Raw genomic sequence first — 144179 nt, forward strand, 5'->3', positions numbered from 1 at the left:
AAGAAATACAACTATTGGAGATTATAAACAAACATTGCTCTTTTGAATTAAGTTCAGAGATTAGTAGTTCGCGAACGCAAGAGGCGAAATGAACGGCTTTTACATATAAACCATATGAATCATACTGCGAGTTCAAAATGTACAAATTCTATGGCAAAGGATACCGACATGCTGTGATTGGTCGATTTCTTTCGCACAGACTTCATATGCTGTAGCTGCTGTACCCTACATGATGTTTATTTGGTTTCTGCGTACTTTTTCGTCTGCTCTTTTTCAAAATGGAGAAATTAAATCTTCCAGGGAAATACAAGTATAAAATAACTGAGATTGATGAGAATATAGCTATTTTTTAAATTTCGGATATTATAAATAAAGAATGGGGTCAATTCATGTGACGTAAAAGTCACATGTCATGAGCTATCTGCGCATGGCATTTAAGTTTCATCCGCACCGCTTTCGTCGATTAGTCTGCCATTAACGTTCTCCGCCGAGTATGAAGCGGATTTTTTTGTTTACATTTGAAGTTATAATTTTTGAATCATTTTCTTTCCTCTTATTATGTGTTAAAAGAGGAAATACTGGTGTGCTGATGGATGCTTTAATACGAAACACAAGAGTGACTGTCATGATAAAATGTTTTCTTATTTTCCTTTCAACAATCCTGCCTAGTTTTGGTACCTTTGGTATAGATTTTTTCAAGCCTTCGAAGTCGGTGATGTGCTTCGATCATTTTGAAGAATTCATTTATTAAATCGTAAATGGAATTCCAGTAATCGCAAATGTTTCAGTAAAAAAGAAATCGGTAAGCGATTTGCCAACAAAAACAATCAAACAAAATCCTGAGAGCATTTCTAATTCACTTTATTCACATTTGATGAAATTTCTGATAATTTTGAATATGCTCAGAAGGTTTTAAAATGTTTACATGAATATTACATTGCATTTTTCTACAAAATTTTATCTAAATTTAATTGATGTAAGTAAACAAACTCCTTCTGCAAAAATAACAACTGCTATAATTCTAAACGTAGGTGGAAGTGAATAAATTTCTTGGAAGATTTATTTAATAAGTGAAATCTTTACTAACTACTGAAAATTGAATTTCCTTATTGACTGTTATAATATATATATAATTGATGTATTTTATTAAACGTGCTCTTAATTTGATAAATTGAATGCTATATATAAGAAATATATATATATATTTAAGTTTTGAAAACACATGTAATTTAATTAAGTATATAAATTAGTTAAGTATAAAAACCATTAATTAATGTCAAATAATTTTTGTATTTGATTTTTAGTATTTGGCATTACAATAAAATGCATTATGAGGTTTTACTTTTTTATTATGAACCTTAAAGATTTCTTTATCTTTTAGTAATTCATGTTATTCAGTTATTGCTGGGTAATCGTGTTTAATAACAAGAGAGCAAAATGAATGGCTCTAGAAAGCATTAGTACTAATTTTCTAATTACATTTGCAGATTTGTGATGGATTCAAAGTGAATTTATATCAAACAACTTTTCTATTGTTAAAAATGAAATGTCAATAGTTTATTGTATTTAAACTGAAATTGAGTTTTATCATAATATCATGTTATACCATTGTGCACCTCAGTGATTTCTGTTTTAATAAATACAGGTCTTTTCATTGAAAATCAATTTCCATATCACCATTTATTATATAATTTTTATTCCCAACTTCATTGCTACATGCATGTCTCACTTTTTTTCTTCTATTTTTTTAACATATCAATTTTGAATTATAAAATTCTGTAAAAGCATAAAAGTGTTTCTTCTAACTCATCTTCATATCCCATTTAACTTCTCTCTCTCTCAATATATATATATTGTTTTTATTCGTGATAAAAAAAAAACTGTTGTTTAGTATTTAGAATGTTTCTGTTGAATAAAATTGATTTCATTATTTACTTTGACATTTTTGTCATGCTGTGTTTATATTTTTTCTTAGTGTCTAGACAAATAAATGTTGATAAATAGTTTTTTAGTTCTTTGAATTAGTGAGTACATTGAAACATCCATTTGATCACATTTTTTCAAATAATTATCAGATATATTTTATCTATCTATCTATATATATATATATTTGTAATGTGTAAATAAAAAATATGAAACTGTAATTTTGTTTGTTTTCCTTTAATGATCTCTACAAATTAAAATGAAATAACTGATTCATAAGTTGAATGGATTTAAAAAAAGGTATCTATACCTTTTATATTTCATAATTTGAAATTGTAAACATAATTTATTCAATATATACTAATTTGAATTTCTTGTTTTTTCCTCTGAGCAAACTGAAAACATCAAAGTCTGAATATTAATAAAAATCATTACATAAGAAAAAAAAATGTAATAATTTTATTAGTAAGCTTTAAAATATTACCTTATCTAAGAGTAATACTTTGTTTTTAAAAAGAACTATATTTATAAAATTCAACATTCAATAATATGTAAAAAAAGAACATATGTAATTTTTCAAAAACACTGCCATAGTTATTTGTCAAAATGTATCCTTTGGGTAAAAAAAAGGGGGGGGGGATACGGGAAAGGAAAGAATAAAGCAGCACCAAACGAATTAAAAAGCGACTTTAATTAATTATGCAAAAACAATAATTCCATTGAAAGTACTAATTAAGATTTTAATATCAGAAATAAAATTATATAATTCAAAATTGATATGTTAAAAAAATAGAAAAAAAAAGTGAAACATGCATGTAGCAATGAAGTTGGGAATAAAAATTATGTAATAAATGCTGATATGGAAATTGATTTTCAATGAAAAGACCTGTATTTATTAAAACAGAAATAATTGAGGTGCATAATGGTATAATATGATATTATGATAAATGTCAATTTCAATTTAAAAAGTACAATAAACTATTGACATTTTATTTTTAACAATGGAAAAGTTGTTTGATATAAATTGACTTTGAATCCATCACAAATCTGCAAATGTATTTTAACATATCAATTTTGATTAAAATTTTAATATAAGAAATAAAATTATATAACTACGAAAATTCGGAAAAAATAATTCAAAATAATATCTTTAAAAAAATCAGAAGTTTTTAATAATTGATCAGCTAGCGTAACATTTACTAAAGAATGGTTCCATCAACGTTATCGGCAGACATCCCAACATGCGCAGAACGGTTGAAAATTGAACAGAAACGGTTTGTTTGGTACCTGACACGTGACCGTGAATTGACCCCATTGGATCAAGAGAGATCAAAATAAAGGAATTGGGAATCAAATTATTTCTTTTGATGATTTTTTCAATTTAAATATAATATTAAAATTTATCTCTGTTTTATCTGAAAACAAAATATATAATTTTATATAAAAAAAGAGTTTAAATAAAATTCTTACTTTTGGCAATAAAAAAAAAGAACTGCTTCACTTATAAATTGATATTCTAAAATATGAAACATTGATGGTATGTATCAAAAACAGATAGCAAATAAATAATGTAAAGTGGTGAGCACTAGCTGCTCCTTGAATATTTCAACTCTGCTATGGAAAAATTCATAATATTTCTGATTTATCTTGCAATGACGAAACAACATTCCCAATGGTTTTATTTTTTAAAGATTGCCCTGAAATTTCTGGTTTTCTTTGAGTTCTAAATTTTTAGGAAGTCCCTTTTCAGCAAACTGGAATTTTAACTGAACTCTATTTAGTTGTTAACTTAATATCAAGATTTGTAAATATATAAATAAGCTTATACATCTCTTTTGAATATAGATTCTTTTAGCAGTGTTCAAGAATTGATAAATGGTTGATGCATCTAGCCACGTAGACAGACTAATTCATCATGTTTACTTTTTTATTTCTTGAGGTGTAGCTGGAGGAGAACCTATTGAGTGCATCATCACAAATGCAGAAGAATTCAAGGAATAACGTTTTTCATGAAGGAGTGAAACTTCTTTGTGAGTGTTTCCCTGAAAAATATTGTTTATTGTAAAATGGGCCACTGATTGTAATGACAGATGATGATCTGAAAGAAAGAGAAGTTCTGAATGAAATATGGCTTAATTCCACTTACTTATTCTATCAGTTTCATGTTCTGAAAGCAGTGTGGCGATGGTTTAAAAGAGCACCATCAAGATTCTAAAAGAGCACCATCAAGAACTATATTTTTCATTTAAAGCACTGATATATGTCGAAACTGAAATGCAGCTGAAAAAGTTCTTAAAAATATGTGGAGAATAGCACGGTCAGGAAATATGCATCATATATTTGAGCAATTTGTTCTCCAAAAAGCAATTATGGTGCACTTGTCATAGAAAAATGCTTTTAACCAGGTGAAACAATACAATAGAGTTTGTTTAAAGTTTTTAAAAGAGACCATACTTGGACGAGTGAAAGCATTTAGCTTAGATAGTTATTGGACTTCATCATCACTAGTTTGAGAAATATATACATTGTAGATACTTAGACTTTAGTTTTGAGTGTTCTTCAAAAAAACTAATAAAAATGTTTTTGCCTGATGATAAAAGGATTCAGAACATGAGATCACTAAATAAGGACAACACTTATTTTGAAATTGATCACTATTTTGTTGATTTGGAAAATTCCATTTGTACTTGCTTTGTTGGTATGAATGGAAAACTGTGCAAGAATTTAAGTGCTGTGATTCTGAAGCAAAATAAACAATCCACATTTGTCTATTCACTGGAAAGTAGGAAATTAATGAATGAAGTGGGTACTGGGAAAAAATTGGATCCAAATAGTACTTTTTTGTTACCTTTAAGTTTTAACCCATCACACAAAGCAACTTTCCCTCTTTCTCAATCTAATGATGCTCCACAAATTTCTACTACAACACTTCTGCATTCTTCTAATGATATACTTTCGAAATCTGATAATATTATACTTCCACATTCTTCAAATGACACACTTTCACCTACACATATTGAAAAATTTTCACAGCCTTGCAATGATAGTAACATGGTTCTACCAACTATTAATACTATTTCAGAGACCATTGCAGTTACTTATCAAAACTCAGACAATGAAACAGATGATGATGATTACTTAAAAAACTTTAATGATATAATTAATCAAATTAAGTCCAGGTACAAAAACAATCCTGATGTTTTTAAGTCAGCAATAAAAAATAAAAAATGGTGAAGCATGTAAACAAGTTTGGAAAAACAGAAACTGGATTGGTGTCTACCTTGCATAACTTTGGAAGATACTTATTTAAATTTATTTTTGTAGGCTTGTTTACACTAGAAAATTAACAAAAGAGAAAATAAGAGTTAATGTGTGGCAGTTTAATGTTTATATTATATTGTAGCAAATTAATTATTTTTATTTTTAACGACTAAACTTTTTTATCCAGTTTTGAAATCTGTTTAACTTTAGATTTCTTAATTGTTTGATGCTTTTCTTTTAATTTTTATTGCTGTAAAAATTGAAACTGAAAGAGTGATAAATTTACTACAATATACATTCAGTACATGAATTTAAAAATATATTGTTAAAATTTGAGCTAAACAGTGTATGGGTTTCTATGAATTTTATTTTAATGTACTTTTAAGTATAGCAAATGCTATATGCTATGAGTCGATACTAATAACTTATTTTTTATACCATATTTAAAGAGTTTAGTGGAAGAAAGTGTCAAATGGAATTTTGAAAACTTATGCATTCATCTTTAATAATATGGTAGGATCTATTCTATAGAAAAATTAATAAGGTAGTTTAATATGAAAAGGAGTTTTGTGTGTGGCTTTCTTGTATTTTTATACATTCTAAAGCTAAATTTCTTTAATTCATTAAAATGTTATGTAGAATTTTCTTCCATTAACCTCTTCAGCTGTATGATGAAAGTTGGAAGAAACTTACTTAGATTTCTTTGTTTATTTTTCCCTCCCTTTAGAAATCTTAACTACTCGAGCAGAGTTTTGAAGTGCAGCAGAAAGAGAGTCAATCAAATACCTGTCCAGCCTACAACAACTACAAGATGAAAATCAATTTATTGTGGAAGGAAAAGTCAAGTTGATGGAAGACCAGTTAAGCAAGCATTACCACTTGCAATAAAAAAACATGCATATGGAATTTTCTCTGAGTTACCTAAAAAACATCCAAAAACAAAGCATAATTTGAGACACTTTGTTGAAAAGAATGTATCTCTTCCAAGTTAATTTATACTTCTAGCTAATTTATACTTATTTTATTTTTATCATGCTTCAAATATATGTTTGTTAATTGTAATTTTTTTTGTACAAAAATGCACTAGATGTACATTTTAAAAATGTACTAGAACATACTAACAGGATTTGTATGGTGTTAAAATAATTGGTATTAATATGGTATAAAATTTTAATATTGTTATGGTATCAAATAGCACTTTATTATATATGTATTATATATAGCAATATATATATTATATAGCAATTATATATATATATATATATATATATTAAAAATTAAAGAAAAGTTTTTACAAGTTGCTCGTTGCTCTGTTGAGTATCGAAGCATTTTCAGAAAATGAATAAAACATACCTTTGAAACCAAAGAGTCCTAAATTTTTTATTGATGTTATATGTATTCATATATATTAACCAAAGTTTTCATATAATCAAGCTTGAGCTGTTTTTTTATGGGATTTGAAGTTATTCTTTATGTACATTCTAAAACTGCATTAAGTCATTCTTCTCCTGCACCTTTTATTTTTTCTTAGTTTGTATTATTTTCTGCAACACTCTTCAAAATTCTTGAATAAATTGTTAGTCTTAAGCAGTGTGTAAAAGAAACAAAGATAGAATAATTTATGATTTTTTTTAATCATAAGAAATAGAAGTTTAAAAATTATTTCCTAGGGACGTAGACAGGACATTGAGAAGCACATAGCCTCAAAGGATTTTCATCTTCTTTTCCAGTTGAAAATTGAAGTAGTTAGTGTCATAAAACATAGTTTGTGCTTATTTAAAATATAAACCACTAGATATTTATGATTAAACAACTATTTAATGTAATTGGTGAGAGTTTTTTTTTAAATTTTTATTCTTTTTTTCTTTCTTTATAATTAAATTGGCTAGTCAGGCCAAAGGATGAAAGGTGAAGTGAAGAAGGGATTTAATACAATGCCTCTACTTAAAAATGACATGAACATTTTATATTAGAATATTGAAAATAATTTTTTTAAAATTCAAATATAAGAAAAAAAAATATGAAGTATTTATACTTTTTTCAATCTTCTGTAAACCTATATTTCTATATCAATTATAAATCTATCAATTAAACAAAGAGAGAGAGAAAAGCATTAAGAAAAATGTATCCGTAATCCACAAATTTTTTCATTCCAAGAATTGTAAAAATAATCATTGTTATACTATTACTATGAAGTATTAAAAAGTAAGTCTACTATCAATAATACATATGAATTATTTTCACTGAGAGATACCAAAAAATAAATAAATAAATAATTTTTAAAAATATAAATGGGTACAAGTCTTCAAACTATAATGAATGTTTCGATTTATTTGTAAAAAGAGATCTTGCCCTAATTTAATTTTTCATTTTGAGCTTTTTAAATATACTCTATAAATAGAGTTCACAAAGGAGGCAAAAATAGACTATTAGTATTGATAAATGAGGAAGATTTGTATTTAAAGTCAGTATATATTTTTTCATTAAAATAATTTATGTGAACAGAATGAACAGCGTGCTAAATTTATTTGGTTTTGGTAGCTAGTGTGTATTATTACTCCAACTAAAATATTATATTATATACATTAAAAAATGTTCAATTGAAAAGAGTTTTTTAAATAAATTTCTAAAAGAATTCAATTGTTCATTTCAAAGAACTTAGCAGTAATTTGACATGTTATATCATTTTTTGTAACTTTATTAAATTGTTTTCATTGTTGAATTAATGAAGACATATTATTTGCTATAGACAAAATTCAAAATGTATTCGCTTGTGGAAATAGAAAAATATTTTGAAATATTGTTAGAAAACTAATATATTTACCCCACAAATACTTAAGATACATGTTTTTAAAAATTTAATTGTTTGAATGTCAGAAGAAATTGTTTTCAAATGGAGTTGGGGATATCTGATTTTAGTTATTGAAAAATAAATATTAAAAGAATTCTTTTTAAAATGCCTTAATAAAATTTTTGGAATAATTAATAAAAGTTTTTGAAAACATATAAAATTTCTTAATGCTATTTATTACTGTGAAATATATTTTTATATAAATAAATGAAATATGTACATTTATCTCCCACGACCCTTTTTTTTTACAGTTTAAATGTCATATTAATCTGGAACACATATACAGCAGAAAAGATGAAATCCTGAAAAATAAATTCAAGAAATATAAAAATTACAATTTATTAAAAATATTTTTGTGTGTGTTTCTTCTTAATATTATTTTGATATAACTAAAAAAAGTAGTAACGAACTCACATTTTTATACGTTTTGGGGAATTAAGTGATTACCTCCCTCCATATGTAGTGGTCTGGAACAGGGCTGCAGCGTGGGGGTGGCAAAATTGTTCACCGCACAAGGGCGCCTGAGCCACGGGGGCGCAAAAATTTATAGTACTTAAAATTTTTTAATTTAATGTTACTTAAATAAAAGTTGTTAATTATACGCTTGCAATTTTACATGTTTTATATTTTCTAAGTAATAAAATAAAATTTTATTTTTATTTCATATTTTAATTTAATTTAATTTTTGTTTCTGTGGGTTGTTTTCGTTTGTGTAAAACAAAATTTGATTGCCGATACGAATAATAAAAACACGTTCCGTGTGGAGTTCACGCTACCACACGGAATGTGTTAAAAATCACTAAAGAATTTGTAACATGTAACAACAGGAATTGGGAATGTTTTGTATCGGCATATATTTATTCTTTATGTGCTGTGAAGCTGTTGCACAAGGAAAAAATTTGGAGCGCCATCTCCGATCGACTAATACATTGGGTTCAGATCATAGAGCTGAGATACTGATATCAGCTCTATGGGTCAGATCGACATGGTCTAGACTGGAGTGAGAAGAAGCTGTTGCGGCTCAACGTCGTTGTTTATTTATTTATTTTTAATTTTTTTTTTTTTTTTGAATGATGGTGGCGGCGGGACCGTGAGTGTGCGCACGACCTTCGTAAAACATTGCAATAGTTTTACGGATTTCTTTAACCCTGCCAGTTTCGGTGGCTACTGGAGAACGAAGTTTTTCAAAACTTAAAATTATAAAAAACTGCATGCGATCTACCATGGCGCAGGAGAGATTATCGGACTTGTCAATTATATCCAGAGAGAGCGAAATGTGGGATAAATTAAATATAAAGGAATTAATACAAGCGTTTGTAGCTGCTAAAGCTAGGAGAATCAATACTTGAATATATTTTCTAATTTTTATATTTCACTTAAAAAATGTTTTATTATTGCTTTGTTTTTAAAATTTATGAAATAATAAAAAACAATTAGGCAAACGTGTTTTAATATTATAATTTTAACGCTTTTCAGTTCGAAAGTAAAATTTTGAATACTATAAAAGAGTATTTCACATATAATTTTCAGCACTTTGTAAGAGTGTAATAGAGCCCCATAAAGGGGGGGCCAAATTTCAATTTGTACAAGGGCGCCTAATACCCACGCGGCGACTCTGGACTTGAAAATAATAAATGTTCAGCTACAAGTTTCAATGGCTGCATAAATTATCAAATAATAGCTCGAAAATCATAGAAAAATAAGAAGTATTTAATTGCTGCATCATAAGAAGTATTTAATTACTGCATTAAATATTTCGCCATTACGTTGATATAGTTTTTATACTTCTGTGCATAAACAACATAAGTTAATTTTATTACTAGTTTCTCAAATCAGAAATAGAAACGTTTTTCATGATTGAAACAGTTTTCTATTTGGTTTGAATTTATGTTTCATTAAAAACAAATATTTAGAGAAAACAATTATTTTAATTAAAATAGATCGTATTGAAAATTCACTCGTATATCTTTCATAAAACTAATGAAAGCCACAAGGTGTGAGGCAAAAAAAGCGATAATTACACTATTATGAGCGCAAAACATTGCCAAAAAGATGCCAAGGCTTAAACCAATCAGAGCACGTCGGTACCCTTTGCCGTAGAGTTAGTCTGTACAATCTGCGAACTCGCAATCATACTTGATAAATGTAAGAAAATGTTCGAAAGATGTGAAATAAAGTTTCTGAATATTTTGCTAGTTCGCGAATGAACGAACTGATGTAGCCATTTTCATTGAACAAACACTATGATGTGGATCCAGCTATTCCACAACCAAGCAACACCTCCTAAAACTAGCATCTCAATCGCAACGTTTATCCCTGTGGGAGAGGCGAATCCATCATAAACCGTACTTTTTACAGGTAGGTACGTTTGAGTGAGAGGGGCACCAGGGATAAGTTGTAGCTCAATGCATTTCCCAGTTCAGTTGAATCGTTTTTCGATGAGCATGAGGGAAAACGTTGCCATTGCTTTTGTACGTAAATGTGGATATCGGTTTTTTTTCCTTCTTTTTTTTTCAAAAACAGTTTACTGAAAGATTACTGAAAAATATGTTTTAAGCTAACATGTCGACATATCGTTTGGAAAAAAAATATCATTCCTTCCCAAATCACAGGGAAAAGCTTTGTGATACAACTCCACATATAAATGACAACGCTTATCCCTGGTGCCCCTCTTACTCAAACGGTCCTACCTATGAAAAGTACGGTTTGTGATGGATTTGTATATCCCATAAGGATAAACGTTGCGATTGAGACGCGAGTACACCTAAAGTACACACCACCACTGATCTATCGGGGGTTGTGGTTCTGGCCTCGTCTCTCGGTGGTTGCGGCTATTCTCATTCACAAACTGTGTGAACCCTGCTATTTCTAAAACGGGAATGACTGTGTGCAACTTTCTATAGTTGATAGCAAACCACCCAAAATTCCGATTTGTCCAAAGGATGAGTAAGAAAGAAGAAGCATTTGAGGGGATTGATGAAAATCCATTTTCAAAATATAGTTATTAAAAGATATGTTTGCATAAAAAAAAACCGAGAATATAAGAAAAAATAACTAAAAAAAAGTTCAAATTTTGCTTTTAAATCTATTTTTTAATGAAAATTCTACGCTTTAGGAATATTCCAAATAATAGTGTTATAATAAAATACATAGTCAAATTTTTCTTTAATTAATTTTACTGTTCTTTGATTTTTAAGATGAGATTGTGAAGAAAATATACCGCTTGATTTTTCTAAAGATCTCAAGCATTATTATCGGTATAAATTATTTATCTGGCAAGTAAAAACGAGTCACATTGCTTTTTCTCCAAACTGGAAAAAAGAACGTATGAATTAGAGTGTGTTTTTCTGTAATTTCAAAAATGTATTATGACGATTGCTGATAATTAAATAGATGTAGGAATTTATTCTTAGATGTAATGTAAACATTATATTAGAAGAGTTTTTAAAAAAATATTTTTCTGTTCCATCAATTATACTACTCTTAAAAAAATCTAAATAAGAATTTAATTTTATTAATAAGAAATTGTTTTGTACTTTTTTCTGATCTACAACCTACAAAAGAGACATTTATATCAAGAGGGAAACGTTCTGCTTTCTATAAAAATCACTAATATATATATAAATGAACAAATGTAATAAAATGGATTAGAATTTCTTTCAAGTAATTAGCTTTATGATATGATATCTATTTTTTACTTCTAAATATTATATCATATTGCAGACTTAGAGGCAGATGTTTAATATTTTCATTTTTTCACCATGAAAAAGAATAGAGCAGATTGTTAAATATTGTCTTAATCTAATTTTTATAAAGGACATATAATATTCTAATATTTCAGTGGAAAAGTCAAATCTCCGTTAGCGATTATTATATGTATAAATGTTTTTAATTCTTATGTTGGTAGTTTCTATCGGGAAAGGATAATGCTTTGTTGAAGCTGTTGAGGAAAAATGTGAAAAAGGAGCTAGAAGATTTTATTTTTCAAGCTGTCTTAAAGTAAAACTTTTGGCAATTGCAATTCTTTTTTTAACTCTCTAGGCGTATAATGTATCTTCTCATTTTATACCTCTTCAAGTTACTCCCCTCCTCCCATCCTCCAAAAAATCTCTTTTGAAATTATGTATCTATCTGTATACATGCATGATAACAAAAAACGCGACGAGATAGAGGAATCAGATTTTGTATGCAGTTTTAACACTAAGAAAACGCAATTATGACACATTTGTTATATCATTTAATAAATTAGGTCGTGACATTAAAAATTTATGGAGCATTATATTATTATTTGAATTTTAAAGTGATGTAGAACAGTTTTGTAGAATAATATGCTCCAAATTTACTGAGTAAAATTATAAATTTTGATTAATTTTATCTAAATAAGATCTAAATAAAATTGTCAAAAATCCTTTCTTTACACTAGTTATTAAAGAAGTTCAATAAACAAACTGAAAGATCTTGTCAAATAGTCTACCTACAGGGATATCACACAATATGTATATCTGATCCAATATGGAAAATAGCAGATAACTTGAAGCTGGAAAGATTTCTAAATTCCCAGAGGACCTCACTGAAAGATATTATAATAACATAAGCACGTAGACACAGTAACAGTTATATTCTATAAGATGGATTCCATTTACATTGCACCTTAATGTAACGTTACTTAATGTCAAAATATTTTTGTCAGTAAAATATTTTCTATTTAGATAATGTAGAAAAATAAAAACCATTCTGCACTAACTTTCTAATATCATCATCTTCGATGACGACGACGGCGCAAAATTTGGTGTGCAAAAAAATGCCATTTTGCAAGAAATGTTTAAAGAAATTTCATAACACTTTTTCAGCAAAATTTCCAATTACCCAAGTTACTTGTTTAAAAAAAATGCATAGTACTAAAGTTACTGATTGAAAGTACTATAGCCATCGTTCGGAAGTTTTCTAGGTGATTAAATATACATTGACGCAATTTTTTTTTCGACTTTTACTTTTTTTTCTTAGAATCAACAATGGTGCATTGACGTCAAAACTGCAGAATAGAGGAGAAATCTGCGTTTGAAATGACTATTATGTTTTTTATTATTATTACTGAGATCATCCTTAGAGTAGTACAGCTTGCGCACATAGTACTTTTATAATTGTATCATCAAAGTTTGTGGAGGTTTGATTCTTCAGGTTATGCAGTTTCCCATAACTCAGAAATTCTACTTTTCTTCATCTAAATACCGATCTACCCAAGCTACAACACAGTAACACCGAGAGTCGAAAATCTCCCAGTCACATGATTGTATTCTAAAAATTTTCATTTTCATTGCTTTATAATATGCGTAACGCTATTTAATGCAAGAATTGCAGACTCTGAAATCATAATCTTTAAAACTGTGTTGCTACTGCCCATGTTCTATTCTTTTGTTTACAGTGTTGATCTCGCTCAAAATTGTAAACTCTGGCAGCATGGACAAAAACTGTGTTGCTACTGCCCATGTTCTATTCCTTTGTTTACAGTGTTGATCTCGATCAAAATTGTAAACTCTGGCAGCATGGACAAAAACTGTGTTGCTACTGCCCATGTTCTATTCCTTTGTTTACAGTGTTGATTTCGCTCAAAATTGTAAACTCTGGCAGCATGGACAAAAACTGTTTTGCTACTGCTAATGTTCTATTCCTTTGTTTACAGTGTTGATCTCGATCAAAATTGTAAACTCTGGCAGCATGGACAAAAATTGTGTTGCTATTGCCCATGTTCTATTCTTTTGTTTACAGTGTTGATTTCGCTCAAAATTGTAAACTCTGGCAGCATGGACAAAAACTGTGTTGCTACTGCCCATGTTCTATTCCTTTGTTTACAGTGTTGATTTCGCTCAAAATTGTAAACTCTGGCAGCATGGACAAAAACTGTGTTGCTACTGCCCATGTTCTATTCCTTTGTTTACAGTGTTGATTTCGCTCAAAATTGTAAACTCTGGCAGCATGGACAAAAACTGTGTTGCTACTGCCCATGTTCTATTCCTTTGTTTACAGTGTTGATTTCGCTCAAAATTGTAAACTCTGGCAGCATGGACAAAAACTGTGTTGCTACTGCCCATGTTCTATTCCTTTGTTTACAGTGTTGATTTCGCTCAAAATTGTAAACTCTGGCAGCATGGACAAAAACTGTGTTGCTACTGCCCATGTTCTATTCCTTTGTTTACAGTGTTGATCTCGATCAAAATTGTAAACTCTGGCAGCATGGACAAAAACTGTGTTGCTACTGCCCATGTTCTATTCCTTTGTTTACAGTGTTGATTTCGCTCAAAATTGTAAACTCTGGCAGCATGGACAAAAACTGTGTTGCTACTGCCCATGTTCTATTCCTTTGTTTACAGTGTTGATCTCGATCAAAATTGTAAACTCTGGCAGCATGGACAAAAACTGTGTTGCTACTGCCCATGTTCTATTCCTTTGTTTACAGTGTTGATTTCGCTCAAAATTGTAAACTCTGGCAGCATGAACAAAAACTGTGTTGCTACTGCCCATGTTCTATTCCTTTGTTTACAGTGTTGATCTCGATCAAAATTGTAAACTCTGGCAGCATGGACAAAAACTGTGTTGCTACTGCCCATGTTCTATTCCTTTGTTTACAGTGTTGATTTCGCTCAAAATTGTAAACTCTGGCAGCATGGACAAAAACTGTGTTGCTACTGCCCATGTTCTATTCCTTTGTTTACAGTGTTGATTTCGCTCAAAATTGTAAACTCTGGCAGCATGGACAAAAACTGTGTTGCTACTGCCCATGTTCTATTCCTTTGTTTACAGTGTTGATCTCGATCAAAATTGTAAACTCTGGCAGCATGGACAAAAACTGTGTTGCTACTGCCCATGTTCTATTCCTTTGTTTACAGTGTTGATTTCGCTCAAAATTGTAAACTCTGGCAGCATGGACAAAAACTGTTTTGCTACTGCTAATGTTCTATTCCTTTGTTTACAGTGTTGATCTCGATCAAAATTGTAAACTCTGGCAGCATGGACAAAAATTGTGTTGCTATTGCCCATGTTCTATTCTTTTGTTTACAGTGTTGATTTCGCTCAAAATTGTAAACTCTGGCAGCATGGACAAAAACTGTGTTGCTACTGCCCATGTTCTATTCCTTTGTTTACAGTGTTGATTTCGCTCAAAATTGTAAACTCTGGCAGCATGGACAAAAACTGTGTTGCTACTGCCCATGTTCTATTCCTTTGTTTACAGTGTTGATTTCGCTCAAAATTGTAAACTCTGGCAGCATGGACAAAAACTGTGTTGCTACTGCCCATGTTCTATTCCTTTGTTTACAGTGTTGATTTCGCTCAAAATTGTAAACTCTGGCAGCATGGACAAAAACTGTGTTGCTACTGCCCATGTTCTATTCCTTTGTTTACAGTGTTGATTTCGCTCAAAATTGTAAACTCTGGCAGCATGGACAAAAACTGTGTTGCTACTGCCCATGTTCTATTCCTTTGTTTACAGTGTTGATCTCGATCAAAATTGTAAACTCTGGCAGCATGGACAAAAACTGTGTTGCTACTGCCCATGTTCTATTCCTTTGTTTACAGTGTTGATTTCGCTCAAAATTGTAAACTCTGGCAGCATGGACAAAAACTGTGTTGCTACTGCCCATGTTCTATTCCTTTGTTTACAGTGTTGATCTCGATCAAAATTGTAAACTCTGGCAGCATGGACAAAAACTGTGTTGCTACTGCCCATGTTCTATTCCTTTGTTTACAGTGTTGATTTCGCTCAAAATTGTAAACTCTGGCAGCATGAACAAAAACTGTGTTGCTACTGCCCATGTTCTATTCCTTTGTTTACAGTGTTGATCTCGATCAAAATTGTAAACTCTGGCAGCATGGACAAAAACTGTGTTGCTACTGCCCATGTTCTATTCCTTTGTTTACAGTGTTGATTTCGCTCAAAATTGTAAACTCTGGCAGCATGGACAAAAACTGTGTTGCTACTGCCCATGTTCTATTCCTTTGTTTACAGTGTTGATTTCGCTCAAAATTGTAAACTCTGGCAGCATGGACAAAAACTGTGTTGCTACTGCCCATGTTCTATTCCTTTGTTTACAGTGTTGATTTCGCTCAAAATTGTAAACTCTGGCAGCATGGACAAAAACTGTGTTGCTACTGCCCATGTTCTATTCCTTTGTTTACAGTGTTGATTTCGCTCAAAATTGTAAACTCTGGCAGCATGGACAAAAACTGTGTTGCTACTGCCCATGTTCTATTCCTTTGTTTACAGTGTTGATCTCGATCAAAATTGTAAACTCTGGCAGCATGGACAAAAACTGTGTTGCTACTGCCCATGTTCTATTCCTTTGTTTACAGTGTTGATTTCGCTCAAAATTGTAAACTCTGGCAGCATGGACAAAAACTGTGTTGCTACTGCCCATGTTCTATTCCTTTGTTTACAGTGTTGATCTCGATCAAAATTGTAAACTCTGGCAGCATGGACAAAAACTGTGTTGCTACTGCCCATGTTCTATTCCTTTGTTTACAGTGTTGATTTCGCTCAAAATTGTAAACTCTGGCAGCATGAACAAAAACTGTGTTGCTACTGCCCATGTTCTATTCCTTTGTTTACAGTGTTGATCTCGATCAAAATTGTAAACTCTGGCAGCATGGACAAAAACTGTGTTGCTACTGCCCATGTTCTATTCCTTTGTTTACAGTGTTGATTTCGCTCAAAATTGTAAACTCTGGCAGCATGGACAAAAACTGTTTTGCTACTGCTAATGTTCTATTCCTTTGTTTACAGTGTTGATCTCGATCAAAATTGTAAACTCTGGCAGCATGGACAAAAATTGTGTTGCTATTGCCCATGTTCTATTCTTTTGTTTACAGTGTTGATTTCGCTCAAAATTGTAAACTCTGGCAGCATGGACAAAAACTGTGTTGCTACTGCCCATGTTCTATTCCTTTGTTTTCAGTGTTGATCTCGATCAAAATTGTAAACTCTGGCAGCATGGACAAAAACTGTGTTGCTACTGCCCATGTTCTATTCCTTTCTTTACAGTGTTGATCTCGATCAAAATTGTAAACTCTGGCAGCATGGACAAAAATTGTGTTGCTATTGCCCATGTTCTATTCTTTTGTTTACAGTGTTGATTTCGCTCAAAATTGTAAACTCTGGCAGCATGGACAAAAACTGTGTTGCTACTGCCCATGTTCTATTTCTTTGTTTACAGTGTTGATCTCGATCAAAATTGTAAACTCTGGCAGCATGGACAAAAATTGTGTTGCTATTGCCCATGTTCTATTCTTTTGTTTACAGTGTTGATTTCGCTCAAAATTGTAAACTCTGGCAGCATGGACAAAAACTGTGTTGCTACTGCCCATGTTCTATTCCTTTGTTTACAGTGTTGATCTCGATCAAAATTGTAAACTCTGGCAGCATGGACAAAAACTGTTTTGCTACTGCCCATGTTCTATTCCTTTGTTTACAGTGTTGATCTCGATCAAAATTGTAAACTCTGGCAGCATGGACAAAAATTGTGTTGCTATTTCCCATGTTCTATTCTTTTGTTTACAGTGTTGATTTCGCTCAAAATTGTAAACTCTGGCAGCATGGACAAAAATTGTGTTGCTATTGCCCATGTTCTATTCTTTTGTTTACAGTGTTGATTTCGCTCAAAATTGTAAACTCTGGCAGCATGGACAAAAACTGTGTTGCTACTGCCCATGTTCTATTCCTTTGTTTACAGTGTTGATCTCGATCAAAATTGTAAACTCTGGCAGCATGGACAAAAACTGTGTTGCTACTGCCCATGTTCTATTCCTTTGTTTACAGTGTTGATTTCGCTCAAAATTGTAAACTCTGGCAGCATGGACAAAAACTGTGTTGCTACTGCCCATGTTCTATTCCTTTGTTTACAGTCTTGATCTCGATTAAAATTGTAAACTCTGGCAGCATGGACAAAAACTGTGTTGCTACTGCCCATGTTCTATTCCTTTGTTTACAGTGTTGATCTCGATCAAAATTGTAAACTCTGGCAGCATGGACAAAAACTGTTTTGCTACTGCCCATGTTCTATTCCTTTGTTTACAGTGTTGATCTCGATCAAAATTGTAAACTCTGGCAGCACGGACAAAAATTGTGTTGCTATTGCCCATGTTCTATTCTTTTGTTTACAGTGTTGATCTCGCTCAAAATTGTAAACTCTGGCAGCATTTACAAAAACTGTGTTGCTACTGCCCATGTTCTATTCCTTTGTTTACAGTGTTGATTTCGCTCAAAATTGTAAACTCTGGCAGCATGGACAAAAACTGTGTTGCTACTGCCCATGTTCTATTCCTTTGTTTACAGTGTTGATTTCGCTCAAAATTGTAAACTCTGGCAGCATGGACAAAAACTGTTTTGCTACTGCCCATGTTCTATTCCTTTGTTTACAGTGTTGATCTCGCTCAAAATTGTAAACTCTGGCAGCACGGACAAAAATTGTGTTGCTATTGCCCATGTTCTATTCCTTTGTTTACAGTGTTGATTTCGCTCAAAATTGTAAACTCTGGCAGCATGGACAAAAACTGTGTTGCTACTGCCCATGTTCTATTCCTTTGTTTACAGTCTTGATCTCGATTAAAATTGTAAACTCTGGCAGCATGGACAAAAACTGTGTTGCTACTGCCCATGTTCTATTCCTTTGTTTACAGTGTTGATCTCGATCAAAATTGTAAACTCTGGCAGCATGGACAAAAATTGTGTTGCTATTTCCCATGTTCTATTCTTTTGTTTACAGTGTTGATTTCGCTCAAAATTGTAAACTCTGGCAGCATGGACAAAAATTGTGTTGCTATTGCCCATGTTCTATTCTTTTGTTTACAGTGTTGATTTCGCTCAAAATTGTAAACTCTGGCAGCATGGACAAAAACTGTGTTGCTACTGCCCATGTTCTATTCCTTTGTTTACAGTGTTGATCTCGATCAAAATTGTAAACTCTGGCAGCATGGACAAAAACTGTGTTGCTACTGCCCATGTTCTATTCCTTTGTTTACAGTGTTGATTTCGCTCAAAATTGTAAACTCTGGCAGCATGGACAAAAACTGTGTTGCTACTGCCCATGTTCTATTCCTTTGTTTACAGTCTTGATCTCGATTAAAATTGTAAACTCTGGCAGCATGGACAAAAACTGTGTTGCTACTGCCCATGTTCTATTCCTTTGTTTACAGTGTTGATCTCGATCAAAATTGTAAACTCTGGCAGCATGGACAAAAACTGTGTTGCTACTGCCCATGTTCTATTCCTTTGTTTACAGTGTTGATCTCGATCAAAATTGTAAACTCTGGCAGCACGGACAAAAATTGTGTTGCTATTGCCCATGTTCTATTCTTTTGTTTACAGTGTTGATCTCGCTCAAAATTGTAAACTCTGGCAGCATTTACAAAAACTGTGTTGCTACTGCCCATGTTCTATTCCTTTGTTTACAGTGTTGATTTCGCTCAAAATTGTAAACTCTGGCAGCATGGACAAAAACTGTGTTGCTACTGCCCATGTTCTATTCCTTTGTTTACAGTGTTGATTTCGCTCAAAATTGTAAACTCTGGCAGCATGGACAAAAACTGTTTTGCTACTGCCCATGTTCTATTCCTTTGTTTACAGTGTTGATCTCGATCAAAATTGTAAACTCTGGCAGCACGGACAAAAATTGTGTTGCTATTGCCCATGTTCTATTCTTTTGTTTACAGTGTTGATCTCGCTCAAAATTGTAAACTCTGGCAGCATTTACAAAAACTGTGTTGCTACTGCCCATGTTCTATTCCTTTGTTTACAGTGTTGATTTCGCTCAAAATTGTAAACTCTGGCAGCATGGACAAAAACTGTGTTGCTACTGCCCATGTTCTATTCCTTTGTTTACAGTGTTGATTTCGCTCAAAATTGTAAACTCTGGCAGCATGGACAAAAACTGTTTTGCTACTGCCCATGTTCTATTCCTTTGTTTACAGTGTTGATCTCGCTCAAAATTGTAAACTCTGGCAGCACGGACAAAAATTGTGTTGCTACTGCCCATGTTCTATTCCTTTGTTTACAGTGTTAATCTCGCTCAAAATTGTAAACTCTGGCAGCCTGGACAAAAATTGTGTTGCTACTGCCCATGTTCTATTCTTTTGTTTACAGTGTTGATCTCGATCAAAATTGTAAACTCTGACAGCATGGATAAAAACTGTGTTACTTCTGCCCATGTTCTATTCTTTTGTTTACAGTGTTGATCTCGCTCAAAATTGTAAACTCTGGCAGCATGGACAAAAACTGTGTTGCTACTGCCCATGTTCTATTCCTTTGTTTACAGTGTTGATCTCGCTCAAAATTGTAAACTCTGGCAGCATAGACAAAAACCGTGTTGCTACTGCCCATGGAAAAAAAATGCAAATAAAAAAAAGTTTCATTATTTTTAAAAGAAACAAATACCAATGAAATAAGTGATACTTTGTGCATATTACAAAATACTCTTGTTCACTTAATTATATATTAGAATATATAAATGTTATGTTGTTTTCAATAATAAGTAAGAATGATGAGAATAAGAAAAAAAATTTTTACGTATTTTCTATCAAATTTCTCTCCCAATACATATTTTTTTTCATATTTAAAGCAATATTTTTTTTAGTTTTAACTTATTTATTACATTCCATTTCCAAACACAGTTTGAAAATAGTAAAAAAGTAAATGTGAGTAGTAAATCAATGAAACACAAAATAAGCTGTTTCAGACAACTAGTATTATATTAGAAGCAATTTAATATTGCAAAAATGAATTGGGTTTATATTTAATTCAAATTGGGAATTTCCAAAATGACAGCCTAGAAATAGGTTTAGAGAATATAGACCAGGGATGGCAAACCAATGGCACGTGGTGCACGCCACCTGATCAAAACGATTTGCATTTTAGTTCAAATTAACAAAGTTCACTATGAAGTATTACGAACAAACGCCAGTGATCGGTCGTGGTGAGCATTTTCCCATTCAATACCCAATTTCATGTATGGAAGAAAATTGGGCAAAATCATTGTTGGAGGAAGCCTGATTAGATTGCGCGTCCTCACTTTTTGATGAATTTGATAAGAAAGATAAAGTAATTCAGCTCATCAAAGATATTCCACTATTTAGAAAAACAATAAAAGCAAAAATTTTAAAAAACCTGGCCGGAAATGTAACAGATCAACAACAACAACAAAAAAATGACATTAACTCCGTTCCTTTTATATCGTTATGTCTTGCCGAAACTACTGACGTCACGAAATCACCCATTTACCTATTTTTGTTTGATATTGTGTAGGAAACGTCATTAAGGTAGAATTAATTGCGATGACATCGTTGCTAACGACTACAAAGGGCACAGATATTTGTACGGCTGATAAAAATTCGTTTGCTATGAAAGAAATTAATGTGAAAAGAATTGTTTCAGTAACAAATGATGGTGCTCCAAATATGGTGAGAAAAAAAAAAAGGGTTCATTAGTTTATTTTAAGCAGATGTAAGGCATTTGATTCTTGAATTCCATTGCATTATTCACTAACAAGCCTTGTATGCTAAGAGTGCTTTATCATCTGTTGATAATGCAATGGCGTTAGCCACAAAATTGTGAACATCATATAGTCGCAGGCTTCAAATAAGCGAAAGTTTGATGCTTTGTAGAATGAAGTCAACTTGGTGTATAATAATGGCTAACTAGTGTATAATAATGTTCGTTGGTTAGACCGCAGGGACGTACTTTAAAGACTTGTTGACTGCTTGGAAGAAATCAGACTGTTACTGCAAAATGAGGAGAAAATTTATCAATACCCACAGATGTTGGATGTCATGTGGCTTTCAAAGTTGATGCCTTTTACAGACATATGCCAACATTTCAATGAACTGAACGTAAAGCTTCAAGGCACATATAAAACAATTATCGTCATGATGACTCTCATTCGCGCTTTTGACTGAATGTTTTCAGAAACGATATTATTATTAGAAACCATAAACTTGAAAAAAAAATATCAAAGATTTAGATGTACATGAGAAAACAGATGAAGAAAAACTTACGGAAAAATTTATTTTCGTAATTGATTCTTTAATCAAGGAATTTTCAGCGGGATTTTCCAAGTCCAAAGAAGTATCGGAAACGCTCGAGTTTATTATATATCCTAATGTGACTTCATTTGATAAACTGAACTTGTCCCAATTCGATTGTTTGAAAATTGAAGAATTTGAAATGCAACTGATTGATTTCCAGTCTAGTTCAATATGGATTTTAAAAAATTATTGAAACAAGGAAAAAGTTGGAATGGATTGAAACAGAAAGATTAGCAAGCAATATAAGTAAAAATGCCAGTAATCAAATTTTGGAAACATGGAATTCGATTCCAGGACACTTTTAACTGTTTGAAGAAGTTGATTCATGCTATTTTAACCATATTTTCATCTACCTATACCTGCTAGTCATTATTTTCAGAGATGAATAACATTAAAGACTCGCTTAGAAACCGCTTGGCAGATGACTTGATAAAAGTAACATATTAGAAACTTAATATAAGTTATTTGTCACTTAATCTGCAACAACAGAAGTTACACTAATGTTACTTTAATTTGAATTACACGTATAACTAAAACCTTTACTACTACACAGTGCAAAATGTATTTTTTCGTAGTAAATAAAGAGTTTTGTTAAGTTGTTATATAGTATTTAGTTTTATAATTTCCCCATTAATCACAAGTCAACATTATTTGATGGCACGTCTATACCTCATTAAACATTTCTTTAGAAAAAATGGCACATTGATCCACAAAGGTTTACCACCCCTGACGTAGACGAATTGCAGGAGGACAGTGAAACATATATTTCACACAATTATTAGATGTTTAAAAAAGATTGCAAATTCAATTGATTCTGTCTTTGAAACTGAAACCAAATGCTTTTAGCTCTTTAAATGTTAATGCATCCGATTTGCATTAAACATAAGAAAATATTCCCATTTGAATAAAGTCTCCCAAAATATAAATTGTTTCTCCTTTGAAAAATTAAACTTTTGTTTAAGTAATGAAGATGCTTTGGATATTGCTGAGTTTCAAGATACAGTACACTCCCGATTATCCGCGGAATTGGGTGGCGCGGCCGCCGCGGATAACAAAAATCGCAGATAATCCGAGAAAAGCTAAAAACGGGTATAGCAAAAGAGAAAACAGTCATTCCAACTTTGAAAAATCGCTTTATGTACAATAAAACGTAAAATAAACAGCAGGAAATGTTTAACTAACTCTTAAATATTTTAGTATATCACTCAAAACTAACCTAAAATGCATTTTGTTAATGAAAACAGAACAGTGCTTTGTATTTACGAGAGGCGTCAAGGATACACAGAAAAATTAATACATATGTACTGTTTTAATACCGTAATGTATTATGTAATTACAAAAGCATAACTGTAAAACTACACCTTTTTGAAGAAATCAAACACTTGTGTTTGTTTCTTGATTTGGAAGCATTTTCTCTTTGCTTGGAAGCAAAAAAAAACTTAGTGCGGCATGCGCGGATAATCGGGAGTCTACTGTATTTTACACCATTGTATAAATGCTTGTCTCAGTAGGATAAAATGCAATTTCTGTAAGATAAAATTATTTGTAAGAAAAGAAGCTAGCGTTTCAAATTTTATTTAAATAAAATATTTAGGTTGGGAAGGGTTAAAACATCCAAGTAATGCATTATTGAAATTGTATGTTCTATATATTTAATTATTTAGAAACTGATTTTGAAAGAGATCGAAGAATAGTTTTTTAGAAATTTAAATGACGGAGGCTTTAGATAATCGACAATTTAAGTATTTTCTTTGCCTTTGGAGAAAAAAGCTTTTGATTTCACATGCTGTGGAAACAATAATTCTTATTCACTATTTCGAAATTACATAAGTCATGTATGCATAACTGTAAATATTACTGTAAATATATCAATAATGACTTAAAAAAATAACTTCTGCTAGAAAAAGAAACTTAAAAACACCTGTTCAATCAAATTCTGTGAGAAAAATGAGGGGGAAGGGAGCTGAAAGGAGAGACAGATAGAGAGAAAAACAACAGTTTGAGCTCTTACACTAAAATTTAAAGAAAAACTAAGAAAAAAATTTAGATATATCTAATCTAATATATAAAAATCTCGTGTCACGGTGTTTGTGTTCGTACTCCTCCGAAACGGCTCGACCGATTTTTATGAAATTTTTTATGTCTATTTGGTAGGTATGAGAATAAGTCGTAAAGTATATTTCATAACGCTAAGTAATTAGGGTGTCCTTATCCAGAATTTTTTTTCTATTTTTTTGTACTTTATTTTTTTATTATTTGGCATCAAAAAATACCTATAACCTAAAATTCTCATCCTCCTACCCCCACCCTCCCATTTTTTAATTGGATGCACCAGGTGGAACTGGCAAAACATTTCTCACTTCGCTAATTCTCGCCGAAATACGATCTAATAATGGCATCGCAGTTGTCATTGCATTATCTGGCATTGCAGCAACTTTGTTGGAGGGAGGCAGAACAGCTCATTCAGCATTTAAGCTGCCACTGAATATTCAAAATAACCCAGACGCAGTGTGCAACATAAAAAAACAATTGCACATGGCCACGGTACTGAAAAAATGCAAAATTTTCATCTGGGATGAATGCATTATGGCACACAAACATTCTTTTGAGGCGTTGAACAGAAAACTCAAAGATATAAAAAACAACAACAAACTATTCGGCGGCACTCTGTTACTCCTCTCAGGTGATTTCAGACAAACACTTCCCGTCATTCCACGTACAACGATGAGATCAAAGCTTGCTTGAAATAATCGCCACTGTGGCGTAATGTTGAAAAAGTCCAGCTAAAAATAAACATGCACGCCCAAATGCTACAAGATCCATCTGCCGACACATTCTCAGACCAATTGTTAGATATTGGCGAAGTAAACGTCGACGATTTGTGAGTTCGCAAATTATGCAGACTAAGTCTATGGCAGAGGATACCGACGTGCTCTGATTGGTTTAAGCCTTGTCATCTTTTTGGCAATGTTTTGCCAAAAAGATGCCATACCGAAATATATTTTTATAAAAATAAATAAAATTTGTGATTTTATCCCCCCCCCCTCCCCATTTTTTACGGTTTACATGTAATATTAATCTGGAATACATATGCAGCTGAAAAGATCAAATCCTGAAACCTAAATTCAGGAAATATAAAAATTATAATTTATTAAAAATATTTTTTGTGTGTGTTTCTTCTCAATATTATTTTGATATAATTAAAAAAATTAGCTACGAAATCCCATATTCCTTTAAAGCTTACATATTTATACGCTTTTGGGCATTAAGTAATCATCTCCCCATATGTAGTTGATGGGAAGGTAACAAATGTTCAGCAACAAGTTTCAATGACTGCATAAATTATCTAATAAAGGCACGAAAATCATAGGAAAATAACAATTATTTAATTGCTGTATCATATGTTGAGTAATTACTTTCATTTAGTTTTTATACTTCTGTGCATAAACAACATTAGTTACTTGTATTACTAATATTATTAGTAATATTTATTATTATTAATAATAATTAGTAGTATTACTAGTAATATTTAGAGAAAACAATTATATTAATAAAAATTAGATCGTGTTGATATTCACTCGTATCTTCCATAAAACTAATGAAAGGAACAAGGTTTGAACCAAATAAGCGAAAACTACACTATTATGAGTGCAAAACATTGCCAAAAAGATGCCAAGGCTTAAACCAATTAGAGCACGTCGGTATCCTTTGCCATAGACTTAGTCTGTACAATTTGCGAACTCGCCGACGATTTAAACTTCAAGATACAGCAGTCGTTGCCAGGTGACTTGGTATCATACAAATCGATCGATACAGTTTGCGGTGCTAACGAAGCTGTAAATTATCCAACAGAGTTTTTGTTGTTGTTTATAATGGCACTTGCCATGGACAAGCTCGCTGACGAAGTCAGTGATTTTAAGCCAAGGGAGCGTCTCTTGTTTTAGTAGCGCCAAGAGTACGTCTTAGCTACTCACGCATCACATTCGCTTGCACAACCCCTTTTTATAGAGGGGCACATTCACCCCTCTCACAGATAGAACAGGAAGAACAACCATGCCCGAACCGGTACTCGAACCCAGGACGCCCAGGTCACGGAGAAGACGCGCTACCCCTATGCCAGGCCGCCGGCAACAGAGTTTTTGAACTCAGCTAGGCTTGTTACCACACCTTCTACGACTGAAAGTTGGATCTCCGGTTATTTTACTTCGGAATTTGAACCCACCACGGCTGTGCAATGGCACGCGATTGGTCATTAAAAAAATTGATGGCAAACGTTATCGAAGCCACCAATTTTAAATGGCAAATTCCGAGCCGAAAATGTTTTGCTGCCACGAATTCCAATGATACTCACAGATGTGCCAACTGAATTCAAACGCGTTCAATTTTCTATTAGATTGGCATTCGCAATGACAATCAATAAGTCGCAAGGCCAAACGATGTCTGTTTGCGGCTTAGATTTGGGTACACCATGTTTTTCCCACGGACAATTCTACGTAACATGTTCTCGCGTGGTCCAACCATCACGCTTATTTGTGTTGGCTAAAGACGGACTGACAAAAAATATCGTATACTCAATGGGGTCAATTCATGTGACGTAAAAGTCACATGTCATGAGCTATTCGCGCATGGCATTTAAGTTTCATCCGCACCGCTTTCGTCGATTAGTCTGCCATTAACGTTCTCCGCCGAGTATGAAGCGGATTCTTTTGTTTACATTTGAAGTTATAATTTTTGAGTCATTTTATTTCCTCTTATTATGTGTTAAAAGAGGAAATACTGGTGTGCTGATGGATGCTTTAATGCGACACACAAGAGTGACTGTCATGATAAAATGTTTTCTTATTTTCCTTTCAATAATCCTACCTAGGGTTGGTACCTTTGGTATAGATTTTTTCAAGCCTTCGAAGTCGGTGATATGCTTCGATCATTTTGAAGAATTCATTCAGTGTGTGTTCATTTATTAAATCGTAAATGGAATTCCAGTAATCGCAAATGTTTCAGTAATTTTTTAGAAAAATTCTTCGAAAAAAAGAAATCGGTAAGCGATTTGCCAACAAAAACAATCAAACAAAATCGTGAGAGCATTTCTAATTCACATTTGATGAAATTTCTGATAATTTTGAATATGCTTAGAAGGTTTTAAAATGTTTACATGAATATTACATTGCATTTTCTAAAAAATCTTATCTAAATTTAATTAATATAAGTAAACAAACTTCTGCTGCAAAAATAACAACTGCTATAATGCTGAACTTAGGTGGATGTGAACAATTTTCTTAAAGATTTATTTAATAAGTGAAATCTTTATTAACTCCTGAAAATTTAATTTTCTTATTGACTGTTATAATATATATATAATTGATGTATTTTATTAAACATGCTCTTAATTTGATAAATTGAATGCTATATATATATATATTTAAGTTTTGAAAACACATGTCATTTAATTAAGTTTTTAAATTAGTTAAGTATAAAAACCATTAATTAATATCAAATAATTTTTGCATTTGATTTTTAGTTTTTGGCATTGTAATAAAATGCATTATGAGGTTTTACTTTTTTATTATGAACCTTAGAGTTTTCTTTACCTTTTAGTAATTCATGTTATTCAGTTATTGCTGGGTAATCATGTCTAAAAACAAAAGAGCAAAATGGATGGCTCCAGAAATCATTATTAATAGTTTTCAAATTATATTTGCAGATTTGTGATGGATTCAAAGTGAATTTATATCAAACAACTTTTCTTTTGTTAAAAATGAAATGTCAATAGTTTATTGTATTTAAACTGAAATTGACTTTCATCATAATATCATGTTATACCATTGTGCACCTCAGTGATTTCTGCTTTAATAAATACAGGTCTTTTCATTGAAAATCAATTTCCATATCAGCATTTATTATATAATTTTTATTCCCAACTTCATTGCTACATGCATGTCTCACTTTTTTTTTCTTCTATTTCTTTAACATATCAATTTTGAATTATAAAATTCTGTGAAAGCATAAAAGTGTTTCTTTCAACTACTCTTTATATCCTATTTAACTTCTCTCTCTCTATATATGTATATATTTATCATGACCTTATTCTTGTTTATTAAATTTATTGTATTGTATGTTTTATTTTATGATATTCATTCAACGTAATTTTTATCGATGTAACTTTAACATTTAAAAAAAATTTCATAAATGTTCTGCTTTAAAAGTATATTGTTCAACATAATAGACATATATATTTTATTCGTGATAAAAAAAAAACTGTTGTTTAGTATTTAGAATGTTTCTGTTGAATAAAATTGATTTCATCATTTACATTGACATTCTTGTCATACTGTGTTTATATTATTTCTAAGTGTCTAGGAAAATACATGTGGATAAATAGTTTTTTGAATTAGTGAGTACATTGAAACATCCATTTGATCACATTTTTTCAAATAATTATCATATATATTTTATCTATCTATATCTATATATTTGTAATGTGTAAATAAAAAATATGAAACTGTAATTTTGTTTGTTTCCTTTAATGATCTCTACAAATTAAAATGAAATAACTGATTCATAAGTTGCATAGATTTAAATAAAGGTATCTATACCTTTTATATTTCATAATTCAAAATTGTAAACATAATTTATTCAATATATACTAATTTGAATTTTATGTTCTTTCCTCTGAACAAACTGAAAACATCTAAGTCTCAATATTAATAAAAATTATTACATAAGAAAAAAAAATGTAATAATTTTACTAGTAAGCTTTAAAATATTAACTTATCTAAGAGTAATAATTTATTTTAAAAAAGAACTATATTTATAAGATTTATAATTCAATAATATTTAAATAATATGTAAAAAAAGAACATATGTAATTTTTCAAAAACACTTCCATAGTCATTTGGCAAAATGTATCCTTTGGATAAAAAAAGGGGGAGGGAAAGGAAAGAATAAAGAACGAATTAAAAAGCGACGTTAATTAATTATGCAAAAACAATAATTCCATGGAAAATACTAATTAAAATTTTAATATAAGAAATAAAATTATATAACTACGAAAATGTGAAGAAAATAATTCAAAATAATATCTTTAAAAAAAAATCATAAGTTTTTAATAATTGATCGGCTAGCGTAGCATTTACTAAATTTATGGTTTTATCAACGTTATCAGCAGACATCCCGACATGCGCAGAAGGGTTGAAAATTGAACGGAAACGGTTTGTTTGGTACCTGACACGTGACCGTGAATTGACCCCATTGCTCTCTGAAATGAATACTGATTTTATTTCATTTTTATACTTCAGGATAAAAAATATATTACTTTTTTCACTTTACGTGTAACTTTTAAGAGATCAAACAATGTATATGTTCGTTACGTTAATGAAATAATTTGTTAATCATATTGAAAAAATGAATGGTTGGTACTTTTTTTGTTTTTATCGGCGTTCATCGTCTACAGCGCTCCATTCCTTTTTCTGTCATAGATCCCATCCCCACACACTTACATGCATTCCTTATTTTATAATTAACAACCAAAATATTCACTAGAAATAATTTATATTTATTGCCGGGTGAGCTAGAATATATATAATAATAACAATAACATATTGCTAATATGTTATTGTTAAATATACATAAATATATTGCTAACATATTTATGTATATTTAATACGTAAAATGTGCACTTGTAAAAATGTGTATTTAATCTGTAAAAATTTTATACGTAGAAATGTGTGCTTAGTGTATAAAAAGTACTGTTTGTCCACGACGAGAACACTTCCAGACAACCGTCTATGCTTACGGCGGGCGTTATAGAAACAGGTTCCGGCAGGGACGATCCATTTTGAATGGGTGGAATCGGACGGAAGTCTAGAGTTTATTCTTTTTCTTGGCGTTAATTTAAAGAGATAAAAAAAAATCTGTTGCTCATTCGTCTTCTAGCTTTAGCCGCAGTTGCACGTGTCTTTATATTCGCTTAGCTTCCATCTTTTATTAATCTTTACTTTGGTTAATATTAACTGTATTTCAATATCTAATAATATTTGTCTCTTAAATTTTAACATCCTTTAAAATGCTATTTCAATTTAAGAAAAGAGACTTTAAAATTGCAGTTAAAATTTCAAATTGAAGGACATTGGGAGTGAAGAATTTTCAACCCCGAATGATAAAATGAATGCAAGAATTTATTAGTGCTACACTGCTAATGACTACCGATATACACTGAAAAGGAAAGCTCATTTATCATCATATTAATTGAATTGAAAGCTCGTGAGAAAAAGTTTTCTTTGAAATAATTAATTTCTTTTTCTAGGAGAGGAACATGAATAAACGGTCATCTTGAATACTACCTTAAAACAAACTTTTACAGATTTTTTTCGTAGAATACTATAAAGCGATGTTGGGCTTATTTATTTGGGTTTTCCTTTAAGTCCGGGACATCATGAACACTTGATGGCACGTGCATGAATGAACATTTGAATTAATTTCAAATTCAGAATATTTTACGAATAAACTTTGCGAATTTAATTATGTTGTAGAAAGCTCGAGCACATTAAAAATAAGTTACAAATCAAAGTTATATTTTTAAAAATCTAAAAACTGATAGTATGGTAATTGTTTATTTTATGTCTCGGGAAATAGCATATGCATCAGAAAAATAAATAAATATAAATTTGGAAAGGTTTCAAGCATATTTAACAATGAACATTTTACTTTATAACAGAATAAAAACATTCTTTTATAAATATAATGAAATAATTATGACATTTACGCTATTGTTTTATGTTAAATTAGACAGATTATATCGCATTTGCTCCGGAAAATTTGATGTAATTATTTACATAAATTTAAAACAAATGAAATGAAGACGATTAATTTTTTTGTTGTATATGATTCTACTTCTTAATTATTTTCTTCTTGTACAATCGTTAGACATACAAATAATTATTCAGTTTTTCTACTTGATTTGCATTGTTCTTTGTAAACATATGATATGAATATCAAATATTTTTAATATTCCGAGTACGGAAATGAGTTTCAGCTTTGTTAATTATTTTTTTGAATTTGTTCTCAAAAGTTAAATGCAATAATACCAAATATCGCCAATTTGGCGCTAAACGTGCCAACGTAAGAAACTGGAATGAGTTTCTACCTCTGCGAAATGAACTCTTCCTACAGTAACCTGTTTCTATAACGTCCGCAATAAACATAGACGGTTGTCTGGAAGTGTTCTCGTGGTGGACACACAGTATTATAATCATTTTTTCATTTGTTTAAAATTTATGTCTTGTGTATTCATTCAAATATTTTTGTTTATTATTTATAAATGCTTTAAGTCCATAAAATGTCATTTTTTAGGAAAGAAATATAGTTTATTAAAAATTATAGAACAATTTTTAAGATTTTAAATAGTTTTGGATTATTGGTTCTAAAAACAGCTAATGCTTTTGCAACAATGTAAATTATAGACCGAGGTTCGGAGTTTTTTGATCTGAACTAAAACACAATATGCAGCAACAAAATAAACAAAAGTTAACATCTAAATGGATCATATACTATTAAATGTGTGTAAATGCATTTTTCAAGGGAATATGCTTTCAATAAGGTATTCTGAGTATCAAATATGAGAAAATATCTTTTTTTTTTAAATATAAAATTGGCATTTATTTTGTTTAATGCTTTCTTAATTTCCTTTTTATGATATGCAATGCCTATTTTGATAAATAAAAATAATTTAACTGTAAGTATAAAAAAGAATATATATATAATGAATTTTCAGGTTCTCAGCATATTATATGTGCAGAAGTATTTTCAGTTTACAATATATTCACAAAATACTGATAAGTAGTTACTAATCTTATATAATTTCTCAGTATATTGGTTCTTCTAAGCTACAAAAAAAAAAAAAAAAAAAAAAAAATCCGCACACGTTGGAATAGTTTAATAAATTTTGTATTAATTAGGGAATACCCAAAGAATAAGCAAATTTAAAAAAAGAAAAAAGAAGCCGCCATCTCTTGACGTCACAAATGCATTGTAAGTTTTTTCCTTTACCTGGTATTGGCTTAAACATAAAAATAGTGTGTTACAGTAAAAATAAGCTGACACACTCTTACAGAAAAAGAACTACAAAAATATCGATTTTCTTCAATTTCTATTTTTGCTCTGACATTTCACAAATGTCTGTTTAAAACATAAACAAGAAAATTTCTTACTAAAAATGTTTTATTTGAACAGTTTATCTTTCATGAGAGCTCGCAAATGACTCTTTAATCGGCAGACATAAAAAAAATCCTTTATTACACAAGTTACAGGAAAATTATTTCATATCAGTCAGCAAATGACGTGCTTATGGTTTATCTTCCGTGTGCGTTCGCGAATGCGCCTTTAAATTCGAATTGGTAACAAATGCTTTACTACAAATCACACATGCAAATGGTTTTTCTTTCGTGTGACGTCGGAGATGTACCTTTAAATGTGAATTCGCAGAAAAAGTTTTGTTGCACAGGTTACATGAAAACGGTTTTTCGTTCGTATGTGTCCGCATATGCACATTCAAATTCGAATTATTAGCAAATGTTTTATGGCATACATTACATGAGTAAGGTTTCACTTTCGAATGCGTCCATAGATGCGATTTTAATTGCGAGTTGTTAATAAATGTCATGTTACAAACATCACATTCGTACGGTTTTTCTTTCGTATGCGTCAGCGAATGCGCCTTTAAATTCGAATTGGTAATAAATGCTTTATTACAAATCACACATGCAAATGGTTTTTCTTTCGTGTGCACCCGGAAATGTACCTTTAAATGTGAATTCTTAGAAAAACCTTTGTTACACAGGTTACATGAAAACGGTTTTTCATTCGTATGTGTACGAATATGAACATTCAAATTTGCAGTGTTAATAAATGCCTTATGGCATACATCAGATGAGTAAGGTTCCTCGTTCGTGTAAGTTCGCAAATGCCTCTTCAATTGCGAATTGGTAATAAATGGTTTACTACAAATCACACATGCAAATGGTTTTTCTTTCGTGTGCACCTGTAAATGTGTTCTTAAATGACACTTGTCAGAAAATGTTTTATTACAAAACTTACAAGCAAACAGCTTGTCTTTCGTATGTGTCAAAATATGCCTATTCAAATTATTAGCTAATGTCTTATGGCATATATCACATGAGTATGGTTTCTCTTCCGTATGCGTTCGTAAATGAATCTTTAAATTCCAATTCTGAGAAAATTCTTTGTGACACACATCACATGTGTATAATTTCTCATTCGTATGTGTTCGTAAATGAGTCTTTAAATTCGAACTCTGAGAAAATCCTTTATGACACACAACGCATAAGTACGGTTTCTCTTTGGTATGTGTCCTTAAATGTGCCTTTAAATGCGCATTTAAAGAAAATTTTTTATAACACACATCACAGGAGTACGGTTTCTCTTTGGTATGCGTCCTTAAATGTGCCTTTAAATGCGCATTTAAAGAAAAATTTTTATAACACACATCACATGAGTATGGCTTCTCTTTCGTATGTGTCCGAATATGTCGAATTAAAGACGATTTGCCAGAAAATGTTTTATAACACACGTCACATAAGTACGGTTTCTCTCCCGTATGTATTCGTAAATGAGCCTTTAAACTCGAACTGTAAGTAAATTCTTTATGACACACATCACATGAGTACGGGTTTTCTTTTGTATGTGTCCGAATATGCCTATTTAAAGAAGATTTAATAGAAAATGCTTTATGACAGACATTACATGTGTATGGTTTCTCTTTCGTATGCGTCCGTATATGGATTATTAAGTCACACCATTTAGAAAACATTTTACCACAAACATCGCATGAATATGATTTCTTTTGTAAAGGAGCACGTAAGTCCTCTTTTGAAATTTCCACCTGAGAAACAGCTTGACTGCATAGATCAGAAGGACGTGGCTTTTCCATCGCATAAGCAATAAGAAAGTGACAAAGAATTTGCTTTCAAAAAACTAGTTGATAAACCAAAAGCAACCAACTTTCCTTCAGATTCAATTTGTAAACAAAATTTTACATAACATGAACTAACACATGAATGCAAATAGTATATAAAAAAGGTTTCTTTCGTGTTTGAATGGAAAAATAAGGTTTAAGTTTCATTGCTGAGAGTATACTCTACAAGTTGACTTATAGGAACAAAATTTGTCTGTTGCAAACACAAATAAAAATATTCACTAATATATCAAGAGAAAAAAAAAATCGAGGGAAAGAAATCGCAAATCTCAAATTTTGGGCACATCTAGAGTGGAACTGTTTTCATTTTCCCCTTCTATCTTCCATGGTTCTGGATTCCAAATTACATAAGTCATATTCTGCAGCTTAGATTTGTGAATCACACTCTTATCGTTGCCTCATTCATGAGGAAAGATGCGATGACTTCGTAGCCGCTCTCCTTGTCACAGAAACACTTCGGAATCGATTCATTCACTTAGTTTTTTCACACTTTCGGAATCTAAATAATATAAAACAACACATTTTCACATTCAGAACAACTAAATATAGTTAAACATAACCATAGTTTCAAAAGGATTGATAGAGCTTAAAAGTAAAGAAATTAATAGTTACAGAATGATAAGAACAAATATATTGTGGTTTGAAAAAAAAAAATAAACACCCAATATTGAAAATTTTCACTGTCACACTAAATAAAAAGGTGAAATGATATAAAACCTCAGAAGTCATTTTTATAAATTACTATCGGTTTTACCATCGGCACCATCTGCTTTATCGGTTTTATATGCGTGAAAACAAAAATAGTAAGAAATTAGTACGGTTATCAGTAATACAGTTAAGAGTTCTTACTTTCAATTTTCTAATAAATGTTTTTTTTTTTACCAATTGTTTGAATTTTTCTCTCCAGAAATGTAATGTCCAAACGGAAAAAAGGGTGGAGTTTTTGCGTTAGTACTAGCAAGTTAAAAATATAAAGCTCTGAAAGCGTACCAAGTGCTTGTGCGAAACCAAAACAAATGGAAGATTAGGAGCGTTGAAAAGTCAAAAAACATATTCCCTGATGTTGCAGAATTTTAAAGAACGTCGAAGCTCTGTCCTTTATCATTATCGGAAAGGGTTCCATGTACTACGTCTGAAATTAGCAATTGGGCTGAATAATTTTTGGAAATGTCCCAGAAGGCCTTTAGCTTTAATTCTTTCTAAGTTGGTGTTGAACAGGGGAAAAAAAAAAAAAAAATGGAAATGGAATGGGAAAAAGGGCGGAGTTTTTCTATGTAGATTGTCAATGATTTGAATAAAAAGTGATCTTCAGGCGTTAATTGAGATTTTGTGTGTTTTGTCTGGATTGTCCGAAACTGATAAAATGAATCTTCAAAAATTTACTTTTACCATCTTCAAAATATTTTGTTTGTTATATTTTTTTTTTTAAAAAAAAGGGGGGGGGCAAAAATCGAATTAGATATTGGAAATTGAAAGCGGCGCCACCTATTGAACTTTTTTTTTTTCCCGATTTTTGCAGAGAGCATTACTTTTACAACCTACTAGTGAAATTTACTTTCATTTGAAGCCATAAAACCGGCTCTAGAGCCTTCTGAGTAGGCCAACTTTAATTGCAACAACATGTATAACGAAACTGAACACAAGTGTAACCTGTATATAAAACCGACAAAGCTCTACCGTCAAATAAAATATTATTCAATGAGCTTGATGTTTTATTGATTTACTGCGGTTTACTGATGCCTTGGTCTTATTCCTTGAGAAGAAACAAAACTGTTGATCCTATTTAATAATAAAAAAAATAATTAAAATGCAATTGATGTGTAATTTTTAACTTTCATGCAAAACAGAGTAATTATTGTAGAAATAGAAAAACAATTTTAATGCATTTTTTTTTACAAACATGTTGTCAACAGAATTAAACAAATATCTACTAGTAATAAACACGAATGAGTGTGCATTTATTGTGTTTGTATTGGTGCTCTACAGGCCATATAATTTCACATACAGGCAAATGGAAGACGTATACTGGAGGCAGGATGTGCGCATTTCTGAAAGATATTTCTCACATTTTAATCAGAAATTCCGTTAAGATCTAAGCTTAACTTTAGTATTTCCTCCATGATAACTTCCAAAAATATTTTTAGGAAAATAAATTTCACAAGGTTTCAAAATTGAAAGAAAAAAAAAAAAAATTATTCTAATTTAATACTTGTGAAAATTTTTACCGAATTATATATAATTTTTTTGCCATGAAATTGAAACCGTTTTAATTATTTAATCAAAATTTCAATACAATGATTTTGTTACATTGTTGAAAGCTAAAAAAGAAAGAAAGAAAGCTTCTAAGACAAATAAAAAAATAAGAAGTTTCGATTCCGCAAAATTCACAGGTATATGAAAATGCATAGATTCGAAGATATATGAAAATTCACAGATATTCAGACGATAAATGAAACACAGAATTACGTTTCTATGACGCCTATCATGTCAGGAGAGTGATCTCTTCTGCAAAAATGTATGTACAGAATGAGCAGCAATTAAGGTGTGTTTCAATCTTTTAGGGACACCAGTAAAAATGATAATAAAAGCGTAAATAATAAATATTTGACATTTATTTCTGAAACAAATTAGATAAATAACAAAAATAAATATTTTAAGATAATTCAGATTAAACAAATAAAGATTAAACAAATAAATTTCAACTTTGAAATAATTAAACAAAAGAGTAGTACAAATTTTGTGTTTCAAATTTTTAGGGACAGTGGAAGTAAAAGCTTCAAAACTTCAAATTAAACTTTTTTACCGTTCAATATTAGCAACATTTTTTCTGATGACATCACATATTCTGTTTGGCATGGAATATATTAGGTTCTGAAGAAGTGTTGGATCCAGAGAATACCAAGCATCCATTATTGCTTGTTGAAGTTGCATTTTCGAATCAAATTGGCGCCCTCTTTCATAAACTGTTCTTGCCAAAAGACCCCATAGATTTTCAATGGGGTTTAGATCGGGGTTTCTAACTGGCCAATCCATAACTTTCAGATTGTTATCTCTAAACCACTTTTTTGTTGATTTTGAGCTGTGGATAGATGCATTATCCTGTTGAAATGTCCAATTTGGCCCACATATTTCAGGTCCTGCATTAAGTAAATGTGTTTGTAACATTTCTTGGCATCGATCAGAATCCATTCTTTCATTCACAAATGCCAGTTCGCATGCACCATTGAAGCTAAAAGCTCCCCAAATCATAACAGATCCACCGGACATTTGCCTTTTGGAGAAAATCTCTGGTTCTTTCCTTAGACCATGCCAGTAATATCTCCAACCGTCTGGCCCATCTAGATTAAACTTCTTCTCGTCGCTGAACATGACTTCTATCCACTCATCTTTGAAATGCACGTATTCCTTTGCCCAGGATAAACGTTGTAATTTGTGTTGGTTGGCAAGTAGTGATTTGCAAGCCTTTTTCGCATATTTCATGTTTTTATTGCTCTTGATTGACCTCCAAACAGTAATGTAAGAACATCCCAGTTTCAATTCTTTTGTTACTTTTCTTACTGATGATTTTCCATTTACACATTTCTGAATAACTGTCCTGCGTGTACGTGAATCGAGCTTTGGCTTAAGTCCTCGCTTTTGAATGGCAGTTGATTTCCCATTTAACTGCTTCACATAATTTTCTTCAGCACGTTTTGAACGTTTTATGAGGGCTGCAATATTTCTCAGAGACTTCTTTTCGTTGTAATAAGCTATTATTTGGCCTTTTTCAAGATCTGATAACCATTTACCTTTAGCCATATTTCTTCGGCAAAAAATTAAGAACTAATACTTTCAATATAAGCTTTTTAAGTTATTAAAACAACTGGTAGTAAATGAAAATGAGCAATAATAAAGATTTAACTTCAATTTATATACCATCTCATCTAATTGTCCCTAAAAATTTGAAACACAAATTTGGCATTTTTTTCTATTTTCTTCTTTTATTAGCATTGATATTTATTTAATTATTTTAGATTTTTTTTATTATATTTAATTTTTCATGTTTTTCAAAGAAGTTTTTACAGATATTAGGTAAAAATTATTCCGATTTTATGTTTTTATATGGTATCCCTAAAAATTTGAAACACACCTTAAAAGACAATGATTCGATGCAATTATAAAAATTACTTAAATGATTCAGCTGAATTCAAATATAATCAGCATTCTCGGGAATACAGCTGGTCGTCTGAGGCGACTAGTGAATAATAAAATTAAATAAAATATTAAATGGTATTTATGATATTTCACAAAAGCTATACTATCCAACAGCCTTAAAAAGATACTTGATATGGCAATGAAAACGTATTAAAACATGAGAAAAAATCATCAAAAACTATAAAAAAAATTGCAACACTTTCAAAATACAGAGTTTAAGGTTAAAAGGCTATGCACGTATATTAGAAGATGGTTTATATATATATATGAATTAAAAGTAAGAGTAAAGATGTCGGAACACAGCAGATAAACATTACCATTAAGAAAAGCATGCGAGTGAAAGCTGTGATGCAATGGCGAGAAAAAAATAACATTTACACCAGATAAAAAAAAAAGAATTGTAAAATTAACATTGAAAAATTTATTATAAAACGAATAATAACTGCACGAACTGTTCCAAGGAAAATGTAAATTTTTTTAAAAGTGGAGCTCAAATCATTCTTGAACGGTGGTGTTTCCAGCAATTATTTAACAGCCTTATTTTTCCAATCCTCAACATATCTCTACTCCTATAAAATTCATATATCTTCCTTCAGTGCAGTCATTCAATAATTAATTCCTATACGAGTTTTTTTTGTTTTAAGTATAATACGATCAATTTATGCTTATTTCAATATGCAAAATAGCTTACCTCAATTCAGATCTCAAATATGATAGTTAATTACCAAATATCTTTTCATTGAGGGAAAAAAATGTACTGGTTGAAATAATACTGTACTGAAATAATAAAATGTACTGTTTTTTTTTTTCAATGTTTTTGGTGATATAATTAAAGTTTTAATATATATATGAAAAAAGTTTTTCCTTCAGGTGCAAGACATTCGTATAAATATCAATGGAAAAACCAAGCTCATTTGATTTAAAGGGATGTTTTAAATATATTTGAATATTGTTTTAATCAGCTAAACTATAGAATGAAAAACTATAATTAGATACAGAGACTATATGTATTTAATCAAAGAAAGAAGAAATAATTTCAACTAAATAACATCATAAACACTCACTGTTTCTAAAAATCACCAAATTTCAAATTACTTTATTTTATTATCAAAGTGCAAAAGTAAATGCTCTGTCCATTTTAAACTCTTCAAGCTGTTCAGCTTTCACTTCTGACATATTAAAACATTTTTAGTATTTCACTAAGAAATTATGGAAATATTAAAAAAAAAAAAAAAAAAAAAAAAAAACATACATAAGAAATTAAATTCATTTTGCTTATTCAATTAAAATCATTTGATTTGTTCATTAATTTGCTTAATTTTCTAAAATAAATATCATATAAAAACAATTCTTAATGGTTTGTGATATAAAACTAAAACATGGAGATTTTTGGTTCACTGAAAAAATTTATAAGAACTTTCACCAATCTTCTTTTCAGCAGTAATCAAATTATTATCAACAAATTATAATGATTATTATCTCTCTGACTACACATTTATTTGAAACAACTTTTATAATTTTTTGAACATGTGAAATCGGAACTTTTATAAGAATTCATTTATTTCTTATTATTCAGAATATATTCTACATAATATTAAGATCACTTAAGCTAATTAAAATTAGAAAAAAAAAAAACATAAATTCAAACAAATACAGAACATTCTGATATGTGAAATGTACCTAAAGGGTTGAGAATTTATTTGAGTGTTTAATCTATATTATGAAGCAAAAGTGAACGTCATGAGATTTGTCAATTAACATTAAAAAACATTGAACAGTTTTTTAGTAACTTTATTCCAACAGGAAAACACAGTTTATTAAGGACATTTCAAAATTGTTGAATTTAGTGGCAAGTTTATTTCTCATGGCCTTAAGTATGTAAAATGTGGATGCTGAAGAAACATTTTGAACTTTAAATTCTATCAACTCAATTTAATACATTCATCATCAAGCATCTATGTACTTGTAGAGGTGGTAAGGGATATTCATAAACTTTAGGCTTATAGATATCATATGAACATCATAAATCCAAATGGAACATCCTAATTAATCATTTTCAATCTAGTTTATTTTATTATATGTGCATATAAAAATAATGAAAAAGGGTATCTATTTACTAAATTTTATTTATTAAATCTTCAAATTACTGATAAATTAACAAAGCAACAATGAGTAAAAACCAAATTTCATATAATTCTTGGATTATATATTTTTTTAATGAATTATATTTACAAGACATAGTTCTTACGTAATTTTTGGATTTTATTTACTTGTGAAGTTAAAGCTATATTAATCAGTCAAAAAAAAAAAAAAAAAATGCACAGTCGAATGTTTAAAATAATAGTAATTGTTAAAATAATAGTAATTTTTGTTTAATATTATAATATACTATAATAAGTAAAGACAGATGTCACACATTTAAATAAAATCAAGAATATACACACAACTAAAGGAAAGAACCAATAAATTACTAAATTCAAATTAAAATAAATCCCACACTTTCAAAAAAATATTGAATAAAGATCACATCACAAGTTTGATCCCAAATTAAGTTTTTCCCCAATTAAATTTTAGTTTCATAAATAAGGACAAATTTATGTGAGCTTATGAAATTAATATTAACTATATCTATAAATAAAAATGACATAATGACAATTTAATAAGGCTATATAAAATTCTAAAAATTTAATCCATCTCTTAAAAATACCATTATTGAAATGAATTTATCAAAATAGATTAATTACTTAAATTAGTATTCATGTATTAAATGCATGCAAGCTTTAATCACCAAAGGTTAGTCACTAATAAGTTCTTTAAATTCTGACTATGTTGATCAAAAACGTGAGTAATACACAAGTATCTATAAGTGAAATTGGTAAAAGTGAATTTTAGTGTGCACCCAGCTGCGCCAACAATGCCAAGTCGCCAATAAAGATGGCGGACAAAATAAACAAATACTTCCGCGGAACAGTTACGGTTACTATTTCCCGCCATCTAATTAGAACTTTTTACTGATAAGTATTTTTTTTTTTCATACTGCCCGGTGCCTTCTACAGATGCCTTCGGCATCTGTAGAAGGCACCGGGCAGAATTTTTTAACTTAAAAAAAAACATCCTACGGCTTCGCTAGCAGCGGGAGCGGGAACCTAGTAGCTTCGCTAGCGCATTGAACATAAAGACTGTGTGGAAAACAGAAACAGTACATAACCAAGAGAAAAGAAAAAACGGAGAAATAAGCAATCGGAACATTCTCCATACAAAATTTCAAACATACTTTTCCCACCTTCATCAACTTGTAAAAGAATATATTCCACTCACCTTCCATCCATTCTGCCGGTTCGATATCAAACCATTCTCAATACAAAATTTCTAACAAGCATCCTTTCCTAATTTCATTAACTCGTAAAATATATATGTATGCATATTTAACTCGCTCCTCATCCATTCTACAGGTTCGAAATAATCCCGACATAACAAATTATGAAGGGAACCAACCGTTATAACACCAAAAGAGTTACGAGAACTGCGAAGAATTCCATTTGCAGCTGTCTTTGAAAGTGAGAATGCAGACGATTTTTTTAAAGCGAATACTGACAATTAAAAATTGCAAAAGAATAAATATTTTCTGTTCGTATTCACATTAAAAAAAGAAAGAAGAAAATAACTTTTAATTATAAGCTTAAATTTCTTTATAATAAAGAACAAAAGTAAAATCTTTAATCGATATTTTTTTAATATTTTTAATTTAACATTTTTCATAATTTAATTGTAGTTTAAGTACAACTCAACCATTGCAAAAAGTAGTAAACAAAACAGCAGTACGGTTGCTATAAGAGGGATCCGATGGGTTGCAATATTGGCGACAATCGGCTGGTGCACACTAATCTTCACTTAGGCCGTGAAATTCTCCAATACACAACAAATTATGTATAAATAAAATATTTAATTGTTTACATTTCTTTAACTTTATAATTTAAGGTACTTATTGACTCGATGCCATTTCACATGGTAAAAGCTCTGTTTATTTTTTGTGTTTAAAATAAATAAAAAATTTCATATATTAGAAGAATCATCTACTAATAGATCTAACTATAGTAACTATAGTATGCAGGTGGATGTATTGTAGAAATATAATATATTTTTCAATTGCCGATCTCAAGAAGATGTCAAAAAATAATAATCTTAATATTTAAATAACCATCAAAGAATTCATTTACAGCTAATTTTCCACAAAGTTACATAGTTCATTGACATAATAAATAATTATGCATTTAATAATCCGTTATTTATATACATATTCGATTCCTTAGTTTAGAACACAAAATGATAGTTGGACATAAAATATAAGAGCTGCTTGCGCATTAAAATTCTGAAGCAATGATGTGAATATACACATCTGATTGAAGAAGTGAATTATATTAGATAAACTAAATATTATGAATTTTTTGAGGAAAAAGCTAATTTAAATTTGCCTAACGCCATTTTTTTGTCAAGCCAGGGGATATTAATATTAAAATTATCAATTTTCGTCAGCATTTAAGCAATATTTAATACATATAACTTTTAAAAACAAAAAGGCGATTTAAAAACGAAATATAAAGCTCACATTATAGCATTCCTTGTTCATCTTCAGAACCAATAAGAAATACAATTAATGGTGTTTATAAACAAACATGCCTTTTTGAATTATGGTATATAGATTAGTGGTTCGCGAACGCACAAGGTGAAATGAACGGTTCTTACAAGTGAACGAAATGAATCATACTTGACAAATGTGTAAGAGAACGACAAGATGTGAAATAAAGTTTCTGAATATTTTGCTCGCTCGCGAATGATCATACTGATGGAGTAATTTTCGTTAAAGAAACACAATGTGGATACAGCTATTTTCATTCACAAACTGTGTGTACTCTGCCACACCAAAAATGGGAATGGCTGTGTGCTATTTTCTATTGTAGATAGCAAACCAATCACAATTGCGCTTTGTCCACAGGATGGATGAGAAGGAATAAGCATTTGGAGGGACTGATGAAAATCCATTTTCCAAATATAGTTGTTAAAAGACATGTTTGCTGTAAATAATGAGAATACATACATTATATATATATATATACCTCAAATTTGGTTTTCAAATCTATTTTTTTATGAAAATTCGACACTTTAGGAATGTTTCAAATAATAGTGTTATAGTAAAATACATAAAGCTAAAATTTTCTTTAATAAATTTTACATGTTCTTCGATTTGTGAAAAAAATATGCCGATTGATTTTTCTAAAGTCACAAGTTTTATTAATGGTATAAATTATTTATCTGGCAATAAAAGCGAAATACATTACTTTTCTCCTAACTGAGAGAATCTTCAAATATGGCGGCGATGGAGGATGACGTACTTTTGGATGCTCTTGGAAAACATTGCAAGATTGTTGAATCAGCGCTACTATCGAAATGCGATATGAACCAACAGGTGCGTGAAGAGGCCAGACAAGCTTTGGGTGAGTTAAAATCTTCTATATATAAGAATTTTGGAAGAATAAAGGCAGTTAATTTTTTGGAGGCTTGTAAACAAAGTTTGAGGGAAAGCCATTACAAATCCAACGTATGCTAGTGTTGTGGCGCCATCTGATGTTACAAAAGATAAAGAAAAGTCTTCATTTTCTTCAAATTACTGTCTAATTGTAGACTCAGAAAATTGCTCTTCTGATGATGTTAGGAAATTATTAAATTAAAAATAAATCCATCAGAGTCTAAACTAGGTGTATGTAACTTAAAAAATATTAGAGGAAATAAACTATTAGTTAGATGTTTTTCTGAAAATGATCGGAATCGATTTTTAACCGAATTTAAGGAAAAATCTTCGGAATACTTTTCTGCCTAAAAGGAGGAATCCAGCCATCCTGGTTAAAAATGTGCCTAATTACTAATGAAGATCTCCTAAAAGTGATTTCTGAACAAAATCTTGAAATTGCTGTATCTGATGAAAATTTAAGCCAGTGCAGAGTTTGCTTTACTTTATAAAACTTCCAATGTACGAGGCATGTTGTGATTGAAACGCTCACTATGGTTCACAGTTGTATTTATTCAACGACAAACAAGACTAAAAATAAATTGGAGTGTATGTGATGTTGACGATTTTCTTATCATCAATAGATGTTTTAAGTGTCTTGGATACAACCATCGGGCTGACGAATGTAATAAACCAACGGCCTGTTTTATCTGCTTTGGAGAACACAAAGGCAAAAATTGTTCGAATAGAGATGCAATGGCTTGAATAAACTGCATCCGTTTCAATCACAAAACAAATAATATACATAAAAAAGTCAATGTTAATCATAAACCATTTTCTGAGTGCTGTCCTTGCCATATTTTTATGAAGAAGAATACTCAATCTAGAATTAACTACGGTTAGGTCAGAAAAACAAGTTCTAAAGTGTGTGCAGTTAAACCTTCATAAATCCAAATCTGAGACACAGCAAGTTCTTTAAATATGGAAACAGATAATATTGACTGTGCGCTGGTTCAGGAACCTCATAGTTATAGGAGTTCTCTTCTGGGTTATCCCAGTACTTATAGAGTTTTTTATGATTCTAATTCAGACATTATTAAGGTAGCCATTATTGTTCGTTCACGTGATCTTTCAACTTTATAAAAATACTGATTACAATATGATCACTTTAGAAGTTGCCGCAGGCACAACTGTGTTTTCTCTTTTCTCATATTATTTTGAACCTTCAAAAAACATTGACTCGTATCTTCATAAAATTAACTAAATTTTTTGTTACAGGAATCTCAATCGACTGGTTTGGAGTATGGACACCAATAGCAAATCCGAATTATGGTTTAGTCCCTATTCAGATGCATGGGGAGAAAAGCTGTGTGAATTTATTTCTGCCAACAATTTATTTATTATTAACGAAGACTGTGGACCTACTTTTCGTGCACCTCAGGATACAAGCTATATTGATGTTACAAATGTTGGTTCGGATCTACTCCAGGACATTTCGAGTTGGTATCTTTCTGAGAATGAACCCCTTTCTGATCATGCGATGATAGAATTAGAGTTTTGTCTTTCTACTGTCCTGCAAGATACATCAATAGTTCCTTTTATAATATTCAATACAAAGGAAGCAAACTGATGCCGTTTTCGGGAATCTTCTCGTGTAACTCGTTCTGTGTTCTTCTCGTATAACTCGTATATTCGATACTCTTAACAGTTGTACTGATTGTTTTTACCTAAATACAGTTGTTGAGGAACTTGGTTCTTTTCTTTATAAGGCATGCTTGTACTCAATACCTATTAAAAACCCTAGCAAGCATAGTGTCCTTTGGTGGTCAATCGAGATTGGCTATGCGAGAAAGAGGCTTAATGCCTTTAGGCGTAGATTTCAGCGTTGTAGGAATCCAACTGTTAGAGAGTTATACAAAGATAAATATTTTGAATACAGGAAAGATTATAATCAAATGCTTACTGATGCTAAATCTGATTCTTGGAAGAAATTTCTTTTGACCATTGATGTTCAAAATGTGTGGAAAAAGGTTTATGCATATGGTGTTAATAGATATTTCATGAAAAAAAAATTGAAATAACTGGTATTAATCTACCCACGGAAGAAACAACCACCTCTTTAGATGAGATAATAAATGCTGTGCTTCAGAAATCCTTCCCTTCTGATTCACAGGAAAATGACAATTACTTACAGAAAGTGTATCGTCAGACCGCGCGTACTGCTTACCCTTCCCTTATTGACCCTTCCTTTTCCCGTGATGAAGTTTTAGTTAATACAGTTGTTTCTATGCTGAAGCCAAATAAATCACCTGCTCCGGATTCTATTTCAAATGAGATTATTAAATAGTTTCACTTAGCATTCCCTTCTTTTCTTCATACACTTTTTAATCTTTGCCTAGATGCAGGTATTTTCCACGTGTTTGGACACATGCCCAGGTGATTCTCACCCCCAAAATTAATGAATTTAGAATTCCTCATTTGGATAACCTTAGATGCATAAGCTTACTTCCGGCTGTTGGTAAATGCTTGGAGAAACTTTTTGTTAACAGGATTTGCTGGTATCTGGAGATTTTCATTCTAGTGATCAGTATGGTTTTACCCCTCAAAAAAGTACTGAAGACGCTCTTTCACGTTTGAATGAGATTGCTCAAAGAGGTACAAAGAAACACTTATACTCAATCTTGGTTTCTCTTGATATGAAAGATGCTTTTTACAATGCATGGTGGCCTTGCATTCTGAATCTCCTTAAAAAAGTGGAAATTCCGATTAAAATTGTTTCACTTGTTGCTGACTTTTTAAATGATAGAATGGCAAAAATGCAACTGAGTTCGACTTCTGCAATCCGTCATCTTTAAAAGGGTTTCCCTCAGTGATCATTTTCTGGACCTATTTTTTTGGAATATCATTACAGGGGTGTTTGTGGGACCCCAAAAAATCCCCTGAAACTTTTACGGACTTACTACCGGCATTTTGGAGTTTCGAGAAGGGGGGGGGGAGAAATGAAAAATTACAATTATGAAGTATTGAATGACCTAATTATAAAAGTTCAATGAATTACTTTTTTTGCAAAATTAATAACCATAAATTTTCAAACATATAAACTACTACATTTTATGCAAATATTTTAAATTACCTGAATTAATTCTTTTAAAAAAATTCTCATTTCTGCTGCTTTTTTTTTTTTTTTTTTTGATGTTTGTGGGCTTGTCTTTCTTTTGTGGTGAACTTCATAATTGCAGGAAGGTTGACTTTTATTTTTCTCATTTACAGTTGAAGAAATTTCCTCGAGAACTGCACATGCAGAGGTAGAAGCAGTTTGCTTTTCTGCTAATGTAGAAGGTTTTTCAGAGACTTTTATAGGTGACTCATCCGAAATACATGTTTTTAAGTCCTCTTGATATGTTTTCCAACTTCTGTTCATATTCAGTAAGAGATCTTTGTGAATTGGATCAGTCATTGGATTTTTTGAGCCATATTTTTCACATGAGGTTTCTTTAGAAGCCCTTAAATCATATTTAATAGTCTGCACTGCATCTAGGGAATCAATCTTAAGAGAGGTTCTATAGTCAGTGACAAGTGTATCCATTAAGTTGAATGCACTTTCCACTAATGGGCCATGGAAGCAGCTAAGGCAGGCTTGACCAATTTAGCCAATGTAGGATACTTATAATCATTTGTGAAATCATCTTTTAAATTAAAAACTTTAGACCAATATTTATCAATTGTACACTTGACTTGATTTCCACTTTCATCAGATGTGTAGAGCATTTCTTTGGTGATATCAATATCACTCTGGTATAACCTTATTTCAGCTTCTACTTTTGACTTTTCATTATCACTAAAAATATGGGACATAAAAGATGATAATTTTTCAAAAGCTAATATTGTACTGGTTTTACCTCTTAGCTCTGGATCTAATGCTGTAAAACTAATTAGATATGAATTTTTAAGGGGTAATTTCTGTTTCATATGCTGCAATTTCTAAACGAAATTCTCTTGCGTACATAAATAAAAAAATATTTCAATAAGCGAAACGAAAAATTTACATGTGCATCAATAAATGAAACGAAAATTTTACACAGCGGAGAAAAAAAAGTTGCGAAGCGATCAATGACAAATAGCTAATACGGCGAAAAATCCCCCTTCTCTACTTATTGGCGCCACGCCAGTAGAGATAAGACCTTTGAACCCAGAGTCACGTTATCGCACATCTGGTCGAACGAAGTCTCCCCCTTTTTTTTCTGCCGCGCCTACTTGCCGAAAAGAATCCAGAAGAGAATGTCCGAGAACCGGAGGAATGAGTCATAACTCGCAATAAGGAAAGAACAAAAAAGAAGTTTTTTCCCCCTTTACACGCATTATCACTGCCTTTGGAGAAAGAAAGGAAAAGTTTTCACCACACACACTGACCTTGCGTTTTCTGCTTTAAAAGCAAACAAAATTACCCAGATCAAAATAAATAATTCATTATTATTCCTACTTCCTTTTGAACGACGATCCCCGGAAATTCCGGGGATCGAAGTTCAAAATCCCCGGAATTCCGGGGTTTCCCCGGAGCACAAACACCCCTGTCATTATCAATGATCTATCTAAACTTAAAAATATGGCCTGCTGTGACATCATAGCTTTTGCTGATGACATCCTAGTTTGTTTCCAAGGTAGGGATCTTCCTACGCGCGCAGGAAATTTTGAACCTAGCTTCCGAATGGTTAAAAGGTTTTAAATTGGACTCGACAGAGCCCCCTTGACTATGGTAAAACAAATGAAATATCTTAGGGTTCTTCTTGATAGTAAATTTTCTTGGAAGCAATACTTAACTTACGTATCAGAGAAATGTGATAAATTACAGCGTGGTTTAAATCGGATCGCATGCAACACATTTGGTATAAATTCCAACGTACATTCGCTCATTTATAAACAGGGAATCGAACCTTTCATTATGTATAGTTCTAGAGTTTGGGGTGCTGCGCTTCAAAGGAAGAAGAATTCTAAATATCTGTGACGCATACAAAGAAGGATAGTTTTGAGGGTCATATGCGGATATCGTACTATAAGTTATGAGTCAGTTTATGCAATTTCTGGCTTCCCTCCAATTGATATTGTTATTCTTCATAATATTGTCTATAAAGAAAATCTTTCTGCTTCTCCCTTTTCTAATTATGATTATATTCTGTCTCCATCTTTTCTTCCTCATCCCTCAGAGAGAACCGCTACCTTTATTATTCAACTTAGTGACAAAACCAAGGATGTTTTCCCTGTTATTTGCTATATTGATGGCAGAGTTGGTTTCGCATTTGTTGTTTTCAGAAATGGTATTGAATCCGAGCACTTTCAATTCGGAATTTGTGATGAATGCACAGTTTTTGTAGCTGAACTCTTATGTTTAAACTTCGCCATCAAATGGATCGCTGAACAAAATACTGTAATCTCAGACTATCTTATATGTACCGATTCTCTTTCATCCTTGGATTCTCTGAAGTGTATTTCTTCGTCTAACAACATAATCGCCGAAATCCAAACGCAAACTCAAAACCTGAAAGATAAAAATATCTCAATAGTTTTTGCATATATGGAAATGTGTGGGCCGATTGGCTTGCAAAGGCTGCCACTAAGCGCAAAATTGACTTGACGTTAATATTCCTAAATTCTTTTACAAGAAGATTAAGAAAGAAAAAATGGTGGAGTCTTGGAATCAAGAATATCTCCTTTCAAATAAAGGGAGCTTAAAGAAATTTTTTCCATCCATTAATAAGAGACTGCCATGCCATCATTTTTATACTATTACAAAATAACGTAATTTCTCACTGGGCATGGTAACTTTAAAAGTTATATGTACAAATTTAATTTGTTTCCTTCATCTTCCTGCGATTGTAATATTGGTGTCAAGGAAAATGTTGAACATGTGCTCCTTCTATGTTTCAAGTTTGTCAAAGAAAGACAGATCCTGAAACTGGCTCTCCAGGACATTCATATAAATTGGCCTCCAGAATTTCATCAACTTATTTCCACCAGAAGTGCTTTTGAAAATTTCTGTAAATTTATTGTTGACATCTGTAATCCTTCATGACTGTTAAACTTTCTTTTTTTTTCTTTATGTAATGTGTTGCATACTTACTTCTGTAAGCCCCGTGTGATACTTTGTAGTGCACGGAGTTTTTATAAATGTTTCAATAAAATAAAAATTAAAAAAAAACGAGAGAAAGAATGTGTGAATTAGAATGTGTTTTTCCGTAATTTCAAAAATTTATTATGACGATTGCCAATAATTAAAAAGATGTAGGAATTTATTCTTAGAGGATATATAAACATTATATAGGGAGAATTGAAATATATATATATATATTTCTGTTCCATCAATTAGCTATACTGAAAAAAATGATTTCAAAAGCATATTTATCTAAATATGTATTTAAATTTTGTTAATAAGAAATTGTTTTGTACTTTTTTTGATCTAGGACCTCCAAAAAAGACATTTATATTAAGAGGGAAACGTTCTGCTTTCTATAAAAAGCACTAATATATATATAAATGAACAAATATAATAGGGGGTTAGAATTTCTTTCAAGTAATTAGCTTTTTGATATGATATCTATTTTATACTTGTAAATATTCATATTACAGACTTAGAGGCAGATGTTTAATATTTTCATTTTTTCTACACTGAAAAAGAAAAGAGCAGATGGCCAAATATTGTTTTAATTTAATTTTCATAAAGAACATATAATTTTCTAATATCTCAGTGGAAAAGTCAAATCTCCGTTAGCAATTATTATATGTTTAATTTTTTTAATTTGTATGCTGGTAGTTTCTATAGGGAAGGATAATGCTTTGTTGAGAAAAAGGAGCTAGATTTCATTTTTCTTTTTTCAAAAGAAACTGAAAAGAAAGAGAAAAATGGTATAATTATTATCTTTCCATATCCCAAATCCCAGAGGCGGCAGTAGAGGTTTGCCGACGGGTGGCAAGCACACTTTCTCTAATTTGGCTTCAAAATAACTCATAACCAATTTTTACATTTAATTAAAGGAAATTAAATATTATTTAGCTTTTTTTTATTCGGATACTAACCCCTTCTTTGATTAAAAAGTTACAAAGTAGTATATAAAAAAAGGTTCACAGTTTCTTTTACTATCAAAATATTGTTAATATTTGAGTTTATGTTAATCTAATGTTAAATAAACTTAATTCACAGAACAGAAATTTTATTGTTAAATAAACTTAATTCATAGAACACATATTTTAATGTTAAATAAACTTAATTCATAGATATAGAATTTATTTATTCCTGGAGAGGTTCAACAATAATGACGGACTTTTTTTAGAATTTTAAAAAGATTTTATTGTTTCTCCACTTTCGGCAGTTCCTTTGAGCTTTTCCTTTCGGCGTTGCTGCTGCATCGATAATTTTATAGGAATGATTGTTTTTCATATATACCGCTTGAGGGCGTTACAAGTGAGAGGCAGGGCAATATGCTTACGTAACATACTCCCGCCTTGAAATTGCACAATTTCAATATACGGATACAACATGAATTTCACAAATCACAATAAATTGGACATAATTATTACAAAAAATAAATATAAATATAAAAACAAAAAATATATATACTGAAAAATTCTTATATATACAAATTTACACAAATGAGTTAAAGTCTCTATATATTATTTATAATCATATACACAAATAAATCCAATTAATTTTTTGGATTTACATGTATTATATATATATATATATATATATATATATATATATATATATATATATATATATTTGACTAATACCTCTTTTAATAACACCATTTAAAACTCTTATTACATACAACAACTCTTACCAAGCCATCTGAACTTTTTTATTAATTCTTGAATTCTACCCAGTCTCTATTTACATGGAGGCAAATCAGGATCTTTGATTACAACCATATCATTGAGATTTATTTACTTTATTTTTTGCAAACTGCCATTTGTTTCCAAGATGTAAATTATTCAACTGAACACGTTTTCAATTTTTCCAAACTTGTTGTACTAATTTAGTTAATTTTTGCCATTTTGACAAATAATTATCTGATTTTTCAATTAATTTTGGTTTAGTTGTTGTTGTTGCTTATAACGGCACTTGCCATGAACAGGCTCTCTAACGAAGTCAGCGACTTTAAGCCAAGGGAGCGCCTCTTGTTTTAGTAGCGCCAACTAGGGCCAAGAGTACGTCTTAGCTAGCACGCATCACATTCGCTTGCACAACCCCTTTTTACAGGGGGGCACATTCACACATCTTACAGATAGAACATATGAAGAACAACCATGCTAGGGATGAAGAATATTTTCAGAGCGGTTATTACGTAACCAATATCAAAAAGTCACAAATACAAGTGATGAATACTTTTCAAAGAGGGGTGTAATTGAAATCCTTGATACGATCTTACTAATGATATTTCGATTACAGGTTTTAGATCACGATAGAAAGTAACAATCGATACGATATCACTGAAATTTGCCGGAGCGGTGACTTTACTGGAAAGTAAGAATCGATACGATCTGTCCAATGGAAGCTCTCTAAAGAAATCTGTGATTGGATTGAAAAGTGAACGGACCGGTTATTGGAATTATCGTATCGTATCATTGAATTGCATATCACTGAAATTTATCGGAGCGGTGATTCACCGGAAAGTGCGAGGCTTCACTGGAAAGTACGAAGTCACCACTCCACTGTACGGGAGTGACCGATATTCGTATTTGATGATGCGCTATTCCATACGGATCATTTTTAATTGCTCGTGACATGATTGACTTTGATTACATGTACTCTGTTTACTGCTGGCGCCATCTATTGGTAGAATATAGGACTAAAGTAGACATTTTAAAGAAATGACATATATTTTTAACTCATCTTTTCCAGAAAATGGTTCACTCTAATAAATAAATAGTTTTGAGAAAAAAAATAAAATTTAAGAAGTAAGCTGAAACAGATAAATTAATTCAATCACACGTTAATTAAATTAGTAAATTAAGTATTAATTACAATTAATAAATTTTATATTTAATATTAAGTAATAATTTTTAATTAAAAATATGATTGAAATAACAGATATTTGGAACGCATATTTAAAAATAACAATAGCAATATTATTTGTTATTCAAAAAATCGTGGATTATGCATCTCTAAACCATGCCCTAACCGGGACTCGAACCCAGGACGCCCAGATCATGAAGAAGGCGCGCTACCCTTATGCCAGGACGCCGGCAATTTTGGTTTAGTAATTGAAGTTATTGGACAGCCAATTAAGAAATGCCCCGGAGTCAAAGCTGTATAATCGTTAGGATCCGTAGATAAATTTACAATAGGTCTACTATTTAGAATACCTTAGATTTCTGCAGTTAATGTTAAAAATTCTTCAAATGTATCTTCATACATAAATGGTACTAAATTTTTAATCTTACTTTGTTTAATATCAATACCTTTTGACAAATCTTTAATTTCCTCTGAAAATTCAGAAGATTTCACCTTTCTTACCATGAAGTTGGATGCTGCTTGAATTTCCTTTATTGTTAACTTACCTTTTTTACGTTCAGAAGACCACTTTAAATTATAATTAAATCTGAAAAGATAACTTACAATTCGACAAATTTTAGTATAGCTGTTACTCAATTTTAGAATATCACAAATAAAATCATTAGAAATATTAGATAGTAAAACCAATTCACAAGGAGTTTTAACTTCTTTCAGAAAGTCATTATTTGTATTAAAATCTACAGCATCTCTTTTATGGGGAATTTCTGACTGTAGAATAGGGATGACGAATATTTTCAGAGCGGTTATTACGTAACCAATATCAAAAAGTCACAAATACAAGTGATCAATACTTTTCAAAGAGGGGTGTGATTCAAATCCTTTATACGATCTTACTGATGATATTTCGATTACAAGTTTTGGATCACGATAGAAACTAACAATCGATACGATATCACTGAAATTTGCCGGAGCGGTGACTTTACTGGAAAGTAAGAATCGATACGATCTGTCCAATGGAAGCTCTCTAAAGAAATCTGTGATTGGATTGAAAAGTGAACGGACCGGTTATTGGAATTATCGTATCGTATCATTGAATTGCATATCACTGAAATTTATCGGAGCGGTGATTCACCGGAAAGTGCGAGGCTTCACTGGAAAGTGCGAAGTCACCACTCCACTGTACGGGAGTGACCGATATTCGTATTTGATGATGCGCTATTCCATACGGATCATTTTTAATTGCTCGTGACATGATTGGCTTTGATTACATGTACTCTGTTTACTGCTGGCGCCATCTATTGGTAGAATATAGGACTAAAGTAGACATTTTAAAGAAATGACATATATTTTTAACTCATCTTTTCCAGAAAATGGTTCACTCTAATAAATAAATAGTTTTGAGAAAAAAAAATAAATTTAAGAAGTAAGCTGAAACAGATAAATTAATTCAATCACACGTTAATTAAATTAGTAAATTAAGTATTAATTACAATTAATAAATTTTATATTTAATATTAAGTAATAATTTTTAATTAATAATATGATTGAAATAACACATATTTGGAACGCATATTTAAAAATAACAATAGCAATATTATTTGTTATTCAAAAAATCGTGGATTATGCATCTCTACTGTAGAAATGGCGGTCCACTGAACCAAATTTGACTGTTTATCAAATTGGTTGCTGAAGTTCCCTTGGAGATTAAGTCTGCTGGATTGTCTATAAATTTAATATGTCTCCTGTCATAATTGGACCACAAACTGTTAATTTTTTCTAACACGATTAGAAACAAATATCTTCATTTTTTCTGGGGAGAGTTTTTATCCAAGTTAAGGTAATTGTGGAATCTGACCACATATAGATGTGATTTAATGTCACTGGTAAAATCGAAATCACTTTTGATGTAAGTCGCGCCAAAATTAATGCTGCTGACAGATCCAGACGAGGTGTTGTTGATTCCATGATTGGACTCACTCGCGATGTGCTGCACAAAAGACTTGTTTTCACTTCACGGGATTTATTTTTTGAACACACATAGATGACTGCACTATAGGTCTTATTTGAGGCATCACAGAAGCAATGTAGGTCAATTGTGGTGGGATTCTCGATGATAACACATCTTTGAATTTTTAACTGGTTCACTGACGGTAAGCCTTTTAAGAATTTTAAACAGTCATTCAAATCGTTTGGTGGAATCATGCCATTCCAATTTAGCTTTTGTTGCCAAAGTCTCTGAAGAAACATCTTAGCACTAGTTATAATTGGGCTGATAAGAAACAAAGGATCAAACAGTCTTGCTATGACTGAAAGAACTTTCCACTTTGAGTAACTGTTATTTAAATTGACAGTCACTACAAACTTGAAAATGTCTCAAGTGGGACGCCACTGTATTCTGAGCGTTTCAACTGTTGGTCTGGAAATTCAAAATTTAAGTTTTGATTATTACCTGATCATCCAGGATGGTTTGAAACCCATTTGTGAAGTTGCATGCCTCCTTTCCTTAAAAGTTCTATTAACTGCTGGTGTAAAGCTTTAACTTCTGGCAAGTTATTTGAACCAGTTAAAATGTTGTCAGCATAAACATCAGTAAGAAGTGTTGCAGATGCTTGGGGAAATTCACTTTTTTTCTTTCTCAGCTAATGCCTTAAGTCAGCGTTTCTCGACCTTTCAGTATTCGTGGCCCAGTTTTCAATCATAATTTTCATCTCGCCCCCCCCCCGCTTACAATAAAAAGTATACAACAATAATATATGTTGAGCATTTTGTATTCTGTTTTGAAATTATTTTTAACTAACTGCCAAAATAAGAGTAAAAGTGAGAAACCACATCTGGCATTTTGCAAAGCGGGTAGTAAACAGATGAAGCGAATGAAAGCGGCAAAAATGTAAATATTATATTTGAAATGAAAGCCAAACAGGAAGATAACGTTAAAAGAATATGAAAGTAGAAAATTCGTTACTGAAAGTTAAGATAGACGGGGTGAGCTAAATTTAGAAACTGGGAATACATTTTTTCGAATAATAAAAGAAATAAAACAGACTCATGACTAAACAAAAGAGAAAAAAATAAGCAATGTTTGTGGAAGAGAATACACACGACCAATGCCGTCTCGAACATGCGCAAATGTTTTCTCATAGGAACAAGGAAAATGTTTGATAACGCAAGTTTCAATTCCAGCCGGTCTCATTCGAGTCGATCGTTCTATCGCTATCGAATATAACGTGAATGTGTATTCTATATATGTTTTCGTGTTAATTGCAATTCATCATATTAAATATTTACGACAGCAGAATTATGCAGACTCATGGATAAATTTTTAAGCTGAAGTAAGCGAGCATTAGATGACAATCAAGCATCAACAAGTACACAGACGAGCGTGGTTCCGAAAATAAAATCAAGAAAATATTCGCAAGAATGCTTAAATTTTGGGTTTACCAGCACTGAAGTAAAAGAAGAAGAAAGACCCCTGTGTATCATTTGCTCCAAAATGTTGGCTGCAGGCAGCATGAAGTCTAATAAACTTAAACGACATTTGGAAACGCTTCATAGTGAGTACGTCAACAAACCCAGAGAATTCTTCGAATTAAAATTAAAATCATATAAAAAGCAAAAATCATTTTTTAAAGAAATGATTTTTTCTGTGAATAAAAAAAGCTTTAATTGCATCTTACAAAGTTTCATATAAAATAGCCAGATATAAAAAACCTCACACCATTGGTGAAGAGCTTATTTTGCCAGCAGCAATTGAGATTGTAGAAACTATGCTTGGAGATAATTTTTCAAAACAATTGCAGTCCGTACCTGTTTCAAATGATACTGTTGCTCGTCCAATTGGTGATATAGCTGAAGATGTACAGTGTCAGCTTTTCTCGAAGTTGTGTGACAAATTGTTTTCAGTTCAACTTGATGAAGCAACAGATAGTAATAAAGATGCTCATTTAATTGCCTATGTTCGATTTTGTGATAATATGTCAGTAGTGGCAGAATTACTTTTCTGCAAACCAATGGAACTCAAAACAACGGCCCTCGCATCATTCGCTATTTTAAATGATTTTATGAACCAGGCAAACATAGAATGGAAAAATTGCGTCGGAATATGCACCGATGATGCTCGTTCAATGTCCGGAAGATTCCAAGGTATACAAGCACTTGTAAAACAAAAATCGCTTCAGTGCGTCTGGACACTTTTTTTCTGTTTTACTTTAATAAGTTATTAAATACGTCAACATGTGTTTTGTTTTCTATGTATATGTGTCTTTCCTCCCAGTCAGTTAATCATTTTTTTAAATAATATATTCTCTTGGATATTTTCGCGCCCCCCTAGGGGGGCGCGAGCACACTAGAATGGAAAAATTGCATCGGAAATGGAAATAGAATTGCATCGGAAATAGAATGGAAAAATTGCATCGGAAGATGCGCCGATAGTGAAGGTTCAATGTCCGGAAGAGTCCAAGGTATACAAGCACTTGTAAAACAAAAATCGCCTCAGTGCAACATTGCATGATCCACAAAGAAACTTTGGCTTCGAAAGAAATGAATCCTGGGTTGAATATTGTGTTAACTACGGTTGTAACCGTAGTAAATTATATAAAAATGAGACCCCTGAAATCGAGAATCTTTTCCGTTCTTTGTAAAGACATGAATTTCAGTACATTCATCATTACTATTTTATTGCGAGGCAAGTTGGTCATCACGTGGGAAATTTTTGCAACGTGTTTATGAATAAGGAGAAGAAATCGCCAATTTCGTAGCACAAGAAAACAGACCGAAGGCCGAGAATTTTCGCGATGGTTTATTTGTGATGAAATTGAGGAACTTGGTCGACATATTCGAGAAGTTAAATAACTTAAACTTCAACTCCAAGGAGCAAATACACATACTATGTTGGATACGAGTGATAAAGTTAATGCTTTTTGTTGAAAATTGAAATTGTGGAGCAGAAATTTAAAGCAAAAAACCTAACAATGTTTGCAAATGTGGATGATTGTACTAAAACTTACAAGGCTGAAGAAGAACATGTAAAAGTTGTTTTGTAACCCTTGAAAATGTTTTAGCCATGCTAGTAAAGAATTTTAAAAAGTATTTTCTTGCTAACGACAAACTGATAGCAAGTTACGAGCGGGTTAGGGATCTATTTCATAAGACTCCCGAAGGACTCTCAATTAATGAGGAAGAAAAATCCATAGACTTCACGATAAGTAGCGAAACTAAAAGACAATTTAGTAATAAATCGCTATTTGAATTTTGGGCAGGAGTAAGGATGATTTTTCTGCACTAAAAACAAGAGCATTTCACATTCTAATACCATTTTCAACATCCAACTTTTGTGAAACTGGATTTTCTGCTGTGGCTTCTTTGAAGACAAAATATAGAAACAGAACCGAGAGTGGCTATTTCTAATAGTAAGTCTTCCTTCGAAAAACTTTGCTTTGCAAGACAAGCCCAAGAAAGTCACTAATAATTATTAAATTTGTTTTTAATTTAGTGTGTTTTGATTAAGTAAGTTGTTTTACTTTAATAAGTTATTAAATATGTCGAAATGTATTTTGTTTTATATGTGTATGTGTGCTTTTCTTTCAGTCTATTAATCAATTTTTTAAAATAATATTTTCCTCTTGGATATTCTTGCACCCCCCCCCTCTAGTGTGCTCTCGCCCCCCACGGGGGGCGCGCCCCACAGGTTGAGAATCGCTGAACTAAATCAATGAATCATGTTGCAATCCTGATCGAAGTCAGTAATTTAGACAAAACATTTTCTTGTGTGTCTATGAAAATTGATGTTTTTTACAGACATATTCCAACATTTCAATGAACTGAACGTAAAGAATTATCGTCATGATGGATCTCATTCGCGCTTTTGAAGCTAAACTGCATATTTTCAGAAACGATATTAATACAAGAAACTACAAAGATTTCCCAAATATGAAAATAAATAAATAAAGATTTAGATGTACATGAGAAATCAGAGGAAGAAAAAGTTACTGAAGAATTTATTTCCGTAATTGATTCTTCAATCAAGGAATTTTCAGCGAGATTTTTTTCAGTTCAAAGAATTATCGTAAGAGCTCAGGTTTATTATGTATCCTGCTGTGACTTCATTTGATAAACTGAGTTTATCTCAATTCGACTATAATTTGAAATGCAACTGATTTATTTCCAGTCTAGTTCAATATGAATTCAAACATTTATTGAAACAAGGAAGAAATTGGAATGGATTGAAACAGAAAGATTAACAAACAATAAAAGTAAAAATGCTAGTAATAAAATTTTGAAAACATGGAATTCGATTCTAGACACATTTAACTGTTTGAAGAATCTGGCTCATGTTATTTTAACCATATTTTCATCTACATATGCCTGCGAGTCATTATTTTCAGAGATGAATAGCATTTAAGACTTACTTAGAAACCGTCTGACGGATGACTCCAATTCAGCATGCATTCTGCTCAAAGTAATATCTTATAATCCTAATATAAATTATTTGTCATCTAATCTGAAACAACAGAAGTCACACTAATGTTACTTTAATTTCAATTACACGCATAACTAAAGCATTTACTATTATACAGTGCAAAATGTATTTTTTCGTAGTAAATAAAGAGTTTTGAGTTGTTTCTATTTAGTTTTATTCAAAATCACAAGTCAAAATTATTTGAAGGCATGTCTTTATCTCATTAAACATTTCCTTAGAAAAAATGGCACGTTGATCGATAAAGGTTCGCCACCCTTGTCTTAGGGTTATGATTCTGTTATTCGCACACATTTTCACAATTAAGGTCATTAGAAATACGTTAGTTTTAGAACAACTGTTAGACAATGAATTAGTTTCAATTACATTAGACTTATTATTTTCTTTAGGATGATCAAACATTAAATAATAGTGCGACTTGGCACAAAATAAGCACGAATTTTTAACTTTACAAAATTTTGAAAAGTGCAAAACAGAGAAACAACAAAAACATGCACGATTTTTCAAATACACTTTTTCTTTTCATCAAGAGATATATTTCTAGCTTCTAAACAAAAATAATTCTGAACACATTGGGATACTTTAATAAATTTGGTATTCATCTATACTTATATAAGGCTCAATGTGTGTCTGTTGGCGCTCTACAGAAAAGACCATTTGACCTACAGCTACCAAATTTAGTACGTGTATACCTTGGAGGTCGGGAATGTGCACCTGGGGTCCCTTTTTTTTGAAATTTTAATTATTAATTAAAAACTAACTTTCCCGCCAAAAAATCTTTTTATTTTCCCCATCACCAAATGAGTAAGGCTTCAGCATTTTTTCCCCCTACACTAATGAGGCTTAAGGTTAACATTTTTCGGCCGATTATTTCAAACGATTCTGTTTATTTTCTTAATGTTTTATGCATCTAAAATTAAACATTGTTAATGAATCGATCTTTCAGATTCATTCTGAAGTACTTTTGAACTAAAATGAAACAAAATAAAGGAAATTAAAAATTTCTAATCTGCATAGCTTTACCCCAACTGGCTTAGAAAAATTCACGCATTTGCGTTACCGTAATTGGCGTTGAAAATTCACGCATGTGCATTGTGTTCTGATTGTTTACATCTATTTTCAACGGATTCGGAATTCATTTAAATTATTTTTAGATTAGTTGTATGCTTTTGTAATTAAATTGTATTTATGTTAGTTTAAGTTCATCGTTTTTTAAGCAAATTTTAAACATGACGTGAAAGAAAGCTTTCTTCTCGTGACATCACAAATGCATTGTACAGCTTTTTGTCTTTATGCGGTGTCGGCCTAACCATAAAAATAATACTGTGTTCTTTTTCTCTTCTCTCAAGTAATACTTCTTAAGTAGGTATGGGGATATATGACCTTGAATAACCATACGACATGATCAAGATAATGACAAAAATTTAGAAAATTAAATGAAATGTCAATTGCATACAAACAATAATATTGGATTGCTGTGCATGTATATAAAAACATGCTAGAACTGGAAAGCTAAAAGGGAAGTGAAGAGAGTGAGTGCTTCATTATTATTGTCCAAAGGAAAGAAAATTATTTATTATAATTTCAACGAAAAGGGGGGGGGAGTTATATTACGGAATATTGTCTTAATTAGAAAAAATTGGTTAGAATTAACTACAACAGAAAGCACACACAAAAGTTTTGTTTCATTTTATAAAATTTACTTCCAAGGAAAAAATTGTATAAAAGTTAAAATGTTATTTTCAAAATATAATTGTTAATTCTTTCACATGGTATTAGGGATTGTTTCTTCTGTTTATTCAATTGCATATCTTGATAAGTAATTTTTGAAGCTACAAAATAGAATGTCTAACATACAATGGTTATTATTAAATATACTTGTGAATATTATAAAAATACAGGTATAATCCAATTTACATACACCGATATAAATTAAGAAGCTATCAAACATCAGAGAATAAAACTCTTTTGTAGGTGATTCAAAGATGAACATTATTTAAACGGAAATCGTTTTGTGTGCAATATTGTACAGCATATCACAAATGTTTACTGTTATTATACAGATATATTAATAACTTATACATTATAAATCATTTAGGAGTAGGTAATATAAAGACACCCCATGCTGTTCAATAAACAATTTATTCATAAAAAGCTATGTAAAAACAGACTGTCACAGAAAAAAGTAAACAACAATAAACATAAATAAATTCATCAATATATTGTGTTATACTAAATTAGAATTAATATTTCAAGTAAAAGTTTTTTTTAAAAAAACTTTTTATTTTTTATTTTTAGCCGCATTTTGTGTAAAATTTCCATCGCGAATTTCTTTCACATTGTTTATATATTCTTAAAACGTTCACGCTCAAAACGATTTAAATGCGTATTTCAAAAGAACACGCTTTCCATGTGTTTGCAATTGCATTGAAATGAAATTAAAGCGTGCAAGTACTGTAAAAGAAAAAAGAAACAATTTTCTAAAATGTCAAATATATATGATATTACTATAAAGAAACTAATGAATGATAAGTGAATAACTAAAACTGGCATGAATATTTTGTTAATCACAATGGAATCATATTCATTTATAAATTATTCCACTTTTAATATTAACTTAAATACCTTAAGTATGATTTATACTTTTTAAACAGATCTTTAAACTCCATAATCCGCAAAGACATATTTAGTCAGTGTTTTATCTGTGTGCTAGGCGGGGGATAAGATGGGACACTTTTGTAGAGAAAGAGCTTCAAAAATATCGATTTTCTTTTATTTCTATTTTTGCTATGATCTTTCACTAATGTCTATTTAAAACATAAGCAAGGAAATTTCTTACTGAAAATGTTTTAATTGAACGGTTTCTCTTCCATACGCGCTCGCAAATGACTTTTTAATTAGCAGACGTCAAAAAAAATCTTTCATTACACAAGTTACAAAAAAGGGTTTCATATCAGTTAGCAAGCTTATGGTTTATCTTCCGTGTGTGTCCGAAAATGCCTCTTTAATTGCGAGTTTGTAGTATATGCTTTACTACAAATCACACATGCAAATGGTTTCTCTTTCGTGTGCGTCCGCAAATGCCTCTTTAATTGCGAATTGGTAATAAATGCTTTACTACAAATCACACATGCAAATGGTTTCTCTTTCGTGTGTATCCGCAAATGTAACCTTAAATACGATTTCAAAGTAAAAGTTTTGTTGCACACATCGCATGAGTAGGGTTTTTCTTTCGAATGAATCCGAATATGATCTCTCAAATTTGAAGTGTTAGCAAATGTTTTATGGCATTCATCACATGTGTAAGGTTTCTCGTTCGTGTGCGTCCGTAAATGATTCTTTAATTGCGAATTGGTAGTAAAAACGTTACTACAAATCACACATGTAAAAGGTTTCTCTTTCGTGTGCACCCGTGAATGCATCTTCAAATCCCAGTTGCAAGCAAATGCTTTACTACAAATCACACACGCAAACGGTTTCTCTTTCGTGTGCACCCGCAAATGTATTCTTAAATACCAGCTGTCAGAAAAAGCTTTATTACACAAGTTACATGCAAATCGTTTTTGTTTCTTATGCGTCTGAATATGTCTATTAAAAGACGAATTGTTAGAAAATGTTTTATAACACATATCACAAGAGTACGGTTTTTCTTTCGTATGTGTTCGAATATGTCTATTTAAAGACGATTTGATAGAAAATTCTCTATGACACACATCACATGAGTACGGTTTTTCTTTTGTATGTGTCCGAATATGTTTGTTAAAAGACGATTTGTCAGAAAATGCTTTATAGCACACAACACATGTGTATGGTTTCTCTTTCGTATGTGTGCGTATATGGGTAATTAAATGACACCACTTAAAAAATACTTTACCGCAAGCATCGCATGAATATGATTTCTTTTGTGAAGGAGTATGTAAGCCCTCCTTTGAAATTTCCTCCTGAGAAACAGCTTGATTGCATAGATCATAAGGACGTGGCTTTTCCATGGAATAAGCCATAAGAAAATGACGTTTTAAAAGCACTCGCTGCGAAAAAAATATTAATTATTAATCAGAAGCAGCCGATTTACCTTCATATTCAATTTTTAAACGAAATTTCAAAAGTTCCCACAAATACATGCACGCATACAGTACCTACAAAAGGTTTTTGCCATCGCTAAATGGAAAGATGCAATTTTACATTTGTTTGTTGAAAGTACTCTTTTCCACTTGAGTTACAAGAATTGTTCTTTTCTTTATCGTTGTTCCGGATTCCAAGATACGTCGCATTTAGTATCCGTTTTGTGAATTGCCTTCTTATCGTTATTCCTTGCACTAGGAAAACTGCGATGACACCGCGGCAGCTCTCTTTTTCATGGAAACACTTTGGAATTGTAGCATTCAACAGGTTTTCTCACAATGCATCTTTGGTATCTAAATAAAATAAAACAAAGTTTAGAACTACTGAAAAATCTTCAAACATGTTTAAAGTTTCAAACGGATTTACAGAGCATAAGAGTAAAGAAATTAATAATTTTGGAATGATTAGAACATATATAGGGCGATTAGAATAAAATGCCAGCTTTGAAAGGCTTAATCTTAGTAATAAAAAACTTCAATGAAATGATACCTCAGAGATGAATTCTGTAAATTACCATCGATTTTACGCTCCGTCTTCTTTATTGGTTTTATGCTAGGAAAAAAAAAATTATAAATGCTTTCTCGTCATACAGTTTTTGATTTTTCATTTTCAACACCTTAAATGGCTTCAGGTCTGTCACTCCGAATTAATAGCTCCTAAATGGCGAAATTCTACAGCTTTCGAATCGAGAGCTATTTGCTTTCGCCATAGGCGTTTATCGTTACGAACTGCTCGGATTATCACCTCTATAATATGTAACACATAAGTGGCAGGGGAAAGAGTGTGGAACTTTTACTATAATACCAACAATTTTAAGAGATTGCCCTGGAAACGCACTAAATACTTTGAGGTGGGGAAAACGGGGGTCAGGGGAAGAAAGAAAAAAAAGAAAAAGAAGATTAGAAGAGTTTTAAGTTAAAAGGCATAATACTTGAGTTTACAGAATTTTGAGGAATATAGATACTCTCTCGTTTAATATTATCTGTAAGGCCTCCATGTACCATGTTTGAATTAGCCTATTATTAGACAGCATAATAGCCTACTGTGATCTCCACAGGAAAAAAATCTATGCGCAGAAAATTTGCAAGATAATGATTTGGCGGAATTACAAACAGGATGTAAGATCTAAACGATTTATCTGAAATCAAATGTAACCAGCATTCTCGGGAAACCAGCTGGTCATGTGAGACGACTAGTGAATAATAAAATGAAATTTAATAAAACTTAATTCAATTTACAATAAGTGAAATATAATAACTGTCGCTGCAAAGTATTAGAGGAAAAATTGCAAATAATGCACCTCCTTTCCCTCCAAAGAAAATGGCATACCCATGCTAATAAAGAGCCATTTAAAAAAATGATATGCTAATGAATTTAAACGAAGAAAAACTGTATGAATTGCCCCAAGAAAGAGAAACTCACTTTTTAAATTTTAAAATGGGCCTAAAATAATTCTTCAATGATGGAGTTTCCAAACATTATTTAATAGCATTATCCATCCCACCCCACTTAATTTTGTTTCCTCCCGAACCCTATATCTTTTGCGGGGTTTTGAATCACCCTATATATCTGAATTGATTTGGTTGGAGAATTGAAAGTTTATAAAAATTTAATAGTAATAAAATAAAAGCGAAATTTAGAAACAGAGAAGTTTTGCTATAACAAGGATCAAAATATTTTTGGAATAATATACATTTTTAGAAAAGATTCCTTAAAGAATTCATTCTTACATGATTTTCTTTATTTTATATGTAGACCGATCAGTTCATGCTGATTTCAAAACGTAAAATAACTTAAGACATTTCACATGATAGGTATCACTTTAATATTTATTCATTAAAGCATTAAACATTTTTTTTTTCACAGAGTGAAATAGTTATTTTTCTTCATGTGTTTCTACTGATATAACTAAATTTTAATGTGAAAAAATAATTTTCTCCTTCAGGTGCACAACATTTTGCTAGCTATGAGAAGTTAATGAAACAGGACACAACTGATCGAAAAGTTGCGTGAAACAACAAGCATACAAACATAAAAAAAAAGAGGGGAAATGCCCTAATGAGTTCTCAAATAAGATTTCATGACAGTTTTTATCTTTGTAAAATATTCTTTTATAACAAGATTTATGCAATTGGTTTCAAGTTTCCAGTTCAAAAAAAAAATCAATTCTTTATGTTTGTTCTCTAACTGTGTGGTAAAATGTCTTCATAACAGTGTATTGTATTTTAAACATTGGGTCATTTTGTAAATTCATATTTTTGAAGAAATAACAATGAACATTTAATTACAAAGGCAATATGTCAAAGAAAACAAAAGGCACTTTATTTAAACAGATGTATGAAATGCATTTGTGCATTGTTTTAATCAACTGAAATACAGAATCAAAATTTATGCTTTTAAAGAGATATCATCTATTTTTAACCCAATCAAGTAAGAGTAGAAATTTCAACTTACTGATATATATATATATATATATATATATATATATATATATATATATATATATATATATATATATATATATATATATATATATATATATATATAAAACCTCACCATTTCTATAAAAGGGAAAAAAATTGTGAATTTATTTTCAAATTATTTAATTTATAATAGAAAGTAAATCTCGTGCTTTTTCTATTTCACGCTTTTAGGCTGTTCAATTTAATATAAGCCATACTGAGAAAATTCTTAAGCATAAAATTTTAAAATACTGAAATCTAAAGGAAAACTGAAAAGAATGTCATAAATGGGCTGAAAACTTATACTCCAATTTAATTCAAAATTTCAATGATATAGCAATCACATAAATGATTCATCTAAACAATTTTGTTTGTTTTTTAGTATTGACATATAAAAATATTTTTGATAATTTACTAAGAAACTATGTACACATTTAAAAAAGCATACATATGAAATTACATTCCTTTTACATGTTCATTAAAAATTATTTGATCTGGTCCCTAATTTGTAAAATAAATACATTTAAAAAGAAATTCTTTATGGTTTGTGATATGAAACTAAAAAATGCAGATTTTGAATTCACAGGAAAAATTAATGAGAATTTTCACCAACCTTCATTTCAGCAGCATATATTATGAAATTATAATCATCAACAAAAAAGAATAATTGTGAAGAGTTTATTTGGTGTTTAATCTATATTATGATTGATACACTATCTATAAACAAGTAATTGGACATTTGTGTAAAAAGAGATAAAAAAAATTATTCATATTCAATAGTTGGTAGAGCCTCCACCTGTTTAATGGTATATAGTGTATATATAATATAGGAATATTCTTATATTTAATATATATTATAATTAATTTAATCTATATTAAAATACTTATTGATATTTTTTAGGAATTTCTATATTATTAAAAGACAGCAGCTCTGATCAAATGTGATAGACATCAAAAAGACATTTCTCAAAGTCATTTTAATATTGATGAATTCAGTAGTAAGTATATTTCTAGCAGCCTTAAGTATATAAAATTGGCAGCTGAAAAACCTTTTTGAATTTTAAGCTCTATCAACTCAATTAAATACATTCATTATCAAGTATCTATGTATTTTTAGACAATAAGGGATATTCATAAACTCAATTTACATATAGATGGTATAGGAGGATCTCAAATCTAACACTGAACATACTAATTTATCATTTTCAAACCAGTATAATTTATTATATACACATATAAAAATAATAAAAAAAAAGAATAACTATTTATATGGGTTTTGGAATAAATTTTTAAGTTACTTCTAAACTTATGTTGTAACATTTTCTCCTCTTTTCTTCTTATATTATTAATTTCGAATTTCTATTTTGCAGGAACAATCTCTTGCGTATGAATATTCACTAAACAGCAAGTAAAATATATTCATAATAATATTGTTACATTTCAGATTCTCGCTTATTATTTTTCTTTTCAGATTCATATTTTCAACAAAATAATAATTTTAAAAAATGAACACTGAAATACACTATATGTTTCTACGAATGTTCATGTTTCGAATACGAGTGGTTCGAATAAAAGACGATACGAATTTATTTTTCACACACACACACACCACAGAACATCACAAGACAGATTCACAGAACACCAACTACATCATTCTCCTTATAAACATATTATAGGTGTGCCCTCTAGCGGCAAAAATTCAGAACACACCCCACCTGTACTCTGTTAAGAGTGCATCTTACAAACTATTATACTATTATCAAATATAAAAGAAAAATAAAACAATATTAATTCACAAACAATAAAAACAATAACAAATACAATAGAAATAAGCAATGATACATAACATTAAGTTATTTCAAGTGGGTAAATTACCTGAATTGGTCGTCTGCACTGACCCTTAGATGTTTTGACAATACATGATCTTATATGACCAATATATATATATAATGAAAAACAAATCACGGAATTAAAAGAAAAGATAAAATATGCTTGAATACTTTCTTGCATAAGAAGAAACAGTAATATTAAAAATGAAATAATTAAATAAGCTATCAAAGAAAAGCATCTTTAAAATCAACAAATATATTGAATATCAGATATTTATTTTACTCAGAAATATTCAATTTTATTAATTAAATTTTAAAATTACACAAATTAATAAATCAACAGTGAATAAAACCTAAATTTCACGTAATTTTTGGTTTATGTTTTGCTTGACAATATTAAGCCATATTAATTTATAATAACAAAAAAAAAAAAAAAAAAATGCATAGCCAAACTTTAAAAAAATAGCATTTTTAGATAATAATATATTACACTATAATAATGGAAGAGATTTCATATAATTAAATTAAATATATAGAACTAAAGAAAATTACCAATAAGTTACTAAAATCAAATGAAATAAATCTCTCAACTTCTTTAAAAAAAATGAAAGATCACAATCTGGAACAAAATTTGCTTCCAAATTAAATTTCAGTTTCATAAATTAAGGGAAATTTATGTGGGTTCATATACGAGCATATGAAACCAACTTTTATATTTAAAATGGCATAATGAAAATGTGATAATGCTAAATAAAATGTTGCTAAAAAATTAAAAACCTTTAATAATAGCATTCTTAAAAAGAATTCATCAAAATAGACTCGTTACATAAATGAGTATTCATGTATTAAGTACAAGCAAATTTTAATCACCAAAGATCAGCCACTAATATCTCCTTTAGCAATAAAATTTTGAGTATATTGACAAATAGAATGTTTTAATACACAAATATCTATAAGGGAAATTCATCAATACACAAGCAATTATGCCTATATGGAAATATAATGTTTACATTTCCTTGACACAATAAATTGTATTTACTAACTTAATGAAATTTGAATTGTTAAAAGATTTTTTAATATGTATGATGAAATAAAAATATTTCCTATATTAGTAAACTATCTAATAGTTCAACACATGTAGTATGTTAGATGCATGGTAGAAGTAACATATTTTTAGCTTAACTATCTCAAGAAAATGTAAAAAATTGACACATTATTTAATTAATCATCCAATACTTCATCTGCAGGTAATTTTCTTGGTAAAAGTGAATTTTAGCGTGCACACTATTCTTCACTTCATCCATTTTCTTAAAAACTATGCAACACAACCATTCACTGTCATAATAAATTTCAAATATTTATTTAATTCCTTTGTTTAACTCTTCCTTTAATATCATGCCAACAAGGATTAAAAAAATTATTTTGACGAAACACACTTAATAATTATAAATATATAAACACAAAATGACAAACATAAAATATAAAAACTGCTTTTGCATAATTTTAAAACAATAAAGTCAATTTATTCCGTACATACAATATAAAGGTGATTAAAGAAGTGAATGATATTAAACACTCAATAGAAGTGTTATAACTGTTCTAGGAGGGGAAAAAAATGTTAAATTTGCTGATTACTATTTTGAATTTTGCACGTGTTACTAATATTAAAATGATGAGCATTTGTACGTATTCTAGCAATATTTAACACAGACAATTTTCGAACTCTCCTTAAGAATTAAATATAAATTCATTAAAACTTACATGACGGCATCCTTGTCAATCAATAAAAATATACAAGTAATAAAATTTGTAAACAAACATCACTCGTCGAACTGTTATAGAGAAGAACATCTAACGTTCGGATACGGAAGTACAAATAGAACATCCATTCCGAATACAATATCCGAATCTGGAAAAGACAATTCCAAATCAAGTTCAATTAATAGGATCCTAATTTGAAAGTTAGATGCAGAAATGCGGTTTAGTCACTATAAAAATGGTTATTCCAGTCCGGAGTGAATGAAACCGAAATATTTATTAATCTGACCAATTCCTTTGGAGGGAGAAGTTGTTGTTGCTTCAGTGAAGAAGAGAATAGTCATCTGTTTTATACATAATGGAGCCATATTTTTTCCCGATTTGTTTCTTCAAGAGGAGGAACTATACTAGCGTTCGTTGCTTTTAGAATGGAATTAATTCAGATGCAAGCAAAAACTAATTAAAAGATCAAAGAAATAATGGAGTTCATGGGGTTTTTTTTCGATGTGTCAAAATGAGATAACGATATATATATATATATTTCCCTGTGATAAAAACTTTTGACATAGTATTAAAAAATTGTTTTAACTATGAGAGAAGTTTGAAATATTTTCATGAGGTCTATTATGTTCTCGTATTTCAATATTTATGAGAATTTATTAATTTCTCCCAGATTAAAAATTAAATTAAATATCTATATCATCACATATCTATCACCGCAAGAATGGAGAGAGCCCTCTCGTGGAGTTAATTTACCACAATGTTACTTACATGTCAATGTTTACTCACATGTCGATGGCAGAAATGAAGGGGAAAAAAGAGGATATTGAAGAGAAAGGATATAAATTTTTAAAAAAAAGCGTCATGATGAAAAAGAAATGCGTTGATCTCAAATTGTAACTGCATCAGTCAGGGCTTCATGTGATCAGCTGAAGTAGAAGTTGCCTCAGGCCCTTCACAAGATCCTACTTTTGCTACGTCGTGACCATCATGTGGTTTTATCTTGATCGCTTTGTAAGGTCCTAAGAATTTAGGTCTAAGCTTCAGACCTCCTCCTAAATTAGTTCTTTTAATTGCTACCAAGTCGTTGATTTTGTTGCGTCAAGCAATTCTACGATATTTATTATACTGGCGTCGGTTCTCTTCTTACCATTTGAAGATGTTTGCTTTGGCCTTCTCCAGAAATAATGCCCATCTGGCTGTGTTCGGTGCCAGGTCTTTCTTTTCCATCGTCTTTTGAAAGGTATCACAGTCGGTGACTATCTTAAATTTTTTTCCCAAGAGATAACTTCGAAATCTCTTCAGTGCCACTATAATTGCTAGCACCTCCAGCTCATAACTTGGTAGTTTTTCTTGCTGTGGTGATGTCTTTTTACTTATATAATCCATCATCTGTGCATTGTAATAAAACTGCTCCGAAGTCATGGCTACTAGCATCCGTATGTAATTCAAGAGGTTTCCCTTGCTGGAAAATGTGGAGTATGGGACTTTGACACAAAAGTTCTTCTAGACGTTGAAATGCCTGCTTTTGTAATGGTCCAAATTCAAATTCTACACCTCTGCGAAGTAAATCACTTAGTGGTTTTGCAATTTTTGAATAACTTGGAACAAATTTTCTGAAATATCCTGTGAGACCTAAGAAGCTTTGCATTTGTTTCATAATCTAAGCTTGAGGGAAATTTTTAACAGCAGGTTTTATTTGATGAGGGACGAATTGTACCTTCTTCGATAACATAATCTAAAACTTCATTTTTTCTTTTTAAAAATGCACCTCTTTGATAACATAACCTAAGAATTCAATTTTTCGTTTTAAAAGTTAGCACTTTTTAAAATTAATTTCTAATCCATATTCAGAAGCTACTTTTAAAACACTTTTAAGTTTTTCCAAACCCTCCGTTTCATTATGGGAAGGAATAATGAAATCATCCATATAAATTACAATTGCATTATCACTAATTAGATCCTTGAAAACATGATATATGAATCTTAAGAACACGCTAGGACTTGTGGACAAACCAAATGGAGTCCTTAAAAATTCGAATAAACTTGCATGACAAATGAATGGCAAATATTTGGTACATTTTTCCACAACTGGAACATGAAAAAAAACCATTTTTTAAATCTAAGGTTGAGAAAACTTTTGCCTCTTCTAAATGATTGAGATCTTCCTCCAGTTGAGCCGTAGAAAAAAATCTTCAAATAATTTGTTATTTAGTTGTCTGAAATACATGCATAACCTATATGTACTAACCCGCTTTTTGAATAAGAGAATTGAGAATGCGCATTCAGAACAAGAATGTTTGATTACACCCATTTGTAACCATTCATCTATTTATCTGTCTATAATTTTTTGATCTGCGAACGGTAATCTTCTTGACAGTTGCAGTACTGGGATATTGTCTTTTAATACAATATTTAAGCGTAAATCAGTCTCTCGAGGTTATTTAGCTGGTTCATAATTTTTTACCAATTGCAGAACCTTATCGCGTAAATAATCATCAACAATATGACATACATCAAGTGATTCGCTCTCAATTAAAGATGCAAAAAATGGAAATTTACTCTCAGTAGAATTTATCTGTTTATTTTGGGCACTTGCCACTTCATTTTGCTGAATAAGATTCAGACATTTTAAAGAGGAAATTCTCTCCATTACTAATTGATCATTTATAACTGTCTCAATCTCAACAGGTTTACATTCTTCATTAAAAGGAAATGAGAAAGTTGTAGTTTGAGAAGAAACTTCATTTCCTAAACAAGTTTTAACTGGCATATTTCCAAATATTTTTTTGGTAAGAAAAAATGATTTGTTTAAATTTATAAGCTCACTTCCTGAATCTTTTAAAAATTTTATTTTTTTTCCCATCCACAAGAATATCAATATATTTTAATTTATTACAGAGCATATTTTTTGGCCTAGTTCCAATTCCTGGTATAAAAAATTGACTTTCTGCCTGACTTTCATTTTTCGATTTTTCGAATCGTTTTAGACAGTTATAAACGAAATGAAAATTTTCCCACTTTCCCTCATATACATAACAAATCCTTTCCCGTTTAACATTTTAATTTTTGTTCCGACGGAATGATTCACATTTCATCTCTTGTTTTTGAAACCCTGATGCTTTCGTTTCATTAATATGTACTTTAGAATTATTTACTTCAGCTAAAGATTTACCACGAGATGAAAAAAATCACATTCGCAAACTAACTAGGTTGGCGGAAACCACGTTTTTCCTTCGCGGATACCTATGAATTCTTTTGTTCTGAAATCCAATGTTTCATACAATTTATTCGCAACAATTAAATCACATAATTTTTTAAAACCCTTTCTTATTTCTCTTGCATGACAGTAATATTCAAATGTTGCAGTTAATCGCGATGCAAATTGTACATGTGATTCATTTGGTAAGCGTTGAGCATTTTTGAAATTACTGAGACATTCAGCTAAAAATAACTTTTAATTTTTCATAATCCAACAATTCTTCCTCAGTCGCATATTTTAAAACATTGTTAGCTTTTACCCCTAGAAAATTAATTGATATCTCGGCTTGTAAGTCATTAGGAACTTCTTTAGTAATAAATGCTTTTTCTAAGGAAATAAAAAACAAATGTAATGCCTTGGGTTTCTCAGGAACAGAAATCGTCAGTGTTTTAACACTTTTTATTCAATTTTCATCACTGAAAAGCACGTTTGTTTGCTCACCAGGCAATAAAACAAGCACATAAAATTTTTAATAATGCCAACCAATGTTCCATAGAAGGAATTATGATGAATGCAACTAAGATAATAACCCAAAATACTTCATTTAAACAAACCATTACCGCATAAGACTTATCCATCTTGGTGGAATCTTTTTGCCATAATTATAAAAACTCAGTAATTACTTTCGAAAAAAAAAAAAAGCATTCAGAAACATTTTTGTGATAGATTCGATGAAAGTCTGTTTCGTTTTCGCATTAAAAAGGCGAAAACAGTATATTGGCAAAAAATTAAACAATATCTCATAATCCAAAAATGTTTCTTAAAATTATAAATAAACATTCGAATCATACAAATCTGAACTCTAAACACAACAACATTATTATACAGAACAATCGCTTTTATTTTTTTGAGATCCAGTACATCAACGTGAACTATTTGCAAAGAACTTTTCTAATCAAAGTACAAACATTGAGCATATTCCCTTAGATTTATTTGGAATAAATTCCTTCCTCAACAGCAAATTCGAAATTTGGGAACTTAAGAAAGCAATCTACAAAACTGAAATCTCTACTCCTGCATCTTGCAACATCCTATCCATCTGATTCAAAAATATCACCAACGATCAACTTCAAATTATTTTGAAACTATATCAACATCAATTTAATTCAGCTTACATCCCGAAACAATGGAAACACGTTCTAATTATTCCGATTCCGAAACCTAACGAAGACAAAACCATACTAGTTTCTTCCTATCGGCCCATTGCCCTAACCTCAGTTTTCTGTCAAGTCTTTGAACGCATCCTCACTCAACGCATTATTTACTATTTAATTTGTAACAAAAAATTACGCAATTGCTTACATGGTTTCATACCCTTCAGAGATAACGAAATTGCAATTTAAAATATTCAGGCAAAAATCACAAAAGTTTACGAACAGCAACAACAAAAAATACTTCGTTGCTGTGAATCTCGATATTAAAAGTGCACATAATTCTGTCCATATTGACAACCTTATTTTTAAATACTCAAAACTTAGTATAACGCGCAACAAGGCAAAGTGGTTGTTCAACTTCCTTCAACCCAGAACTTTCCAGGTTCACTGGAGGCAGTCTTTTTCTAGTATCAAAACGTTCAACAGGGGCTTACCTCAGTGCAATGTTCTTTCACCCATTATATTCGTCATCTTTATGCATGACTTTTAGGAAACTATCAAAGAAGGGGTTGGTATAAAATTTTCCAAAAAGAATCAAAATTTTGTAATCCTCAAAAATCATGTACTCAAGACGATAAATGATCTCAAGATATTTGCATCAAAAAACTATTGTTCCAGAACTAAAGATATTATAAATATCACAAATAATAGTATTATCTGTATATTTTACAATGGTTGTACCATTATTAACAAGTTTTCTGTGACTTGGATTTAATGCATGCAACACTATTCAAAAACAGCTTTGAGAATCGCTCTAGGTCACTCAAAATGGACCCCGAATTTTATCCTCCTGAAAATTGCTTTTGAGGAAATTCTTTCTGAAAAAAATCCAACGATTGGCTTCTCAATTCTTCATTAAGCAAATGGCTTACATTCCCCACTTCCAACAGACCACTCCCATAATAATCGTTAAATTCAAAGAAAAAAAAATCTATTTCGTTTATTCTCGAGAATTTAGACGTATCTTCCAGTCAAAGTATTACCTTGCCGGAAATCCCATGGACTAATCTAATCACTTCAAACTTTTCCTTACAGATTTTAAATTTTAAAACAAAAATTTACTTTTGTTGAAATGAATAACTATTTTAATGAATGCATTCGAAATTTCTTTCCCGATCATTTTATTATTTCTACTGATGCATCCAAAACATTCGAACACACCTCAATTTCTGGGTTTTCTTCTATTCAAAAGTTCATGTTCCAAATCTGTCCTCTGAATTTCCTTTTTACTATATAAAATTTAACCATTGCTGAAGCATTAGATGTTCTCGTCATTCCTGAAAAAGAATTCCTGATTTTTACAAACAGCTATTCTATGCTTACATCCTTAAAAAATATCTCCATCCAATCGCCAAAAATTATTCAACGTATAGCCTCAAAAACTGAAAATTTAACCAAACTAAACCAAACAGTAAAACTTACTGTGGGTGCTTGGTCACTCGAACTTAATCTGGAACGATCATGCAGAACGTTTAGCCATAGAAGTTACATAAAATACACCTTGGATTGAATGTATCTCTTCTGAAGATATTTCAACTCTCAAAAAAAGGGACGCATGAGATCACAATGAATAATTATCGAAAAAGATAATATTTCATCTTCTTAGGAGACATTCCGAGAATTCAAGCACTCTCTTCCTGGTTCAAAAATCGGATTTAAAGATATATATATATATATATATATATATATATATATATATATATATATATATATATATATATATATATATATATATATATATATTGGCCAGACTAATCAGCAAAACAATTACAACACCAGGACTTTTGAAACGTATTCAATCTCCAAAATCATCCCCTTTGTCATAAGTGTAATAGCATTAATGATACTGAGCACATAATTTTTACGTGCAAAAAATATACTTATTATGGGAAGAATCTGTGTTCTTTTCTACAAATGGATCAACAAGCTATATCCTTCAAAAATGTTCTGGGAAAAATAACTCTAGCAAAAGTTTCTTCTTCCAGTTTCTTTTCAAGCAGTGAAGCACATAAATATCTACCAACTTCATGAATCAAATTCTATTATGGTCTTTTGCCTAATCATCAGTTCGTGTTGAATGAACCCTCCGCCTTGAACAATTTGTGGAACTAAACTTTAAAAACCTGAACATGGACTGAATCGAATCATCGACACTGCTCTGTAATTGCTAACTGACCGAAACTTCAATTTGCTTTTGTCCGCGCTCTTATTTTGTAGATGAAATGTCTTGTTCTCTACATCTGGGATAGCAGGGAATAATAGCCGTAGTTGCTATAAATCCTTACCTCTCACTACTTTCGAGTTTCAAGTTTACACCAAATAATGTCACTGAGTCAGAAAAATTTAAAGTAGTTGTTGGAATCTGAAGTATGAGGTAAACAAAATTGTGTTAAAATGAAAAAGCGAACAAACGCAAAAGCACTTTTCAATTAGTTGTAGATAGTACAATATTCAGCCAGAAATATTATTGAGATCTACAATATTCATTGTTACAGCTACATGTAGTGGCACAAAAAATGTGTCCGAAAATAAAATGGTGTTCACCAGAAAGAAATGAGTATTATTTGAAGAGTATTACATTCATAATTCTGCTTATAATGATATCGAACAGGAAAAAGAGGCTCATCATTGTTAAACGTATCGCTACGCAGAAAACTATCTTTAAAGATGTGAAATACGACTTATGTGATATATTTTGTATTGGTGTTCAGTGTTATTATTTTGAAAAGTAATATTTCAAGGCGGGCAGTATGTTCTTACGCCAAGACCATCTTGTGAATTTTTGAAGCTATCGGCAGAGAGAGTGTTTAGTAAAGCAGTGAGCGTTGAGCAGTAAGAAAACAATCTTGAAAGATGTGAAATACGACTTTTGTTAAATAGCAAGTCAAGCAAATACTGCAGTTGTCTCTTTCTAACCGCTTTGACATTTCCGTTGTACAGTTCACAAATGCAAAGGGACACAGATTGAATCCACTAGAGTGGAGGTCAATGTAGTTAATTGACACTTAAATATTCTAATTAAGGATAGAAACAGTCAAAGTTGTGCCTCTAATTACCTGCAAATACATTATACTTTGCAACACAAATATATACGTGAAAGGTAATCTATGATGCATTTGTATCTGAGAAAAATATCGAAACCAGTTCTGCCATAAAATAGAAATAAACTATATTTTTTAAAAATATAATGGCATTATATAATAAGAACAATAAAAATAAAATTATTATAAAGCATTTAGATAAAAAAAAAATGTATTTTTCTATTCCCACATTAAAAAAAAATTATACAGAGGTGCACTTGAAGCGTTTTTTTAAAAAAATGATTACCATATTTATGAATTCTTACTTTACGATTGTATATACCAAATTTTGTATCCGCAGAAGATATTGCGCTGTTATGATTTAAAAAGATGTGATTTTAAACTATTTTAATTATTGGAAATGAAGTGCACTAAATCTTATTTTATACAGCGGAAGTGGCCTCGCAAAACTTTCTCACATATTCAATAATAAATACATAAGTTCCTTTTCACGGATTAAAAATTGCAGATATCTGTTAAGGCACAATAATTCTTCCAATGGTAATGATGAATTGCAATAACTTGATTTTTGGCACGAATTTGGCATATTTACTGAATCTATCATTTGGTTTATGCCTAGTTTTCTGATGAATATTTTCCGGCATGAGGTGAATGGAATCAGTGTTCTGGATTCGTTTTTCCCACCTGGAAGATTTGACACGGAGTTACATTTAATATTGGATTATGATCTAAAATTGATAGAAATCTACAAATCTAGTGTAAATAACCTAGATTGAATTTCATTTGTCTATTCAAAGCGTTTCTAAGTCGTCTTGTCACAGCCAGACAGTCAGACGCACTGACATTTTCCAAAAAAAAATGTCTTTGGAAATTGGAGAGGTCTAAAATTTGGAGATTCCTAGATTCCTCAAAATTTCGAACTCAGTTTTTTTTAACGATTATAACATTTTCTATATATTTCATATATGAGAAAGAAACTAGAAATTCTGAGTCACCTGCTAAAGTTGTGGTCATCAGTCTACAGCATGCCAGTCAAACGTACAGCGCTTGCTTTGTAATATTGCTGGACTTTGCTATGTTCTGACTTTTCTGCACACAAAACGATAGTTTGGACGCCTGATTTTAAAGAGAAGTCGAATATAAATTTATTTTAACTGTGATTCTGTAGGAGTTCTTCAAATTTGGTTTAAACCGAGAATTTGTCAATCCTTCACTTTCAGCAAGCGTCAAGGATTGATAATAGAAACTTTTTGACTCCTCTTCTGAAGAAAAATCTGACAGGCATATTTCCAGCGGGTTAGGGTTCATATTTTTTTTATCGTGACAAGAATGGTCTAGAAAGGCTTAAAATCATAAATTTGTTGTTAACTATAGTTTGAATTCTGAATAAAATTGCTATTTGCCAATAAAGTAAGAAATCAAAATTGTTGTAAAATTTTATCTGAGTATTGAAGATAAAACAGGAATTATTAACAGCTTTGAAAGTTTTTTAAAATGAACATTTCACAACCTTGTCTTTGTAAAAATTTGGAGAATCAATACCTTTTAGAGAGCAAGACCAATCAATATATATATATTGACGATTCTGACGAGGAGGAATTATTGAAGAAAACGAACGAATGCCCCAAAGAGAGAAGTTGTTGGTATTTTAAATTGCTGCGCGCTTCATTGTCCAACAAATTTTAAGAAGTAATGCAAATGCGAATAACATATAATTGAACTATTGAAGAACAATTGTCAAGAAGTAAAAATCAATGAAGTTTTCAAAATGTTATTTTTTGAAATAAATTACAGACCGAGGCGAGGAAGTGCACTCTTTTCCATTTATGTGACAAAAATATAGTTGATAGCATACTATTCGGTGATTAGTATTAATCGGTTAATATTAAATTCTTTATCTGCATTTGATTACATTAAGCGTTAATTATTGTGCTATAAAATGAAGGGAGAAAAAAAAAAGAAGTTATTATTTTCGTACTTGATATCCCTAACATTGTTCGAAATAAAAACATCGCAAAGTGCTTGCAGCATTTTTTTTTTTTTTTTTTTTTTTTTTTTTTTTTTTGTGCTAAGAATGGGGAAGGGGTGTAACTATTCGGAAGATTCTTAAGCCCCTTGTAGATAGAAAATCCAAGGTTTCAATCCCAGCCCAAATGTGAAATTGAAAAAATATTCAGGGTGGTTATCTTTTTTGATTAATTTCCCCACTGTTTTATACCAGTTTAAGAATTTTTTTTCCTGGAGTAATTTTGATTAACCGATAAAGTGCTATGTCCTGCTTCGCTTAAAAAGGAAAAATTTTCTAGGTGTGTATATCATTTTAAAGTTGAAGAAGCTTTAAATGTTGATTTTTTTTCTTTGTTTTCCGTTCGCTGACTCACGTGACCTCTCAGCAGACACTTTTCTTTCTTTTCATCTCCACATCCTGACGGGGTTTGTATTTACTCTCACGAGAATTCTCATCTTCTTGATGGCTGCATGCCTAAGCAATTCATTAAATGGCATAACGGTTTCTGGTGTCAGTATGTGACGGCTATAAACCAGCTCGAAGTCTGATGCAGTTTGAATGCGGCTGATTTGCAATTTTGTGATACATATCAGGATGTCTCTCGGTAAATAACGAAGATATCTTCGATTTTTGAAATTAAATGTTTTCCTGATTTTTATTTCAAAAATCGGAAATAGTAAAAAAATGTTCTGCGCCAAAACTGTAGCGGGAAATACGATAACATTTCTCCTGTTCTTGATTACCATTTCCCGATATATCCTTGCATGATGCAGAACTTTGAGTCTTCAAAACCTTCAAAGGTGGCTATGTTTCTAAGTCCCCCCCCCCTCCCACCTCTTCAAATCAGCTGCACCTTTTCTTTAAATTTGGCATTTTATTGCTTCGTTAATTTTTTCTCATGCATTCATGATTATTATTTTTGTTTCATAGAAATAATAAAAATACAAGAATAAAATATTTGAGAAATTGATCAAATAATTAACAGTAAAAAATGACTACAAAATTTTGTCAAAAATTGTAATTCCTATACAAAATGGCAAAATATTATTAAACAGCTCATTAAATTTGCACGACAGATATTTTTAAAGGTCTTGGATTATTTTCATTTTGTTCTTTTATAGACGGAGTATCTTTTGTAATAACGCATTCATTTTTCATTTATTTGTTAAAAGGTTAGAAAGCGCTACTTCAACAAAGAAGATTTCGTTTATTCAATTGAAGCATTTTGTGGAAAAACTGGGAAGAAACACAGTGTGATGTTGAAAACAGTCGATTAAAAGTCGGGGCTGTGCTAGTAAGAAAATACTATTATTTTTCCCAAAACACATGAAACAGGGAAATCTCTTGAAAGAAAAAGAACGAAAAGGAAAACATCAAAAACTTAGTTTTTTTTTTAGATATAAAGTTCGACTTCGTCTTGTAAAGATATTGTAAAAATCGTACCGACATAAAAAAAAATATGTGCAAAGATTTTACATTCAATTTTGCTTTTAAATATAAAGAAGTTAGAATTTCTAGGTTTTATTATTAAATGTACTTCAAGTGATAACAATTCTGTTAATAAGACATGCAGCAAACATAGACATAGACATATCAGAGAAACGCAAGCAGATATTTTTATACAAACGTCCTATGAATTCATCTGGAATACTGTTTTTTTTTTTATTTATTATTCAGTTGATTTATTTTTTTGTTTTCAACTTATTTTTAAATTATAGATTGAAATAAAAAAAAATACATTTTTTTATATCCCATATTTTAAACCAATTAATATTGATTATGTAGATGAAAATAAACAACGGATAATGCATTCAAAAACAAACATGCTAGTTTTAATGCATTAAAAACTGTTTTTGAAACGCTAAACAATGAATTAGTTAAAGAGTGTCAAATATGAACATACAAATTAATATTCCCTTAGAATTCAGTTAGAATATGAAGCTTGTTGCTCGGATATTTAATTCACATATTATAGACGGTTTACTAAAAGATGCGCTGAAATATAACTTAATGCGTTTAAAAGATACTGCACATTTCAGTAAGATAAATTTACTTGGTAGGAAATGGTTAATGTAAAATCTGTGCTTAAAAGAGTTCATAAAAGAAATGACTTCTAGGAAATTCTTGTGTTTTACAGAATTAGATATACAGAGCAGATTTTTTTTTCTAGACTGGTTGGGAATATGGTAAAAATAATAATAATAATAATGTCAGTAGTGGTTATAAAATCAATGAAACACAAAATACACAGTCTAAAACAACCAGTGTTATATTAGAAGTAGTTTAATATTGCAAAATGAGTTGGGTTTACATTTTATCCAAACTGTGAAGTTCCAAACTGAAAGTGTAGAAAATAGATTTGGACAATATAGACAATTAATGTAATAGAGGCTACTGTAATATTTTCTTTTACAGAATTATTAGATGTTAAAAGATTGCAAATCCAGTCGATTCTGTCTTTGAAACTGAAACCAAATGCTTTTAGCTCTTTGAATGTTAATGCATCCGATTTGCATTAAACAGAAAAAAATATTCCCATTTGAATAAAGTTTTCCAAAATATAAAGTGTTTCTTCTTTGAAAAATTAAACTTTTGTTTAAGTAATGAAGATGCTTTGGATATGGCTGAGTTCCAAGATATTTTACACCATTGTATAAATACTTGTCTGTGCAGGATAAAATGTAATTACTGTAAGATAAAATTAACAGTAAGAAAAGAAGCTTGGGTTTCTATTTTTATTCAAATAAAATTTTTAGATAGGGAAGGGATAAATGTCCAAGCGCTGCATTATTAAAAGAGACTGAAGAACAGTTTTTGAGAAATCAGAATAATAGAAGCTCTCGATATTCAATTATCATTTTTTTTTTTTTTTCAAATCTTTGACAGAAAAAGCTCCTGATTTCATATCTTGTGCGAACAATAATTCTTCTTCACTATTTCAAAATTACTTAATTCATCCTTGTATAAATATATTGTTGAAAAATTCTTTTAAAAATATCAATAATAATTTGAAAAAAAAATTCCGTTAATAAAAAGAAAATTAAAAACACAAATCAATAAATTCAATGAAGGAAAAAAAAAAAAAAAAATGGTGGAAGAGGGGCCATACCCAAAAATAAAAGTTAAATGAGGGTAAAAAAAAATACCACTTAGAAGATATATGTTAAAAACTTTAAATATTTAGCTATATATAATGACATATATTGTTGATATATATATATGCATTTAATGTATAAAATGTACATTTAATCTGTGAAAATCATAGATGTAGAAATGTGTGATTAGTGTATTAAAATTATAATAATAATGATTTAAAAAATTTTTCTTTAGATTTATGTTTTGTATATTCTTTTATTCAAAACTTTTTGATTCCTATTTATAAATGTTTTAAGTCATTAAAATGCAAATTTTAGGAAGGAAATAAAGTTTATAAAAAAAGGCACAAAAGATAATTTATTATTTCAAATTATATTTTGACTACCACAAACATAATATTGATTCATAGTATCTTCTTAAAATAGTTAGTGGGTTTACAACAATAAAAATTATAAACTGTGGTTTATAGTATTTTTTATCTACTATAAACCACAGACATGGACTAAAAAACAAAGCTAGTATGTGTAGAAAAATATTTTTAATTAAAAATATATTCCCCAAATACTGATAAGTAGTTATTTTTCGTATATAAATTCTAAAAAATAAGTTTTATGGTATTGCATCATTATACATTCTTATTAAAAAAATTCTGAATACATTGGGATACATTGAAAAATTTGGTATTCATTAAAGAAAATACGGAGTGTCTGCTAATTTTAAATGATAAGTGAAAGAAAACTATCTTCTCGTGACATCACATATGCAATGTACAGCTTTTTTTCTTTATGTGGTGTTGGCCTAAAGATAAAAATAATACTATGTCCTTTTTTTCTTATTTGAAATATTACTTCATAAGTAGAGGGATATATGACTTTGACTAACCATATAACGTGATTAAGATTATTAAAAAATATGTGGAAATTGAATGAAATGTCTATTGCAATCAACCAATGATATTGGATTGCTGTGCATCAATTTAAAAGCGTGCTAGAATGAGAATGTTAAAGGAGAAGTAAAGAGAGTGAACATTCATTATTATTGTCCAAAGAAAGTAACATTATTTGTCATAATTTTAATGAAAAAGAAAAAAAGATTACTGAAGATTGTATTAAAAAGAAAAATCTGGTTAAAGTTAACTACAACAAAAGAAAGCACACATAAAATGTGTGTTTAATTTTATAAAATTTACTTCAAAGGAAAAAAAATTGTATGACAGTTAAACTGTTATTTAAAAAATATAACTGTTTATTCTTTCACATGGTATTAAAGATTGTTTCTTCTATTTATTCAATTGCATATCTTGATAAATAATTTTTGAAGTTACAAAATAGAATACCTAACATAGAATGGTTATTATTAAATATATTTGTGAATATTATAAAAATACAAGTATAATCTAATTTACATATACTGATATAAATTAAGAAGCTATCAAACATCAGAGGATAAAATTCTTTTGTAGTGATTCCAAGATAAACATTATTTAAATGGAAACCATTTTGTGTCTAATATTTTACAACATATTACAAATGTTTACTGTTATTATACAGATATTTTAATAACTTATACATTGTAAATCATTTAAGAGTAGGTAATATAAAGACACCCCATGCTGTTCAATATACAATTTATTCATAAAAAGTTATGTAAAAACAAACTGTCACAATCTGTCACAACAAACTACAATAAATGTAAATAAATTCATCAATATATTGTGATATACTAAATTAGAATTAATACTTCAGGTAAAAGTTTAAATAAAACAAAACTTTTTTTTATTTTTAGCCGCATTTTGTGTAAAATTTCCACCGTGAATTTCTTTCACAGTGTTGATATATCCGTAAAACGTTTCTTCGCTTAAAACGATTTAAATGCGTATTTCACAACAACAAGCTTTCCATAAGTATGTGTTTGTAATTGCATTGAAATGAAATTAAAGCGTGAAAGTATTGTAAAAGAAAATGGAAACAATTTTCTAAAATTTCAAATATATATGACATTACTAGAAAGGAATTAATAAATGATAAGAGAATAACTAAAACTGGCATGAATATTTTGTGAATCACAATGGAATCTTATTCATTTATAAATTATTTCACTTTTAATATTAATTTAAATACCCTAAGTATGATTCATACTTTTCAAAAAGATCTTTAAACTCCATAATTCACAAAGGCATATTTAGTCAGTTTTTCATATGTGTGTTACAAGGAAAATAAGATGGAACACTCTTATAGAGAGAGCACATCAACAATATCATTTTTATTCGATTTCTGCTTTTGATGCAATATGTGTCAGCAAATGTCTCTTTAAAACATAAGCAAGAAAATTTCTTATTAAAAATGCTTTATTTAAACAGTTTATCTTTAATACGCACCCGCAGACTTTTTAAACATCAGCATCAGAAAATTCTCATTTACCGAAGTTGCAGATGATTTCGCATTTCATATCAGTTAGTGAATGCGTCTTTGAACTCGAGTCTTAAAAAAAATTTCTTTACAACATATATCACATGCTTAGGATTTCTAATCGTATGTGTATGAATGTTTATTGCAAAATGATTTGGCAGAAAATGCTTTCTAGCACTCATGATACGTGTACGGTTTTTCTTTCGTGTGCGTCCGTAAATGCCTCTTTAAATTTGGATTACAAGTAAATGCTTTACTACAAATCACACGCGCAAACGGTTTCACCTTCGCGTGCAATCACAAATGTTTCTTAAATGTCAGTTGTCGGAAAGAGCTTCATTACACAAATTGCATTCAAATCATTTTTGTTCCTTATGGGTTAGAATATGTTTATTTAATGACGAATTATTAGCACATTCTTTATGGCACACATGACATGTGCATAGTTTCTTTTTCGCATGCGACCGTAAATGCTGGTTTAAATGGGAGTTTCTAGAAAATTCTTTATGACACACATCACATGAATACGGTTTCTCTTTCGTATGTGTTCGTAAATGAGTTTTTAAATTCGAACTGCGAGAAAATCCTTTATGACATACATCACATGAATACGGTTTCTCTTTCGTATGTGTTCGTAAATGAGTTTTTAAATTCGAACAGCGAGCAAATCCTATATGACACACATCACATAAGTACGGTTTCTCTTCGGTATGCGTCCTTAAATGTGCCTTTAAATGCGAGCTCACGGAAAAATTTTTATGACACAGTTCGCATGAGTACGGTTTCTCTTTGGTATGCGTCCTTAAATGTGCCTTTAAATGCGAATTTAAAGAAAAATTTTTATGACACACATTACATGAGTATGGCTTCTCTTTTGTATGTGTCCGAATATGTGTCTTCAAAGAAGAGTTGTCAGAAAATGCTTTATAACACACATCACATGAATAAGGCTTTTCTTTCGTATGTGTCCGAAAATGTTTGTTCAAAGAATAATTGTCAGAAAATGCTTTTAAACATACATTACATGAGTATGGATTTTCTTTGGTATGTGTCCGAATATGTCTCTTGAAAGTCGAGTTGTCAGAAAAAAGTTTATAACACACATCGCATGCGTATGGTTTTTCTTTCGCATGTGTCCGAGTATGCCTGTTCAAAGAAAATTTGTCAGAAAATGCTTTATAACACTCATCACATGAGTATGGTTTTTCTTTTGTATGTGTCCGAATATGCTTTTTTAAAGACCATTTGGCAGAAAATGCTTTATAGCACACAATACATGTGTATGGTTTCTCCTTCGTATGTGTCCGTATATGGATTATTAAATTACACCACTTGAAAAACAATTTACCACAAGCATCGCATGAATATGATTTCTTTTTTGGAGGAGTATGTAAGACCTTTGAAATTTCCTCCTGAGGAACAACTTGATTGCATAGATCATCAGAACGTGGCTTTTCCATTACAATAAAAAATAAAAGCAATAAAAAATTCAAGCTTTCAAACAAAGCAAGTTGCAGAAAAAAAAAAAATCAAAAGTAGCCTATTTACTTTCACATTCAATTTCTAAACGGGATTTCAAAAGTTCCCACAAACGCATGCATGCATTCAGTACACACAAGAGTTTTCTGTCATGACTGAAGGGAAAGATGCATTTTTACATTTGTTTGTTGGAATTACACTTTTCTACTTGAGTTACAAGAATTGTTCTTTTCACTTTCGTAGTTCCGGATTCCACCGTATGTTGCATTTAGAAACCAGTTTTGTAAATCGCCTGCTTATCGTTGTCCCTTTCACAAAGAAAGATGCGATGACTCCGCAGCCGTTCTCCTTTTCATGGAAACACTTTGAAATTGCAGCATTCAACAGGTTTCCTCACAATGTATCTTCGGAATCTAAATAAAACAATTAACATGTCTTTAGGCTCAGTACAAGTGAAAAATCTTCAAACATGTTTAAAGTTTTAAACGGATTTATAGAGTTTAAAAGTAACGAATTTCATAGTTTTGGACTGATTAGAACATATATAGGGCGATTAGAATAAAATGCCAGCTTTGAAAGGCTTAATCTTAGTAATAAAAAACTTCAATGAAATAATAAGAGATGAATTCTGTAAATTACTATCGATTTTACGCTTGGCTTCGTCTACTTTATTGGTTTTATGTTTTATGTGATTTCTCGTCTTACAGTTTTCGATTTTTCATTTTCAACTCCTTAAATGGGTCCAGGTCTGCAACTCCGAATTAATAACATCTAGATGGTAAAATTCTACAGCTTTCGAATCGAGAGCTTTTACTTTTGCCATAGGCTATATATAATATGCAACACATAAGTGGCAGCAGAAAGAGTGTGGAGTTTTTACATTAATACCAGCAATTTTAAGAGATTTGTCTAGGACAAGTACTAAATACTTTTGAAAAAAAAAAAAAAAAGAATCCAGCGTTTAAAAACAAAAGGTATATTATTTGAGGTTAGAAAATTTTAAGGAATGTAGAGACTCTTTCGTTTAATATTATCTGTAAGGGTTCCATGTACCATGTTTGAAATTAGACCATTATTAGCCTGCATAATAACTTATTGTTTTCTCTACAGGAAACATCTATGCACAGAACGTTTGAAAGACAATGATTTGGCGGAATTACAAACGTGATGTAAGATCTAAACGATTGATCTGAAATCAAATGCAACCAGCATTCTCGGGAAACCAGCTGGTCGTTTGAGGCGACTAGTGAATAATAAAATGAAAATTAAAAAAAGTAATTCAATTTATAATAAGTAAAATATAACACCTGTCGTTGCAAACTATTAGAGGCAAAATTGCAAATAATGCACCCCTTTCCTCCCAAAGAAAATGGCATTTCCATGGCCATGCTGACAAAGATCCATTTAAAAGAAAATGATATGCCAATGAATTTAAACGAAGGAAATTTGTGTGAATTGCGGCAGGAAAGAGAAACTAACTTTTTTAATTTTAAAATGGGGCTAAAATAATTCTTCAATGGTGGAATTTCCAAACATTATTTAATAGCATAATCCATCCCACCCCACTTAATTTTATGTGTCCTCCCTAACTTTTATCTTTTGCTGGGTTTTGAATCACCCTACTGATCTGAATAGATTTTGTTGGATTAAAAATTTAATAGTAATAAAAAAAAGCAAAATTTTGAAACATAAATGTTTTGTTATAACAAGGATCAACATATTTTTTGAATAATTCCTTATTTTCCAGTTTAACAATGACTCATTAATTATTTATCATACTAGCAGAAATGACCACCCCCAAATTTTCTCGCATCCTCTCTTATAAAGGTGTTAACACAGAAAAAGTCCTGTATGACAAAAGATTTCTAGACACATTTCTCTGATGTGCTTTATTAATTGTAGAATTCGATTCCTATTTAAGTAAAAGATTAGAAACATAATATCCAAAGCTATTTTGCATCAGACAAAAACTGAATATATATATAAAAAAAAAATATGCAATATAAATAAACTGAATGTTTACCGGTCAATTATTCAGAATACCAGAAACGATTGTGATTCTATGTCAAAAATCCGGAAAACTAGAATTATGTTATGAGCATAATTCTTCATAATTTTGTGATGCTCATATTTTCAAGCATTCAACTAAATACTATTCTGGAAAAAAGAAATATTCACCATTTTATTTCATTTTGTTTTCTTAACATTTTTTTTATTTAAGCATTAAACTAAAATAACTTTTTGCTAGTGCAAGCAGTTCTTCGAATTGCTGTGCTTACAGTTTTCTTAGCCAATGAATGGAAGTCCATTTTGCTCAAGACAATGGCTTTTCATTTAAATTCTTCTACACAATTTTAGAATTTAAGCAGCCTGTTAAAATATCTATATTAAAAGGGACTTGTGAGGAATTAAAATCAGGAAGATTAACACTAATGGGAAGTAAGGTATTCTGAAAAAATGTCACGGACCAAAAAACTTAAAAAAAAAAAAAAAAAAAATGTCATAAATTCTTATAAACTTAAATTGTTGAAAAATTGTACGGTCTGTGCAGCATACAGACTACTCGTTCTGAAAGAGGTTCATTATTATATTACCCAAACAATTACACAGACATTCAAAAATAGGTCCATAAAAGAAAGTAAGACACAGTTAACAAGTTTCGTCAAGATTAGGCGATTCCCTTTAGTTTGAATATTTCACCCTAAAAGCTTACATCCTTATTTTCAGCTCCTGATTAGACAATTGAACTATTCATCAATTAAAATTATAATACATCAATTATTTGTTAATTTTTATAAAAGCAATGTAAATTCTTGTTTCAAAATTTAGAGTTAGATTCAAAAAGTTAAGTTTGTTAAAAGATATTTCTTTAGTAGTCACTTTTTTCAGAATGTAGTTGCTTTATTTCATGTAAACCTCTTTGTGAATGGACTGACCTGAGTAGGATTTCTAATAAATTCAGTTAATATAATCTAAATGAATGACAAATGTATTGAACTTATAAATTGAATAAAAATTAAATTATAAAAGAAAGGATTCCATTTCTCAACATATATCGATGATTCGGAGGCAAAAAAAAGTAGAGGAAATGCACACTATAAGGCCTCTTTTAAACCAAACTTAACAATTTAATAGCATATTTCAACACATTTTTTTAAAAATCAATAATTAGTTTCTGGTTGAAATTTGTCGTAATTTTTTGGTTTTTTAAAAATTATTATTACAATGTATCATGATTAACTGGCATTAATATTTCTTATAATATTAGTCAAGCAGATATTCGGTTTTTAAGTATTATAATAAATCAACGAAATTAAATAGATAGGAAATCCACCTATTAAACTTTACAATGTTTATTCATTATCCTAATATCTTATTCATAGAATTTTTTAAATTGATTAATTTGGCATCTAGATTAATAAAGTCATTTAAACCAAACTACCTATAAATCCCCCACACCCATCACCCCACTTAACAAACGGCAGCTCAGTGGAAAATTCTCAATTTTCTTACCCTAATTTTTGATTTATCCTAATATCCGAATATAAAATTGTCTATTTTGTAAGTTGATCATAAATGAGCTTAGAAATGAAAATGGAAGTATCACAATGGATAATACAAACAACAGTAAGCAAGAAAAATTTGGGAATTTTACTTGCATTTAATTTAAATTAGCAGATTTTATGAAATCTTTAAGCTGTTATAAAAGTTAAGTTTTAAGCAAACCTTTATAATTCATCATAAAATTCATATTCTAGAAAAGACTCCTTAAAGAATTCATTCTCACGTGATTTTCTTTATTTTAAATGTAGACTGATCAGTTCATGCTTATTTCAAAATGTAAAATAACTTCTTATCATAGGCATCTCTTTAATATTTATTCATTAAAAAAGTAAACAGATTTTTTTCATGGAGTGAAATAATTACTTTTCTTCATGTTTTTCTGCTAATATAACTAAAGCTTTAATGTAAAAAAATGATTTTTTTATAACAGGTGCACAACATTCTGCTAAGAGTACTTAATGAAATAGGACAGAATTGATTGATAGGTTGCGTGAAACAACAAGCATACAATTTTAAAAAAAAGGGGGGGGGGAGAATGCTGGAATTAGTTCTCGATTATGACTTTACGACAGTTTTTATCTTTGTAAAATATTCTTTTAACACAAGATTTATGCAATTGATTTTGAGTTTCTAGTTCACAATAAATAAATAAATAAATAAAATCTGATACTTATGTTTATTCCCTAACTGTATGGGAAAATATCTTCATAACAGTGTATTGTATTTTAGATATTGGGTTATTTTTTTAAATTCATATTTTTCATTTTTTTAAATTCATATTTTTAAGAAAATAACAATTACATTGCATGAACATTTAATTGCAAAGGAAATATATCAAGGAAAACAAAAGGAATTTTACTAAAACAGATGTAATAAATGTATTTGTATGTTGTTTTAATCAGCTGAAATACAGAATCAAAATTTATGTTTTAAAGAGAAATAATTTATTTTTAATAAAATCAAGTAAGAACAATGATTTCAACTTACTGATATATATATATATATATATATATATATATATATATATATATATATATATATATATATATATATATATATATATATATATAAACCCTCACTATTTCTATAAAAGGGGAGAAAAAAATGGAACTTATTTTCAAATAATTTAATTTACTACAGAAAGTAAAAAGCGAGTGCTCTTTCTATTTCATGCTTTTAGGTTTTTAAATGTAACATAAGCAAATGAGCTGACCAAATTTTTAAGCATAACGTTTTAAAATATAGAAATTAAAAATGGAAACTGAATAGAATACCATAAATGGGCTGAAAACTTATACTCCAATTCAATTTAAAATTTCAATGATATAGCAATCATATAAATGAATCCTCTAAACACTTTTGTTTTTTTAATATTGATATATAAAAACAATTTTGGCAATTTACTAAGAAACTACATACGTATTTAAAAAACATACATATGAAATTACAATCCTTTTACATGTTCATTAAAAATTATTTGATCTGCTTGCTAATTTGTAAAATAAATATAATTTAAAAAGAAATTTTTAATGGTTTGTGATATGAAACTAAAAAAGAGAAAATTTGAATTCACAGAAAAATTTAATGAGAATTTCCACCAACCTTCATTTCAGCAGCATATATTATGAAATTAAAATCATCAACAAGAAAAGAATAATTGTGAAGAGTTTATTTGGGGTTTCATCTATATTATGATTCCTACACTATCTAACAACAAGTAATTGGACACCTGTAAAAAAGAAGATAAACACAATTTATTCATATTCAATAGTTGGCAGAGCCTCTACCTAATTGCCTCAGGAATGATTAATTAATCATGTAAACACTTGTGGAATTATCCACACACTTTTGAAAATGAATTAATCATCCAAATATTGTGGAAAGTATACCTTCCAGGGCATACTTTGCACAAGTGTTTGGACACGTGGAATTTGGCATTTTCTTCCAATAGGCTTGTAGAAGACATGCAAGTTCTTTCGCTAATTTTGGATGGTTGCTGCACCACTCAATTATGCAATCCAACTCATCCCAGAGGTTTTCTACAGAATTCAAGCCTGAAACCTGGGCAGGCTAGTTCAGTCGATTCAGACCATTGTCATCATACCAATCCACGATGAACCTCACAACATGACAAGTGGCATTGTCATAATGGAAATAACAATGATTCAATCTGTAAAATTGCATAGCATAGCATAGCAAACACATGATTGTCCAGAATGGTGGAGTCAGAGTTGAGCTTACTATGAACTGGGATCAAGGGACGAGAAACACCCTAGACCATAATTCCATCTCTGCCAAACTTTAGTCGAGGCACAATGTATTCTGAAAAAAGGTGTTCTTCATGCACACCTCAAACCCAGAATCTGCCATCTGACCCATAAAGATTGAAACTTGAATTCATCACTAAAGAGGACTGGTTCCCACTAATCTATGGTCCAATTCCGATGTGCCTTTTACCACCTCAATCAAGCAGTGTAATAGGATTTTGTAATCAAAGGATTATGGGCAGTAGCACGACTATGAAACCTAGCAAATGTTCTTCCTTGCAAAAGGTATTTATCGAAACAACAATCTTGGATGCTTGTTGGAAATTCTGGAGTATGTGAGCCAGCGATTTGGAGTAGTTTTTCAGAATTTCTTTGGAAAGCACACATCAGTCACCATCTCTTAGTTTTGCTAGTCTGCCGATTCTAGGCACATTCAGACAATTACCACTTACCTTCTATTTCTTAACCACAGAAGCCATTGTATATTTTGGAATGTTTAACTTACTAGATATGTCCTTCAAAATCAGCCATTTCTTTGATAACAATTATGCCTTTTTAAAAGTCAGATAGCTCTGAATTCCATGGTATCTTGCATGTGACTAATGCTAATACTATTTCCTACATGATACTCAAGCACAGAAGGCATGGCATAGATCAAGGCAGCAAATATCCTCATTAGCATGGTAGTCCAATACCTGTTGGTAGATACTGTACATATAATATAGGAATATCCCTATGTTTAATATATATTATGATTAATTTAATCTATATTAAAAATACTTATTGATGTTTTTTAGGAATTTCTGTATTATTAAAAGACTGCAGCTTTGATCAAATTCTATAAAACAGCTTCTCAAAGAGATTTTAAAATTGATGAATTTAGTGGTATGTATGTATATTTCTCATAGCCTAAAGTATATAAAATTGGCAGCTGAAAAAACCTTTTTGAATTGTAACCTCTATCAACTAAATTAAATACATTCATTATCAAGTATCTATGTATTTTTGGACAATAAGGGATATTTATAAACTCAATTTACGAATAAATGGTCTAAGAGGATCTCAAATCCAAAACAGAACATACTAATTTATCATTCTCGAACAAGTATAATTTATTATATAAACATAAAAAAATAATAAAAAAAAGATAACTATTCATATGGGTTTTGGAATAAGCTTTTAAATTACTTCTAAACATATGTTGTAACATTCGCACCTCTTTCCTTCTCATATTATTAGTTCTGAACTGCTACTTTGCAGGAACAATCTGTTGCATATTGTTTCACTAAACAGTAAGTAAAATATATTCATAAGACTGTCGTTACATTTTAGATTCATGCTTGTAACTATTTTTCTTTTCAGATTCATTTTTCAATAAAATTATAGTTTTAAACCATGAATACTGAAATACACTCTATATAATGAAAAACAAATCATTGAATTAGAAGAAAATATAAAATATGCTTGAATACTTTCTTGCATAAGAAGAAACAGTAATATTAAAAATGAAAAAGTGAAATACTAATTCAATAAGTCATCAAAGAAAAGCATCTTTAAAATCAACAAATTTATCAAATATCAGATATTTTTTTAAACTCAGAAATGCTCAATTTTATTCGTTAAATTTTAAAATTACACAAATTAATAAATCAACAATTTATTAATTTTGATTTCAGGTAATTCTTGGTTTATGTTTTGATTGACAATATTAAGCCATATTAGTTTGTAAAAAACAAACAAAAAATGCATAACCAATCTTTAAAATAATAGCATTTTTAGATAATAATATATTAGATTATAATAATAATAGAGAGATTTCATATATTTAAATAAAATCAAGAATATACATAGAATTAAAGGAGATAACCAATAAATTACTAAAATCAAATGAAATAAATCTCTCAACTTCTTTAAAAAAATTAAAGATCACATTTTGGAACAAAATTTGCATCTCAATTAAATTTCAGTTTCATAAATTAAGGGAAATTTATGTGGATTTTTATAAAAGCATATGAAACCAACTTTTATATTTAAAATGGCATAATGAAAACATAATAACGCTAAATAAAACATTGCTAAAAATTAAAAAAATTTTAATAATAGCATTCTTAAAAAGAATTAATCAAAATAGACTTATTACATTAATGAGTATTCATGTATTAAGTACAAGAAAATTTTAATCACCAAAGATCAGCCACTAATAGGTTTTTGACAATTAAATTTTGAGTATGCTGACAAATTAGCATGTTTTCAATACACAAATATCTATAAGGGAAATTCACCAATACACAAGAAATTATGCCTATATGGAAATATATTGTTCACATTTCCTTAACACAACTAATTGTGTTTATTAACTCAATGAAATTTCAATTCTTAAAAGATTTTTTAATATGTATGATGGATTCAAATAAATAAAAATATATCATATATTAATCTCATCTAATAGTTCAACACATGTAGTATGTAAGTTGATGCATGGTAGAAGTAATATATATTTTTAGCTTAACTATCTCAAGAACATGAAAAAAAATTTATATATTATTTAATAAATAATAATATATTATATAATTAATAATAATATATTAATCTATTATATAATTAATAATAATATACTAATCTATTACTTAATTAATCATCAAATATTTCATCTGCAGGTAATTTTCTTAAAAACTACGCAACATTGTCATAGTAAATTTAAAATTATTTAACTACTGAATCATGCATTTCATATCATGCCAACAATAATTAAAAAAATTATTTGACAAAACACACTTAATAATTAATAATATACAAACACAAAATGACAAACATAAAAAATAAGAAATGATTTCGCATAATTTTAAAACAATAAGGTCAATTTATTCCATACTCACAATATAAAAGCTGATTAAAGAAGTGAATTATATTAGACACTCAATAGAAGTGTTACAACTGGAAAAAAAATTGTTAATTTAAATTTGCTGATTACTATTTTGAATTTTGCACATGTTTCTAATATTACAATGACGAGTTTTCGAAAGTATTCTAGCTGTTATGTAAAGATTCTTAACAGCTAGCTACCAGCTGCTCTAACACCTTGAATCAGTTCCAGCAGACCCATCATTTAAAATACTTGCTTTATTTGACACAAGCACAAAACATGAACACAAAAGACACCACAACTGAGTAAACACTACAGTTATTTACAAGTCACACAATGCACCCAAGCTGCCTAATTGCACACTAGAGGTAGGTCGTTCACGAACGAACGGCTCATCAAAGTAAATGAATTGAATCGGGTCGCTATATTCTGATTATTTCGTTCATTCACTAATGACTGTGTGGACCCGGCTATTTCCGTTCATTAATTGTGTGGACCTGACTATAACCGTTCGCAAACGAATAAGTGGACCCGGCTATACCCGTTCATTAGCCTTAGACTGACTCCGCCCCCTGCTGGAACAACAGTCTTCTATTGGTTGACCAGGCTCACTCCCGCTCCTACTCCCCTGTCTTTGGACTATGGGACAGCGTCTACAGAGATCTCTTGCTCTTTTCACTCTCCGATCCAGACCCATGCTAACGACTACCCGACCAGCTCCCTGCTACAGCTCACCATCTATTTCCAAAGTTAAGGGCATACTATAACGCCAGGCTTTCATTACCAGGATCATGGAGATAGCCTTGCTACGCAAGGCGGGTGCTCCGGAAAACTCTACCACACCGGTCGTTCAATAGCTGTGTGAGAAGCGGATAGCGAAAAAACGATCATACAATGGTAACGGACTTTGAAATTTTCTGAGCAGGAATGCTCCGATTTTACTGGAGAAAATAAGTAATATTCACTATGGTTCATGATCGTTCTCCCACTATCCGCTTACGTCATTAGCATTATCAGGATAAAGAATTTTTCCGTGTTTAGAAAATCAAAAATGTTAAAAATATTTCATCATTTACAACTATTAAAAAAAGTAGGAACGGTTTTTATTCAACGTATTTTGAAAGTTAATTAAAAAAGTATTTTATAAATAAAATGTTTTATAATTCAAACTTTAAAAATAGGGTTGATTTTTGGTTTCTTAAATATTTAATTAGACTTCCTGAAAAATGACAGTAAAACTAAAGTGTCTTCAGTACTATATTGAAGATGTAAGTTAGAAAAGTATGGTTATGCTTTTTTTTCTTCTTATATTTAAAGTGAAATAAAGGTTAACCTTATTTTTTTTAAATTTTTAAATGCTTTATTTAAAAATATTAGTAATCAAATACCCATATTTATGAATTTGATATAATAATTTAGAAAACTTAAAGAAATTTATCTTCCTTTGAGAAATTTCTGAGAATAACATTTGAAATCATTTTAAAAAGGGCTTTTGAGCAACAAGGAAGTATCAACCAGCATATTAATTGAAGCTGCTGTTTTTCTTCATATCTTCTTTTGTTGAGTATTTTAGTTTAAAAAGTTTCTTCTTTTTTTTTTTAATTGAAAGATGAGCTGATAAAAAATTACAAATTCTAGATCTTATTTTTGTGGTAATTTGAAGCGAGAGTAAAAAATACAATAATTATATATAATAATAAAGATTTCAACTATCATTGTAATCCTAGTTCATAAAAAACAGGATTATTTACATCATGTTTCCTAATTTTTCTAAGAATTTAATATATCTCCCACTTAAAGATTCCATGTAATCAATCCAAATTCCATTTAATCAATGAATTTTTTAAGGAAATAATCACTTTAACTATTTTTGCAATAAAAGTACTTTGTGTACATAATAATTTGAAATATAATAAGCATCTACATCCTATTAATGGAAAAAAAATTTGATCTAAAACCTTTTTTTGAGCAAGGAATTTAAGGGGATGTACTTCTACTGATATCAATCATTCCTTAAATTTTATTTCAGTCTAATAAATAATTGCAAAAATAATAATGATAAATTATAGTTTTGAAATTCAGTTCTGGCAAAGAACAAAAAAGCCATTTGTCAAATTAACTGTGATAAACGAGAACTATTCTGCAGCTGCATTTTTTTCCCCTTCAGTGGCAAGGATTTTCTTTTAAAACATATACACTTTTTGTTACTGCATATACTTTAAGTTTGATGAATACTTAAGTTTTTATTATGGTAGCATCAGAGAAAGATAACTGGAAAAAATCATCAGTTTAAATTAATAATAAAATGTTTATCAAAAAAGACAAAAATAAAATTTAATAAGATCCCCTCCCCAGATTCTTTGGATTCTTAAAAATAAACAATATTTAGATAAAATTTACATGACTATATACTCAAAAGGGAGTCAATCATGGAATAACTATCTTGGTCATGTTTTGCTGAAATAGTTTTCTGTAGTTAAGCAAGTAACATAAAATAGGAAATCTGCATGTTTTCACCACCATGATTGATATGCATTTATCAGAAACAAAATTAATCAATAATCCTAGAATAACTATTAACCATTTCTTCTTTTAAAAGAAATCTTAATAACTCATATGATTTCAACTTTTGTCCATCAAGGACTACTGGTGCAGCTGCCAAGATTTTTCAGCATTTTTTTTTTTTAATTCAGAGAATTTAATTTACTATCTCATTCTTTCAGATATATTTAAATAATACAAATATGTTTTAAAAATTTGGTTTCTGAACATTTTAATTTAAATAAAAGTTTCAATTTTTTTGTTTGAAATTATAAATTATAAATATTAATAATTTTATATTTTTATAAAAATCTGATAAGATATATTATGTTGCCATAGCAAAAATGTTAAGTGTTTTTATAGAAAAATTATAAGAGATTTCTTATATCATCATATTCATTTTATTTATTTTAAGCAATAAACATTTTGATATTTTACTTGACATTTTTCTAAGCTAAATGAAAGAAAAAGTGTACTGAAATGTAAAACTGAATGAGAATAATAAATTAGAAGAATTATAAACAATTTTGAAATTTTTATTACAGACATCAGAACTACAAAATGCATCTGATTACTCTTTACAAAATATAAAATGAATACTGCACTAAGTTATAAATATAAACATTTTCCAAATATCAAAATCACAAAACAAATTTCGAAATTATAAAGTAAATTATTATGAGTAAAATTTAATGTAGAATTTACAAAAGTTTCATAATGTATAGGTAGAAAAGATAAAAATCAAGGTAAGAAAAAAAAAAGATTAATTCTCTAAAATATCTGAAAATCACGCAACATAAATATAATTGCCATTGTATACAAATTATAAAAATTAAAAAGCATAACAAATTCTGAATCTTCTGGACTAATTAATAATACAAGAACTCAAACAATATAATAGAAGAGATTTTGAGAAAAATAAATTACAGAATAGTAATAGAAATCTAGATTGACAAGACAGAAAGTTCAAAATAAAGTTTACAACCAAATATACATAAAATATAACATACATTGTGGCATTATTGAAAATCGATGCTATTTTTCATGAAGTGATTAGTAATACAAAAATTCAAACAACAATATACTGAAAATTTAAAATTATATACGTTTAAAAAAATTGCAAAAAATAGAGGATTAAAGCAATACTTGAGTGACTTGATAGAGAATCAAAAATCATGTAAAATTTATAAATGAATTTAAAATCAGATATGTAAGATTATTATATTCCTTATGAAACCGTATCATCATATTCCTTGTGTTATAAGTGAAAAAAAAATTGCTTTTGGATATGCACTAATCAGAAATACACAAAACTTAAATAACAATGAAAGTGATATATGTAATTGTGAAAGTATGTGATTAATAAAGCATATATTGAAAAATAGTACAGAACCATAAAGAATTTTATATTCTCTCTCTCTATATATATATATACACACACACACACACACACACATATATATATATATAAATACATAGTAAGATAATATATATGATTAAATAGGAGAAAATGATAATAAAACAAAACATTTTTTTACAAAGCTGATATTTAGAATAGTGTAAATTTTTATTTTTAATAATTGCAGTTTCAAAAATTTGATAAAATTAATCACTCAAATAATTAAAATTTTAACTTAAATTATTGCATAGAATAATTCAATAAAAATTATTTATATGCCTATCTACACATATATATGCATAATTCTAGATAATGACACATTTAAAGTGTTAAACAAAAATCTAAATCAAACCAAAAAAATCAGAGAATTACTAAAACAAATAGTCTAAAAGTATTTGCATACAATAATAAACTTTAAATAATATTGTATCTGATCCAGGGTGCGTAGTGTGAAATGGATGCAAAAATTAAGCAGTTTTAAGCACCTTAGCGAAATATTATTGATTAGAGTTGCCTGGTGGATATTTCTCCAGAAAAATTTTTCTAAATCCGGTAACATTACATGATCGTTCTCTCGCTATCCGCTTCTAGAATGAAGCGCATTTTTGGAATGCATTAGGTGGAGTGTGGGCGACTGTCGGTCTGATCTATGAAGATGGCAGACCTTATTTATGCACGTTCTTTCTTAATAAAAGGATAATACCGTGATATAATTTATTTATTTTTGCTCATTAAATTCTGTCTTCTATTGGATTGTTAAATGAAATTTAAAGTTTTCACAAAGTAATGGAATGAACTTACAAGTTTCATTTAAATTCGTAATGGAAGTTAAAAATGATGCTTTATTCGGAATACAAATTCGATGCTGTTTTAATTTTATTTCTTGCAATTTGGCTGTATTCATTGGGAAGTATTTTAATTTTTTTATGCTATTAATTTTAATGCTCATATTTTGTTTAATGTACAAAGCTAAATGTTTTTTAAAAAATTAATTAATTTTTTTTAAATGGTGCTTTTTAAAAATTATATATATTACCTAATTTAGTAATAAATTAGTATTATAGAACATTTAAAACATTTTTTATAACTGCAGGCATGCTTTGATTTTGTTATTTGCTAGTATTTGTAGCAGCAATAAATTGTAGCAGCATTTATATTTTGTGGTCTAAAAATTGCAATAATAAAAATCTGTAATCTCTTTCTTGCAGTTTTGTCCATTCTTTTTTTTTTCTTTTAATGTTGATAATGTGCATGATAAACTCTTTAAAATTTGTTTTAAAATTGAATAATTCATACTTGTAAAAAATATGCACTGTAAAGATATATATATATATATATATATATATATGAATTTTTTTCACTATATATATATAATTTTAGCTAAGTTTTTGATAAAATATTTCTTATTCTTTGTTAAGAAAGTATGATAACCAAAAATCTTGATAGGAATCATCAAAATATTCAATATTTTCTATTCAATAAAAACTAATTTTTGTTTTGTTAAAATACGATTTATATTGAATAAAAAATTATATGCATAGGCTGAATAATATAACATGTTTATAAAAAGTACTTTTTCAATACATATATCTCTTATTCTAATTTTTTTGTTTTTGTTTTTTTTATAAATGCTTAATAAATTTATTTATGCATATTGCAATTTAATTCTTCTTTTAATGCTAAAAATCAGAATTTTGATTGAAAGTAGCCAAACTAAATCTGAAAAGGTAATAGAATCAATTCTTTGTAATTATATAGTTGGTGTAATAACATTTCAAAAGAAAAATTGTACTAAAAATTTTAATATCTTGGATAAATTTGTTCAAAATGTTGAATTTTCTACTTTTATAATAATGCACAGAAGAAAAAACGTTTAAAGAAAATTGGGAATGTAATTTTTAATTTCAAAAAATAAAAATTATTTTTTAATTTAATATAATAATATTAGTTTATTCTAAATTAGTCAACAGAATTTTCAATTAAATTGTAAAATATTATTTGCTATTTTTTGCATAATATTTAAGTCATATTTTATTCAATACTAACATTTTCTCAAGAATTTTTCTTTTTCTCAGTTTTTTGAAGCTTGATTTCTTCTCATTTTGATTTTCAATAATAATTCATGAAATAAAAGTGATTTGTTTCACAAACATTCATTATTGTAATATACTAATGTATATTAGTTAACCAAACCATTAACAAAATAAGAAACATTTGCTGCACCTTAAAAAATGTTATACTAATATTGTTTTAACTGATTCAAATGAGTGGATAAATACTGATTGGTGAATATTTCTGAGATATTATGTAAAAAAATAAAATTATAAAGGATGATGAAAATCCTTAAAACTTATATAGTTTATATACCTACTTTATCTTTTAAAATTAAGGTTTTGACTAAATTATTTTTAAAAAAAACAAACAAACAAAAAAAAAAAAACGGCAATTTCTATGAGGATATAGAAAAAAAAAATGTTGCAGAAAAATGAAATGGGAGAGTAATTTTTATTGTTTTAAAGTAATTATAATTACAATGGAATAATGAATTTTAACACTGTTTATGTTAAGTTGAAAAAATTATTTACAATTTAGAATCAATAATAAAAATAATCATAATCTCTTAATCAAATTATCTGCAAATTCATTTGTTCAATAAGTAATTGAATAATTTGGAGAATATGACTTTAGTCACTTGGAGACTTTAAAACAACTTCCATTGTCCCCATTACAAAAACGTAAAGAAAGGTTAATTTCCAAAAATAATTTAGTATTGATTCAATTCACCTTCAGTAAAAATTTTAAAACAAAATGACACAAGTAGGTTGAAACTGTCTGAGTGGTTTAACTTACATATATCAATTTAATCAATAAAAGAAAATACAGATGGCAATCAACTGAAGACAGATTTTATTCATTACAGAAAAAAGGATGGACAGAGAATGAAAAATATCAGAAGGATCACAAAATATGTTTTGTACACTGTTTTGATGAAAGAGTTTGCATGAAACCAGTATTTTAAAAATCAAAGTAGTTTTGTACATTTTAAATGCAACTGAAAGAACTTCCCGGGCCATTGTATTCACGAAAGAAGAAAAAAAGAAATCTTTTTGCATATGAAAGAGCAGTTGAACTTGGATATGTATTATATAATTGGAAACTTCTAAAGAGATAAAGAGACTTGATAGAAGAAAAAATTTAACTTAATGAGCAAAGAGAAAGCACAATCGTTTACAAGCGGAATATATGATATAATATATTCCATAAGAAAGCCGATAATCTATGCAATTCCTCTGAAAATTCAAATTCTGCCTCTAAAACTTGATTCTTATTAATGCTTAAACCACAGCGTAAAAACTGGAAGGAAAAAAACTGTAAGCAATATCTTTCACTTTTGTTTCCAATATCATTTTAAGTGAAAAAAAAATCACTTTTTTTAAAAAATTTAGTTAAAATTACTTTTTAAAATTCGTCTACCTCGTTATTGTTCATTGTAACTAAAAAGAATTTAAATCAAGTATGTAAAATGTATGATGTGTTATTGTTTGTTTTTTTATTAATTTTTTTTAATTTTATAAAATAAAAAAAATTTATATGCTTCTCTCCTTTTATCTTTATACTTTTTCTGCCTTTTTATAACATTAGCTAACAAGATCATACAGTTTTTTTTTTATCTGAATATAATTAATTGAAAAATAAATATCCATTCTAGATATTTATCCCGAATGCCATCACTAATCAACTCACACTTAAATTTCTTTACGGCATTTTTTTAAAGAAAATTTTACTTTTGAAGAAAAATAATTCTTTTGCGAATAAAAGAAACCTTTGTTAATGCTTCAGAAGAAAATTTCATAATTTCCAAATGTGATTTTTGAATTTTTAAATACTAAATATGAATGATAAAATGGCATCTTCACAAAATTTCGAATATGGCTTTGTTAATTTACCTAATCATTATTATTGAACAAATAAAATATCTTGAAGGGTACAAGAAATTGCGTTGTCATAAGGAATTGTTATTCTCGTTTGTAGATTTTTCAGCTACTACTGCAAACATATTATTCCATTTTTTTTCAAAGATTATTGTTATCAAAAAATATTATTGGTCATACTTTTTTTTTTTTAATTACTATATTGCATACAAACAAACAAACATGTAATGTTGAGTGACAGAAAAAACAAGTTTAAATTAATGGCAAAAGAATAAATTCGTCTTTACTTGAGTAGTTAAATTTTGATAGAGTATTGGGAATGAAATGAATTGTATTACAATACTAAAAATTATTGTAGAAATACATTCTAAAATATTTTTTTAGTTTATTAATATTAAAAAGACAAATATAGGATAATGAAATCGATATCAATAAAAGAATTTTGGTATTAAGTTTGGAAAATAATGTTAGTATCATTTTTGCACAATAATATATTTTGGGAATTATAAGAGGTAAACATCAACATTTTGTGGTCGTATAGTAGATGCGCTCTTAACTAGTATCATATGTGCTCAAGTTGTAGGATTAATGGAATTTAATTACCTTTTAGAGAAAACTTGGTAAACCAGCGTTTCTCAACTTTTCAGTATTCATGGCCCAGTTTTCAATCATAATTTTCATCGCGCCCCCCGCTTGCAATAAAATGTATACAACAATACTGTATATTGAGTATTTTGGATTCTGTTTTTAAACTACTTTTAACTAACTGCCAAAACAAGAGTAAAAGCGAGCCGACGTTGGCTAGAAACCACATCTTGCATTTTGGATAAGAGTGCGGTGAACAGATGAAGTGAACGAAAGTGCAGAAAATTTAAATATTATATTTGAAATGAAAGCCAAACAGGGAGATAACGTTAAAAGAATATGAAAGTAGAAAAATTCATCAATGAAAGTTAACCTAGACGGGGTGAGCTAAATTTAGAAACTGGGAATACATTTTTTCGAATAATTAAAGAAATAAAACAGAAGCATGACAAAACAAAAGTGAAAAAATAGCAATGTTTGTGGAAGGGAATCCACACGACCGATGACGTCTCGCGCATGCGCGGAGCAAATGTTTTCTCATAGGAAGAAGGAAAATGTTCGATAACGCAAGTTTCAATTCCAGATAGTCTCATTCGAGTTGATCCTTTTATGGCTATCGAATTTATCATGAATTTGTATGTTATATATCTTTTCGTGTTAACTGCAATTCACCATATTAAATATTCACGGCAACAGATTTATGCAGGCTCATGAATAAATTTTTAAGCGGAAGTAAGCAAACATTACACGATAGTCAAGCATCAACAACTACACAGACGAGCGTGGTTCCGAAAATAAAATCAAGGAAATATTCTCAAGAATACTTAAATTTTGGGTTTACCAGTATTGAAGTAAATGAAGAAGAAAGGTCCTTGTGTATCATTTGCTCAAAAATATTGGCCGCAGACAGCATGAAACCTAATAAACTTAAAAGACATTCGGAAATGATTCATAGTGAGTACGTCAACAAACCCAGAGAATTCTTCCAATTAAAATTAAAATCATATAAAAAGCAAAAATCATTTTTTAAAGAAACTTTGTCTGTAAATAAAAAAAAGCTTTAACTGCATTTTACAAAGTTCATATAATTGTAGAAATCCTCACACCATTGGTGAAGAGCTTATTTTGCCAGCAGCAATTGAGATTGTAGAAACTATGTTTGGAGATAAATTTTCAAAACAATTGTAGTCCATACCCCTTTCAAATGATACTGTTGCCCGTCGAATTGGCGATATAGCTGAAGATGTACAGCGTCAACTTTTCTCGAAGTTTCGTGACAAATTGTTTTCAATACAGCTTGACGAAGCAACAGATAGTAATAAAGATGCTCATTTAATTGCCTATGTTCGAATTTGTGATAATATGTCAGTAGTAGAACTACTTTTCTGCAAACCAATAGAACTCAAAACATCAGCGCACGCATTATTTGTTATTTTAAATGATTTTATGAAGGAGGCAAACATAGAATGGAAAAATTGCATCGGAAGATGCGCCGATAGTGAAGGTTCAATGTCCGGAAGATTCCAAGGTATACAAGCACTTGTAAAACAAAAATCGCCTCAGTGCAACATTGCATGATCCACAAAGAAACTTTGGCTTCGAAAGAAATGAATCCTGGGTTGAATATTGTGTTAACTACGGTTGTAACCTTAGTAGATTATATAAAAATGAGATCCCTGAAATCGAGAATCTTTTCCGCACTTTGTAAAGACATGGGTTCAGTACATTCAGCGTTACTATTTTATTGTGAATCAAGATGGTCATCACGTGGGAAATTTTTGCAACGTGTTTATGAATTAAGAGAAGAAATCGCCATTTTCCTAGAAGAAGAAAATAGACAGGAGGCCGAGAATTTTCGCGATAGTTTATTTGTAATGAAATTGAGGTACTTGGTCGACATATTCGAGAAATTAAATAACTTGAATCTTCAACTCCAAGGAGCAAATACACATATGTTGGATACGAGTGATAAAGTTAATGCTTTTTGTAGAAAATTGGAATTGTGGAGCAGAAATTTAAAGCAAAAAACCTAACAATGTTTGTAAATGTGGATGATTGTACTAAAACTTACATGACTAAAGAAGATCATGTAAAAGTTGTTTTTGTAATCATTAAAAATCATTTAGCCATGCTGGCAAAGAATTTTAAAAATTTAATGCTGACTACAGACTGATAGCAAGTTACGAGTGGATTAGGGATCCATTTCAAGACTCCCGAAGGACTCTCAATTGATGAGGAAGAAAAATTCATAGACTTCACGACAAGTGGCGAAACTAAAAGGCAATTTTGTAATAAATCACTATTTGAATTTTGGGCAGGAGTAAAGTTGATTTTTCTGAACTAAAAACAAGGACATTTCACATTCTATTACAATTCAATACCCTACCTTTGTGAAAATGGATTTTCTGCTGTGGCTTCTTTGAAGTAAAAATATAGAAACAGAACTGAGAGTGGCTATATCTAATATTAAGCCTTCCTTCAAAAAACTTTGCTCTGCAAGACAGGCCCAAGGAAGTCACTAATAATTATTAAATTTGTTTTTAATTTAGTATGTTTTGATTAAGTAAGTTGTTTTATTTAATATTTCGAAATGTATTTTGTTTTCCATGTGTATGTGTGCTTTCCTTTCAGTCAGTTAATCAATTTTTTAAAATAATATTTTCTCTTGGATATTCTTGCACCCCCCCCCTCTAGTGTGCTCGCCCCCCCTAGGGGGACGCGCCCCACAGGTTGAGAATCGCTGTGGTAAACAGTTAGAAAAGCTGTAGGGAATGCATATTTCTCATTCTTGTAATGAGAGTGATTGATGGATAATGATTCTTTTTTATGGGATAATCAACATGTTTCCCATGCGAAACTTGATAACTTTAACCCATGCCTGGAGATGGAAAAATTCAGTGAACTTATGATCTAATTTCCTTCAAATAAATGCCTTCATTTAATAAAGGCAAATGAATAAATTTTTATAAAATTTAAAAAAAAAAGGCAAATTAAGGAAAAATTAAACAGACAGTTATTTGTTTACACAAATAATATAACAAAGTATTTGACATTCGCATTGGTCTGTGAATATCCATTTTGAACGGATGTTTTTTAAGTAAAGTTGATTAAACTGAATCTATTTTTCCCTTGTAACATATAAATATTACAAATACTTGATAAAGAATATTGGAATTATTATTACTATTTATTTCTTATTTAATACTTTTTTTATCTATTATTAGTCAGATTTTGAGTTCGCTGTTTTGAGTTGCATTTTAATATAGTTAATGTTTTGATAGCAAGAATCGACAAAACCATTTTTTATACAACCATGTCGAATGAATTTTATTTCAATATATATATATATATATATATATATATATATATATATATATATAGAGAGAGAGAGAGAGAGAGAGAGAGATTAATTAAAATTATAGTTGTAAATTTTGATAAATTGCCTAAAAGTACACATTTTTAACCTCTAAATCACGTTTGCTAAATGTTAAGCTTTGGAGGGGGGGGGGGGCTTTTGTCTTGCAACTCATGTTAACGTATAGATAAACACATTAACAATCATATTATTCTTCAGTAAGACTGAAATTACGAACGGGTATCAGCATCTTACTCTAATGTTATTCTTTTGATTTAATATTCATTAAAAAGGACCGAAAAGAGCAATTTAGAATGCAGCATATAGCAAATTTTTTATTATTTTTATTCATCTGCTTAGTGATGAAGATTTTTAACCAAAAAATTTTAATAACATGAGTTTTATATTTTCCGCTTTCTTGTTTGGTATTGTATTTATCAAAGAAAGAAATCGTTTAAAAGTAACTTCTCAAATAAAGGCAGCTGTTTGCGAAAATAAATTCAAGTTTAAATAAACGATTGTTGCTGATTCTTTTGTTTTTTATTATTATATTTTTTTTTTTATATTGGGCTCAATTTTTCATTCTGTCCGATAGGATGAAGGGCATTTTGTAATGATTGTTCCAGGTTCCAGGGAGTGCCGGTTCTATAAAGGATGTAGACCTTGGTTATGCGCCTTCTATGTGCTTGAAAGGACATGACTCTAATATGATTTATTTAAATATATTCATAATTTCATTTATTTAAAGAGATTCTTCCAAAGGAGTACGTTTTTTTAATTAATTAAATGGCAATAAACTAATATGGGAACTCATAATTGAATTTTATGCATCTTATTGTCATTAAAAAAAAATCCTGAAGGTTTATACTTTTATTTCAAACATATTCATTGAAACTAAAACTGATGCTTTTTTTCGGAGCAAAATTGGATACTGTTGTAATTTAATTGCTTATGATTTGACTTTGTTAATTCAGAAGCATTTTAATTTCTTTTAAATAATTAAGTTTCATTTTGATGTTCATAATTTTCAAAACATGCATTATTTTATGTAATGTAAATTCGGTGCAAAGATGAATAGGTGAAAATTTATATATTTCTTATATAATTTCTTTTAATAATTTAATATTTTGAAATTTGTAAAAAGTTGATAGATTACTTAAACTAATCTTTCTTATCACAAAGTAATAAAATTAATGTTACACAATTTTTAAATCCATTTTATTCTTGCAGACATATTGCCGCATTGAAAATAACCAGTCGACTTTCCATGGCCAAATGGTCATAGCACTGACCTCATAATCAAGAGATTGTGAGTTCGAATCTAGCTAGAGACAGTGTTATTCACATTCTGTGTAAATATTTCATTACTTGATTTTATGTTTTCCCTTATTTCATGTTCCAGAAGATTCTAGACATTTCTTTAGTTTACCAGACAAGTGTTCTGGACTTTTCTTACTGTCTCCAGAAAAGTATTCTGGAACTTTCCCTGCTAGTATAAAAGCAGAGGATCTGTCATTCACCAGTTAATAAATTGATTTAGCTCTACTTCGTGTGTGCATCATTGAGTTTTATATTAAAGTATCTACGTGGGAATATTATGATTATTTCTGTTAGAAAATGCATATAATAAAACATTTGTAATTTTATGTTTTAAAATTTTCATCTAATAAAAATTCTCTAATTTTTGCTAATAATTCTATCTAGACATTTTTTTTTTTTTAATTTAGCTAGCTGAAAAAACACATTACAGAATCAAAACTAGTTTAAATTGCTCTTTTATTAATATGGTATTCACCATGCTTTATTCTTATTTTAAAATTTTAACTGAATCACTCATATTTGTGTTAAAACGCTTATATGCAAATAGGGGAAATATATGCAGAAATTATTGTTTTCAGCATACATGTTTAATTTTGTTTTAATAAGATTTAAACTTTTAATTAAAAAAATGTATTCTCTTTTAAGCATGTATAATGATTAAAAATAAATTCCCTGACTAAGTTATATTATCAATATAATATTTTTATAATTATGAGACTGATATGATAACATTTGAAAAATGTATTATTGAATTGCATTGTAAATGAAATTTGCAATTTGTAAACAAGAGACACTTATTATTTTTTGGTACTTTAACTATTTTTTTATGTTCATAATTTTTTTTCAAAAAGCTGAAAGTTTTATAATAATGTACAAAAGTAAAAACTTAAAAATAATCTGAAATGTAATTTTTTTTGTAAAAAAAAAGAAAAAAAAGACAGTTTTGAATTCAATATAACAATTACATGTTATTCTAAATTAATAGAATGGAATTTTCTGTTAATATTCTAAGCAAATTAATTATTTATTTTTGTATAAAAGTCATATTTTATTGAAAGAAATTCTTCTCAAGAAATTTTCTTTCTTTGTCTCAATATATAGTAACATTATTATACCTTATTTTATTTTTAAATTAATTCATAAAATGGAAGTTATTTGTTTTTAAAACATACTAATTATTATATGCTAAGTAAATTGTAAAGGACGATTTGGTGCTGAATTTTTATCTTAAATTCAAACATAAAATTCTTATATGTGATATACTATATTTTAAAATTAATGTTTTGACCAAATTATAAAAATAAAAAAATAAGCAATTTCAATCATGATAAAAGAACTTCTAGAACTTAAATAGGATAGAAGGATAGCTTATTTCTGCCAATGTAAATTTATAGTAATTTGAATAAACAATACATTTTAACACTGTTTAAGTTATGTTGAAAAAATGATTTTTATTTTAGAGCCAATTATGACATTTATATGCCTTGTGTCAAACGATCTACAAACTCCCACATTCAATAAACAGTTAAATAACTTAAAGAATATCTTTCAAAAGCAGCTTCCACAGTCTTCTTTACAAATAGCTGAAGAAAAGCTAATTCTCTAAAAATTTAAGAGGAAGAGTTAAATAATGACTCAATTTACCTTAAGGGAGAGACTTTAAATTTAATTACTCAATAACTCATCTGACCTACTTGATGGTTTAACTTTCATTTACGAAGTCAGAAGTGAATGAAGTTAAATGGTATTTAACTGAAAACAGGACTAATCCATTTGAGGGAAAAGATGGACTCTGTGGAAGAAAAACATTGCTGGAAGATTTAGAAAATATTTTTCAGTCTACTATTATTATGATGGAGAAGTTTTCTTCGAATCAGTATTATAGCTGAAAAGGCTAGGCACATTTCAAATGTAACTGAAGGAGCTTTCAGTGCTTTTACGTGGATTTATGGTAAAGACTTTTTACATAGATTTAGTTACAGTACACTCCCTATTATCCACGGAATTGGGTGGCGCGGCCGCCACGGATAATCCGAAAAAAACTAAAAACGGGTATAGCAAAAGAGAAAACAGTCATTCCAATTTTGAAAAATCGTTTTATGTACCATAAAACGTAAAATAAACAGCAGGAAATGTTTAACTAACGCTTAATACTTTAGTATATCACTCAAAACTAACCTAAAATGCATTTTGTTAATGAAAACAGAACAGTGCTTTGTATTTACGAGAGGCGTCAAGGATACACAGAAAAATGAATACATATGTACTGTTTTAATACTGTAATGTATTATGTAATTACAAAAGCATAACTTCAAAACTACACCTTTTTGAAGAAATCAGTCATTTGTGTTTGCTTCTTGCTTTAGAAGCATTTTCACATTGCTTGGAAGCAAAAAAAAAAAAAAAAAAAAAAAAAACTTAGCACGGCAGGCGCGGATAATCGGGAGTCTACTGTATATCATTCCATTAAGGCCATGCACATGCAGGAAGTGTACAACAGCAAATACTTGTCACATTGAGACCAGCATTTGCTTTTGCCCACTCTTTCAACACATGGGCAATCTTTTTTCTGGGCTTACATGCTCATAAGTGCCTTAATGCAAACCCATCCTTAAAGAAAGAAACCATTTGGCATTGAAAGAGCAGTTGAACTTGTATATGTATCATATGATAGAAAGCTTCTACTCAATGATGAGAAGATTTTGATAAAACAAAAACTACACTGAACAAATTATGACACAAGAAAACAAATAACAAAAATATGCAACCATTTACAGGTGAGAAAAAGATAACAAAAATAGGTGGTATGTGCAATTCATCTAAAAATTTAAACTCTGCATCTGAAATATCCTATTCTTATTAATGCTTAATCCACTATTAAAAAAAATTTCTATTACAAATACTTTAAACATTTCCAAGAATACATTGAAAGTAGCATTATAAAAAGATAAGAAGTTATTACCCTCATTTGTAATTTTTTTAGTAATATTGAGCGCATTTCATATTTATTTCCACCTTGATTCTTTTTCAAAATTTAGAAAATACGAATGTAAGCGAAATAAAACGCAGTTTTTAAATTAATGACAAAAAAAAAAAATCCTTTTTTGTGTAGTTGAAGTTTGACGAAACAATAGAAATGAAATAAAATTCGTAAAAAGAATGAAAATCATTGTTAAAATATTCTCAAAAAATATCTTTGAAAACGCATTTTAAATTAGAGAAGGAGCTGCACAACAATGAAATTGATATCGACAAAAACATGTTGTTGTTTTTAAATTAGAAAATGCTATTAAAATTGTTTTTGTGGAGTAATATTTTTGGAACTTATCAAATTGAAACATAACATTTTTGTTTAATTTTAAGTTAATTAAAGTTATAATCATAAATTTCGATAAAGCGCTCCTGAGGACTCTTTCCTTCGCCTCAAATGTTTGTTCAAAATTTTACAGCTTTACCACCGACAGTTTGTATTGTAACTCATGCTAAAATATAGATAAACATGAAAATAATTCTTCAATGAGATATAAATTTGGAATGTCCATCAATATGTCTTCAACATACTTTCTTGTGCTATTTTTTTTTTAATTTAATGCTCATTAAAAAAAAGTTGAGGAGAATTGTATGGTCTTTCGAAATTTTATTCATTTTTTGTATGATGAAGTTTTTTAAGCAAATAATTTTAATACAAATTTGTTTGACATTTGACCTTTTTTATGTCTGGAATTTTAATCATTAGAGAGAAAATTGTCTTAAAATAGCTTCTCGCATAAAAGAGCTTCAACGGAATGGTGTTTCTTAGACAACGCAATATCATATTCTTTTATGAGTGTCAAGAAAGAAAAGAGACACATATTGCTTGTTCAGTAGTTGAACCTTCCTTTCCCCCTCCTATCAATTTATCATTCTCTGCTGCTTTTGAAAAGCCCTCTCAATTAGCCTAAAGCAGCCATGGTTGTTTAGCAGATGCGCTCAATGGTATTTTTATACATCAAGAACTAGTGAAATTGCGCTCACGCTGTTGAATTATCGAAACTTAAATACTGTTACGAATCTGTAATGCTGCTTCCCAGCATAGTTGGTTCCACCATCGGAAAGAATGTTTTACAGTCATCTGTATTGGACGGAGTCCGTGTGTCTCGTCGGAGGTCCCGGAGCTTGGCGACCATTTGGCGACTTGGCGAAGAATTTGGCGACAAAATAGATTATACTCGAAACATCGAGAATTTTCCCGATCTATCCAGTAGGAACCGAAATGCGCCTCGAACGTTCCTGATTGGTTGAGAGGCTTCTAGCCCCGCCCCCTGAGACCTATAAAAGGAGGCAGCCGCGGCTGCCAGATCATGCCTAAAATTATAGGTGGTAGAAAATAACTCATTTGCACTGATAAATGAAAAAAAAATCGTTAAAACGATTAAAGTATAAAGATTTTATCTTGCGATCGGAAACTAAGTACTTCTCTTCATAAACAAATTTAATGAGATCTAATATTATAACATTCTTAAAATAAACCAACCGACATCAATGGAATAATGTGCTTTGAAATTTACGATATAGAACGTGATGTATATTTGATTTTTAATTGCATGACTTCGCTGTATTATATTTCGAAACAAATGTAATGAGTCATGCTATTAATCATAGATTTATGATCTTAATATATGTGCAGGATTTAAACGCATAATTTCAGTCATATAAATTTATGAATATTAGTTTTTTTTTCATTTATTCTCTAAAGGAAAGTTTGCTTATCATCTAATTTCAATTTTCGAATCTGCATTAAAACACACATTTAATTATGAAAAATAGAACTGACATTAATTATAATTGTATTAAATTCGTTATTTCATTTAGACTGAGGTTTTTTTTTACATCCTTTTAATATAATTCTTACCAATAAAAGTCCTCTTTTTATCATTACACTCTGCAATGTAGAATAATGATTGGTTTGGTTATATTAACGTCCCGTTTGAAGCAACACTAGGGCTATTTTGGGACGGACCTCGTAATTTTGAACCACGGTCAGATGACGAGGGCGACACCTGAGCTGGCACCTCCCTCTCCACACCAGCGGGAAGACGTTTCGTCATGACGGATTTAACGTGCAACAGACCCCCTTACACGACGGTTCTTCGGTGGAATCGAGTCACGAACCTGAAACCCTCCGGTTCCGAAGCCGAGACCTTACCACCAGGCCACCGCGGCCCGTAGAATAATGAATAAATGATATTATGTTATGCGTGATTTTTTTTGTTTGTTTTATTGCCCATTTTGATATTTTTGCATATGTTTAAAATGTTGATTTTTTTTAGAAAAGAATTTTCACTTTTGAGCCCGCATATTTTAGGTTTTTTTTTTTTTTTTTTTTGAATAAATAATGTTGAATAATAAAATTTTTTGCCTTATAATTTAAATCAAAATATTTTGTTTTGTCGCTGTACATGTTAATTGAATAGAAATATAAGTTTCTAAAATTTGTATTAAATGAAATTTTTATAAATTTGAAAATTAAGAGAATAGTTTTATTTATTAATTTTTCTGGTTCATTTTTAATATTTTCTCCTCAAATTTCTCTACATGATTCGCTAAAAAAATATTCGTGTTCCGATTTCGGATATCTAATATGTTTAAGATAATATATTTGCTAAAAAATGTGTATAAAAATGTATTCTAAAATAATACGAGTTAAATGACAACCAAATTCAAAATACTTTGCTGATGAAGTCATTAAAAAGAATTCAATGAAAAGTTTTCATAGCTAGTAATCGCCAAATGTGGCTAATTTAGAATCAACTGCGATTATTACATTATATTCAGAGATAATGTTTATTTGTTTTAACTAGCGATTGCATTTCAGGCAAATTTTCTGCTTTGGTGCATCATTAAAATTATAAACTGTTATTTAATAGTAGAATTTTCAGCAGTTTTCAGTATGTGAAGAAATTTATTAACATCAGTGATAATCAATCAAGAATATAAAAGCATTTCTTTAAAATGCTGCAAAATAATACAGCCAAATTTTTTTTAAAAAATGTCTGGACTAGGTAGTAAAGAAGAGGTTTAAAACATTTATTATATGCAAATTTTGAAACATAAAAACACAAATATGTTCTTGTATAAGTTACCAACATCAGTAATCAAGTCATAATTAAAACAAAAAACTCTTTTTAAGTATTCATTATCATTATTTGTATCTCTTTATCAAGCAAAAAACAGTACTAGAAAATTTTCAGACACATTTGTACTTTTCATTTCAACAGAATATCTCTACTGTAATTATATACTTCATTTAGTAACAAATATGTTTGAAAGTTAAATCTTATTTTTTGATGAAATGTTTTTAACAGTATAATGTAATTTGATATTTCTTTTGAAAAAAGCTTAGCACTAAGGATTTAAAAAAAAGAATAGATAGCTTAAGATTTATTTTTAAAAACAAATTTTAAAGCAATAGTGAAAAGAGCCCAAATAACTTTTTTTGCATTTGACATTTTTTTAACACATTAAGTGATTTTTAACATTAAATATGCTGATGTTTACCATGCTTCTACCAATTCTTATCGTCTTATAAACATATTATTTAATGTAGCTATGTTTCTATCTTGAGTGTATTAATCTAGTTGAATTTAAAAGCATCAAGTTAAAGAATTTTCAATAGCGGCAACAACAAAATTAAGTTCCAAATAATATTGTATTCATGTATCAACAACAAATGATTTAAGTATGAATAATTAAACACATTTAAAATATTCTGTAAAAATAATTTCTTTAATAAGAGAACAGAATCTAAAATATAATTTGTTACATTTTCATAAATTTCAACAGAATTTGTTGCTTTATTTTTAAAGAATCTCTACAGAAAGATGCAGATTGCTACCTATTCATGTTTATATCGAATGCTTTAAAAATATTAACATTATCAATTGTTTTTCATCTTTTGAAATCCATGCACATTAAAAGGAATCTTTAATTGAACAATGACACAAAGTAAAATATTCTTCAATGAACAAAGCTGATTGCAGTCCTGCTGTAAGAAATAAAATTTTATCATCAAGTTTATATTCTGAACGAAGAATTTTTAGATTCTATTAAATTTTTTATAGGTCTCTTAAGGCTCATTACATTGCTCTGAACAAACATTTAGTTTCGTTTCACAAACCAATCTTTAACAATTTCATATAACTTAATTCTGAGCTTATACAATAAAATCATATTGCACTGCAATTTTATTTTTAAAAAACGGTCCTGTAAACCTTAAAAAAAAGGAACTATTTTATCCTCTAAAAGATCAACTAATTTCTCTTATATATCATATAATTGGGAGCTTCTGTACTGTAATAAGTAGATAAAGCAGAAAGAATAAAAATAAAACTTTGATTTTATTGATAAACAAAATACCACACAAGAAAATGCCGAATCATTTACACATAGTTATAATTATCTAACAATTCAAATTCCAGGTCTTTTTCTAAAATATCTGAATCTGAGTTTATACCAATACCTAAAAATTTAGAAAGGATAACCAATTCTATCTTCATCATTTAAAACCAAAATAAGAATGTTCTGTTAAAATAACTCTTAATTAAAAAAAAGCAAACACATTAATACTCATTTTAATTAAAATGTGCTGTTATTTAAATCCAGAAATTTGGGTAAAATGCATGTTGAAATATTGTATTTTTTTCTGATTATTTTTTTTATAGTTTCTATAAAATTAAATGCTTGTAAAAGGTTCATAAGTTTCTAATTTTTAACTTATCTCTCTCTCTTTCTCTCTCTCTCTATATATATTCAGCAATTTGTTTTTAAATAATCAATGGAAGTTTAATATATATCATTTTATATATATTATTATATCAATTGAAAGATAAAACCCCACTTTTAGTATTTGCATTTAAAAATATTCAGTTTCTTTACTTCACTAAATAATTACTAATCAAACTTCCATACAAAAATTTTTTAAAAGGAACTTTTTATGAAGAAAAATAGATTTTAACAATAAAAGAATTTTTTTTTTTTTTTTTTTGAAAATATCAGGAAAAAGTGAAATGTTGAATGTCCTATAATCTTACTAATACTGGTATTTTCATTCATTTGTATTTTGCATAACTTTCACCAACTTTTCGAAAAATTATTTTGAACAAAAACAGTGTCTATCCTGAATGAGTGTCGTTTTAATAGAACTTCAATATATTTTGGTATGACATAATCTTGCATCTTTCAATAATCAAATGTATGTCTTTTAATCCCGCATGGACAGTTCCTGTATCGAGTTGGCGATGAATCTTTGTGGTAGATTTTTCAAATATGCTTATAAGCTGTGCATAACCATTTGTGTCTTGACGATTTTTTTTGGAAATTAACACATTCCCAATGATACCACTGTAGGCAATGATTACATTGAACCATTTTTTTTTTTTTTTTTTTTTTGTATTCGATGTGTTGCATGTTGGGCAATTTAACGCTGCTTTTTTTTCTTCGACCACTGCTTGTAATGTTGACCATGCTTCGGTGGTTAAAAGATGTTTTATGCATGAAATATTTTCTTCAATAATGCAATCATCAATTTCATCACTACTTTTTATGAGTCCTGCTTTGATTAAACCTTCATTTTGGTAACAGAATTTGGCATTCAAAATATTATTTAAAATGTTTTGTTGTTTTGCATCTATAATGTAATACTTATAACAGAATTTTTTTTTTTTTTTTTTTTTTTGCTGGGATTTGGTTTCTATTTTCTTTAGAAATTTCCTTAGAATAGTAACCTTCATGGTCTGTTTGAGGAACTGTAATCTGAGAAATGAAAGTCGATTTAATCGAATTCTGCTCTTCAAAAGAAGGTTTGGCAACCCTAACTGATAGTCTCTCTTGTTTTTTCTTAGTTGAAAAAAAAGGAATTCTGGGTTTCTATGTTTTTATTGCCATTACTGGTGGAGGGCGGTAATTTATTTTGTTCCGAATCAATTTTCATATAATTTATAATTCTTTGCAGCATTGAATTTACTTCTAAATGTGTTTCTTTGTTCTTCACTGGATCCAATTTTTTGACGTTTTCTTTAATTTCGTTAAGTAATTCTTCGGTATCTGTTAATAGATTGTGAGGTTTCTGTTGTCTGTGATTAGTCGTTTGCAGCATGGTGTGCAAGTCATTAATAACAGTTGGATTAGTATTTGAAGTAGCTGTTTTCTTTCCTTTTGTGAGGTATTTTCTGCAAACGAGGTGTGAATGTTTGCAAATAGTATTATTTTGCACACTATCTATACAAGAGCATTTTATTTCGTGAATGCAGACTGAACATTCAGTGCATCTTATTTTGCATTTATCCGAGCTGTTTTCTCTTTCTACCTGTACATAATAATTTATTTCCTCACCTTTAACTATATATGAACTATCCGATTCTTGGAGAACAGACTCAAGATCTACTGTTAAACTGCGCTATGTCGCAATATTAATTTTTGTATTTGATGAGAAATTTTCCCTCTTTCTAATTTAATAATTCTTTGATGCCCTTTATCTTGGATGTATTCCATTAGCTTGTACAAGCAGTGGTCCAAACTTTTGTTACATTTACCATTAAGATAGTTATATTTAAAATCTTTATGGAATGATTCTAAATGGTTATTGGTGGTTACTATTGAATCTAGTCTATAGCATGCAGCAATTTCTTTAAGTCTGTGATCATAATTATGAAGAAAATAATTGTAGAATCATTCGGTTTCTCCGTCGTCTAATAAGTCGTTTTTAATATTTCTATATATTTCTAAAAATCGGTTTTCGTTTGTTTCTGAAAATATAGTTGTTATTGCCTTATAGACTTCGCATGCTTTCAATTTGTTACTTATTAATTGTTTTATTTGCTTTCTAATTGTTTTGTCAAAATGAAATGCACATAATTTATGTATAGAGGAGCCGAAAATGTCAATCCATGCGTTATAAAATGCCGGGGCATCATCGCTAATAAAAAAAGTAGGATTTAGCATTTCGGATAAATTTCTTTTGACTATTTCAAAAAATATTCTTAGGGCATGAAAATCTCCTCTATTCGATAAACACCATGCTGCTGGAAAACCCTCTCCAAACTCATCTATAATTAAAATTGTTATTAGTTTAAAATTGTTGGCGTTATTCCCATGAGTTGCATCCAAGCAAACTTCTTTGTTACCATATTTTTAGAGCATTTCCCTGTGTAAAGGATGCTAGAATACCAAAAAGAAATCTTCTTGAAAGTTTTCATATTTTGTGGGAACTGGCCCTTGAAATTTAAATCCTAAAATGGGATTTTGTGCTTCAGAATTAGCCATCTCTTCTATCATCAACCGAACGCTCGTTGCATCGTACTTACGTCTTTCTATGCTTAAGCTAAAACTTCTCTGTATATTTTTTATGTCTTGCCTGTTGCTCAGGTGAATTCTTTCGATATTTTCAGACGCAAACATGTTCTCTTGCAAGTCCTGTAATATTACAGAAGTATCTATTTCCATCTTCAATAAGTTTGCAATTTTATTTTTTTTCTGATCCTGTCAAGCGCAGAAAAGGCATAGAACTTTCGTGGCCGTAATGATTGTTACAAATTTTAGCAAGTACTTTGCCCTCTCCATACACAAATACTTTTATTTCTGCTGTACAAAGACTATCTATTTTTGTGCATCTTTGGGCTGCTCTTATCCCCCGGCCTTCTTTGCGACAACGTCCACTCCTAAAACAATAACAATAATGTACATCGCTGATCTTTCTTTTTTTTACACCACATTGTTTGATGAAATTAATTTGATTTTGTTTTTCAAATGATAATTTCTACTTCACAAATTCGTCGTAGTTGGGGAATTCCAAATTATTAAAAACAAAGTCCTTTCCATGCATACTCAATAAATGATGTCTTAATTCTTGTCGATTTTTTACGCTATAACCGCAATCTTTTTCCAGGCAAGAATATCCAGAGACATTATTTGCACCTGAAATAGTTATTAAAAATTATAAAATGTTTTTTTACTGTGCATTCGAGTTATGAAGAATAAGAATTCTGTCATTGCATATTTAAATACTTAAATCAAGGCAATATTTCAAAATTATTACTCTTATTTTCATATTTATCTTAAATTGCCCAATTGCAATTTACAGAAACTATTTATTTTTCAATATTACATATTTTGTTATTTTATTATGCATTGCTTTCTATGAACTTACTTGCTTCCGATGGTTGAGCTGAATCTTCCACTAAGTCGACAAATTCAGTTCCAAGATCATTTAATAATAACTGAAAATGAAAGTAATTAATTATTACACTAAAAAGCCATGAATAACACTATGAAATATTCAAGGTGTTCAATTAAACTTATTATTAACATTGAGTACTTAAACAGGAACATATTTTATAAAATTAACAAATGAAAAAAAAAAGAATGTCGTTCAATCCTTTCCATTTCAGTTATAGAAAAGTACAATTTCATTATTTTTTTCTTAAATTTGCATACAAAATTATTAATGATTTAGAATGAAAAATAAATTTGCAAAACAAAATTAAATTTAAAACACCGTAAAATTAATAATTTGTCACCAGTACCTACTGATTGCAGAAGCAAATCGGCCTAAGTGAGATCAGATACTATATAAACCAGATCAACTAAAATAAAATTTATCAGCAACAGCAAATTTAAATTTAATAATTGCTTTTCTACATCTTTACGTCAAAATCTATAAACCTTAAAAAAAAAAAAGTAACATCTTACCGGTTTCTTCCGATACAACTGATATTTCTACTTCTTCTGATCTGACTTCCATTGCATCAACTAGTGGAAGATAAGTATTTTAAGAGTGTATATTATACAAGTAATATAAGAGCGTTGTATTTTGAAAGTGATTATAACAATATATTTTAAGTGTAAAAGAAAAAGGAATTAATCATTCCTTGTATTGTATTGTCAGCAAATTTAAATTTACTAGGGTTTTTTTTCTCTTTAAAATTCTCTTTTAAATAATATCTTTACAAAAAAACAACATCTTACCGGTTTCTTCCGATACAACTGATATTTCTACTTCTTCTGATCTGACTTCCATTGCATCAACTAGTGAAAGATAAGTATTTTAAGAGTGTATATTATACAAGTAATATAAGAGCGCTGCATTTTGAAAGTGATTATAACAATATATTTTAAGTGTAAAAGAAAAAGGAATTAATCATTCCTTGTATGGTATTGTCAGCAAATTTAAATTTACTAGGGTTTTTTTTTCTTTAAAATTCTCTTTTAAATAATATCTTTACAAAAAAACTTAACATCTTACCGGTTTCTTCCGATACAACTGATATCTCTACTTCTTCTGATCTGACTTTCATTGCATCAACTAGTGAAAGATAAGTATTTTAAGAGTATAATTATACAGGTGATATTCGATTGATTTTTCTTGTTTCTACTGTTCTCACAATCATAAATTTTCGTTTTAAGAAACTAACTTCATTTTCTAGATCAGAAGTATTGAACTAATTATAAATTTAGACTTAGTCGATATGGAAATATATTAAAGCAAATTTCAGTTTTACATTTCGGCTATTAATTCAAACACATTTTTATTTTAGCATATTTAAATTTAATACATGATTTTAAAATAATGATCAATTTAAAAATATTTCAACACATAAGTAATTACAGGACATATTAGCTATAATAAAAAAATAATAATGAAGAGGTTGTGGAAATTGCTATAACTTATTCATAATTCATAAAGCTTATTTTCGCGTTTTAATATATAATATGAAATATACTTTGTGGTTTATACTATATGCAGTGTTGAAAATCCATACAATATATGCAAGAACCAATCATATGTTGTAGTAACACGGAACTTGATATAAGTACTGAGGGATAAATGAAATGTCATTTTTTTCATGGAATCATTCCTTTACTTTTTAATCAATGGCAGATATAAGCAGTTTTGTCCTTAGGCAATGCATATTAAGAGACCTTTTCACTAATTCGGACAATTAAGTTACACATTGCAGCATATTTTAACTTAATCAACCAAGTAAGATCTATTTTAAAATAAATTTTTATGTTAATGAATTTGTAGAGATGTATTTTCTTATTTAATAGCATACATGACTGCGTAGCATCCATATTTGTATTCAATTTTCTCAAAGCAAACGCTCGATGTCTATAAATTACGTAATAACAAAGTGACGCAATGAAATCGATAGAAACTTGACCAATTTGACAAAGTAATATCTTATAATTCATGTGCTTTCCTTTCTTTACTAATTTATTTATTTGGCAACTACTCTATAAATATTTTTAAATGAGCTACTTGCAAACCCCGCCCATATCATAACTCCTAGGTAACTGCCTAACTAATCGCAGCCGACTTAAGATTAAGGATAGTTCAAATCTCAAATGTCTTTTCGAAGTATGCATCTGATCGAAAAAACAAGAATATCGAGGCATCTCTCTCTTTTTTAAGTTATTAGAAAAATCGTTTGTTATCTCTTGTAATCACTCGTAAGGTGACTTTTCTCTTTTTATTTCCTCATTTATGATGGCATATAATGTATTATATCACATAATATAAACTGTTAAAAAAACAGTAAGTTTGGATGTAATATATTTAAAAAGTGCATCATTTTATATACTGGTATGATCAATGCAATCTATTTATATATTTTTTGATAAAGAAAGTAATTTTTAAGAAAATTGAAATGTGTTGCTGCAAATTTCAAGTTACTATCTAAGGAAGTTTTAAAAAAAAATCTAGAATATAAGTTTTAATTGCCGAATTTGGTCTTGTAAACAATAGATGGCCACACAAAATGCGTTGATAAATTGAACCATCTGAAATATTTTGAAAAAAAGTGGATCGAACGACCTTCTATAATCTTTCAACGAAAGTATTTTTCAATAGTATGATTTATGTGAAAAGTAGATGATGGCAATATTGATTCTAATTTCAAACTTTTGGATTTTTTTTATATATATATATATTCTACGGTGCCGAATTGCAGCCAATTTCCATAGTCGATAATCTTCGATGGCTCATAGCCTTTACATTTATATATGGCCAATTTTTTTTTTTAACATTGCAAACATCAAACTCCCGAAACAACATTATATTCTCATAAAATAATAAACATTTTTGAACGATAATGACATAGATTATAATGTTAAATAATAGAAACAAATTCAATTAGGTGGGTTACAAAAATATACATTAAATAGCATTAAAGCGATATTTTTAAAATGATAATATAAGAAAAAAAAAAGAAAAAGTTGAATTCTACATACGCATATACCCACACATATGTATTGAAATGCATCAAAATATTAAAAAAGCTCTTATCTTGCTTTAAATGAGAAGAACTCGCTTATAATTTTTTCATAACCTAATTCCTGCACTATATCGAATAGGTTTTAACCCCCCCCCCCCGAAACATGCAAACACATCTCGAAGAACGAACTAACTTGAACAAAAACTACCACTGTATGGAACTAGGGTCACTAATGTAACCACAGTCTGTATGTAGGAAAGTTGATAATTCTGCAGAAGTTACATTTCTAATAAAATAGCTGTTTCCACACGGCTTCGTTTGCGTCTATCGTTTCCGTAGAATAAAACATCAAAAACAAGTTTCACATCGCATAGTTTTTGAGTTCTTATTTTCAACCCTTAAAAGGCTTTAGGTTTCTCATTCCTAATCAATGAGATTAAATTAATTACTATTCTAAACTTTCAATATATACAACATTTCTTATGTCATACTTTTTCTCTTGGAATTTCCATTCTGGAATACGCGAAATAAAATTAGACAAGGGAAAAGATAGAGGAGTTTCTAGATTGATACCGGGGCCGCGGTGGCCTGGTGGTAAGGTCTCGGCTTCGGAACCGGAGGGTTTGAAGTTCGTGACCCGATTCCACCGAAGAACCGTCGTGTAAGGTGGTCTGTTGCACGTTAAATCCGTCATGACCAAACGTCCTCCCGCTGGTGTGGCGTGGTGTGGAGAGGGGAGTGTCAGTTCAGGTGTCGTCTTCGTCATCTGACCGCGGTTCAAAATTATGAGGTCTGTCCCAAAATAGCCCTAGTGTTGCTTCAAACGGGACGTTAATATAACCAAAGCTAAACCAAACTAGATTGATATCGGTAACTTGAAGTGATTACCCTTCATATTTATTACACATTATTTCGAAAGCAAAATGTATTAGACGTTAAATCCATTGCACGTCGAACGGCATATCACTTGAAATAAAGAGAAATGTCAGGAATGTAACTTTTTTTAATACCTATAAGGGTAGTCACATGAATTACGTTGAATGTTAGCTTCTTGGATGAATAATTTTTTTTAAAAGTCTGTACTAACTTACAAAAATCAGTTTAGTTATATTAACGTCCCGTTTGAAGCAACAATAGGGCTATTTTGGGACGGACCTCGTCATTTTGAACCACGATCAGATGACGAGGACGACACCTGAGCTGGCACCCCTCTCTCCACACCACACCATCGGGAGAGCGTTTGGTCAGGACGGATTTAACGTACAACAGACCCCCTTACACGACAGTTCTTCTGCGGAATCGGGTCTCGAACCTGAAACCCTCCGGTTTCGAAGACGAGACGTTACCACCAGGCCACCGCGGCCTAACAAAAATCAGATGGAGTTAAAGTAAAATTTGATGATATGACAATAATGGTTAACGGAGCGAAGGGATGGGTGCCTGAATTCTAGATATTGTAAAGTTAAAAAGGAACATTCATTGATACGTTTTAAAACATATAATTTTGAAGTCTGTTCGATTAAATGCTTAGTAGTTAGTAGCAATAAAATTTATTAGAGTTATAAAAGAGCAATAGTAGAGCAATAAAAAAGCTTAGTAGAGCAATAAAATTTATAAAAATAAAAAGAAATAAAATCTTATTCAATTAACTTATTAGGGCTTTACTTCTTAAGAAACAAAAAAAAAATATATTTATTTTCATTATAAATTCTTTTATATTATAAATTAAATAAAAACTTTATAATGAATTTTAAACTTTATTTTCCATCTGTAAGCTAAAGCAATTGTAATTATATAAAAAGGAAGGTAAAACTTCTTCAATTTTTATAAATGTGTTACCCATGAAATGGAATCAATGAATCATATGACTTCATGAAAATGAAATAATATTTAAAATATTACATGCGGCAGTGTAAGTTTTACGGTAAAGAACAAACATTTAAAAGACTTGCTAAATGGATGCATTAAATATCTAAAAATGCTAAAATATGCAATATATTAGCTAAAGCATTCTAGCATTCGCAATTCCATTCTTAGTGTGTTTCTTCGAAATAGTTTTCGAATGCGATACGCTTAGGAATTAGTAAATCATATCTGATTACAAAATATTACTTACTTGCAGGTGCGTGGATTTTTAACATATGACGTCGTAAACCATCTTTTCTTTTGAACGTTTTTTCACATAAGATACAAGCGACTTTTACGAAATTTTCATTCTCATGAACAATTTTTAAGTGTTTCGTCAAATTATATTTATGCTTGAATAATTTGCTACGTATTTAACAAACAAAGTCAGATGAAGACATTATTAAAATATGTCTTTTCCTTTTAAAAGATTTTTTTCTCGAAATTCTAAAAGTTTTGCTCAAAATATTTTATTAGTAGGAAGTTATATTAGGAGAAAACTATATGCAAACGAAGTTCACTGTGAGCGAAGAGGGGGGGGGGGAACTGCCTTATATATACTCCTAGCGTATTTACAAGTAATTAACGTCATAATAGCACAACAAACGTAACTGCGCATGTCCTTAAAATTGACATTGTTCTGATGTGATTGGTTTCTTTTGCAAGATGCGCTGTCGTTGCTTAAAAGAAATTACTACACATTTGGGCATGTGTTCCTCGAATATAAATTTGCTTCGTTGAAAATATAATTAAATCAATACCAATATTTAAAATTTTTCATTAAAAAATATTTAAATTATATATTATATCAATATAGAATCAGTATTGAAAAAAAATGCAATTAAATTTATAAGATTTTTTTTTCTTTCTGTGCAAGAAAGGCATTAAAAATTTCAAATGCGGAGTTTCTCTATATTAAGGAGATCCTCTCTTTTATTTATATATCGTGTATAAATGCACTAACAACATTAAACATCATTAGTCATTCTAGTTTTGCAATCTTCTTTATCTAGTGAAAATTTTAAGAATCGGTTTGCCGAATTTTATCTGGTTTATTATTATTTCTTATAGCAACCTTTGGCGACCTGTTGTTCGCCAGGAGTAATGCTCTCTAAAATTTTCAGCTAAACATTTTATGTACCTTGGCTTAATAGCTCCTATAGCAAAATAATTTTTAGCCTCAAGCTTCAAATTTTGATAGTCATATAACTCATAATATTATAGAAACCTTACAATATTCAGCACATTGTGCTATATATTTGCTATTATATATATATACACACAAAAGTATTAAAATCAAGTTAATAGGAAAATCAAATAAACCAAATAAAAAAAGAATCCGGCCTGAAGACTTTTTCAAGGGTTACCCTCAGGTAGGGATTAAAAAAAAAAGGGATTTTTTCTGTGAGGGAATGCAGATAAAAAGTCTAATAATGATTCCTCGTGACCCGAAAATCCCCTGAAATTAGACCCAAGAGATATACCATTTTAACAGAAACGACAATACAAAACAACAAATTTGAAGAAAATAACCACTAAAAAGTAAAAATACAATAACAAAATAACAATAAACACTAAAACCAATAAAGAAAAAACGAAAAGGAAAGATAAACCAGCTGCAGTAAGGAAATTTTAAGCTATCGATTGTGATTCCCGCTTTTTAAAAACACAAAGCTAACGTATTAAAGGTAAATAACAACAATTATTATTTAAAATTATATAATAAAATGTTACTTCGAATCGCAATAACATAAAAACATTTATTTATTTAAATTTTGTATGAAAATATTTCTATTATTTTCGACTGTTGGAGACGTTTTCTTTCAAATGAAAAATAGTTATACAATAATAAAATAAATAAAAAATAATAAATAAATACATTTATATTTTTAATAAGTTATTTAATAAATAATAATTTTTAGCGAATGACTTTAAAAAATTCTTAATAAATAAATACATTTTAATAAAATAAAGAATGTATTTACATCAAATTCAATTTAAAGTAACAAATTATCAGATGAATTTCTAAAAGAGTGTAAAAGAAACGTGTAAAGTTTCAGAAAGAGTAAAAGAAACGGAACAGTTTGACGACTCAAAGTTTTGGCGAAATAAAATAAAAAACAAAATCGCGTAATAGAAAATGAAAAAGATTGGCATAATTCGCCACAAATATGCTTATTTGCCAAATCTTATAACCCCTATTATAGCTAATCCTGGAATTGGGATAGTTATTGTTAGCGTCTATAGATGGCTGTAGACTGCTGGCGCGGTCTACAGGCACTAAGTGGAACCTAGCTTGATCCTCAAATAAGTCCTCCGGCTAACGCTACCCTGATTTACCATCACTATTGCACACATTATTCAGGACTCAGTTCACTGCAGTTCCTTTTCGGATTTATACTTGATTACTTGCGCAACATTCTCCCCCCTTTGGGGATCGATGAGACACTCAAACCTATAACTCACACAATTTAAGATATCTAATATTTCGGGTGTTTTAATACATCTTCAAGATCTGGCGTATTTCTTTACAATTGCATCCGCAGATAAGGTAACAGTTTTCAAATTTGGATTTGTGACACAAGAATCACACCCCTCACCATGTTCCATATTTATTTGAGGATCACTCGACTGAATTTCCAGAGGAAATAGACGTTGGATCGGACGTACCATGCACCTCTTTTGGGTCTTTACTCTAACCGTTCTTACTTTATCATCTTTTCCTGGAATCAGCTAAATTAATTTAGCCAGAGGCAAATCATAAACTTTCTTTGTATCGTCGCCAACCAGAACAATTTCGCAGAGTCGAGGTTCTAGGACACAATTTTTGTCTTTGTTCCGTTGAACCAATTGGCTAAGATATTCACGCCTAAAGTGTTGCCTTAAATCATTCAAAAGTTTTGAACGAAACCTAATTCTCTTTTGAAAATGACTTTGATCAGTCGCCTCAAAATCCGTAACATCCGAACAACGATTTTCGATTAGAAACATGGAAGGAAGAAGAGGTACTAATTCCCGTGACTCCTCTGAAATACAAGTCAAAGGTCTAGAATTAACAATAGATTCAGATCCACAAATAACAGTTTCAAGTTCTTCAAAAGGCAACACCGAATTTCTCAAAGTACGTCGCAGTAACTCCTTAATAACGCGAACAAGTTTCTTCCACCAGCCACCAACCACACTGGAAGTTGGGAAGTTAAATTTCCAAGGTATTCTTTCCAAATTAGCTTCTCTCTGAATTTTATTCCAATCCAACTTAGAAAACTCATTACAAGATTCTTTAAAATTTGTCCCATTGTCGGAATAGAAAATTTTAGGTCGGCCACGCCTAGCAATGAAATGTCGCATTGCTAAATTAAAAGAGTTGGAGGAAAGTGATCTCACCAATTCGAGATGAATTGCCCGGTAAATGGCGCAAGTAAAAAGAGCGATCCAAACTTTCACTCCGTTTTTCAAAAACAAAGGCCCTGCCAAATCAATACCTATAATTTCAAAAACAGCACAATCACTTACGCGATCTGGTGGTCGGTTCGCTTGACATAGGTTTGGAGCTAAAGCATTTACATTTGACACATTCATACGAACACTTCATATAATCTTAAGAGCTCTTAATCCAAAATTTCTCGCGTAAAATAGTTTGGATCAGTTGTATACCAGCATGAAAGTTTTTGATGTAAACAGATTTTATTAACAATCTAGTAAAAAGAAACTTACCAGGGAACAAAATAGGAGCCAAAAGGACTCCTCATCTTTCCGGTAGGTGATTTTGGTTTTAATTCTGAGTATACCATTATCATCTTTAAATACAGATATAAATTTTAAGTCACTAACAATCTTAAAAAAACTGACATTGTAATAATTTTATCAAGCATTTTTCAGCTTTTTCTATTTCTACAATAGAAAGCATAGAATCATTAATAGAAGTACTTCTTGCAGTTATTTACAAAGCGCAAAATATATACAAACACATTAATTATTCTGTTATAATTAGACATCTTTAGACAATACCAAGGAAAACTATCTACATTCATAATAACCAATTCAGATTTTTTACTTTCAGTATGAGCATCCAGAGGTTCACAACAAATTTCAATTTTTTCCCAGTTTTCAGGTGCATCTTTTAACCATGTGGATCCTTCCCACCAGCTGGAATCCAACAACCGGCGAGCAGAACACCTCCTAGACAGCATATCAGCTGCATTTAGAACACCAGGAACATGGCGCCATAACTGAAATTGCGTTAACTGCCTGATCTCTTGAACCCGGTTAGTTACAGAAACCGATCAATCACCGTGTTCTTTGATCCACCATAGTGTAACCTTGGTATCCGACCAAAATGTCACCTTTAAATTCGACAAATTAAATGCACCAAGAATCGAATTGACAAGTCTTGCACCTATGCAGCAGGCCATTAACTCCAACTAATGGTCAAAGGTTTTAGAGGTGCTTTGCATGTATAAATGAGACACTAGCTCCTGCTTCAAGCAGAGTTCGGACAAAAACACTTTAGAATAAGCAACCCGACTTGCATGAACAAAAACATGCAATTCAGAACCTTCATTAAAAGGCGTGAATCGAAGCAGAAACACTTCTTTCAATAAATGCAATTTATTCATCCATTTAAAAAAAATTCTTAGATACATCAGATGGCAATTCAATATCCCAGCCAAATTTTAATTTCCAAGTATCCTGTAACATTATGTTGGGTAGCAAAGTAACAGCACACAATATTCCTATTGGGTCAAAATTCCTTTGTACTAAAGATATTATTAATCTCTTAGAAATTACAGTTTCACAAGACAGAACTTCAAAATCAATGTTTCATCTCAATTTATCACCATACAAATTCCATAAAAGGCCCCAAGCTTGATAAAGAAATGAATTTGAGTTTTGATAAGAAAACTAACAACTATTTTAATTAATCTACCATGAGCAGAACAATTCGAAATGAAGTAAACATTTTAAACATTGTAAAAATTAAATATTACCAATATGATGAGTTTCTGCACACTTGTGTTGTGTTTCTTGATTCTAAAAAATATTGTCATTTCACACGAGTTCTGTCTGTGATGTTTTTTTAATACAATTTTATAACACACTAGTTAGCATATTTCTGAATACTTGCCATGATTTTTTTAATGCCTTTAAACATGTTTTTGATTAAAAGAATATTATCACAAATTTGTACATGACATTTATTTTCACTGATAAAATACTATATAAATTGTAGCGTAGCAGGAGCCAAATCTCTTTAAGCAGTTTTCTTGTAAAAAAAATCACACATTATAAATAATAAATGACATTATTATAAATTTGTTTGAAATTCTTTTTTTCTGAATGGAACACAATGCTCAGTTTTACTGGGATTCTTAAGGAAAAAATTATTTAACTTAATTAGTGTTTCAAGCTACAAATAAGTTTTGGGAATGAATTACCCTCATTTAGTGAGGTTCCACCGTATTTCTCTCCATTCACCAAAAACAGAATTTTTTTAGACATAATGACAAATATGTTACATTACTATCAAACTGAAAAGCAAATGATTTTTCATCATAAATATTTCAGATAGTTTACCTTTAATTAAAAATAATTAACAAAATATTCATAGTTAATATTTTATAATTAGTAAAAATCCCTCCAATTCATTTCAACATACACATATCAATAACAAAAAATAACCCTTCAAAAGCTTATATTTATCCAATACTTACATATTAAAACATTTTTGCGGTAGCGATTGATTAACAAAATGAAATTAATTCTAATTTGAAATAAAAATGACTTAATCTGTCCATTATTTTGCTTAGTTAGTAATTAAATGACAAATAAAAATATGATTGAAATATTGAGCCTTCTATTATACATTAGAATATAGAGAAAATTTTCATCAACCTTCTTTTCAACTACATATTATGAAACAATAAAATATTAATAATTAGTTGATAATTAATTTGATTACTTAATCAATATCATACTTTATATATTTATTAATATTCTTGTGTTCATTGGGATTATCATTTAAGTCAGTCAAATGTGATAAAATAGCTTATAAAGACATTTAAAAATTGACAAATATAGTAGTAAGTAGATATTTTAAAGCCTAAAAAAAGTTAATTTGTAAACTAATGCATGCAAAAGAGAAGTTAAAAAACCTTTATCATTATAAGTTCTATTATTTCAGTTGAACAGATTAACTATCAGCTATATATGTATTTTTAATGCTAATCAGTAGCCATGGTATGCAGGTATCACAAAACAAAAGTGGACATGCTAATTTATCATTGTCACAGTAAGCATAGATTTTTATATGCATAAACAGAAATTATTAAATGAGTAAATACTGTAATGAGTTTTGAAGCAGGATTAACAGAAAAATTTTATACCAATGCAAGAACACCCACTTATAATTGATATTAGATTTTAAGTTCAAAAGGATAATTTATTACTGATAATTATTCATTAACAGACAGATGAAGAATATTCTAATCATGATGTTGGATTTCACAGTTTATTTATCTATTTTTTTCATATTCAAATTTTTAGCAAAATATTTTTTGTAGGATTATTTAAATGAAAAGTAATCATACCAAAATCATAGAAAATCAGTAATTATACAAAAAAAAAAAAAAAAAATTCAAACCATTTAATTTAAAGACAAGTATAGAACACATCTTAATATCATTTACATAAAAATAAATGACAATATTAAAATTTAATGAACAAAATAATTTCTTTGATAAGATCATTAAACTGCAGTAATAAAAATACACATTAAATGATGAGAAATTTCTTCATTTCAATATCATTTATACTTTATCAGATTAACAAAACTCATTTTCAATTTATAAAAACTTCTAAATATTTTTAAATTAATAAAAGCAGAATATTAATAAGAAAATAGAATTTTAGGTAATAGCATATATATGTTTTTCACATAAAAATGCTTTTCAAAAATGTCTTATGATTTATTAATTTATCAATAAAAAATGGGAGTGATATTATGATATAATATAAAAATACTAGGTAAGTATTAAAAAAACATACAAATAAAAATTAAATGATTAACTGGAGTTTTAAAAATACTAAGCAAATACAATAGTTTCCCCTCCACCTCCTTACATAAAGCATAAATAAATACTGGGATATTGCTCATTTCAGGATTATTGTTTAGCTTTTCTTTTTTTGAACCAAAAAAAAATTATGCGAGTTTATATGAAAAAGAAAGATATTAGAATATTAGCCTTCATACTAACTGTATGTATATATATAAATTTAATCTGATAGAATAAAGGCTTCACAATAAATTTATTGGATTTTTTTCAAACATCATTTAAAGAAAAAAATTATTAAGCTATAATAATTAGCAACGAATCAATGCCATATGCTATATGAAATTATGTTTATATCAATATAATATTTTATCTGCATTTCTTTAATATATCAACAATTCAAACCAATGTAAAAAATTTTTTTAAAAAAATGTATAGAAATGGGTTAAATCAAAGAGTAGAAAACAGTTCAACATTTAAAAAAATATACACATGTGTATTTTTAATGGTGCGATTGAATAGATAGAGATTTTTTTATCTAATCTAATCACACAAAAATTCTTCGATATAAGCAACAATTAAAATTATGAAAACTAATATTTTTTATTTAACAAAGCATCAAAGATTTCTTAAGCCAATAATTACAATAGATTCGAATGCATCAAAATATTAATAACAATGATCAGTAAAAATTAATTTGGGTAAAGTATATTTAAAATAACATTCTCTTAATTCTTGAATTAAGTATATAAAATTAAAACCCTTTTATATTAAAATAATGTAACAAGAAAATCAAATTATTTTATGTATAAACCGAACTGATATATGCAGTGAACATCATCCAAATAATCGTAATAAACATCATGATTGGGGGGGGGGAAGAAACATCCCAACACAAAGACTCAAGTATTATTTTTTGATTGGTGAAACAATTATTTAAATTACGTGGTTGCAAAGGCATTTTTACAATATTTAACGTTAACAATCATTTATAGAAAAAAAAATCTAAAAATGGGAAATACCTATAAGCTTATTAAAACTTACATAAAAGAATTTTTTTATTTCTTTCAATCCATTAAAAAATCCCATTTATTGCCAATTGTAAATAAACATATCTTGTTTTAATAACCTTCACACCAAATCATACAACTTCAGCATAAAAAAGCGTCATGTAAATTTTATGCGTCTTGAAATATGAGCCTTTTATTTTAAAAGTGGGGCAAGTCAATTTTTTTAAAAAATAGAGATAATGGCAGTTATAGATAAAACTTGTTATAATCTTTTTATAAGTAAAAAATTTATAGTAAAAAAATATTTAGATTCTAGTATTTTGGAGATGGAAATTTTGGCTCTTAACAATATTGAAAATCTGTTTATTTTGAAAGTGGTGCCAATCCATCTTAGATTGAAATTATATTTGACCGAATATGTTACGGCAAAATTTAACTCCGGTTGCTCTATGGTGAGGAAATGTGGCCGTTTGACATCATGTCTGAAATCTAGGGTGTTTCTATTTATCTATTTTTGATATTTAAAACTGGTGGTTGTACAGTATTTTATAAATAATAAAAAGTATATCTTAATTTTGTGCGAGATAATAATGTTTACTTCCATCACCGATTATTCAGTCCAGTGACAACAAAATAAATATCATTGATCACAAATTTTTATTGTCAGCACATTCATTTCTACCGAACGATCGTGGTTTTGGAGTGGAAATATCCAGTAACTATTCAATCCAGAAACCAGTTCCTTGCATATTACCCAGGATTACTATAACGTAATACAAAATTGTCGAAAACATAATGAATTTTTAGTACATGAAATTAAACATGGAAATTTATTTTCAACCCAACCTCTGGAAAAAGCGGTTCTTAAAAAGAAAGAAAAATACCGAAGGAGAAACTGTGAATTGATTAACTATATGTTGGATCAGATTTACAAGGGATGCACCAAACAAAATGTTCAACAAAACTTCGATAGAACGAGATTTTGAATTTAAAATTATTGATTTGTCAGTATAATAAGAAAGGTAAATAATTCCAAGTAATTCCAGACATATAAAATTATCTTTTATGCAAGAAAAAAAATGGAGATTCATTACACCTGAAAAATATAAGGATATGATGGATTTATTACCATATATACCTCCTGTTCATCATGATTTTCTTTAAATGTTAAATCTTGAATAAAATTCAAATTGATTATACCTACGTATAAACTGAAATATATAATTTCATTGAAATTCTTAATAAAACTGAATTGTTTGTTGTTATGTTATATTTTCTACTAGAATATTCTTGGTTTTGTTTCTCTTTTTATCAAATGAATAAATATTTATAAAAACTTGAATAGTATTTTGTTTTTATTCTTAAAAAATAGTTGATGCAACTGAAATATTATTTCCCAATTAAATAAATGATTGCAATAATTCTTTAATTTTGCGAGTGAGGCAAGTTATAATGGAACTCTTATTTTTTTAGTCAGCACTGTAAACACTACTGGATTATAAACCTACATTATCTGGTACCACAAAATACAAAAAATATATCTATTAATACTTACCAATATTTTTAAATTTATGGAAACGCGAATCTTTAAATATCTCGCAATAACAAAAATAGACTTGTGCCATTTTTAAATTAAACGACTCATATCCTTCGTTGATAACCATTACAGAAATGAATTTGGTTTCGGATCCGGATAGATATGAAAATTAATCGTGTCACTATTGTATACTTGCAAGAAATAGAAAAAACAAAGTATTTTATTAACATCTTTAATTTTTATAATGATTTCACTTACATATTTAAGGAATTGAAACATTTAGATAATAAAAATAGTTGTCATAGAAGGAAAAAAAAATCTACTAGATCATCCCCCCCCCTTTAAAATCTTATTTCTCTGTTCTTAATTCCTTGATATTTGTTAAAAAAATTAAGGAATATTTAAAATTTAAGCTTCTTCTTTTCCTATTTGGATATTTCAATTTATCTCTCATGGAAATTAAAATCTTCTTGCGGTACTTCTTGATTTTAGCGACAAATGCTCCTCAAATTAGGGATGACGAATATTTTACGTGCGGTTATTACGTAACCAATATCATAAAGTCACAAATACCAGTGATCAATACTTTTCAAAAAGGGGTGTGATTCAAATCCTTCTACGATCTTACTGGCGATATTTCGATTACAGGTTTTCGATCACGATAGAAAGTAACAATCGATACGATATCACTGAAATTTACCGGAGCGGTGACTTCGCTGGAAAGTAACAATCGATACGATCTGTCCAGTGGAAGCTCTCGAACAAAATAGGAAAGGAGAATCTGTGAAGGGATTGAAAAGTGAACGGACCAGTTATTGGAATTATCGTATCATTGAATTGCATATCACTGAAATTTATCGGAGCGGTGACTTCACTGGTTGCCGCTCCACTTCATGAGAGTAACCTTGACTTTCCTATATTCGCATTTGATGATGCCTTGCTGGTGACTTGACTTTGCATATATTCCGTTTACTGCTGGCACCATCTATTGGTAGAATATAGAACTAAAGTAAATAATTTAAAGAAATGACACTTTTTAATGGATTATTTAATTCAAATTTTTCAGAAAATGGTTTACTCCAATAAAGAAATTAAATAAATAGTTTTCAATAAAAAATCAAATTTAAGAAGTAAGCTGAAATAGATAAATTAATTCAATCACACGTTACTTAAATCAGTAAATTAAGTATTAATTGCAATTAATAAATTTTATATTTAATATTAAGTAATAATTGTTAATTAATAATATGATTGAAATAACAGATATTTGGAACAAATATTTAAAAATAACAATAGCAAAATTATTTGTTATTCAAAAATTCGTGGATTATGCATCTCTACGTCAAATCAAATTTATTGTACATCAGCCGCCGTTTGATACCAGCCGGTTTCTCAGTATTAATGATTGCTAAAATTTTCAATGAAATATTTGATGTAACTTAGTCTCTTAATAGCTTTTTCTGCGAAATATTTTTAAGCTTCAGATTTTAATATATATAATTTAGTCATACTGTTATGTAGGCCTTGGCCTTAAGGCCTTATCACACGGGCAAATACCGTCTACACTTTCGTGGACAGTTTACCGTTTATACCCGCAGGCACCCGGTCAAGCAAGTTTTCCGTCATCGTGGACTCTTTACAACCGGCTTGAAAGTGTAGACGATAGTGACGGAAAGATTGTTTGCAAACGAAATTTAACCAATCATGCATGGCTTTGGTAGTGATGTAGTTGCCAAGAATGTAGGGATGACGAATATTTTCAGAGCGGTTATTACGTAACCAATATCAAAAAGTCACAAATACAAGTGATCAATACTTTTCAAAAAGGGGTGTGATTCAAATCCTTGATACGATCTTACTGATGATATTTCGATGACAGGTTTTGGATTACGATAGAAAGTAACAATCGATATGATATCACTGAAATTTGCCGGAGCGGTGACTGTCTTCTTTTTGTAAACTGTATTTGATAAGATTAAATCTTTAATTTTTTTAAAAATAATGGTGCAATTTTGGAATTTCTAAAATATGTAATTAGCATCTTCCATTCAGTTAAAAAATTATTTAATGTCTATGCTGCTCGCATTCTTTTTTGGAATGTAATCAATCTCGCATTCTTTTTCGATGATTTAAATAAAAAGTTTTTGGAAACAAAATGTGGAAACTTCTTTAAAAATTTAATTAAAGGTCTAAAAAATCACTTTGCATTGCGATCGAAAATTCAAAATAATATTTTATATTCGAAAATTTAATAAGCATAACAGTTTATATTTTTCTTAAAAAAATGTAATACTGAAGATAATAATAAAAACAAATTCTTAGCGAGTGTTAAAAGAAATTATTATTTTCGAAATGTCTTTCAAAAGATGTTGTTTCCGCGGGTTTTTTTTAAAATTGTACGGATGTTTTTAATTTCAGTATTAAATGAAGATTTAAAACATTATCTCGTCTATTTTTGAATTGCATTGACATTTATACTATGTAAAAAAGAAATCCTAATTCCATTAATATATACACTACGTATATCATTTACTAATACTAATCGATGATGTATTATTTAATTTTTCCAAAATAAATAGAATAAATATTCTAAAAGTCTATTTATAATTAAATGAAATATAAAGATGTTTTTGAAATTGATATTAATGCTAGTTTTTATTTTAATAATTTAAATGATTCGGAAATCTAAAATAAAACTTTGGAAAACCTATTTTCTTAATTATATTATAAAATAAATATCAAATATTTGGTAATAAGAAATTACCCCACAAAGTCGATGGACGAAACGCTTCACACTAAAAAATGTGAATACATTAGAATGAAATTCTTAGGCCGGTAGAGAAGGCAACACGTTGTCGAAAAACCGCAAGGCAATTGCTCAAAGTAGACAGATGACAGATTTATTGCTTCGGACCACGGGGAGTAAATGCCCCTGAGCTTGGAAGAGTCCATGTCTTCCAGAGATAATCTGGAGAAAATCTGGATGTTAAATGGAGTGCAGCTTGAAAAGTGTTTGGATGTTGGAGGACGACGGAGCTGAACATCCCACCACTCGTGTGGTGCGAAAGTTAGGAGACGGGGTATCAGTTGTCGTCCTCGTCATGTTACCCATGTTCAAAGTTGCGTAGTCCGTCGCAAAATAGCCCTAGTGCTGCTTTAAAATGGGACGTTAATATAACTGAACTGAATTCTCAATTCATTGAATATAATAAGAAGAATTGAGAAAGAAGAAATGTTTTCTAATTTATGCTCTTTCCCTATAAGCGAGCTTATTGTTATTCGAGATTGCAGACTCTAAAAAGAAAATTTAGTCAGAATCTCTTTACTAAAAAAATCTAAAAGGAGACATTTAAAACACATTTACTTCATTGAATTACGTGAAGATCATAAATGTTTTTTTTTTCTTTTCTTTTCCGTGAAGGAAAATTATTTGTTTTATTCAGTTTATTGAACTGTTTTAATACGCATGAAAGAGATTTTTATTTTTTTTTATTTTTCAATCGAGCATTTTTTCTTTATTGTATACGAAGTATACCCTGAAAAAATATGGTAATCAGCAAAAATTCGTTGGAAAAAGTTTTCAGAATTTCGAAGATTTAATCTCCGAGTTTGTTAAAAACAATTTTGGAAACAGGTATATGTGATTTTCTCTTAGTGTCTATGCTTAGAAGGCAGCACAATAATTTTAAAACATAATAAATATGATGGAGAAAATTATACATACATATGTGTGTGTGTGTGTGTGTGTGTGTGTGTGTGTGTGTGTGTGTGTGTGTGTGTGTGTGTGTGTGTGTGTGTGTGTGTGTGTGTGTGTGTGTGTGTGTGTGTGTGTGTGTGTGTGTTTTACACCAAAATTGTATATTTGTGACATATTCTAGGCTGCACCTATAAGAATATTAATTAACATTTAAATGACTGTCTTTCAAAAATACCATTCTCTAGATGGAAATTCGTAGATTTATATTTTTATTCACATTGTTTCGCTTCTTTACTCTTTAGTTAATCTCCTGTATGATTGTAAAAAGTGAAAGCTAGAAATGGATATTAAATTCATTTAAATGGCACTTTTATAATAACAACACAAATTAGAAAGAAACGTAGTCACCTGCCGTACCGTCAACAATTTTCTGAATTAGATTGCCGCTATAGACAACGTTTCATTCATACATGTGATGTTTTTCCATAAAATTAAACAGCAACGATAATTCAAAAATTGGGAAAGCACTGTACTCAAAAGAGAGCTACTATTTTTAAGTATGAAATAAAATTTGGACCAAACGAACAAAATTTGAACCAAATAAACTTATATTTTTGATTACCAGAAACTTTCAGCTTATTACTAGGAGTTGTAAAATAAACCTGAATTACATTATCAAGTAGTTCACAAACCCTCATTTACAATACTTGTTTTGAAACCTTTTGGAATTTACGAATATTCTTATAACGGGGTGGTGATGATTTTATTCAGTGTCAACCAAGTCCATGCTTAATGCATTCAATACAATGATTAATGTCTATGATTCAAACACTATGTAACAAGGTGCTTACTTCTTTGCTATCTCTAAATTGTAGGGAAGAAGAGAGTATCGAATTCGATAATAGTTTTGAGTCACTTCATTCGCACGGTAAATAACGCGTTAAAACAAAGAGATATAAACTAAACATAGTCCTGTTCTACACACATCATACTCTCTTCTGTATTTTTGCGGTAATCGGATTAGTTTCATTTAGTTATATTAATGACCCGTTTTAAAGCAACACAAGGGCTATTTTAGGACACATCTCGTCATTTTGAACCGGGGTAAGATGATGAGGACGGCACCTGACACCCTCTCCACTAGCTTTCGCATCACATGGGTGGTGGGATGTTCAGTTCTGTCGAATTTAAAACTCTTTAACATCCGAGCACTTTTCCAGCTGCACTCCCTTTAACATAAAGACTTTCTGCCCTGACATGGACTCTTCCATGTTCAGGGGCAGTTACTCCCCATGGTCCGAAGTAACAAATCTGTCCTCTGTCTACTTTGAGTAATTGATAATGCTATTTTGGGACGGATCTCGTAATTTTGAACCAGGGTAATGTGACGAGGATGCCACCTGAGCTGGCACCCCTCTCTCCAAACTTCCGCAGCACACCAGAGAAAAGACATTTAATCCAGGATTTAACATACACCAGGTCCGCTTATACGACAGTTCTTCGGTGGAATCGCGCCTCGAACCCGAAACCCTCCTGTTCCGAAGCCAGGACCTTACCACCAGGCCACCGCGGGCCTTGCGGTTACCGAAGTATGGGTGACAAAGCAGTCAGCCTGCTGAAGAATGCTGGCCTAAAGACCTAAGTAACAAAGGAAATAAAAAAAAACTAACTTGACTCATGCATGTGAGAGTAGGTTGGCTCCCTGGGAGATTTTAAGTGGGAACTGGACCATATTTGTATTTCGTTGGATTGAATCTAAAAGAGACCCTCAGTTGTCAGTGTGACTACAACTAGCACCACGAAAGAAAAAGAGAATTTCTTTAATCTAAAATAAATATGATCAACAATTAATAAGTGAAACTGAAAACAATTAGCAATAAGTTTTATTAATAATTCGATTAAAGCTATAAAACACCAATTATTTTTTATTAAGGTCTCAAAAATTAGTTTTTGAGATGCATAAATCGAATTAATTTTACTTAATGATATTTGTATGACCTTAAGAAAACTTTTAACATGAAATGTTATGAAAATAGACGTATGGACTGAAATCGTTTGTTTTTGAACAGAAAATGGAAAATACTGGTTCAACTATTTAGAAGGTTAATCAAATCTCGCTCGAGAAGTAATGAGATCACTTCAAATTATTTCAGATGATACGATATTAGTTAAGGAGAAATAGGAATGGAGAGGTATGGCTGAACTTTTTTGTACTGACTCTATCAACTTGAATTGGATATGGTATTGATCATAATGAAGTCCTCCAATATTTCTGAGTCAATTATGCATTTTTCTTTTAGAACTTAATTGCATACTGCTGTGCTCTTTATTTCTGATGATATTTGATATTTCTTGTTTACATGAAACAATAGATATCAGCCAAATTGTCATTTTATTGACAAATCCCAACAAGTGTAGCGACTAACAAGCACCTGTAGCGTGAGAAAAATCGGACCTCGAATTAGCGATGCTTCGATAATAAAGTCAGGATTCTTTCGCCATGCCAATGCAGTCCCTAGACGAACAGAGTAAAATTAATTTTATGCAAATGTATTGTGAAAATAACCTTGAAAAAGGAATCAATTAAATCCATTGTGATTGGTTGGTTGATATTAAAGATACTTTAAAAGATGTTAATTTGTGGATGTGTTTGCTTTATGCAATATTTTTCCCATAGATTGTTTTAAAATTGTTTGTAGAAATAGTATGTTATTCAAAGTCGAATTTTTACGTTGTGGATTATTTCGTACTGTTTGTTTTCTCATTGATCGCACTGGCTATCTTTCCATCTGTAAGTAAATCAAGTTTTTAAAATATGAAGTTCTTTAGGATAATTAATATATTAACTTAAACGTAGTTAAAATTCATTTATAACTTAACATTGTGGCTTACTGCATGAATAACGAACTTGTCATTATTTTATCGGAATTAAAACTGAATTAGTTTAGATTTTGATCCATATTTATTATAATGAAGTATACAGGAAATTTACTTAAGAAATATTTCGCTCTTCGCGTTATTTCCTTGCGTTGTTTTGTATATCTGAGTATTAATTCTAAATCAACCCAATTGAAACTTCAATATCCGATTTTGATTTAGTGTTTAATTCTTCATCCGAATTTTTGTTTCGGGACACTTCAGCAGAAATATAAACTTTAATTCGTTCTGAAACAGCTTTATTCTAAATTCACACCGAATTTAATATATTCAGTAGCACAGCTTCAAACTTGTTTTTATCGTTAATATCTCTTGCGACATTAAAATCGCTATTTGGTAGCAGTATTATAACTGGCTGGAAATGCTTAAAATTTACGAAGTTTCAATACTTGAATCCAATTGTCAAAATTCTTATCGTTAGCTGATCATGTGTCAAATAACAGTATATAAACACCTAGTAATTTTGCCTTCAGGTACGAAATGACGTATTCACATTTTAGTGTATCAAATATTCACCGTATTGAAAACGAGTTTTTCTCACGAATGAACAAAAGAAAATACTTGTAAATAAGATGAAGCATGCTATGCTTTGGTTCTACTAACTGCTATTGTATGTAAAGAACTCTAATTCTTTCCTCGAATACTTCCATCTTTGAATCCACATGATCCCCTCTTGGTTTCGGTTAAAAATAAGGCGAAATCATAAAATGCTGGAGTTTAATTTTTCACAAAAAGCGACATGTTATGCTCCTCAAGTAACTTCTTATTAGTAATAGGATTGCTTTCCCCGATAACACAGCAAATTCAATAAATACCCGAAATGGACTTAAATTTACTATGAATTTCTGTTTATTTTTAATTTGTGGTTAAGTTTAAATTCTTGTTAATTCGGCATGACTTTTGATTTCCGAAGCAATTGGTATTAATAAGAGTCCATTTTAATTGCGCGAGACCGTAAGTTGACTCCCAAACTATTGAATAGAAACACTTTAATTTCTCCCCGTGAAGATTCTCTGAAGAAACTGATTTTATAAAAGTATCAAGTTGTTAAGCATCTGAAAAAATCTAAACTCGGTGCTTCTTTCACTTTTGATCTTGACTTTCACGTCAGGTATTCGAGAATTTCTAGAGCAAAGTCGAGTTGGTATTTGTTAAAGAAAGTTCTTGATGTTTCGTGTCTATAAGTATGCCCATTACCTTCACGTACATTGTATAATGACTTCTCCTTTCTCGAAAGGTTTCCGATCGAACCAAGCTGTACGAAGGTCACTTGCTTTCATTTTCAATTACAGAATATTCTACAATATCTTGTGTAAGTATGGCAAAGAGTTGATACATTGTATGTCAGACTATCGGCAAGACATTTTAATATCGTTAGACATCTTGTGCTCGTAGAATGACCAGATGCTAAGGGGAAGATGCCACCAAATTTAAACTGCTTAACTTCAATAAATAATTATGACTTCAGCTCTAGTCGTCAATTATAAGAGTGCAGAGAATAAATGAAAGATTGGGATAGTGAAGTATCATTAAACCGTATATTGCATTTTATTTTTAACTGTATGTCGAATACCTTCACTGCATGTTTAATTTGTTCTGTTAATTGCATTAACTGTGTATGTTGCATATATTTTTTGTGATGTGTTCCTGACATGAAACATTTAATTATCTTGTAGGAACTTCAGAATTTGTTTAAAATGCTCCTGATGAATTTAAAATGAAGACCAAGTATTAAACTTCTCATCAAAATCCTCATGGTGATAAGAAACTCGGGAAATCGAAGGGGAGAAAAGTAATTATAGACATCATATCTACTACAAAAGGCCCTACCAGATGATGTTTGTTCAAATTTATCCAAAGGTAAATTATTCTAATACTTTGCATTCTGCAATGAATTTGGAATCTGGGAAGCTTAGTTATTCATGGACTATTAAATCCTTAGAAAAAAGTGTTCATACATTAATTTCTTATCTTCCAAATTATCCTTATTTCAAAAGGGATTTCATTATTGATAATTTTTTTAATCTAGTTTTCAATCGACATCTAAAGTTGTCTGCAAGACGTTTGGCATTTGATAAGAAAAATAAACATCCATATCCCTTTCAGATTAGTTTCTCTAAAATAGGCTTAAAACATCATGAAAATTTTATTTTATACGTCATAAACCTAGGTAAATGAATGCTAATTTATAAACATTTAAATGAAATGTCTGCTTACAATATCCAAATTATGCATCTTTATTAGATATTCTGATACACTACATAATAAATAACCGTTCATGTGTGAGTACAAGTGCAATTCTGATTTAACGCTATTGCAGTTAAATTACAATTTTGACGTAAAGTGCATGGGAATTTAATAAGTTTTTTCAATGATTTGATGGGCTTGTCAGTGTGTGTAGCTGCTTTAAAAGTACGATACTTAAATTATAAATTCGAAATAGAAAATTGCAATTTTTAAGATTGTAAAGGATTCTGCTCTATTTCTGTAGTGGATATTGCCTGCAGAAAGCCAAGCGTTGAAATAAGTTAACCCTACCATTACACTGAAACAAATCAACTCGGTCACTTAACGCGTTCTGCCCAGATTGATTTCATTAAATCGCTAAGCTTTTGAATTCGATGGTACCTTGGATTAGTGCATTTTGATTTTATGACACAACGAACTGCACCAGATTCGCTGCTTGCCAGTATTTTAATTTCGGAACATTTCATTGTAGGCAAATCCGGCCTGTGTTCGAATAACGGTTGAGAATACAACCCTAAAAGTGACGACCGGGAAATTCCAGATTGTCTTTTCCCAACAGTGGAACGCTATATTTCAACGGTAAGTTTGAAGTTTATAGCATATAACAATTAACTCGAAATAAGCGTGTAAAATTCTAGAGCATCGTTCATGTTCAAAACCAATAACTATTTAAAATTTCCAATGACGGCCAGAGTATAAAGATCTTGCTTATTAGTTTTTGTCCATGTAGCATAGGCTCATTCCTCGGATCTTGGAATTTGTTTTCAAGTCGTTCTTTCATAAGCCTAGGAACAGAGAATATCTAAATACCGGAATACAATATCGTACTCTCTTTAAAATTAACAAATAAGTAGAATAGGAGTGATCACCATAGCATCAGACGGAGGCATTATTTTCAAAAAACATTAATACTATTCTCAAAGTGTAAACTTAAATGCCTTTTCAGTTGTGTATTTATTCTCTTGATCCTTAAATAGTCGAATATTTCACCTCTGGTATTCTATGTAAATATAAGATGTTTATACTAATCGAGATTTCGCATATCGATTTCTTGTGCTTTTTTAGTATCATAAGCAATATTTGGATAACTCAATTTTTAAACTTCTTGGAACTGAAATAAAGTTATGATCTTGATTCTAAAACTAAAGCAAGCATTTTAAACCACTTTTTAAAACTTGCGCTCGCGCGCACACCCGAATCGTGATAATTGGAGAATCGGGCAGTGAAATGTTAATCATGGAGAACTCGATGCTATTTCTGAAAACCAGATCAGAACCGTTAATTACATTTATATTGAGTTTGAAACTAAGCTCAAATTGAGGACTCGGCTATTACTAAATCGGAAACTGAAATATGTAATGACTTTGATTTTAATTCCTATCTTTATGTGAAAAAGAATGCGGAAGTACATGAAATTTCTATGTTGATCTCTATTTTGACGCCAGTTGGATTGTTCACCTTACTTAATTTACATAAAATACTTAGCCGATTGCTTAGCTTAATTGTGAATACAATTTTCAGGTAACCAAAGCAGTTCCAATCATCGAATTTGAATGGATTCAAGATGCGGTGGTGCAATGATTTCTGTTCAGATGCATATTTTGAATTCTTCGGCCTCTTGAAACGGATCTGAAGTAGCTGGAGGAACAGAGAACTGCAAGTAAACTATGTATACCACAATGTCTTGAATATTTAGTGACTTGTAACAGACAATTAACTCCAGTTCATTTCACCGAGCTTTTAATGTTAAGAGACTGATTAGTAGGACAATAGTTGAATGCATTGAATTGAGTCTTGAATTAAAATGATAGGTTTATATGTAGGGAACTTCATTGA

At 29.9% G+C, this 144179-nt stretch overlaps 5 protein-coding genes and 1 long non-coding RNA gene across 12 annotated transcripts in view; 1 reads left to right on the forward strand and 5 right to left on the reverse strand.

The window, feature by feature from the left end:
- The window catches only part of LOC129988917 (zinc finger protein 658B-like), a 14611-nt gene extending 14511 nt beyond the window's left edge, over positions 1 to 100 (reverse strand). The window contains exon 1 of the mRNA XM_056097204.1: positions 1 to 100. This exon is cut by the window's left edge and continues 34 nt beyond it. The gene's annotated coding sequence lies outside the window, so the exon portion shown is untranslated.
- A 32154-nt stretch (positions 101 to 32254) lies between these two features.
- LOC129989398 (zinc finger protein 26-like) lies at positions 32255 to 42996 on the reverse strand. Of its 4 annotated transcripts, none has more exons than XM_056097914.1 (3): positions 42892 to 42962; positions 39381 to 39454; positions 32255 to 34590 (listed from the first exon to the last, which is right to left on the reverse strand). In XM_056097914.1, the coding sequence occupies exon 3, from the start codon at positions 34044 to 34046 to the stop codon at positions 32442 to 32444; it is 1605 nt and encodes a 534-aa protein (XP_055953889.1). In that variant the 5' UTR covers positions 34047 to 34590; positions 39381 to 39454; positions 42892 to 42962; the 3' UTR covers positions 32255 to 32441. The 4 variants fall into 4 exon arrangements, with proteins under 4 accessions (XP_055953889.1, XP_055953888.1, XP_055953887.1 ...); XM_056097913.1 differs by having other exon boundaries at positions 39350 to 39454; XM_056097912.1 differs by lacking the exon at positions 39381 to 39454 and having other exon boundaries at positions 42892 to 42996.
- Positions 42997 to 61439: 18443 nt separating this feature from the next.
- On the reverse strand, positions 61440 to 69728 carry LOC129989380 (zinc finger protein 271-like). 3 transcript variants are annotated; one of them, XM_056097887.1, is made up of 2 exons: positions 69442 to 69728; positions 61440 to 63682 (listed from the first exon to the last, which is right to left on the reverse strand). In XM_056097887.1, the coding sequence occupies exon 2, from the start codon at positions 63266 to 63268 to the stop codon at positions 62234 to 62236; it is 1035 nt and encodes a 344-aa protein (XP_055953862.1). In that variant the 5' UTR covers positions 63269 to 63682; positions 69442 to 69728; the 3' UTR covers positions 61440 to 62233. The 3 variants fall into 3 exon arrangements, with proteins under 3 accessions (XP_055953862.1, XP_055953864.1, XP_055953863.1); XM_056097889.1 differs by lacking the exon at positions 69442 to 69728 and adding an exon at positions 67727 to 67745; XM_056097888.1 differs by lacking the exon at positions 69442 to 69728 and adding an exon at positions 63879 to 65228.
- A 13887-nt stretch (positions 69729 to 83615) lies between these two features.
- LOC129989394 (zinc finger protein 239-like) lies at positions 83616 to 94907 on the reverse strand. 2 transcript variants are annotated; one of them, XM_056097910.1, is made up of 3 exons: positions 94594 to 94907; positions 92223 to 92412; positions 83616 to 86299 (listed from the first exon to the last, which is right to left on the reverse strand). In XM_056097910.1, the coding sequence occupies exon 3, from the start codon at positions 85865 to 85867 to the stop codon at positions 84767 to 84769; it is 1101 nt and encodes a 366-aa protein (XP_055953885.1). In that variant the 5' UTR covers positions 85868 to 86299; positions 92223 to 92412; positions 94594 to 94907; the 3' UTR covers positions 83616 to 84766. The 2 variants fall into 2 exon arrangements, with proteins under 2 accessions (XP_055953885.1, XP_055953884.1); XM_056097909.1 differs by lacking the exon at positions 92223 to 92412.
- Positions 94908 to 116419: 21512 nt separating this feature from the next.
- Positions 116420 to 117417, reverse strand: LOC129987471 (uncharacterized; the record flags this gene model as incomplete). Its single annotated transcript, XM_056095449.1, is given in 2 exon segments — positions 116420 to 117055; positions 117100 to 117417. Coding segments are annotated over 2 exon segments (786 nt in total), but the record flags the coding sequence as incomplete, so codon positions are not given.
- Positions 117418 to 139818: 22401 nt separating this feature from the next.
- Positions 139819 to 144179, forward strand: part of LOC129989311 (uncharacterized) — a 9998-nt gene continuing 5637 nt past the window's right edge. The window contains exons 1-4 of the long non-coding RNA XR_008785751.1: positions 139819 to 139950; positions 141773 to 141956; positions 142816 to 142922; positions 143865 to 144179. The exon at positions 143865 to 144179 is cut by the window's right edge and continues 5637 nt beyond it. This is a non-coding gene — a long non-coding RNA (uncharacterized LOC129989311). The remainder of the gene's footprint in view (positions 139951 to 141772; positions 141957 to 142815; positions 142923 to 143864) is intronic.

Source organism: Argiope bruennichi, chromosome 10 (assembly GCF_947563725.1).
Source record: "Argiope bruennichi chromosome 10, qqArgBrue1.1, whole genome shotgun sequence".
Classification (NCBI taxonomy): domain Eukaryota; kingdom Metazoa; phylum Arthropoda; class Arachnida; order Araneae; family Araneidae; genus Argiope; species Argiope bruennichi.

What these genes read in the sequence shown, in the direction of transcription:
- LOC129989398 (XM_056097912.1), bottom strand. Translation starts at nt 34,046, where the DNA reads ATGGAAAAGCCACGTCCTTCTGATCTATGCAGTCAAGCTGTTTCTCAG.
- LOC129989380 (XM_056097887.1), bottom strand. Translation starts at nt 63,268, where the DNA reads ATGGCTTATTCCATGGAAAAGCCACGTCCTTATGATCTATGCAATCAA.
- LOC129989394 (XM_056097909.1), bottom strand. Translation starts at nt 85,867, where the DNA reads ATGGAAAAGCCACGTTCTGATGATCTATGCAATCAAGTTGTTCCTCAG.